Source organism: Schistocerca serialis, chromosome 2 (assembly GCF_023864345.2).
Source record: "Schistocerca serialis cubense isolate TAMUIC-IGC-003099 chromosome 2, iqSchSeri2.2, whole genome shotgun sequence".
NCBI classification, from domain to species: Eukaryota; Metazoa; Arthropoda; class Insecta; order Orthoptera; family Acrididae; genus Schistocerca; species Schistocerca serialis.
The window spans coordinates 444200720-444344898 of record NC_064639.1 but is presented as its reverse complement, the minus strand read 5'-3'; positions in this window follow the sequence as shown (position 1 = coordinate 444344898).

The window sequence follows — 144179 nt, the reverse complement described above, 5'->3', positions numbered from 1 at the left end:
CGGCCGATTTCCTTCCCCGTCCTTCACTAACCCGAGCTTGCGCTCCGTCTCTAATGACCTCGTTGTCGACGGGACGTTAAAACAACACTAACCTAACCTAACCTAATCTTTTAGTATCTCTGGGATTTTTCCATGTATACAACCTTCTTTTATGATTCTTGAACCAAGTATTATCTATGATTAAGTTGTGCTCTTTGCAAAATTCTACCAGGCGGCTTCCTCTTTCATTTCTTACCCCCAATCCATATTCACCTATTACGTTTCCTTCTCTCCCTTTACCTATTGCCGAATTCCTGTCACCCATGACTATTAAATTTTCGTCTCTCTTCACTACCTGAATAATTTCTTTTATCTCATCATACATTTCATCAAATTCTTCATCATCTGCAGAGCTAGTTGGCACATAAACTTGTACTACTGTAGTAGGCGTGGGCTTCGTGTCTATCTTGGCCACAATAATGCGTTCACTATGCTGCTTGTAGTAGCTTACCCGCACTCCTATTTTTTTAATTCATTATTAAACCTACTCCCGCATTACCCCTATTTGATTTTGTATTTATAACCCTGTATTCGCCTGACCAAAAGTCTTGTTCCTCCTGCCACCGAATTTCACTAATTCCCACTATATCTAACTTTAACCTATCCATTTCCCTTTTTAAATTTTCTAACCTACCTGCCCGATTAAGGGATCTGACATTCCACGCTCCGATCCGTAGAACGCCAGTTTTCTTTCTCCTGATAACAACGTCCTCTTGAGTAGTCCCCGCCCGGAGGTCCGAATAGGGGACTATTTTATCTCCGGAATATTTTACCCAAGAGGACGCCATCATCATTTATCCATACAGTAAAGCTGCATGCCCTCGGGAAAAATTACGGCTGTAGTTTCGCCTTGCTTTCAGCCGTTCGCAGAACCAGCACAGCGAGTCCATTTTTGTTAGTGTTACAAGGCCAGATCACTCAATCATCCAGACTGTTGCCCCTGCAACTACTGAAAAGGATGCTGCCCCTCTTCAGGAACCACACGTTTGCCTGGCCTCTCAACAGATACCCCTCCGTTGTGGTTGGACTTACGGCACGGCTATCTGTATCGCTGAGGCACGCAAACCTCCCCACCAACGGCAAGGTCCATGGTTAATGGGGGTGGGGGAGGTTAAAAAGTATAGTTACGTGGATAATTTAACATACTATATAAACTCCAGCTCCTATAGTAGACCTGGCAAAAACAGCGAGCAAAGTAAAGGGAGTTCAGTTTTTTTTCTAAAATTGGCTCAAATGATTGTGAAAATTTATCACTGAAACCTGTTGTTGTAATCAGGTTAATAATAATTTTACTTACAAAGCTATGAAACTATAAAAATTGTGAGATACAGCAAACTTACACAAATGTATGACAGTAGTAATATATTGCCTTTAACATTAACATTAATTTCAGGCGTATATTTTTTTTTAAATTACGCAACAAAAATAATCTTATAATTTTCTTGGCAATCCAAATGGAAGACTGGGACCAGTTACTTCTTGTTATCAATGATTCTCCAAAATTTCAAGGTAAAATTACTAATATTCTTCAGGAATATAAAGCAAGATCTTCTTCATGTTTAGCTTCATTGATTGACATCGGCAGGCTGCTGTGGCCGAGCGCTTCTAGGTGCTTCAGTCCGGAACCGCGCTGCTGCTACGGTCGCAGGTTCGAATCCTGCCTCGGTCATGAATGTGTGTGTTGTACTTAGGTTAGTTAGCTTTAAGTAGTTCTAAGTCTAGGGGACCGATGACCTCAGATGTTATTGTCGTGCAACCACTCCGCCACAGGCCGTGCATTATGAACAAGTGCTCGATCGTGTTGAAAAGTGCAGTCCCCATCCCCGAATTGCTCTTCAACAGTTGGAAGCAAGAAGGTGCTTAAAACATCGATGTAGGCCTGTGCTGTGATAGTGCCACACAAAATAACAAGGAGTGCAAGCACCCTCTATGAGAAACAAGACTACACCGTAACACCACCGCCTCCGAATTTGACTGTTGGAACTACACACGCTGGCAGATGACGTTCACCCAGAATTCGCCGTACTCACACCCTGCCTTCTGGTCGCCTCATTGTGTACCGTCATTCTTCACTCCACACAACGTTTTCCCACTGTTCAATTGTCCGATGTTTACGCTCCTTACACTAAGCTAGGCGTCGTTTGGCATCTACCGGCGTGACGTGTGGCTTATGAGCAGCCGCTCGACCATGAAATACAAGCTTTCTCACCTCCCGCCTAAGTGTCATAGATCCTGATGCAGATTGGAATTTCTGTGTGATGATCTGGATAGATGTCTGCCTATTACACACTACGACTCTCTTCAACTGTCGGCGGTCGCCGTCAGAAGAGGTCAGCCTGTAGGCTTTCGTGCTGTACGTGGCCCTTCACGTTTCCATTTCATAGTCGCATGGGAATCAGTGGACCTAGGGATTTTACTAGTGTGGAAATCTCGCGTACAGACATATGACACAAGTGACACCCAATCACCTGACCACGTTCGAGGTCCGTGACTTCCGCAGGGCGGCCCATTCCGCTCTCTCACGATGTCTAATGACTGCTGAGTTCGCTGATATGGGGTACCTGGCAGTAGGTGGCAGCACACTGCACCTTACATGAAAAACGGATGTTTTTTAGGATGTCTGGATACTTTTGATCACATAGTGTACGATGGAAGCTGAGGAACAAATTCTGGACCGCATCCACGAAGATCTTACTCAGAGTACTAGAAGCACCGACCACCAAGAGGATGTATCACACACTGTCGTTCATCGCACATCGCAAGAGGAGCGATTGCAGCCTTACCACATTCAACTCAAACAAGCGCTGTAAAAGCAAGATTTCCGTCCGCGACGGGAATTCTCAGAGTGGTTTTTATTACAAAGTGTGCAGCATGATTTTGTAAACAAAATGCTCGCCACAGATGAAGCGTGTGTCACTCGCGACGAAATTACCAATTTCCATAACATGCACACGTGGAATGTATACAATCCGCGAGAAGCAGTAGCAACACATTTTCAGCGCCGCTTTTTCGTAAATGTATGGGCGGGTATAATCGATGCTTACAGTATTAGGTCTTACGTTTTACCCGTACGATTTACTGGTAACCATTACCGAGCCTTCGTAGAGGAATCATTGCTATTAAGTTTATTAGAAAATATTCTGTTAGCCGTACGTCATAACATGTGGTTCCTCCATGATGGTACTGCACCCTACGTTTATCCCAGAGTACGAAGATTTTGAACAGGTGATTTCCAGGATGATGGATCGGACGTTTTCGTCCACGCCGATGGCCAGCACGCAGTCCTCATCTAAATCCACTGGATTGTGGGCACTTTGAACACTTATTGTAGTATTAGTGTCACAGGAAACAAAGCATTGTTGGTGTCATTTTCGTGACGCTACTGTTGTGGAAAACGAAAATAGTAGGAACTTAATTTTCGTACTGGCATTCTTGTAAAAAGAGGAAACAGTTGATTGTAATTAATGCACAACAAATTACGTGATAATTGGTTGGTTTTGTGCTAAGGGAAACATATTTTATTTGATGTTAGATTTTCTTTACTACTACAACCTTCGTTACGGTAATGTTGTAAAAGAGAAAACGTCTAGTTGTACTTAATTCATTGTTTACGTAAAACAAATTGCACGTTCTTGACATCGCAGCGACTGTTTACATTGCTTGTTTAGGTAGGACCTAGACGCCGCGCCGCGTCGTCGTGCCTTCCAATGTTTACATTGTTCTGATTGGTCTGTTACCTTTCTCTGATCGCTTCGACAATATCGGTGATACACAATCAAGGTAAAGTGCCGTGGAATCGTTCAAATGGCTCTAAGCATTATGGGACTTATCGTCTGAGGTCATCAGTCCCCTAGACTTAGAACTAGTAAAATCTAACTACTAAAATCTAACTACTAAAATCTAACCATGCCCGAGACAGAATTCGAACCTGCGACCGTAGCAGCTGTGCGGTTCCGGACTGAAGCGCCTAGAAACGCTCGACCACAGCGGCCGGCCTGATGTGCCGTCAGCTGACTAGGTAAACTGAAATGCTTCTATTATCAAACCTACAAATGTCTCTCTGTTCAGGTATACAAAAATAAAGACTGTGATACGACATTTGATTTGACTTTTTGGTGAAGAACAACGAGATATACCGACTGCATAATTTTGGCAGCTTGTACTGTTTTCTCTTGAAATTATTAAATCTAACAAAGATGTCTGGTGAAATATATCAACATTAGGAAAATATGCTTTCTGACAATTGCATTTCTCTTTTTTTTCTTTCCTGACTTGTTCTTCCTGCATAGTTTATGTACTCACTTCCTTGAACACATGTACTTTTAATTACCTCACTCTTGTAGTCAGCTTCGTTCCTCCCCTTTCGTTTGTGAAGTTTTCCATTATCACAGAACTTTAAAATAAAACTTCTATCAACTCTCACCTTGTAATCACGTAAGATGATCAAGACCAAGAATGTACTATTCTGTCTAAAAGACATTCAGTTCTTCAACGATGACCAATCTTATTACTGGAATAAAGAGATCACACAGCACTAACAACAAAATCAACAGTGATGCCACGTTAAGATTAGAAACACCACAACTCCAGAGTTCCGTTGTTTCTAAAACTAACACAAACTTAACAGACGCAAAAAACATACAGAGGCAGATGGAAATTACATCGTTTCTATGCCACCTTTAAAAAGGAGGCCCGGACATAAATAACTGATGTTGCATAAAATATGGAATTACGTTGTCTGTAAAATGACCGATTCAGATGTGTTTCGCCTGTGGGGCGTTATGGAAGGATGACTAGTGCCACGAAGCAGACCTCCCGCACACTGAGGCTGAACTGGTGCTGATGTGTCTCTGCCACAGGCGAATGTTGCGAAGGGCGAAAATGAGGTTACCGCCTCTTATTGAGGTAGCCTCGTCTGTGAATAGTACGCAGCTCGTGTCTAGTGGCTATCGTTGCTGTCTCTGGATCACGGGGTCCTGGATTTGATTCCCGGCAGGTTTTGGGATTTTCTCTGCCTGGGGACTAAGTGTTTGTGCTCACCCTCATCATTTCACTATGATCATTCGTGACAGTGGCTAGCTTGGATTGTGTGAAAATTGGACTGTGTAAAAATTGTGACTTTGTACGGGTGCTGATGACTGCGCAGTTGAGTGCCATACAAACCAATCATCACCGTCAGCGTCGTCTGGGAGTAGAATGGGTGACAGGAATCGAAGCACTGTAGTTTTGCAGTGGGACACGTGCCTGCTGCCGATGTTAGAGTCACTGTAAAACAAGGGCAGCCAAGAATCCGGCTCGCATGTCGTGCCCTGGTTGAGGTTCCTTAGTACTCAGATTGGATGCACTCTTCCCCCATAGCCACGCCACGCTGTGTGAGCGTGAGGAGGTGGAAGAGGGGGAGACTGCGAATCTGCCATAATTAGACGGCAATGCAGTCGCACCACGAACAACTTTGTTTCATATTCCTGAACAACATTGATCACAAACGTAACAAACTTTCAGTATTATTTATTTTTGGGTACACTGAAGACATACGACAAATTTTATCTGGTACATACTGTCGGCATACAGAGACAAACGATTTTACAAATTTTTGCATTCAAATTATCACGTAGTCATGACATATTTAGCTTCATAATCGAAATATTCATTAAGTTTGCAAAACCCGCTACGGAGAAGTGAAAACTCTGCTTGAGGAAAACAATGCAGATGTCCTGAACAGTTCCAACGTAAAAGAATTTTCTTTTGAGACGGGAATTACTCTGAAAATCGATCAGTTACATCTGCAATTGCACAGTGGCGCTTTCAACTGAAATGGTAAACGGTCTCAAAAACAGCTCGAAAACAGATGTAAGATTGTCAGTGTTTGTCAGAATTTGTTCCTTCTATAGTGCGATTTTCTCTTTAAATGCATCCATATGAGATCAGAAATAAGTTGCTTCTCACCTTGCAATGTCTTACTGCTGGCCGTGTGCACTGAATCCCACTTAAAATGAGAGGTATGTAGTCAATTCCAGATGTTCTAATTTTCGTTTCTTCCCTCCTTTCTCCTTCATAAATTCTATATTAGCGGGTTTTTAAATCGGAAGAAAGTTCCACACATGTCTCTTGACCGTGTTCTCAACTTCTTAGAAGAGCGTGAAACTTACAAAGGAATAAAAACAAGAGGCAGCAAAAGTGCTCAATGGACAGAACAATTTTATACCCTATGCCTACTTTGCTTTGTTTGGCAATATTCTACTTTCACCGCTGAACGCCTGTCTTACGTATGTCTTGGCTTCTAATAGACACAGAGTTCTCATTAGTGTCTTCTGTCGTTCCCGTTCATTTTTAAATATTTATGATGATTCATTGCTAGACTGTCTCGGCATGTACAAACGGCCACTGCACCTGGGAACGTCCTTGATACTGTGAATAAATAGTCAAGGGTAAACTGCGCTGATACCACCATTCAGCCGAATTGAAGAGAGTTTTGCCGGCCGAAAAATGCCATATCGAGACACTGAAAGATACGTCGCGCTGTAGCGGATATTTCCTAGAAGGACGAGCAAAGCCAAGCATAAGCCGGCACGTAGCTCGCGCATTTGGCACGTATGTGTCTTGGAACGCCGTGGCCGACCCTGCAGTAAAAGATCTCTTATTTCAACCTTCAAGTTGTTGTACCTTCATTGAAATGCGTTTTCGGCCATATGCCCGTGCGACCTGTTTGCTCCTTATCCTCTCCAGAAACATTTCCTCCCGTTTTTCCCCATTTAGCGAAGTCACCCTGCATTTTTCCTCAATTTAAATAAAGAAAATTGAAATTAGAAGAAAATGTCTGAGTTAAAAAGTTGGAAAACACGTTTACAGCGTATTTTTACTCTTACCAACCAAGTCGGCTGCTGAAGGACCAGTTAAGGAAATTAACATTGCTGAAGTTGAGGTGCTCTGACGGACATGAACTGAGCGAAAGCCACTGGCATCAGTGACTTCCCAGCATAGTATTGGTGTTCTCAGCAGTGCAACAGCGGCAGGTTGGCTAACGGATCTTTTCAACCGTTTCATAAAACAAAGTTAGAATACCAGCAGACTGGCAGCGGATCATCACTTTATCAATCTTCAAAAAGAAAGGAAGTTCTGCTGGGTGTTCTAATTACCGCCCGATCAGTAGGACTACTGAGCCACGCGATAAAGATCCTCGCGAGGATTCTCGATGAAAGAATACGCAAAATAGCTCACTAGGAACGAAGCCGGATTTGTAAAAAAATTGTGTCTCAACTGACGCAATCCATCAGGCGCAGCTGCTGGTTGAAAATAACTCGAAAAGAACAAGCCACTGCACCTTTCTTTTCTAGACCTCGGAAGGGCTTTCGATCTGTACCACATGATCTAAACTGATTAGCGCTTCGAGACCACGGGAAGCCGAAGCACCTTGCCAACTGGGTACGGCTTCTGTTTGTAAAACCGAGAAACTATGTCCAAGCGGCAGCAGGAGCGTAAAATGACTTTCAGAATAGGAGGCTCGGCCTTATCGCCACTGCTGTTTATTCCTCTGACGGACACCGTCACATCGGACCTGCACATGCCACAGTGATGGACACTTATCTACGCTGATGATGTCATGTTGGCTGCAGAGAACAATTTGATGTCCAGCACGAAACACAAGAGTGGAATGGCCGACTACCACGATGTGCCTCGACAGCCTCGGCTCAACGAAAAGAAAACTGAGAACATGACATCAGATTCGCGAGGAGTTGGAACCATGACTGTTGACGGAGAAGATCTACCAAGAGTAGAAATGTTTAAGAATTGAAACTTCTTTATTTAAATGAGTGTGTGTGTACTTAAATTGCTGAATGACTGAGAAGATGAAACTTCTACGTTATTTGATTCTGAAACAGCTGAGTAAAACTGAACGTAATGAGTCTACTTTCTCTTTACTTTTTCTTATCATGTCGATACAGACCCACAATATTCTAGCGCATCACAATCAGGCTGCTCAAAAAAAAAAAAAAAAAAAAAAAAATACAACCTGACTTCAAATAATTAATTCAAAAGAATGCCCTGACTAAACAGAAATTCTAACAGTAACTTATACATCTCTTTAAGCACTTACCTCACAAAAATCTTCATTACGCCAACTACTGCAATGCAGCGAGCGTCAATATTGTCAGCTATATAAAAGATTCTAGCTACTAAAGCCATTAACTACCAATACGCAAGTGGTTAGCAAAGCAAATATTATGTTGCAAACCAAATAATGTATTTTTTACCTTAATAATGTGATATCCAGTTCAAACACGAATATAAATCGCCATTGACATCTAGTACGAAGGTATATAATCATGAATAGTATTCAATCTCCAAGTCGAACCTGTACAGATCGTTAGCCTACGCTAACACTTCAGACTTCTACCCTCCATCAATGCTAACTTCTCTCATCTAACATTCATCACTGCTGGTTGTTCACCTCCAACTGCCCAACAGTACTTCCATCACTGCTGGCGACTAACTTCCAACTGCCCAACACTATTGGCGTTTAATTTCCAACAACGAGACCAACCAGCCACAGAGAATGCGCAGTCAGAGATCCAATGCAAAGCGTTACACAGCGCTGCCAACACAGAAGCAGCCCAATTACAGTACCTCGGTTCAACAGTCTCTAATTATGGCCATCTTACAGACGAGGTCAACGCAAGGACGCAGGCAGTCTGGATGAAGTGGCGAACGACAACAGGCGCCAACTGCGATCGCCGGATTAAGGGTCGCCTGAAGTCAAAGATCTACCGGACTGACAGCCTTCCTAGTGCTCTCTACGGCATCGAGTGTTGGCCGACTACAAAAGAGGCAGAACGACGGTTAGGAGTCATGGAAACTAAGATGCTTAGATGGACAGGTGGCATCACTCGATTGGATCACGTCTCGAGTTACACTATCAGGGAACGTTTCAGGGCTGCACCGATCTTGGAGAAAATGCCAGAAAGCCGTCTTCGATGGTCTGGACACGTGCCGCACGCAAAGGACGATACCACTGCAAAGGCAGCATACACAGTGGAAGTCATGGGAAAGAGATCTGAGGGACTAACTAGATAACGATGGACGACGCTCTGCACAACGACCTGAAGGCTACAAATCTTCATCCAGACATGGCACACGATCGAACGAAATAGACACAGCGAATCCACAAAGCGGGCCCTGCCGCCAGGAGGGACAAACTCTAAATGAAAAGAAGGTTATTTGCTTTTATAATTGATTGTTTTGTTTTATCCTCCAAAAACAGCCGAATATGAGACATGTTAGTAAGAGCTTAACGTTGATAATGGTTAGGGTGAATGGCTTTGACAGCAGCCCACTGCTCTCTTGATGGTTCTAAGTGTTTATCGGGAGTACAGGATTCCAAACACTAGCCAATTAAGATTATAAAATTTTACTTCACATTTTACTGTCGTTTTTTAATTTTGTGGTCGTCCAATAACCTCCTCAATTTTCATAACAGAATAAATTATTGTAACGATCAGTAATTTCAGAGGACGGACATACAGAATTAGATACTTGTGTACAAACTCATTCTACTATTTTCAAACCACAAATATGTACGTCAGAGTGTTTAGCTCGTCGCTTGATCCATCATTAAGTAAACTAAACATGCGTTGGCAAACAATTATAAGACCTACACTCCTGGAAATTGAAATAAGAACACCGTGAATTCATTGTCCCAGGAAGGGGAAACTTTATTGACACATTCCTGGGGTCAGATACATCACATGATCACACTGACTGAACCACAGGCACTTAGACACAGGCAACAGAGCATGCACAATGTCGGCACTAGTACAGTGTATATCCACCTTTCGCAGCAATGCAGGCTGCTATTCTCCCATGGAGACGATCGTAGAGATGCTGGATGTAGTCCTGTGGAACGGCTTGCCATGCCATTTCCACCTGGCGCCTCAGTTGGACCAGCGTTCGTGCTGGACGTGCCGAACGCGTGAGACGACGCTTCATCCAGTCCCAAACATGCTCAATGGGGGACAGATCCGGAGATCTTGCTGGCCAGGGTAGTTGACTTACACCTTCTAGAGCACGTTGGGTGGCACGGGATACATGCGGACGTGCATTGTCCTGTTGGAACAGCAAGTTCCCTTGCCGGTCTAGGAATGGTAGAACGATGGGTTCGATGACGGTTTGGATGTACCGTGCACTATTCAGTGTCCCCTCGACGATCACCAGTGGTGTACGGCCAGTGTAGGAGATCGCTCCCCACACCATGATGCCGGGTGTTGGCCCTGTGTGCCTCGGTCGTATGCAGTCCTGATTGTGGCGCTCACCTGCACGGCGCCAAACACGCATACGACTATCATTAGCACCAAAGCAGAAGCGACTCTCATCGCTGAAGACGACACGTCTCCATTCGTCCCTCCATTCACGCCTGTCGCGACACCACTGGAGGCAGGCTGCACGATGTTGGGGCGTGAGCGGAAGACGGCCTAACGGTGTGCGGGACCGTAGCCCAGCTTCATGGAGACGGTTGCGAATGGTCCTCGCCGATACCCCAGGAGCAACAGTGTCCCTAATTTGCTGGGAAGTGGCGGTGCGGTCCCCTACGGCACTGCGTAGGATCCTACGGTCTTGGCGTGCATCCGTGCGTCGCTGCGGTCCGGTCCCAGGACGACGGGCACGTGCACCTTCCGCCGACCACTGGCGACAACATCGATGTACTGTGGAGACCTCACGCCCCACGTGTTGAGTAATTCGGCGGTACGTCCACCCGGCCTCCCGCATGCCCACTATACGCCCTCGCTCAAAGTCCGTCAACTGCACATACGGTTCACGTCCACGCTGTCGCGGCATGCTACCAGTGTTAAAGACTGCGATAGAGCTCCGTATGCCACGGCAAACTGGCTGACACTGACGGCGGCGGTGCACAAATGCCGCGCAGCTAGCGCCATTCGACGGCCAACACCGCGGTTGCTGGTGTGTCCGCTGTGCCGTGCGTGTGATCATTGCTTGTACAGCCCTTGCGCAGTGTCCGGAGGAAGTATGGCGGGTCTGACACACCGGTGTCAATGTGTTCTTTTTTCCATTTCCAGGAGTGTATTAACAGCAGTTACTACTGTACTGTTCGATTTTGCTGGTACCGGCACATCCTGCAATTGATATTGGTATCTCCGTGACAATGAGTGGTTCTGTCCAAACATGGCATTGTCTGAACGAGATGTGAGACAAATGTAGTGTATCACTCGTTACTCTACAACCAAACAACTAAACAAACAATGAAAACCATTAGCTGTTAAGGAGGACGTTCAAGAAGAACACACACTATTTAAAACATGCGCCAAATCCACAATTTTGAAGATAGAATAATGAAATTTTGTGACATTAACACAGTTACTGTTCAGTTCATCAGATTATATATATTTAACTTTTCTATAGAATTTAAAAATTTTATTGAAAAAAAGTATGTATCTTTTCGTCGGTAACTATTGAAGAGATTTCGTCAACATTTTCCTAGTTTAATCTCTTTGCATATAGTAAGATTCTCTCGTAATGCACATAAGTATATCTAATAGGAGCATTTTAATCATTTTAATTACAATTATTTTAGTATAATATAAAATTCATGCAAATTTCGTAATTTCCTGTTGAGGCAATGTTTATTGGGTTAATAGAAATAAGTGTACAAAATTTCATAGATCTGGCCAGCATAGGTCCTGAAGAAAAATGGACATCCACTTTAAAAAACATAATTTTCAGGAAATGCTGTTTAGAGAGCAACCTAACGCGTTTACTTATGTCACCTCTTGAAAAGGCCCCAGATTTGTACTCAGGTTCCTCTTTCCCTCCAAGGATTCTGTTCTGATTTCTTGTTTTCTGCCTTCTTTCCTTTACCAGATTTTCAACTGAGTTTTCAGCTGCAGAGAGGCGCTGTAAATCTACTTTTCTCAAGACCTCTTGAGTGAAATTAAAATATGGTAAAACTGGAACTGCTTCTTCAAAAACAAAGCAGCTGGTTGTTATTGTTTCTGAGATACAGAACAGAGACACAGATGATTTTCAAAACCAAAGAGAATAAATCACAGCCTTCTAGATGTATCTGTACGAGTTTGCTTCAAAGTTACACACGGAACCATTGTTCACAGAAAGTTGCTTCAGAAAGTGAGCTTGGCAGGAATGTCACAAAACTCAATTATTTTTCTGGTATTTTGAATGAAACTCCGTTAACTTATTGTCCATGAATTCTACTGACACATAAAAACAACCGATGATTAATATTTTCCCTCAATTTCATGAACGTCCCCTCTCAAAGCATTTCAGTAACACCAACTAACAAGTAGCTTATCGGTCAACACTTAACATAAATGCGGCCGTTATGCTACCTTGTTATCATACAGGGCTCATTGACACATGTTGCTGTTACTACCTGGCGAGATGGTGCAGTGGTCACCCTAAACCGCTCCCTAGAAGTCCCATCGTAGTCGTCGAGATTTAAGTTCTCAGTGGCGTCCCTAAACATCGAGATGGTTTCTTTGAAAGCTCAATGTCGATTTCAGACCCACACTTCCACATTGTGCCTCTAATGCCCTCGTCGTCGGCTGGACGTTAATCGTTCACCTTCATTCCATTCTTGAGCCGCAGGATACTAAGAGAGGGAAAAGCAAAACAAAGCAGTAATCAACCATGCTTTCCGTAGTCACCCATACTGTATGAGGTGCATGAGAAAAGTAATGAGAGCGACAAAACTGTGAGCGATCTGGCAACGCTGTGTTGTTCTACATGTGTAGACCGGTGTGTTCATCCCTTACATAAGCTCAGTCTGAGTTTCAGCTCTGTGTAGTCATCAAATGATTTTTAAGAGCACCATCAGTGAAGTTGTGTTTCTGTTGCGTATTATGAAAATGGAGCAGCGCAATTTGGAGAAATTTTATGCCATCAAGTTTTTGTTAAACATGGGGAATCCGCAACTGTGGCCTCTTAAAAGCTGAAACAGGCCTACGGAGAACAATATGTATGAAGAGTGGCTGTTTTTTCGCTGGCACAATGCACTTTTGCAAGACCGAGAACACGTTGAAGATGATTCTCGCTCGGAGGGACCTTCATCTTCAAAAGCCGACGGAAAAATCGAAGGGCTTCGTTTAATAATAAGGATGACAGATGACTTGTTAAACTTAAAAACTTTCAGCGTACATCAATTTTTGACAGAAGTTTAGCACATGCGAAAGGTTTGTGCCAAATTGCTGCGAAAAACCACACTACTGAGCAGAAGGACAATTAAAGAAACCTGTGCGTTGATATCGCTGAGCGGGCTGCCAATGACCACGAATGGTTCAGTCGTGTTATCACAGGTGACGAATCCTTGATTTTTGAGCACGGAGCTGAGACAAAGCGGCAAAGTGAGGAGTGGTACGCTGAGACATCCTCTCGACCGAAAAAATCTCTAATGATCAAATCAAAGATCAAAACAACTCCGATTTGCTTTTTTGACGGTAGTAGTATTGTGCATAAGGAATTTGTTCCTCTAGGACAAACTGTCAACCAAGTGCTTTACAAACACGTCTCTCAAAGGCTCGAATCGAGTAATGAAGGATACTACAGACAAGTCATGTCACAGGGCCATTTCGTTCACCGAATGTTTTATGTCAAAAACCATTACTATTGTTCCACATTCCTCTCCCCCCCTAACCACCTGTTATGAGTCCTTGTGACTTTTTTTCCAGAAATTGAAAAATATTTTAAAAGGAATGTGACACACATGTTATAGGCCCTACCAGTTGAAGCCTTCCATTGCTCCTATCAACATTGGAAAAAACGACTCCGCCGGTATATATGTGCCGAAAGGAACGACTCTGAAGGGGACAATATTGTTGTTCGAAAAAAATGAAAGTTCTGGTAGATAAAAAACCAACACCGTTACTTTTCTCACGCACCACTTACTTCACATCAAAATTTTCTTGCAACACTGGTAAATGTTTCTTTTACTAGCTACACACTCCATTTTCAAGTGAATATAGAGTCGAAACAAAATTACTACACAGAATTACTGCAGTCAGTGCTTGGAGCTAACGACAATATTCTCTAACACCTCATCCCAAACAATATCTATATTAAAACTTCCTGGCTGATTAAAACTGTGTGCCGGACCGAGACTCGAACTCGCGACCTTGGCCTTTCGCGGGCAAAGGCAAAGTTCCCGAGTTCGAGTCTCGGTCCGGCACACAGCTTTAATCTGCCAGGAAGTTTCATATCAGCGCACACTCCGCTGCAGAGTGAAAATCTCATTCTGAAATATCTATATTATTGGTATTGTCTGCGCTCGAATCAGTTCCCATCACAATTGTAAATGTTAGGTTTTGAAATCTTAACTCGTTATCCACAATTACGTTAGACAATTTTGTCCATGAATATAATGCATCGTGCACTAATTATTGATACACGAGCTATCTATTACTTCTAAATAAATTCATTATCATGAAGCTTTCCAGAGACTTGCGTAATTAATTTCGAATGTTTTATTACATCTGTTAGAACATAACTACCTTTGTGTAGAATCTCTTATCTGAGGAATGCAGTTTACAGCAATCATCTGTAACGAAATTTCAAATGCGCGATAGATGTTGTTACGATGATATTATAGAAATATATAAATGTTACATTTGTGTTTTATGCTAATATCCCCCAGGTGCAGGCCACGCCGCCGACATAATAAACATGTTCTTTTCGACTTCACTTGATCCCACATCAGATGGTGCTATTCTCAGCGACCAGATGACTGCAATGTGGTCTAATTTTGCTAAGTATGAGTAAGTTCAATTTTCTTTGGTCTACTTTAGCCTGATGCAATACTATGAATATGATGTTAACAAATAAATACCAGTAGCATAAATAATCAACATGCTACCGGGGCATCTGCCACACTACACCCCAGCAAAGAGGCTCCAGAAAGGCACAGATACCGTATCCTATAATACTGACGCCAGTTTTGATCAGACTGCAAGTTTCAGGAACATATACCGCTAGTTTGCGTTCATCGCGGAACAACTACAGTGAGGTGACAAAAGTCATGAGATAACGATACGCACATATACAGACGGCGGTTGTTTCTCGCGCTGGCGGAGCTGCCATTTGAACTGAAGTGATTCACGCAAAAACGTTTCTGACGTAATGGCACGCACATAGGGCAAACAGGCCGAGCTATTTCGATAAGACTCAAGGAGTACCTTCTAGGGAAAAAAGGGACCAATGTTCATAGTTCATCTTTCGCCGATCATTTATTAATCACAGGGCATAATCCTGAAGATGTAAAAGACGTCAAGATCTTGCACTCAGAGAAAAAAAGAAAAGGCTTTAGGCTTAACATCTTAGAAGAGCTAGAAATTTTTAAACACATATCTCTGAAGGACAGTCTCATTCTTAACGCAACAAAAATTTTTTTCAAGGTATAGAGCCGCTAATTAAATTTGTCTTAATGGCGATACTGTTTTCAATGTAGTCTCCCAAACATCGTTTTCCCTTCCAATCTTATATTTTCTCTGTATATTACCTGAACTGTATTTTCTTTTGTAAAAAAGACTCTTACGTTTTATTGTAACTTCCATACAGTGGTTCCTGTTTGTTACCAGTAATATTTAAAATTGTCCTTGCAACGCATCATTTGCTCTTAAGTTGTCTGTATTTCGATTAATTCCTGTTAGATGGCGTGAATCTGTTTTCTTGTACACCTCATGGCTGCCTCGGTCTGTTTGCCATTTAGTCTGACGGTAGGGGCTGTGTTATGCCGCTCTTGGTCCTAAGCGACATTACAGTTGTCATTATATTTCATGGAATATTGTATCTGGTTGACAATCATGTTGTACTGTTACATTGTAGTTTTTATTCGTATGGAACTTCTGTTTGACGAGAGTATTTCACTGAGACGTTTTTAACCATGGTGTGATTACATGTAAATACATTCCGTTTGTACGTAATTTATGGAAGTAATCCTATTAAGTGTATTTCAGTCCATGTCATATTTTTAGGTATATCATGTAACTTTCTATTCTGATGAAGATTGCCCTAGTGCAATAGAAATCGTGGTCAATTGACAAAATTTTGTGCAGTCGAAGTGGCTGTGTATACGTCCTATACTTAAATAGCGTACGGATGCTGGATCACAGCGAATCAAATGTTTAAAATTTCAAGTAGCCGTTTGTGTTGTGGCTTTAACAGCTTCCTACACATGGGGGCAGCAATTCCGTAGTCCAACTGGTCTTAGGTTTTGAGGAATGTTACTGATTAACACAGAATGTTGCATGGAGTCCATTACTTGTTCTCAAATGGAAGAAGCAGATGTAGAGGAGTTACAATGTCCTTGGCGCCCAATCCCTTGTGGTGATCGACACGGTCGAATGGAACCCTGACGGCGAGTTTGCCTATCCCCACGCTCCTATGAAGTCGAACATCGAACAAATGTTGTATCTGCGTGCCCCTCTAATCTGGATGCGGGATGATTCGCCAAGCCGGTGACCCACAGTGAAGTCCCTTTCAGATTCTGTCAGCTGCTGATTATGCTGTTTCACTCGAGTACGCCGCGTCTCCGAGTCTTTCACAGTGATCACTCAAGATGTGACTTTTAATGTCCATCATACACTGAGGTGACAGAAGACATGTGATGCCTCCCTATATCGTATAGGATCTTTTTAATGGCGCTGTGTAGCAACTCGACGTGACATGGACTCGAAAAGTCGTTGGAAGTCCTCTATAGACATCCATGCCACACGGAGTGGCCGCGCGGGCCGAGGCGCCGTGTCACGGATGGCGCGGCCCGTCCCGCCGTAGCTTCCAGTCCTCCCTCCGGCATGGCTGTGCGTATTGTTCTTAGCATAAGTTAGTTTAAGCAGTGCGTAAGTCTCGGGACCGATGACTTACGCAGTTCGGTCCCTTAGGAATTCACACACATTTGAACATTTATAGACATCCATAATTGCGAAGGGGTTGCACACGCAGGATATTTTGCGTGAACTGACCTCCCGATTATGTTCCATAAATGTTCGATGGGATTCATGTCGGGCGATCTGGGTGGCCAAATCATTCACTCGACTCGTCCCGAATGTTCTTGAAACCAACAGCGAACAGTTGTGACCAGGATAAATCGTTGTTTGGCTAAATGAAGTCCATCAATGCAAATAGTCTCCAAGTAGACGACCATATGCCAATGATCGGTTCAGTTGCAGGACTCAGTCTGTTAACCATCTTGCACAGTGCCTTGTTGAAAACGTGGGTCCATGGCTTCGAGGGGTGGGGGCAACACTGGAACCCTAACATGAGCTGTAACCAACCGAAATCGGAACTCATCTGATCAGCCCACGGTCTTCCAGTCGTCTGGGATACAACCAATATGGTCACGAACACACGAGAGGCGTTGCAGGCTGTGTCGTGCTGTTAGCAAAGGCACTGGCGTCGATCACCTGCTTTCATAGCCCATTAACGCCAAATTTCGCCGTATTGTCGTAACAGATACGTTCATCGTACGTCCAACATTGATTTATGCGGTTGTTTCATGCAGTGTTCCTTGTCTGTTAGTACTAATAACTCTACGCAAACGTCGCTGCTCTCGATCGTCATTGTGTTGTCAGTGGCGAGAGGTAATGCCAGAAATATGGTATTCTGGGCTCATTCTTGACAATGAAAATCTCGGAATATTGAATTCCTCAATGATTTCCGAAATGGAATGTCCCAAGCATATAGCTCCAACTACCATTCCGCGCTCAAATTCTGTTAATTCCCGCTCCGCCATTGCACTGCCCTTTTATACCTTGTGTAATTACTGCCAACTGTATAAATGCGTATCGCTATTCCATGACATTTGTGACCTCGGAGTATCCCCGCCAGCCTTGGTAGCAACATTAAACACCATCAACGCTATTGCACACTATCGGCCGTTCTACTTGTGACAAAGAATTGCAAATTTAATCATTTAGATACCTAACGATGGTGTAATCGTGTGCTAAGTAACATTGAGGTCCATTATTTCTTGTATGTACTTCAATTTTTTGTCGGGCGGTTTGTATCGGATAGACCATGTACATCTGATAGAACACATTACTTCACGATTCGTTGATGATGTTGCTTTTTCTTTGCAGTAATCCCACTCCAGAACTGAACTCACTACTGACGGAAAAATGGGGAACCTACAACGAATCGTCACCCTTCTACTTGGAGCTAACAGCTCCTCTGAAGCCAAGAATGAGATTATTTGAGTCCTACATGAACTTCTGGCACAGTTTACTGCCATAGGAAGTGCAACAGCCAGAATATAAATTTTGTGGCATGTTACTGGGTCTGGTCCACTTTGGTAATTAACAAATGATATGCTGCATTTTATACGTTTGATTCGCCGTCACTTAGTGGAACGGTCCATTTTCTTAATATTAAATCATTTTAAACTATAGAGAATAATAGCTATAACATACACTTATTCTTCCACTGCATACATCTATGGCTGATGACAATATTCACAGTAAGACTTGCATGAAATGTACACAAAGAATTAATTCTTCAGATATTTTTGTGTATCATTCACATAAGCACCTAATGATTAATTCCTTGCGTTCAACTGAACGTGTTTGTAGAAAGGTAAGTGCGCACTTAAGTACATTCTCTCGAGGATCCTTAACACCACGATAGTTCATGGACTCATGTTTACATGGTCAGTATCAGACAGACACTTAACTGGTCGAATATTTAGATACCTAAAAACACTGAAGAAAATAAGGATCGTTTCCTATTTTTTAACGACTCTATTACATCTATCAACGGCTAATAATAAGTTGAATAAGGGTATTTTCACAGTTCTTTGAAGACAGTAACTTTCCAGGTAACAATTTCACTGCATATAGCAGCAGGTACAGTCCTCCAGGAGATAGCAGTCAGTATAATTTGTAACATAGAAGAAATGGTAGGAAATATTAAAAGGGACACTAGAAGACAAGAATGTCTAAAATGGAGACAAAGGAGCCCGATACGTTAACGTATGAGCAGTCTGAATTTTAATGAAATATTTTTTTTCTTTCTTTAAAAAGATTAATAAGCCAATATAATGGCCACATCTACATCTACATGGATACTCTGCAAAAAACACATAAGTGCCTGGCAGAGTGTTCATCGAACAACCTTCATAACAATCCTCTATTGCTCCATTCTTTCTCACGAAGAAACGAACACCTATACTTTTCCCTGCGAGTTCTGATTTCCACTATTTTATCATGATGTTCGTGTCTCCCTATGTAGATCGGCGTCAACAAAATATTTTTCGCATTCTGAAGAGGAAATTGGTGATTGAAATTTCGTGAGAAAATTCCGCCGCAACGAAAAACACCTTTGTTTTAATGGTGTCCGTCTGAAATATTGTATAGTTTCAGTGACACACACTCCTCTATTTCCTGATAATACAAAACGTGCTCCTCTTATTTGAACTTTCTCGATGTACTCCGTTAATTCTATCTGCTAAGGCTCCCAGATCACGCAGCAGTACTCCAAAAGAAGACGGACAACGCCAATAAAACGCTGTCTTTGGTTCGCCTTCCCCACAACATTTTGTGTGTTTTCTTTCCCGCTGAAGGCTGTTGCACGGCACAGTGCACCACAGTCTGTTAACATACACGACAGTGTCCAAGGCTGTATTCAGTACAAAGTAGTGATGATGAATGTAATTCTCAGTGTTCCAAACGAACTATATTGATAAAACAATTAATTTAGAAAGATTTCGAACCCATTGGTATTAATATTAGAAGGATTTTAAAACCAACTTTTATAACAGATTTTAAACCCACTTTTGTGAATTTCAGACTGATTTTAGTGGTTGTAAAAGGACTTAATGCATACTACGCAAAACAATTATGTCCAGTTTCATAGTACTTAAAGTTTTTGTGTAGGCTACATACAATATCTCAACAAAGGTTACTGTTAACCGCCGAATGTTACACTGAAGAAGGGCTCTGCTGAAAATTAATGGGAGCGCAATAATGCTGGCTAAGACGGCAGCGTGCAAGAATAATAAATGCAGGTGGTACCGGTCAAATGCTCCTATCACATTCGTGGTGACTCAGTGTGTAGTACACACATTAAACACACAGAAAGTCTTTAGTTAAAGAGCGTGTGAATAGCTGAGAATGTTTAAATGTTATTTTATTAATTATTTCAGAACCGCTTAGGTGCGAGTGATCTATTGTAATTTGAACACAGAGTGTGCTGGAAAATTCTTATCCAGCATAATAATATGTTTTAAGTTTCCACTAATGGTGTAATCTTAACCTGTGTAATGGTTCAGTAATGAACTGTCATGTTCGAAATTAGTCACCATCAACAACTCAAACTGTCAATACAACTATGTCAGAAAGATAAAGAAATAATAACAGGAATGTCCTATGTTATGAGGAAGGTATGTCATCTACATACACTCGTCAACCTGTTCTATTCACAAGACGACGAACTCCCATTGGGACACCAGTCAGTGAACTTGTAGCCAACATTTTTCTTAATCACTTTGCAAATAAAAATTTGAAACAATAGTAGGACCCAAAAAATACCGGATAGTATATTGGTATCATTATGTAGATCACATCAAATGCGTTGTAGATGAAATACCCAGTCGCATCCAATAACTCCATAGTGATATGAACAAAATCCACTCAAAAATAAAATTCGCCTTAGAAACAGAAAAACATCCTTAACACACACACACACACACACACACACACACACACACACACACCTCTGAGAAATTCAGAACAACTGCTGTGACATCTTCAATTGTTCCACTGTCCGCCATCTTGTTATTACAGCTGGTAAACAGTGACAGTGACAGCTCAATACCCATAACTTGACAATGAACAAGATGACGAAAAAAGAAAGCGTAAGTGAAACATAATTTAAATAGACACACACACACACACACACACACACACACATTCACATAAATTATTATTCTGATGCATAACCATAACAGTATTGAAATCGTAATTTTTGCGTAACTATTTTGCCTTCATTAAGTTGTATATAGTTGCTGGTGACATACTGTAAAGAAAAACAGACACTTTAAAACCGTAATACAGCAGGAAAACCACACCATGTGGTAAGAGGGTATGACTACACAATTGTATGTGCTCTTCAAAAATCTGTAATTAGGATTTAGAAACTAATATTTATATGTATTTAAACAGTAAAGAACATTCCTTATGTTTAACAGCCATAATAATAAAAAAACCACTGACGATTCTGCAACAGCAGTCAAACATATCCGGGACAAAAAACAAAATTGTGTTTTGCTAAAGGCGGATCCCACCAAAAAACCTATGTTAAATTTAGTCTGACTCTATTCCAATGAAATCTGGATGTGCATTCTGTACCAGTGAAATTAGAGTTTGTCCGAATTTTACTTACAGACAGACAACGTCGTTCCATGAGCTATTCTATATATATTTCTGTATTAGATACTCATTTTCCCGTCATTAACTACATAAACGCCAAATTATGGGAATTTAGGAACGAAAAGTAGGCATACAGGTAGAAGCGATGTACAATCTGAAATAACTGGTCCAGAGACTGTCACATCACTTGTGATTTACATACGTCTTCAGTTAGGACACGCATCCTTGCATACATATTTGTGTCACTGGAAACACTGACACTAAACAGAGGTGAGTAAAATAAAACTTGTTATGTTCGTGTTTTGAGTAAAGCAGCATTATTTATATTACCAACAGAGATACAGCTTCAAGACTTCTTTCTCTTGTTTAGTGAGCTAAAACTACGGTATTTCTATAGGAGCATTGTCGGACGCAAAATTATATTAACAATTTGTGAGCTACACATAACCTTACAATTTTCAGTAGCAACGTTGTTTATTTGGATGAATTTTATATCTGTGTTGTGAATACAATTCTAATTTAAAACAAAGATTAGCAGGGGGAAGACATTAGTAAGAAAGAAACCTGGTGTTGTTGTTGCAGCTGTGGTCTTCAGTTCGAAGACTACTCTAATGCCGCTCTCCATGCTAGTCCACCTATGCAAGACTCATCTCTGAATAAATACAGCAGCCTACAACCTTCTCACTCTGCTTCTGTATTAATCTCTTGGCCTCCCTCATAAACTGATGATGCCTTGATATCTCAGAACGTGTTCCAACAACAAATCACGTCTTTTGGTCAGGTAGTGCCACAAATTCCTTGTTTCCACAATTCTGTTCTGTACCACCTCATTAGGTACGTGATTTACCCCACCTAAGCTTCAGCATTCTTCTGTAGTACCACGTTTCAAAAGCTTGTATTCGCATTTAGTCTAAACTGTTTATCGTCCATGTTTCACTTCCATACGCAGTTACACTCCAGACAAATGCCTTCAGAAAAGACTTTCTAACACCTAAATGTATATAACAGATTTCTCTCCTTCAGAAATGATTTTCTTGCCATTGCCAATCTACATTTAGATCCTCCATACCGTGCCCATAATCAACTATTTTGCTGCCCAAGTAAAAAGCTCACCTACTGCTTTAAGTTCTTCGTCGTTTCCTAACCTAATTCCATCAGCATAACTCGATTTAATTTCACTACATTCTACACTCCTGGAAATAGAAAAAAGAACACATTGACACCGGTGTGTCAGACCCACCATACTTGCTCCGGACACTGCGAGAGGGCTGTACAAGCAATGATCACACACACGGCACAGCGGACACACCAGAAACCGCGGTGTTGGCCGTCGAATGGCGCTAGCTGCGCAGCATTTGTGCACCGCCGCCTTCAGTGTCAGCCAGTTTGCCGTGGCATACGGAGCTCCATCGCAGTCTTTAACACTGGTAGCATGCCGCGACAGTGTGGACGTGAACCGTATGTGCAGTTGACGGACTTTGAGCGAGAGCGTATAGTGGGCATGCGGGAGGCCGGGTGGACGTACCGCCGAATTGCTCAACACGTGGGGCGTGAGGTCTCCACAGTACATCGATGTTGTCGCCAGTGGTCGGCGGAAGGTGCACGTGCCCGTCGACCTGGGACCGGACCGCAGCGACGCACGGATGCACGCCAAGACCGTAGGATCCTACGCAGTGCCGTAGGGGACCGCACCTCCACTTCCCAGCAAATTAGGGACACTGTTGCTCCTGGGGTATCGGCGAGGACCATTCGCAACCGTCTCCATGAAGCTGGGCTACGGTCCCGCACACCGTTAGGCCGTCTTCCGCTCACGCCCCAACATCGTGCAGCCCGCCTCCAGTGGTGTCGCGACAGGCGTGAATGGAGGGACGAATGGAGACGTGTCGTCTTCAGCGATGAGAGTCGCTTCTGCCTTGGTGCCAATGATGGTCGTATGCTTGTTTGGCGACGTGCAGGTGAGCGCCACAATCAGGACTGCATACGACCGAGGCACACAGGGCCAACACCCGGCATCATGGTGTGGGGAGCGATCTCCTACACTGGCCGTACACCACTGGTGATCGTCGAGGGGACACTGAATAGTGCACGGTACATCCAAACCGTCATCGAACCCATCGTTCTACCATTCCTAGACCGGCAAGGGAACTTGCTGTTCCAACAGGACAATGCACGTCCGCATGTATCCCGTGCCACCCAACGTGCTCTAGAAGGTGTAAGTCAACTACCCTGGCCAGCAAGATCTCCGGATCTGTCCCCCATTGAGCATGTTTGGGACTGGATGAAGCGTCGTCTCACGCGGTCTGCACGTCCAGCACGAACGCTGGTCCAACTGAGGCGCCAGGTGGAAATGGCATGGCAAGCCGTTCCACAGGACTATATCCAGCATCTCTACGATCGTCTCCGTGGGAGAATAGCAGCCTGCATTGCTGCGAAAGGTGGATATACACTGTACTAGTGCCGACATTGTGCATGCTCTGTTGCCTGTGTCTATGTGCCTGTGGTTCTGTCAGTGTGATCATGTGATGTATCTGACCCCAGGAATGTGTCAATAAAGTTTCCCCTTCCTGGGACAATGAATTCACGGTGTTCTTATTTCAATTTCCAGGAGTGTATTATGCTTATTTTGCTTCTGTTGATGTTCATCTTATATCCGCTTTTCATGGCTCTGCATATTCCGTTCAAAACCTCTTCCAAGTCGTTAGTAAGGGGATACAGGGACTCCAATCCCAATTTTGATATCAGATTGATCAGCAAATTAATTAAATTGATTACTTTACCTAATTACCGCCCACCCCCCAGATGACGTCACGTGTTTTCCTCAGTCGGCATGGGGAACCCTACACCTCCTCCTCCCCACCACTTCCCATTCCCCACCCACCCTATTGGTGGGTATTTCGAATTTTGGTAGGAATTCCGAATTTTGTGGGCATTTAGCATTTTTCTTGCAATTTCTTTGGCCCAGAGCTGTGATGACGTCCCATCCTACCTACCACACGGGAATGGTGGGAAACTCACAATGGCTGTGCTCTTTCTGGGACTCAAACCCTGCTCATTCTGTATGGAAAGCCCAACTTCACCCCTCAACACATGGAAACTATCCAGATGCAGTAGAGGAAGGTTCGGTTAGTGTAGTTTATTTTAGTTGAGTAGCTGAAGAAAAGATCGCTCCAAATTACACAACTATATGCATAGCGCTACATAAGGAGCGCCTAAAATCGCAACACAGGTCAAAAATTGACGATACTATACAATGATGTCATCCTGTGTGTAATATCCTTTTATTTTTTCCTTGCTATATGTTTACATGAATGTTTTATTTTCCTCATTAGTAATACGAAGTTGGTATATCACCGCAAAAGAGGGCAAAGATAGTCTTTTAAATTATCTTTGTAACAAAAGAGAAATATCAGGAGAATATTCAGTTTCTGAACAAGTTTCGTTCCAATCTTGTTTGAGTGTACTTACGTTTTAGACCTCGAACAAAGAGGACGTTCAGTTATACTGGTGCATCAGCAATATGTATAGTAAGTGATATACGTAACATCACACGCATAGGGTGATCAAAAAGTCAGTATAAATTTGAAAACTGAATAAATCACGGAATAATGTAGATAGAGAGGTACAAATTGACATACATGCCTAGAATGACATGGGGTTTTATTAGAACCAAAAAAATACAAAAATTCAAAAAATGTCCGACAGATGGCGCTTCATATGATCAGAATAGCTATAATTACCATAATTTAAGTAAGACAAAGCAAAGATGATGTTCTTTACAGGAAACGCTCAATAGACCACCATCATTCCTCAACAATAGCTCTAGTCGAGGAATAATGTTGTGAACAACACTGTAAAGCATGTCCGGAGTTATGGTGAGGCATTGGCGTCGGATGTTGTCTTTCAGCATCCCTAGAGATGTCGGTCGATCACGATACACTTGCGACTTCAGGTAACCCCAAAGCCAATAATCGCAAGGGCTAAGGTCTGGGTACATGGGAGGCCAAGCATGACGAAAGCGGCCGCTGAGTACACGATCATCACCAAACGACTCGCGCAAGAGATCTTTCACGCGTCTAGCAATATGGGGTGGAGCGCCATCCTGCATAATCATCGTACGTTCCAGCAGGTGTTTATCAGCCAGGCTGGGGATGATGCAATTATGTAACATATCGGCGAACCTCTCACCCGTCACCGTAGCAGTTACCTGCTGGCCAGCGCCATCTGTCGGACATTTTGTGAACTTTGCTTTTTTTATTTTTGTAATAAAACCCCATGTCATTCCAAGCAAGAGTGTCAGTTTTTACTTCTCTATCTACATTATTCCGTGGTTTATTAAGTTTTCAAATTTATACTGTTATTTTGATCATCCGGTATATATATGCGTCAATCATAAAGATTTAATGGATGGATTGTATGGTCGGCAACCACAGAAAAATCAGAGGTAAAACAATATGTATAACAGTCGAACAATTGACGTTTCGTTAAGCACGAAATTTGCAGCAAAATAACGATTTATCGATTTATGTGAATTCAGTATTGGTACATTGTGTAACGTTCTCTGGCAGCACGCATCCAAAGTGAATGTTAAAGAACATTTCGATGTATAATGCTCACTATAACAAATAATTTATATGTATTTCTGTTAACTGAATTTCAAAAGGAAACTTAATTTTGTGAGGAAAAAGATAATTATGAATTTTGCTATTGTTGTTGTTGTTGTTGTTGTTGTTGTGGTCTTCAGTCCAGAGACAGGTTTGATGCAGCTCTCCATGCTACTCTATCCTGTGCAAGCTTCTTCATCTCCCAGTACCTACTGCAGCCTCCATCCTTCTGAATCTGCTTAGTGTATTCTTCTCTTGGTCTCTCTCCACGATTTTTATCCCCACGCTGCACTTCAATACCAAATTGGAGATCCCTCGATGTCTCAGAATATGTCCTACCAAGTGATCCCTTCTTCTAGTAAAGTTGTGCCACAAATTTCTCTTCTCCCCAATTTCACTCCACACCTCCTCATTATTTATGTGATCTACCCATTTAATCTTCAGCATTCTTCTGTAGCACCGCATTTCGCAAGCCTCTATTCTCTTTTTGTGTAAACTATTTATCGTCCAAGTTTCACTTCCATACATGGCTACACTCCATACAAATACTTTCAGAAACGACTTCCTCACACTTAAATCCATACTCGATGTTAACAAATTTTTCTTCTTCAGAAACGCTTTCCTTGCCATTGCCAGTCTCATTTTATATCCTCTCTACTTCGACCATCATCAGTTATTTTGCTCCCCAAATAGCAAAACTCCTTTCCTACTTTAAGTGTCTCATTTCCTAATCTAATTCCCTCAGCATCACCCGACTTAATTCGACTATGTTCCATTATCCTCGTTTTGCTTTTGTTGATGTTTATCTTATATCCTCATTTCAAGACAATGTCCAGTCCGTTCAACTGCTCTTCCAAGTCCTTTGCTCTCTCTGACAGAATTACAATGACATCGGCGAACCTCAAAGTTTTTATTTCTTCTCCATGGGTTTTAATACCTACTCCGAACTTTTCTTTTGTTTCCTTTGTTGCTTGCTCAATATACAGATTGAATAACATCAGAGATAGGCTACAACCCTGTCTCACTCCCTTCCCAACCACTGCTTCCCTTTCATACACCTCGACTCCTATAACTGCCATCTGCTTTCAGTACAAATTGTAAATAGCCTTTCGCTCCCTGTATTTTACCCCTGCCACCTTCAGAATTTGAAAGAGAGTATTCCAATCAACATTGTCAAAAGCTTTCTCTAAGTCTACAAATGCTAGAAACGTAGTTTTGCCTTTCCTTAATCTTTCTTCTAAGATAAGTCGTAGGATCAGTATTGCCACACGTGTTCCAACATTTCTGCGGAATCCAAAGTGATCTCCCCCGAGGTCGGCTTCTATCAGTTTTTCCATTCGTCTGTAAAGAATTCGCGTTAGTATTTTGCAGCTGTGACTTATTAAACTGATAGTTCGGTAATTTTCACATCTGTCAACACCTGCTTTCTTTGGGATTGGAATTATTATATTCTTCTTGAAGCCTGAGGGCATTTCGCTTGTCTCATACAACTTGATCACCAGATGGTGAGAATGTTGTCTACTCCAGGGGCCTTGTTTCGACTCAGGTCTTTAGTGCTCTGTCAAACTCTTCACTCAGTATCAAATCTCCCATTTCATCTTCATCTACATCCTCTTCCATTTCCATAATATTGCCCTCAAGTACATCGCCCTTGTATAGACCCTCTATATACTCCTTCCACCTTTCTGCTTTCCCTTCTTTGCAAAGAACTGGGTTTCCATCAAAGCTCTTGATATTCATGCAAGTGGTTCTCCTTTCTCCGAAGGTCTCTATAATTTTCCTGTAGGCAGTATCTATCTTACCCCTCGTGGGATAAGCCTCTACATCCTTACATTTGTCCTCTAGCCATCCCTGCTTAGCCATTTTGCACTTCCTGCCGATCTCAGTTTTGAGACGTTTGTATTCCTTTTTGCCTGCTTCATTTACTGCATTTTCATATTTTCTCCTTTCATCAATTAAATTCAATATTTCTTCTCTTACCCAAGGGTTTCTACTAGCCATCGTCTTTTTACCTATTTGATCCTTTGCTGCCTTCACTATTTCATCACTCAAAGCTACCGATTCTTCTTCTACTGTATTTCTTTCCCCCATCCCTGTCAATTGTTACCTTATGCTCTCCATGAAACTCTGCACAACCTTTGGTTCTTTCAGTTTATCCTGGTCTCATCTCCTTAAATTCTCACCTTTTTGCTGTTTCTTCAATTTTAATCTACAGTTCATAACCAATAGATTGTGGTCTGAGTCCACATCTGCCCTGGAAATGTCTTACAATTTAAAACCTGGTTCCTAAATCTCTGTCTTACCATTATATAGTCTCTCTGATACCTTCTAGTATCTCCAGGATTCTTCCATGTATACAACCTTCCTTTATGATTCTTGAACCAAGTGTAAGCTATGATTAAGTTATGCTCTGTGCAGAATTCTACAACACGGCTTCCTCTTTCATCCATATTCACCTACTATGTTTCCTTCTCTCCCTTTTCCTACTTTCGAATTCCAGTCACCCATGACTATTAAATTTTCTTCTCCCTTCACTACCTGAATAATTTCTTTTATCTCATCATACATTTCATTAATTTCTTCGTCATCTGCAGAGCTAGTTGGCATATAAACTTGTACTACTGTAGTGGCGTGGGCTTCGTGTCGATCTTGGCCACTATAATGCGTTCACGATGTTGTTTGTAGTATCTTACCTGTACCCCTATTTTTTTATTCATCACTAAACCTACTCCAGCATTACCCCTATTCGATTTTGTATTTATAGCCCTGTATTCACCTGACCAAAAGTCTTGTTCCTCCTGCCACCGAACTTCACCAATTCCAACTATATCTAACTTTAACCTATCCATTTCCCTTTTTAAATTTTCTAACCTACCTGCCCGATTAAGGGATCTGACATTCCACGCCCCATCCGTAGAACGCCAGTTTTCTTTCTCCTGATAAGGACGTCCTCTTGAGTAGTCCCCGCCCGGAGATCTGAATGGGGGACTATTTTACCTCCCGAATATTTTACCCAAGAGGACGCCATCATCATTTAATCATACAGCAAAGCTGCATGCCCTCGGGAAAAATTACGGCTGTAGTTTCCCCTTGCTTTCAGCCGTTCACAGTACCAGAACAGCAAGTCCATTTTTGTTAGTGTTACAAGGCCACATCAGTCAATCATCCAGACTGTTGCCCCTGCAACTGCTGAAAAGGCTGCTGCCCCTCTTCAGGAACCACACGTTTGTCTGGCCTCTCAACAGAGACCCCTCCGTTGTGGTTGCACCTACTGTACGGCTATCTGTATCGTTGAGGGACGCAAGACTCCCCACCAACGGCAAGGTCCATGGTTCATGGGGGGATTTTGCTATTATAAATAATATTATATATAAATGTAAATATAAATATTATATATAAATAATATTATATACATTATAAGTAATATAATTGTTTATAGTATTTTGCTATTATAAATGGTTATTCAAAGAGTGTGAAATACTATCTGTGGAGGAGGATATGTAATTAAAAATGACAAAGACTGTACAAGAATTAGTTAAGATATAAATAGGCAATATATTGTAATAGAATCGCTTGTCTTTTGCACCGACTGAATGGGAGAAGAACCCGTGACGTTGCATTAGGCTCCTACGTAATCTTCATTTCTCATAAGTCGATGATCGACGCCATTTGTAGCAGGGATTTATAAAATAAATAAATGAATAAATGAAATAAAATATTAATTATTAATTATGTATGATAGTGATTGGTTGTAATTAATATTTGCTTACCTGGAACGTGGACGTTTAATTATTTGGTATCAGATGCTTGACACGGCTTTTTCGTAAGTGCAATGTTATTCGTAGTTGACCGTGAAATAAGACTCAAATAATCGGACTTCGTATTTAAATTGTTTCCAAAGATTGCTGCGGTAGGTGCGGACTCAAAATCTAACTCTCAATATTAGAATAATTTACCAGCCATGTCAATACGTCGTACAGAGGTGACTGTCTACTAAACATAAAAAAAGTTTACACAGTTAGTTAAATCAGATATATTCAACGAATAATCCTACAGTTAAATAATTCTACATACTTCCATAAATATAAATTCTTTACAGAATCGAGTGCCTAGTAAGATTGCAACTCGCAGTGTTCTTATATAACATCAAATATGGCAGTGTACCAGTTAATAAAATATACGTGCTTCCCGCACCAGCTATTCTACACGACCTACTTCTTCTTAATGAAACATAAGAGTGTCATTTTTGTATTTTGTTTTATCAGCGGCATAGTGCTGCAGATCTGTGCCAGAGGCTTTATTTATTTGTCAGAGATTAATTATTCAATTAAGATTTCGCGTTTCCGAGGAAAAAGGTTTGTAAAGATTTTAATTGCTTCTGTTAAAATATATGTATGTAGTAAAATCTGTTTGTCACAATTACTGCAAAGTTCGCACTGGACATTACCCATTTTATTTATGAAATTTCAGCATTTTATTGGATATCGCAGACGGAGCGGAGAGTGGGCTGCGAGCGCGCAGTCTGCAGCAGCGACAGATTTAAATATACCATCGCAATAACGACCACATCCTAAAAAGGGTACAGGTAGAGGTGAAGGAAAATAATAAAGTCTTTCTTTTCACAGCATTCCAGACGCAGAATAAAAAGAGATAGTAGATTTTATCTTGTGCATTCACAGGTGGATACAAGCTGCAACTTTTGCATATTTTCATTCAAAAAAGTGAAAAATTCTGAACCTATGGTAAAGTGTATTTAAAAGTGGATAATTTTCATAAGAGCTTAGCAATATAAAAAAAGAAAACATTTTCATATAGTAAAAATAGTTTTATGCTTCAAAACTAGTCGGGGTATATCCAGTTAAACAAAAATCCACTGCAACGTTAAAATGTTTGCTGAGTTCGATGGACAATAATATTTTCATTCTTGCACAAACAGCTCTAGTACTTGAATAAAAGTAAAACATGAATCATTATTTTGGAATATTCAAAGAAATTCATTTTGATTAATCTGCAACAGAATATTTCATACGTAAAGTAATAATCACAGATGAAAAATTTATTGCAACCTTTCATTTCTTATGTCCGTCCATGTCTATGTTAAGTTCAATCTCAACGGTTTCCCAATCAAATTAAACGCAAAAAGCAAAGAAAGTTTAAAACCAGACGGTCAAATGGCTTTGTGCACTATGGGACTTAACATCTGAGGTCATCAGTCCCCTAGAACTCAGAACTACTTAAACCTAACTAACCTAAGGACATTACACACATCCATGCCCGAGGCAGGATTCGAACGTGCGACCGTAGCGGTCACGTGGTTCCAGACTCAAGCGCCTAGAACCGCACGGCCACAACGGCTGGCCAGACGGTCAACTCCCGAATAATTAAAACAGACAGAATCGCGTTAAAGTTGCGTTATATTTTTTCTTATCTTGCTAGGAAGACTGTTCATGTCACCAAATCTAGTTTGAACAAGGATTCATGCTTTAATTCCAGTACTGCAAGTAGTAATTATGTCTCGTTACGTAAATTACATGGCGATTCGTACTCCTTACGTTAGGTGTTGGGCTGCCTGCCAGCACGGTTATTCCAAAACTGACCAACAGAACTAACACACCTGCTGGGAAAAAATGTAACAATACCACTCGAAAATGTACTCAATATGAACCCTTCACCAGTGGCTAGCACACTGGACTCGGATTCGGGAGGACGACGGTTCAATCCCGCGTCCGGCCATCCCGATTTAGGTTTTCCGTGATTTTCCTAAATCGCTCCGGGCAAATGCCGGGATGGTTCCTTTGAAAGGGCACGGCCGACTTCCTTCCCCGTCCTTCCCTAATCCGATGAGACCGATGACCTCGCTGTCTGGTCTCCTCCCCCAAACAAACCAACCAACCAACCGTTCACCTGCGAGCCCGCGGTAAAAAGTCCGGAGTGGAATGTACTATCTTTATTTTTTTTTTAGCAGGAATTGTGTTGAATTGTCGAGACGCTGGTGTTGGACAGAGGAGTTTAATAAGTGTGTTACCTGTAAGCGTACAGCTGAGGACTGTGTATATCGCTGTTTGACGTCAATGTTCGCTACAGACGCCTCACTCTGCAATGCTCGACAGTCACCCTGCAGCCTAGGTAATCGGATCCAGTACACACTACCACAAGTGATGGAGAATGCCTCAATTTTCGAATTACACATCGAAATTGTCGTGCAAAAAAGCACTAGTAATCATAATATAACAGATGTTTTGGGGACTAGCGAAAATGGTCATCCCAAAAGATTGCAACAAGGCTGCAGTTAAATGTGTGTTCTCCTCCACGCGCGGTCAGGTACTAGCGAAATTAGAGGCACTCTCACCTCCGCTTATCTCTCCCTCTCCCTTCCTCGCCGGTCGAAGTGGCCGTGCGGTTAAAGGTGCTGCAGTCTGGAACCGCAAGACCGCTACGGTCGCAGGTTCGAATCCTGCCTCGGGCTTGGATGTTTGTGATGTCCTTAGGTTAGTTAGGTTTAACTAGTTCTAAGTTCTAGGGGACTAATGACCTCAGCTGTTGAGTCCCATAGTGCTCAGAGCCATTTTGAATCTCCCTTTCTCTCTTCATCTATGGTGGGGATACAGGAGTTTTCAAATGGACAGCTGCCACCCCTCTGCCAGCTACGGAAGCTACCGTATCTGGGAGCAGAGTCTTAGGACAGCTATGGTCGGAGAAGCCTTCTGCCGATCTGGTGGCAAAGTCATCAGTACAGTGCATCCCCAGCAGGGCATGTGGTCCTGAGGTTGAGGTGGTGACTCTTCACTAACACAAAAGGCTGTAACGCCCACTAAAAATAAGATAAATGATGAGGACAGCTTGCTTGTTCATATAAAACGTAACTGCCACCTAGTCGGAGCACAGCTGCGTCGGGCAACGCCACACACACACACACACACACACACACACACACACACACACACACACACACTCTTGACCATCCCCCACAACTCCCCCGCAACTGCTCGTCGTTCTGAGTGTGAAACATTTCACTGTAACAATTGTATTTATCATCAACGCAACTCCTATAAGGGAGCATCTATTTAAAAATATGAAAACACAACAGGAACGAAAATACGCGCAGTTCACTTTTTTTAGTTTTATGAGCAAAATCAGTGTAGTTTTTACGATCGACTGCATGATATTGTTCACATCTCTCTTTCCCCCATCCCCGGCCCCCGCACCCCTTCCCCGTCCCGCACCCATTGCTTTGCAACATCTGACATTTGCTTTTGCCCCATAACTGGCCTTTAACGACCTGTATGTAAAGTTTCTGCCATCCACAAGATAACCATTCGCAATAGTAGCAGATCCTTGCGTTCCAGATTCATAAGCGGTTTGAAGATCATAGAACAGCAAGTTTCAAAAAATGGTTCAAATGGCTCTGAGCACTATGGGAGTTAACATCTGAGGTCATCAGTCCCCTAGAACTTAGAACTACTTAAACCTAACTAACCTAAGGACATCACAGACATCCACGCCCTAGGCAGGATTCGAACCTGCGGCCGTAGCGGTCGCGCGGTTCTAGCAAGTTTCATGCAATCTACTCACATGTCGGGAGAAACACTATCATTTCTGTATTTCACAATGAGCTATAATTCAAATGGTATCTACTTCATAATTAGAGGTTATGAAGTATGAAATAACACAGGACTTGCAGTAACTCCAGTATTATTTCGAGAGCACTCCTGATTGTTATTTTGTAACATCCAGAGTAGGTAAAAAACTACGAACTGTCTGCATCCAAACTTTAACTCATTGTACCATTCCTTGTGATAGAACCTCCTAGAAGATTTTACTGCATGACTCTCTTCTGATATATCGAAAAACAAATACCGTCTTTAGGTCGACATCGAGCATATTACATTTACAAGTATAGCTCTATTGCAGCAGGTTGGCAGTGGTCAAAGTCACTTGCACAGATCATTATTAAGTTTTGTCTCCTGTACTGGAGGAAGAACATATCCAACAGACTATCAACCACAAAAGAGAGTTTCTGTGTTGTTCTTTCATAAACAGTTTTATTCATTGCTTTTTCAGCTTTAACGCATTCAAGCAAAACATGACTACAGCACTGGACATCGTTTTTATATCACGACTTCGATGTCTGTGCAGGTGCGAAATTGTAATTAACACGTTTCGATCCATTGACCCTCGGGGAACATTGGACATTACGTGGTGTAACCTATGCTGCTCCCACAACACACAGGGTGGTAGAAATAAAACACAGAGGCAATGTTTCTCATTGACAAATATGCGGAAGACATCGCAGCGTATGGAAACTGGGAGAGTTTGCGGCACTGTAGAATGTTTCCAGACAGCTATCCGAAGGAGGTAACCTATACAGTTAATCTCTTCTTGCAAAGAGACGGGGTAGCAGATGCGTCAGTTTTCCGGTTCGGAGAGCATTGTTTCCTCATTTTGTAGTCGTGTAAATGATTATTTTTCTGGTGTTGACCATCGGCAGAACGTATTGTTCGCAACACACGCGAGGTAGTAGAAATAAAAAGAGGTGCTGTTATCTTATTGATGAGGCAAAAACATGTGTAGGGCATCGCAGCATATGGAAATAAGAGTTTGCAGCATTGAGGAACACTTCCAAACAACTGTCTGAAGCTGATGACCTCTACATTTAATCCAATGTTCCACAGTGACCGGTAGTAGATATCCAGTGTTCCACCTAGATTCTCTTCATATCAACCAAGTGGTGTCAGTCAATCATTATGTGGTAATCAACAGCATACCAGTGGACTGATGGGATAGCAAAGACACCATTGATATGGGACGATGTGCTGTAATACGCACTGCAGTTGATAGCGTGATCAATTTTAGCAATGTTACCAGATGTTCCGTAATTCCGACGCCACCCAATGACACAGCAGCATGTTTCCCAGTTTTTCTATAACCGCTAAATCACCCCTCCACTACTTTGCAAATATCATATACTAGATTTCAAATGCAAATAGATGACTGTGCAGTATGTCCATTCGGTCATATACACCAACGTGTACTAGACAGCGTCTTATACCAATGCAGTTGGATTATCTACATATTTCAACGACACAGATCGTAGTGCAGAATTTACGATTACGACTGACCATATTTCCCTGTGTGGATAGGCGTCACAGAGTATTCTCGCATTTGTAGGATAAAGTTGGAGATTTACAAATCCTCCCACATTGTCCTTGAGCAGTCCTCCATGCAACACGGGTGCCAATTTAATCTTCATCTGACCAGGAGTATGAGGGTCCTATACCAACTGCATTTAACGTCTTGTGAAGAAACAGAGCGAGATGTGCCTGTAACTGCCGTTAGTCGAAGACTGCTCCGCGCTAGCCTTACCCACGGCACCCACCCAAGTGTACAAGATCTCTCCAGATGCATGCATGTCGAGGAGGATAGCGGAGTTTTAAACACTTCACCAAGATCAACTGTGCTAAAACTTCCTGACAGAATAAAACTGTGTGCCAGATCGAGACTCGAACTCGGGACCTTTGCCCTTCGCGGGCAAGTGCTCTACCAACGGAGTTACCCAAGCACGACTCACGCAGCGTCCTGACAGCTTTACTTCCGGAAGTACCTCGTCTCCTACTTTCCAAACTTTACAGAAGCTCTCCTGCGAACCTTGCAGAACTAGCACTTCTGAAAGAAAGGATATTGGGGAGACATTGCTTAGCCACTCCGCAATATCGTTTCTTTCAGGAGTGTTAGTTCTGCAAGGTTCGCAGGAGAGCTTCTGTAAAGTTTGGAAAGTAGGAGACGAGGTACTGGCTGAAGTAAAGCTGTGAGGACGGGGCCCGAGTCGTGCTTGGGTAGCGCAGGTGGTACAGCATTTGCCCGCATAAGGCAAAGGTCCCTAGTTCGAGTCTCGGTCCGGCACACAATTTTAATCTGTCGTGAAGTTTCATATGAGCGCACACTCCGCTGCAGAGTGAAAATCTCATTCTGGATCAAGTGTGCTGTCAGTTTTGAAGTATGATTTGAGTGTCTGGAGTCAATACCAGGAAGGTACCGGCATGAGAGAAATGATTACAAAGGATAAAAACAAACTCCTATGGCTACGCAGTTCTGTACGTAAATATGCTATATTGTTAAAGGCATATGGTTTCTGAAGTCTTAGCTGTCGGAATACAACTCTCTTAATACTGTAATGCGAGATATATTTGTCCAACATCAGACATACAACCATCCTGCAAATTTCCTACCGTAATTATTATGGTGACGAACTTTAAAATGGTAAAACTACTTCCTTCTTCACTATTCTGGTGTCCTAGGAAAGCATAGTTGATGTATATCCGCCGCTCAAGCTGCTTATAAACCAACTAGAACGAAGTCAGGAGACTGCTGTTCTGTCTCTTAGGGAATTAATGGATTTTATACGTCTTTTAAGTAGGAAACACACGTACCCTCGATCAAAATTCCCGCGTCAGTTGTGCTTATTATTACTAGTAGTAGCAGTTTTCACAGATGCTGCTACGCCGCAGCAGGATATAGAGCGGAGGGAAAAAACAAACGATATGAATATTTTCGATAGATGACACATTGAAATACCATCCACGCCCGACTGCAAGAAAATACACACGAAGAAGCAGCTACATCTAACGAGGGAGTAAGCACCAAGATCAATAGGCAATGGAGATGTAGCGGTCTTATTGCTGTCTACAATAGCATCACCATGGCTCTGGTAGTATTCCTCTCTCACGCAGGAGTCCTGGTCTCATGTTTGGTGGTTTTTGCTCATGTGTAGGATAATGTAGCCATTTCGTCCTAACACCACATGTCTAGAGTACACCCTCCTCAGATTATTAAAGCGGATATATGTGGCATCAGTCCGCTCTTCTGCAGAACACTCAAGAAGATGGCTTTAGTCTCACAAAAGCATTGATGCTTCTCCTTAATACTTGAGGATTAACATTGGTTGTTAAAACCTGTCGTGATTCGGTAATAATTATGTTCGACTGCATGTGTGAGAACACAGTTCTGGATTGGGTTAAATATGTTTCGTCTGCTTTGATATAGCGCTGCTGTGTAATAGTTATATCACCTTTGTTTAAGTATTTGCTACAAAAACGTTTGTAGTTTACATGGAGAGGGAGGTGCTTAAATCTGAATGTAGACAAAGCATAACTTTTAAGTATTTCTCGGTCTTGAGTGTCTCGGTACACTGAGCTACCTCAATTTCCTGCCTTTCATGGTACTTTTTCTCTGATTTTATGTATTCTCAGTCACTTAACATAATTCTGCAAGATATTCGCGAACGGTCGCAGGTTCGAATCCTGCCTCTGGCATGGATGTGTGTGATGTCCTTAGGTTCGTTATGTTTAAGTATTTCTAAGTTCTAGGGGACTGATGACCTCAGATTTTAGGTCCCATAGTGCTCAGAGCCATTTCAACCACTCTACGTGTGAACAGTGCACTCCCAGATCACAGCTGACATGTGTCTACGATGCCTCTGATAGAGCGTATTGCGATTGATATTCGCGATTTTACATGTTTAGTCTGTTTGTGGGGCGGCTGGTGGAAATTAATTGTTATACACTCCTGGAAATTGAAATAAGAACACTGTGAATTCATTGTCCCAGGAAGGGGAAACTTTATTGACACATTCCTGGGGTCAGATACATCACATGATCACACTGACAGAACCACAGGCACATAGACACAGGCAACAGAGCATACACAATGTCAGCACTAGTACAGTGTATATCCACCTTTCGCAGCAATGCAGGCTGCTATTCTCCCATGGAGACGATCGTAGAGATGCTGGATGTAGTCCTGTGGAATGGCTTGCCATGCCATTTCCACCTGGCGCCTCAGTTGGACCAGCGTTCGTGCTGGACGTGCAGACCGCGTGAGACGACGCTTCATCCAGTCCCAAACATGCTCAATGGGGGACAGATCCGGAGATCTTGCTGGCCAGGGTAGTTGACTTACACCTTCTAGAGCACGTTGGGTGGCACGGGATACATGCGGACGTGCATTGTCCTGTTGGAACAGCAAGTTCCCTTGCCGGTCTAGGAATGGTAGAACGATGGGTTCGATGACGGTTTGGATGTACCGTGCACTATTCAGTGTCCCTTCGACGATCACCAGTGGTGTACGGCCAGTGTAGGAGATCGCTCCCCACACCATGATGCCGGGTGTTGGCCCTGTGTGCCTCGGTCGTATGCAGTCCTGATTGTGGCGCTCACCTGCACGGCGCCAAACACGCATACGACCATCATTGGCACCAAGGCAGAAGCGACTCTCATCGCTGAAGACGACACGTCTCCATTCGTCCCTCCATTCACGCCTATCGCGACACCACTGGAGGCGGGCTGCACGATGTTGGGGCGTGAGCGGAAGACGGCCTAACGGTGTGTGGGACCGTAGCCCAGCTTCATGGAGACGGTTGCGAATGGTCCTCGCCGATACCCCAGGAGCAACAGTGTCCCTAATTTGCTGGGAAGTGGCGGTGCGGTCCCCTACGGCACTACATAGGATCCTACGGTCTTGGCGTGCATCCGTGCGTCGCTGCGGTCCGGTCCCAGGTCGACGGGCACGTGCACCTTCCGCCGACCACTGGCGACAACATCGATGTACTGTGGAGACCTCACGCCCCACGTGTTGAGCAATTCGGCGGTACGTCCACCCGGCCTCCCGCATGCCCACTATACGCCCTCGCTCAAATTCCGTCAACTGCACATACGGTTCACGTCCACGCTGTCGCGGCATGCTACCAGTGTTACAGACTGCGATGGAGCTCCGTATGCCACGGCAAACTGGCTGACACTGACGGCGGCGGTGCACAAATGCTGCGCAGCTAGCGCCATTCGACGGCCAACACCGCGGTTCCTGGTGTGTCCGCTGTGCCGTGCGTGTGATCATTGCTTGTACAGCCCTCTCGCAGTGTCCGGAGCAAGTATGGTGGGTCTGACACACCGGTGTCAATGTGTTCTTTTTTCCATTTCCAGGAGTGTATAATAGTGTTTTGTAAAATGTAGAAATTATGCATTTCCCGGATGATGCACCATATGTGGGGCGGCTGGTGGATTTTAATGTTATATAATTGTTCCTATTATTTATGCTGTTGTTTTGCCGTTCTCAACACTGGCTCTCTAACTACAATTTTGGCAACCAGAAAGTGATTAGCAAAACGTGAAGCCTGTAATTAGAATTCGTAGTGCCCACTTCATCTGAGAAATACACTTATAGCGACAGCTTAAAGCTCTGAGGAATTAGGAAATTGTCTGGGATTCATAATCAAAAACGATAGTGTAAAAACGTTCTCTGTATTCTGAAAGTCACAGATAAAAGAAAAAAAAGAATCCACACAATCTGACTAAAAGAGCAGTTCAGAGTCTAATGCGCTGATGCAACTATAACTGTCCAAATTAAATGTTTAAATGAATGCTCGCCATAATTTGATGATTAGGTTCATCAAACGCCATGCTAAATAATGGTAGAATGTCTGTCCCGCGACGGCACGTGAAAATACTACATACGCAAACTGAAGATAGATAATTAAAGTCATCCCAGAATTAACACTTCTCTCGAACATGATTTCATGGTTACGCGTATCCCGAATAACTTAATACGGCATTCGAGGCTGTTTATAGCAATGATACCGACGCGACGCCATTCCCGACACAGATGGTGTGCTATTCAGTGTCTGGAGAGAACTGGGACCTTACTCTCTCGCGCAGCGTTCTTATATATAAAGCCGCGGTGCGGACGGCTAAGGGAACGCCTGATCAAATCGGCTCTCCCGACTAGCTGCTGGGCTAGTAACGCACCACTTTAAGTTATTAAATACATCATCGCTTCCTTTGCTGATGGCCGATGAAGCTCTAAATTTAAATGTGCATTCAGCACACAGGTAAGTAATCATAATAAAAGTCTGACATGGCTAAGTCAATTATTTTGGGCGAGAGAATTAATTTAATTACACCACACGCAGTAGACGAGCTCTGAACATGCCCTTTGGAGATCCGCTATCGCTATAGTTTTATAGTCATTCAGTTGAAACTTCTCACATCTTTATGATTATAGCGGATCTCCATTCTACTTAAATTTAAACATCCTAGCCTTATTTATTAGCCTACTTAATCTATCTTGCTTCCTTAATTTTTAAGACAAAAACCAGAGAATCATGAATTTCCACTAAAATTTTAATTTGTGAAATCCAAACTACCGTTTCTATTAAATTATTATGAAAAAGGAATATAAATATAAATTTTTAAGACTCTAGCTCTTTTCTGTTGCGCGAATGATTTTTACAGAAAAAGTCCAAATTTCGAAAATGGTTAAAGTTATAGAACTGATATTAATTTAGTATTACTCCTGACATGCTAGAACCGTTTCAAGTTATGTGCTTGATTTTAAAAGTATTGCGCAACATTTATGACGTCAGAGCTAGTTACAGTGGACTAGGCCAGCACACGATGGAAAGACTGATGTGAATTTACTGCGGCGTGAGTAGGCTGTTTCCCTACAGTATTTCCATCAATTTTATTTACTTTACATCAATTTATCATGATTATACCAGGGTTTCCTCGATTTTTACCGATTTTATGTAATTTTTTCACATTTTTCCGATAGTTTTCGGTACGTGTTTGGTCATACAGCTGGCATACCCACGCGTTGTTCGATTTTATGCCATGATATTGGAATTTCCTATACACTAGCCTACTAATAATTGCTAAGAATTCCGCTCTTCCCGATGATATACATGCATGCATTTTGGATGCACTTGCCTCGTACCTAGGTGAGGAGCAACGAGTGGTGCAGACTGGAAACTCCAAGTCTGGCGACCAATCCGTGTGCTGCTACGTCACATCAGCGAGCTTGTCGGCAGACTCATGTTGCGATGCACTTGATGGGAGCTCGCAGTCTGGTACAGTTCTACATGTTCATTTGACTTCTAATGTACCGTGCAGGATTCTGCAACAGGGAGTTGATATCTGTACAGAGTTGATTTCTGTTGCTCCTCTGATAGTTTTACCATAAGTGTATGCTCTTATTGCTTACCAGATTATCTCAGCTACTTTCGTTTATACCTTCCAACTCTGATACGTTCCCGCAACCCTGTCAAGACATTTACAAACTGTAGATTTCGGGTATTTTTTTATCCTAGCAATAAGTTATTCGTTAGTTGATAGTATGTCGACTGCACTTAGCATCCTGGAACGTGACAGTTTCCCTTCTTCGCACCTACAGAGTGCACGTCCCCGGCATCGTAATTTATGGATGACCAGTTAGCAAGTTATGCATTCGAACCGCAACCGTCCGCCGCTGACAGCTCTACACACAAACATATAGAGACTAGTAATGCGTAATACCAATCGCAAATTCTCGATTTCAACCACCTGTACGTTAGTTTCAACAGTGCTACAGCCCCGCAAATAGCGAAAAACTCTTCGCAAAACAATTCTGAAGCAGATGTAAGCACATTTAAATTGATCCTACGAAAGAGCACACCATCTTGAACGCAAGTTATATTACCGATATTTCGTGACAATATTGTCTATTTCTCCACTGATAACAACAAACCAACGCCTTCGGCTGCGTCTATCACACCACATTTTATACACTTAAAGACCCACGATGACGGCTCATGATCATTTCGTTTCCGCTATTTTGTGTGTTAGAATCGATTGGAGGTGGGTGAGAATGGAGTGGGTGTGATTACCTCATCAATTTAATTGATTTACCTATCAATTTGATATTAAAATTGCACTCAGAGCCCATTACCGTACTACTGTCCTTGTCAGAATTACAATTTCATTGGTAAACCTCAGAGTTTGCATTTCTTGTCCCTGAACTTTAATTCATGCCCTAAATTCTTCTTTGGTGTTTTTTACTCCTTGTTCAATGTGCAGATTGAATAACATCGGCGGGTAGGCTAAAATGCGTCTCACTCCCTTCTCAACCACTGCTTCCCTTTCATACCCCTCGACTTTTCTAACTGCCGTCTGGTTTCTGTACAAGTTGTAAATAGACTTTCGGTCCCTGTATTTCACCCCTCCCAATTTCAAAATCTCAAAGAGAGTATTCCAGCCAACATTCTCAAAAGCGTTCTCGACGCCTAATGCTAAAAGTTAGGTTTGCCTTTGCTTAACATATCTTCTAAGTTAATTAATAGGGTCGGTATCTTCCCTGAGGCCGAATTCTATCAGTACCTCCTTTCTTCTGTAAAGAATTCGTGTTAATATTTTGCAACCATAACTTACTAAACTGGTAGTTCGGCAATATTCACACCTCTCAGCAACTGCTTTCTTTGGAAATAGAAGTACTAACATTCCTCTTGAAGGATGTGGGTATTTCGCCTGTCTCATACACCTTGCACACCACATGGAAGAGTTCTCTTAAGGGTGGCTCTCCCAAGACTATCAGTAGCTCTGACACAATGACGTCTAGTCCCAGGACCTTGTACCGAGGCCGTCCGCGGTGGCCGAGCAGTTTTAGGCACTTCAGACGGGAACCGCGCTGCTTCTACGGTCACAAGTTCGAATCCTGCCTCGGGCATGGATGTGTGTGATGCCCTTAGGTTAGTTAGGTTTAAGTAGTTCTACGTTCTAGCGGACTGATGACCTCAGATGTTAAGTCCCATAGTGCTCAGAGCAATTTGGACCATTTTGAACCTTGTATCAACTTAGATATAAAGGTGCTCTGTCAAGTCCTTCTCGCAGTACCATATCTCCCATCTCATCTTCATCTACTTCCACTTCCCTTTCTATAATGCCGGCCGCTGTGGATGAGCGGCTCTAGGCGGAACCGTGCGACTGCTACGGTCGCAGGTTAAATCCTGCCTCGGGCATGGATGTGTGTGATGTCCTTAGGTTAGTTAGGTTTACGTAGTTCTAAGTCTAGGGGACTGATGACGTCAGATGTTAAGTCCAATAGTGCTTAGAACAATTTGAACCCTTTCTGTAATACTGCCTTCAAGTTCAGCTCCCTTGTACAGACTCTCTGGATACTCCTAACACCCTTCACCTTTCCCTTCTTTACTTAGGATTTGTTTTCCATCTGGTATCTTGATATTCATACAACCGCTGTGGATGAGCGGCTCTAGGTGGAACCGTGCGACTGCTACGGTCGCAGGTTAAATCCTGCCTCGGGCATGGATGTGTGTGATGTCCTTAGGTTAGTTAGGTTTACGTAGTTCTAAGTCTAGGGGACTGATGAAGTCAGATGTTAAGTCCAATAGTGCTTAGAGCAATTTGAACCCTTTCTGTATTACTGCCTTCAAGTTTAGCTCCCTTGTACAGACTTCTGGATACTCCTAACACGTTTCACCTTTCCCTTCTTTACTTAGGATTTGTTTTCCATCTGGTATCTTGATATTCATACAACTGCTTCTCTTTTTTTCCAAAGACCTCTTTAACTCCTTTATAGGCGCTATCTATATTTCCCCTAGTGAATAATGATTTTATATTCCTACATTTGTCCTCTAGACATTCCTGCTTAGCCATTTTGTACTTTCTGTCAATCTCATTTTTTTAACGTTTGTATTCCCTTTCGCTTGCTTCATTTGCTGCATTTTGAAATTTTACCCTTGTTATGAATTAAAATAAATATCTCATGCATTGTTCAAGAATTTCTAATAGGCCTTGACGTTTTAGCTATTTTATCCTCTTCTGCTCTTCTGTACTTCATATCTCAAAGCTACTCACTCGTCTTCTGCTGCATTCCTTTCCCCTGTTCTAGCCAACCGTTCCCTAATGCTCCCTTCAAAACTCTCAACAACGCCTCATTCTTTTAATTATAAAGGTCCCACCTCCTTAATTTAATACCCTTTTCCAATTTCTTCAGTTTTAATCTACAGTTTATAATCAATAAATTGTGGTTAGAGCCCACATCTGCTTCTAGGAATGTCACACAATTTAAAATCCGGTTCCTAAATCTCTGTCAAGTCATTATATAATCAATATGAAACCTTCGGGTGTCCATAGGTCTCTTCCATGTATAAAACCATCTTTTATGACTCTTAAAGCAACGCCTAGCGTTGATTAAATTATGCCTTGTGCAAAACATATACCTAGCGGATTCCTTTTTAATTCCTTTCCTCCAGTCCATATTCACCTACTTTTTTGTCCTCTTCCATTTCCTATATCGAATTCCAGTCTCCCATCACAATTAAATTTTCGTCTTCTTTAACTATCATAATAATTTCTTTTATCTCATCATACATTTATTCAATTTCTTCTTAGTCTGCGGAACTATTTGGAATATAAACTTGTACTACTCTAGTAGGCCTGGGCTTTGTGTCTATCTTAGCTACGATAGCACGTTCACTATGCAGTTCATAGCAGCCTACGCGAATTCCTATTTTCTTATTCATTTTAAATCCACTCCTGCATTACCCCTAGTTGACTTTGTACTTATAGCCCTGTATTCGCCTGACCAGAAGTCCTGTTCTTCCTGCCACGGAGCTTCACGGAATTTCCCAGAAGTCCTGTTCTTCCTGCCACGGAACTTCACGGAATTTCCCATTATATCTAACTTCAACATGTCCATTTCCATTTTTCATTTTCTAACCTACCTACCCGATTAAGGGATAAAAAATTCCACGCTCCATTCACAACGCCAGTTTTGTTTCTCCTTATGAAGACATCCTCCTACCAGATCTCGCTCGGAGATCGGAATGGGGGACTATTTTGCCTGTGGGATATTTTATGCAAGAGGACGCCATCATCATTTGACTATACACTAGAGGTGCATGCCCTCGGGAGAAATTACGGCTTTAGTTTCCCCTTGATTCCCGCTATTTGCAGTACCAGCACAGCGATGCCGCTTTGGTTAGTGTTACAATGGCAGATCAGCCGATCATCCAGACTGTTGCCCCTGCAACCACTGAAACGGCTGCTGCTCCTCTTCAGGAACGATACGTTTGTCTGGCCTCTCAACATATACCTCTCCGTTGAGGTTGCTCCTATGGTACGGCCATTTCTATCGCTGAGCAGGCAAGCCAACCCATCGACGGCAAGATTTGTGGTTCATGGGGGGTTCGGTTATAAGTAGTAAGTCCACACTGAGATTTAACATTGCAAGAATTTATCTTTTTCATCGATAGAGCGTATAATATGTTGGCAAAAAGCGAAACTATGTAATTACTTGCTTTTGGTTCTATATTTAGTATCTATATTAGAGAATAAACATGATGTTTTTGTGTCCTTCAATCAACAGAATGGTTTGATGAAGCACTATCCAGCAGATGTCTCTTCAACTCTGCATAATTATTGTATCCAATTTATGTATTCAGTAGACTAGATAAAGAAACAGTAGTGCGAGATGAGACGTTGCTCCACATCTTCTGATGAGAGCCAGTTGAGGCGTTCCTAAAAGATGCGGCAAGAAGTTAACTCTTTACAAACGGGGAAATTTAAAACAATAGAACAGCCGCGACGTGGAGGCAACCCTCATTGAGGCTGGATAATTTTGCTAAGAAGTGCACAATGTCACATGAAAGTCCACTGCTTTTATAGCACTATTAACCTTATTAAAATCCTTCGTCTTGCAGTTAATTTACCCATCTGCTTTGTACCAGACCACTAATAAGGCTGTCAGACGTCATCGATCAGAGACAGGAATCGATCACACCCGCACTGTTTTAATTTATAATTTCGCGTATTGATGAGAAATGATCGAAATACTTGTCTCAGGGGGGTTCGGGCACTTAATTGAAAAGTAATTAACGACAGGGCTTTATTTATGCCCGATCGCTCTTGTCCGAACAATCCGGCGCCAACCTCGCATATTTCTCTTGCTGTAACGTTCAGAAATCGTAACATAAATGATAAAGAGGGAAGCTGTGGCTTGAATAAAGAAAGGAGCCGACAGACCACATAGATTTCAATAACTTTTGTCGAACAAATATAATTACAAATTCGACACTTACATCTGCTCTGCTCGAGTTTCCGACGACAAAAAGGTTATAATACAAGAAGAAGATAAAAGAACAGCGCTCTTTAATTTTTTTCTGTGGCTTTGCATTCACCGCTTTTAAAACTTCTGGATGTTTCGTCATGTTAAACGCAATATTGAACGTAAATCAAAATCGTGTTCTTCTTTACAAATGATAAAGGGTTATCTAATAAGACATCGCTACATTACCAATGATGGGAATAAAAATTAGGACAAAAATATAATGAAACGTTTTAGCGCCCCCTCGAATGCTTGTAGTTATCGTGTCAACAGTACACGCTAGAAATATTCCACAACGGTAGGGGTGGAAGTTATTTTTCAGCATCTTATTTTCATGTTACCTTTAGTAAAGAAACGTAGAGCGTAAGATAGGAAATAAAATACTGCACTTGTGAATGTAGGGTTTCCCGGTGTGTACTGTTGATCCAGTCTTCTCGGGCTTCCATACGGGTAGCTGCGTCGAAAATCCGCTGAAAATCCGCTTCTGGTGATAGTCGTCAGCAGACAATAGAACTGTAGCATTTCCTTCATCAGCAGAGAGGACTATGGTGTTTTCATCATCTATTAGTGCTCTTAGTGCTTTCCGTTCTGCTAACGTCATATTCGGGTTCGGAAGCCGGGATTTGTCAATTATTCTGCATGTTTCACGCCTGATTTCTTTCGCTTTTTCTGCAGGCGGGCCACGGATGGCTTCTTCCACGCCGACGATAATGTCCTGTTTTGGTATTGTCTTCGGAACAGGAGCAAAATTCATCCCTTTGGACAGGGCGGAGGTTGTAGCGGCGTCAAGTTCTTTCTGCGTCAGGTTGATAACTGTTCTGCATTCATTGACATCCTGTTTCCTGCTCAGAGCTCCCGACAGTCTCTCGAATTTTCCGTGTTGTCTTGCATTAGCTTGTCGGCTTTTTATCTCGCAGTCGGCAAATGAGCTGCAATCTGCCCATTCCCAGGCATATTTTGATAGAGTACCATCGAGAAATAAGTAGTACATGAGTAGGGTCCGTGTATTTTTGTCCAATTCTCTTCGCGTGCATGCCGCAATTCCGCAAAACGTGGTACTACGCCCTTGTCTCGACACCGTTGGAGAAAGGCCAGTGTGTTGAGAAGCTTATCCTTCCTGATACGTTCTTCCTGCAGCTGTTTGAATCTGCAGAGCTCTTTCTCCCGTAGAGGTGCTTCGTGTGTGAATGTAAGCTTTCCCGGTGTATACTGCTGATGAAATCTTATCGGGCTACCATCCGGGTAGCTGCGTCGAAATTCCACAGCTACGCGGATGGAAGCCCGAGAAGATTTCATCAGCAAATACTGCGCTGTCTACAGTGACTGTACACTGCTTATTAACCTCTTTACTGCCTCCTCTGTGCCTTCGTAAGTTGTTTTTAAGTTCCGAAATATCGGTATAAAAGATTGATAAACCGGCGTCAGTGCGAGCCGATAACTCCTTATCTCGCTCATCAAGAACAATATTAATTTGAACGGAAATTCGCGTGGTCATCTTATCGTCTCGTTCGGCAAGAGTGCTGTTAATCTGCGAGGAGACTGTTTGCCACGCTCGTCCATTCGCATTAATAGTTCCCCGTTGCGTTATGCAAGAGTGCTATTAATTCACATGGAAAACTGTTTGTTCCGTCTTGTCTATTTGCGCGGAAATTCGCGTAGTCATATTTTTGTTACGTTCGTTAGTTCGTTCGTGTGGCCACTTCTAGGATCTGCTTTTCCAATTGTTTCATGAATTTCCTCACTAGATACTGCTTGTGGGTTTGATGCCATTTTTCTGTTGCCGGATGGCTAATGTTGCCGGCATCGGCATTAGATTCAATATTCATTTGGTTTTCAGGATCCACTGGTACGTCTTCTCCTATATTGGCCATTCTACGGAAATATTGCGGGCTGACTTATGTTATAATACAAATTACAAATATTAAGATTACGTGCACCAAAAATTATTTCTAATTGCCGTCGAACAAGGTGGACCCCTTTTTCTAGACAGCACAAAGTCATCTACTATTCATCTTAACCGTTCACTGCCGAAATGCTGCCCTATTGATCATGACGTTTTACAGCAACACAACTGACAGAATTGAGTGTCTCTCAACATAGGAGTTAAGTTATGAATTGATAATGAGGTATTTTTAGAAAGGAAAAGATTGCGAAGCGCTAAATTCAAGCAATAGACAAGGGTATTCCTTACCGTTAATTTTTCCCCTTTCTTCCGCGGTGTATTCCCGCTTCCTAAAACCATAAAATAATTTTTTTTCTCTATATATTTTACTTAATACATATTTCATTACTTGGGTCTTCCTTCAGATATTGTAATACATCGCTCCAGGACATTTTTTCAAACACGAAACAGAAAAGACGCAAGATGTAATGGCATCAGTAACAGAAATTTTTAGACAATTTTTCGCACCCCACGTCTTGTGAGCCAGATGAGGCGTTACGCCGCGCCTTGTACTAAGAGCCAGTGAAGCCTTTCTCAAAGGTGCGGCAAGAATTTAACAGTTTACAAACGGGTGATTTAGAAATTTAGAACAATAGAACATGTGCGACAGGGAGGCAACTCTCAATCAAAACCGGTAACTTCACTAGGAAGGGCACAATGTGGTGCGCCATACGAAAGTTCCCTGCTTTTGTACGACAATCTAGAGTATAAAAATCCACACTCTTGCAGCTTATTTGCAGATCTGAGTTGTTTTAGGCATTGAGTAGGCTAGCAGGCTTCGTTGTTCGGTGACAGGAACCGAAGAGACCCGTGCAGCTTTAATTCCAAAATATTGCATACCGACGAAAAATACTACAGTAGATGTCTCAGGAGGGTCGGAGAACCGAAAAGTAACTAGCGAAAGGACAGTGATTATGTCCGATCGTTCGTGTGTCAACAATACGCCGGCAACCTCGCCAGTTTTTCATGATGTAACATCCAGAAAATGCTTAAAAGACAAGTTGATGGCTTGAGTCAATAACGAAGCCGACGCTACAGATGGATTTAAATACCCTTTATCGAAAAATATAAGTAAAACTTCGATACTTACATCTGCTCAGCTGGAGCTCCAAACGACAAAAGTTGATAACAGAAGAAGAAGACAATGGAACAACCGTCTTCATTTGTTCTCAATGGCCTTACATTCATCACTTTTACGACTTTTGAAAGTTAAATATACATATGTAACCCAAAGAACTTAACAGTGACTGTGTTAATTTTGTGTCAACCATACTACAAAATTTCGTTGCTGTATCTTAGAAATTGGGGATTTGGTGCATCTTTCAAAAGAGTGCGTTTTTTTCATGTTCTTCCCGCCTTAAGTCAAGAGCGATCTGCTGATCCAACAAATACTGCCTTTATGGCGTCGGGGCAATTATCAGATAACGCAGCACTGCAGGGGACCAAAGTCATAATATAGTTTGTGCACTAGGAAGGCAGAGCATTATGGCTCCGTTGTGGCTTACGTGATGGGAATCAATGCCATGGCAAAACAGGAATGAGACAAGCGTTTAAAAATAACACTCATTTGTAGACATTTTATGCTGTCTAGTGGCCTCCAGCTTCGAGCAGAGGTCTACGTCGGACTTTCAGATGACGTGAGTCAACAATCTGCCACTCCCGGAGTTTTCCTTTACTAGTCACGGGCCCTCCGTTCACGCTCTGCTGCTGCTGACTCGGTGCCCTCCCAAGGGTCTGCCTCCAGATACGGCCAGCCCCCTGCCGTGTGGTCTACGTGTGGAGGGCAGGGCCACGCAGTTGCTCAGCAGCCTTCACCTGTGTGGGCAAACGTTGTTGCTGTCTGTCTCCACTTGTGTAGGCAGCCACTGCTGCTGTAAACGGCCCCCATCAAAGCTCGGTCCATGGCGTTGTTCCGTGTTCTTCGGCGCGCCCCGCCCTGAGCTGTGTGGATACGTCTATTCTGTGTGGACGCAGGCATCGGCTGCCATATGCTCGTTCCGTCGGCATCCTTACTGACTCACTGATCCCGTCCCATCTCTGACTGTGGGATGCTGCACGCTGTCAGTGACTACTCCACGCCGGAAGAATACAGCCTATGCTTCCGAGTACTGTCGTGGGTGTTGTAGTTCGCTGAGCAATAAAAGGAATGTTTGATAACGCTGTGGCCATTAAGATAAATCGGACGACAACCAGGCATCTACCCGATATTCCACTGCAACCCCTCCCAGACTACTGAACTACAGCACCACTGACACCCCAGTTCCTCCACCCGTCATAGGAGACATCCATTTCTGGCCTCTGTCTAAGTTAGAACAGTGAATGCATGATGTGGCCACGATATTGACGAAGCTAGCACACACCACAGTACTATAAGTTTATTTGCCAAGTAGCTTCACAGATGAAGAAGAAATTTTAGACTGTATTAAATCACTGCCTTTTTCTTTATTTAAAGCATCATAAAAATATGTAGAGAACTCATCCTGTACTACTCAGTTACGTTACGTCGAGAAATTGTGATGTGGAGATTAGTTTTTGCATTCTAAGATGCTGCTTGAATATCTTTTTACTTTAAACAGGGGCAGATAACCTTTTTTACCTACTGCCCACTTCTACCTCCACCACCCCGTTCCACAGTAATAGTCATTTATGAAGTTGGGATGTATCTTCACTTCATACAATTTATAAAGCACAGATACAGCAAGTAAAGCATAAAATAATAATTTCTTACCAAATACTTTATGTCAAAATATTATAGAAACCTAATGTAATTTTTTTTAAATCCCTACTGCCTGCTAACAACAGTGAAAGCGGGTACGCCCGCTAGTGAGCAGTATGGACCATGTTGTGTACTACTATTTTAAAACAACAGACGACTACTGTTCTTCTGTCACGACTAGGTTTGTGTCATCTGATTCTCGGGCTTCATCTTGATTGGTAATATACTGTAAATGTCGCTAATGTAAAGGAATTTTTTGAATAATTACTTAATTAGTAGACATATTGGAAGCACATATTTTTATACACCTTCAACTAATAGATATTGTAAGTTATTAATTAACAAGTGGCCGATTTAAGGATGACTGTTATCGTCATTGTTCAATGACGAAACGTATTGAGCTTAATATTGGCTCTTTCGTTGAACATTTTGCATTAAAGATAGAAACTATATTTGTAGAGAAACAGTCAATTAATTTCCTTCACTGACAAAAGGAGAAAGTATAAAAATGTAGCAAACGAAACAGGCGAAAGAGAATACAGAGATCTAAAAAACGAGATTGGCAGAAAATGAGAAATGGCTAAGCAGGGATGGCTAGAGTAGAAATACAAGGCTGTAAAGGCATGTATAATTAGTGGAATGAAAGATACTTCCTATAGGAAGAATAAAGAGACATTTCGGGAAAACAGAAAGAACTCTATGAATATTAATGACTCATATGTTAAAGCCAGTACTAAGCAGAAAAAACTCAAAGAGGGGATGAATGTATAGAGGGGCTCCTCAAGGGAAATTAATTTGAATACAATATTACAGAAAAGGAAAACGAAATCGATGAAGATGAGTGGGAACCATGGTACTACGAGAAGAATTTGACAAAGCACTGAAAGATCTAATGAAGCGAGGCCCCTGTAGCTGACGATTTTTCCTCAGAATTATTGAGACCTGTGCAAAGCCAGCCAAGACTAAATGTTCCACTTGATGTTCAAGATATATGAGATGAGGAAAATAACGTCAGATTTAAGGAAGAACGTAAAAATTCCAGTTCCAAAGAAAGTATGTGTTTACAAGTGCGAATTTTGTTGAACTGTCAGTTGAATAAGTCGTGGTTGGAAAATACTGACGCGAATTGCTTGCAGAAGAGGAGAAAAATCGATAGAAGCCGGCCGAAGACCAGTTTGGGTTCCAGAGAAGTATAGGAACAATCTTTACTGGAATACGTTCATTGAAATTTTGTAGACAGCGGGACAAAACAAAAGGGAGTGGAAGGTTATGTACAGCTTACACAGAAACCAGGCCTTAATTATGAATCGAACGACATGAAATGGAAACGCTAATTGAGAAGGGAGTGAAGCAGAATTGTAGTTTTTCACTTGTTCTTGATGCTGTACATTGAGCAGGCTTTGAAGGAAACGAAGGACAAAATTTGGAAAAATAATTTAAGTCCAGGGAGAAGCAATACAAACTTTAAGATATGTCGATGACATCTCAATTCTGCCAGAGACAGCAAATGACTTGTAAGAACAGCGAAACAGAATGCATAGTGTTTTGAAAATAGATTATGAGTATCAACAAAAGTAAAACAAGGGTAGTGAAGTGTAGTCGAATGAAATTATGTGACGAGAAGGTAGTTAGACTGAGAAATGAGACACTAAAAGTAGTAGATGCGTTTTGTTGTTCTGGCATCAAAATAAGTGAGGATGGTCGAGATACAGAGGATACAAACAGTAAACTGACTACAGCAAGGAAAGCTTATATGGAAGAGACGAGTTTTTTCTGAAGTTATTCGGGTGGAATACAGCTTTATACAGAAGGATACATGGATGATAAGCAGTTCAGATAATAGAATATAAGCTTCCGAAGTGTGGTGCTGTGGAAGAATGATGATAATTAGATTAATAGATCTCGTAACTAATGAGGAGGTACTAAATAGAATTTGGGAGAAAATAAACTTGCAGCAGAACATGACTAACAAAGCGGGGGGGGGGGGGGGGGAGGGGTTATAGGGTGGAAGGGGTGAAAATTCTAGAGTGAGACGAACGCTGGACTACAGCAAGCAAATTTAAGTGGGCATAGGTTGCTGCTATAAAACGGAGATGAAAAGACTTGCGCAGTATAGACTAGCGGGAACAGTTGTAAATTTCTCATCGGACTGACCACCAGAACAACAAGTTAGTCAGCTAAACTAGCTTTTTAGACATGTTTTCAGGGCATATGTGTCTTATACTAAATAAGTTTCAATAACATTGCGGAACTGTGTCATTAAATTCATTCCACAGCACACGTGTGAAGATGAGTGTGGGAACTTATTGATCACATAAGGCATAAGTAACTGTCGTGATTAGGCATCGATAAGAGCCTATGACGATAAAAAGGTCGAAAAAGACGATGTCATGGAGCCATAAACTGTGTTTTGTTATTTGAAAGACGTATCAATACGACACATTCACATTTGAAAGCTGCTGTGCTGTGCTGTCTGCAACTGATAACACAGAGTGACTCACTACTGACAAGTATCCACATTGACTGACGTGATGTTTTCTTATATTTTTTGTTTCTGAGTAAAATGCCACAAGAACAAAATTCGCAACGAGTAGGAAAAAAATTCATAACGCGTAGGAAACTGCTAACACTAACAAGGTGACCGACAGACCTTTTAATAGTGGTGTTTGATTAGTCTTAGGCATGCTTAGAGAGGAACCTGTCCTGAGTAGCTGTCTTGTGGTTTTCCTTGCGACAGCCCCTTGTTTCCGAGATAATCGATTTTGAAGTATTATGCGGTCTCTTCTATACCTGCAACGTTAGCAACGTTTCGACCAGCGGAGCAGAGCGCAGTGGTTGAGGTTCACCGCTACCTCTCTGACGGTATGCATTAAATCTTGCATGTGTAACTTTTTTCAGTTTCATCGTACAGAATATCGTTAAATATTACACGTTACTCCGAAATTATTCAAAAATAGTAATCTTCGATGTATCAATTTCCATAATAATTCAATCAATACGGTAAACTAGGATGAAATGGTTCAAATGGTTCTAAGCACCATGGGACTTAACATCGGAGGTCATCAGTCCCCTAGATTTAGAACAACTTAAACCTAACTAACCTAAGGACATCACACACATCCAGGCCCGAGGCAGGATTCGAACATCTGACCGTAGCAGCAGAGCGGTTCCAAACTGAAGCGCTTAGAACCGCCCGGCCACGGCGGCCGGCAGCAAGGATAGGTAGCCATGAAGCAATGCATCACTTCCGGTGCGTCATGTCGCCTCTGCTGAGCACCGTTTCCAAAACACATTGATAGACATTTAGAGTAGATGCAAGATCTCGGTAGCCTGCAGCTGTATTATCAATATGGGGTTGTGATATGACACAGATGATAAGCAGTAGAATAGCTGGGCAGTTTCCAGTTACCACATCCTGTGTCAGATCACCCACTTGGCAGACATACATTCAAGGCCATTCCCCAGTCCCCTCCCACCCTCCCGCCTGGGAACCACCGCGAATTAATCAAGGTCACGCCCATAAGCCTTAAGCAATTGTGAGAGTTAAATTCAAGGTCATCAAGGGGAACCCTGCTCTACCCACTCACATAAGGCAAGTGTACTAGGGATAGTGGTATTGGGATAAAAAGGACCAATGGGAGTTCAATAAAACTTCATGGACTAATGAGTATGAAGTTCTTTCTCCTCCTCCGTATAATCGGCATTTATAATTAGCACAACTGCGTGAAGGCCTCTTCATTCGAGCTCTGAGCGTCGTAGGGAGTTCTTCAGGTTTGTTACATAAGAAATAATTTTCTAGTGAATGGATTCGGAAATAATAATGATATAACAAACTAATTTTACACTCTATTTGTACTTAACTGTATCTTTTTTGCTATACAATTTTGATAATATTTTTTTAGGTCTAAAGCTATTTTTTTCTGATGACGTATCACACAGTTGTTTTTTACAATGCCACTATTTCTTATATACCATAATTTTCATAGGTAATTTTTTACAACTTTTTTGTGGATGTATTTATACAGCCCATTTGCTTTCGTGTTTATATATACTCGTACATTGGTCTTAATTGCAGTACTATTTTATCTGATGATCGATGAGAATCAGATGCGTTTGTTTACTCTAAAGGTAGTATACGGAAGAAGAACTAAAATACTGTTTCCCATTTTGGTTCTATATACATTACTATCATTTTCATTCTGTATACAGTATTTATATTTCATACATTTCTTTACACACACACACACACACACACACACACACACACACACATATATATATATATATATATATATATATATATATATATATATATATATATATATATATATGCTCTCAACAATACCAGTAACCATGGAGTAGTCTTGTGCAGCTGTGGATCTTAATTGGTGATTCTTAACATGGCAGGCAGGTGTAGTGCTGCTGCTAGGTCCAAACTGATGTCGAAGCAATGTCCGATGTCACAGAGAGACAGTCCAGGGCATGGCTGTGTCAGCAAAAGGAGATGATGTCAACAGCCCATACCACATTGATGACGATGATTGATCCGACGGTGGTGGTGTCTACGAGAACAACGAATTCATCATCGACCAACTGGGCTGAGGCCACAAACGCATCATAGTCGTGTCAGTTTCTGCAGGTACAAACCGTCGTCCACATATGATCTCTATCTCATCCACATATGATCTCTATCTCATCCACATATGATCTCCATCTCTTACATATCGCTTTTACAGATAGAAGAAGGAAAAATATTGAGTATGACGAATAATTAAAAAAATTAAGTATATGCAGCTGTCTATGGTAGTTTACTCACCTTCTAAATTACGAATAGACACTCGAGTCCCTCATCGCATCCTTATTTGCAGTGATGTAATGTCATATCCTGCGATCCATCCCAATATTAGCTTTGAGTGCATTTAAAAACGAAAGTCCACGATGATTGCGAGATGGTCCTGGGCACTGCTATACTGGAAAACGAGCATCGATCGTCAGACCATACCACGGTGGTTTTTGTTGGTGCAGTGAATGCATCGTAGACGAACCGAGCTGGGGAGAGGGACACATCATCAACCCGTCACGTCGTGAAGCAGTTTCAGGTGCATCTTTAAGTCCGCTGCGTCCGACCACGTCCATCACATCTGCAACAGGAAAGAAGAAAGAAATGGTTCAAATGGCCCCGAGCAGTATGGGACTTAACTGCTGAGGTCATCAGTCCCCTATAACTTAGAACTATTTAAACCTAACTAACCTAAGGACATCACACACATCCATGCCCGAGGCAGGATTCGAACATGCTCGGTCACTCCGGCAGGCAGAAGAGAAGAAATTAAACATGAGAACGTAGCTATAAACAGTACACACAAATAAGCTAAAAACAAAAAACGATCGTCACATCTGTAGTATTACTGGAGTCAAGTTAGGGACACTAATTAGCCTCCAACGAGCCATAATTTTCGTTATAGCATTTCATATCTAGTGATTTTACCGGCGCTGTTATTGTTGCTGCTAGCAAGTCTCAGACTGGAAAGACGTCTCACACTGAAATGACTCGTATTTATAGTTGAAAAACACATTATTTTGTTTATTTCAACCAGTGAGATCGAGTACTCGTTTCTCTACTCACGTGATTCTAGGCACGATAGAGCTCGCTTTCAGCTATGCATAGGCGCTAATATCACACAGCACACTGACTGGTGCTTTTAGTATAGGATAATATATCGGTGTAGGTGCGCGCAGTGGTGCATCGTATGGCATGCGCATCCGCTGTCCAAAGAATATGAAGAATTTATCGACTTTGAGGCCTCAGTGCAGCACTAGCTGCATCTGCAGCACACTAGCCCAACACCTCAGACGCCAGTGCCAAAGCACGTGATACACAGTTTTTAGTAACGTACCTTTTGCAGGCGTGTTGTAAGCAACAAACGTCACTCGGGGTCTTCTACACACCCCTTCCGCAGTAATAATAATAATAATAGTAATAATGGAAAGTAACGAGAATCATTTTAATCCGCCAGCGAGGGCCTAGCACTACATCCATTACTATCTGGCAGTCGCTACCGTCTACGACCCTGTTGCTCTTATCGGGAGATAAAGGGGCGATGTTGCATCGAAACGCTTCCAGCTTCTTACGCGTGTAGCACTCTGCAAGGAGGAATTATAAATTGTTCTGTGGCATCTCATACAGTCACGAGTTTGTACACACAAAAGTGACTACGAGTGCCACTTGATCACAGGTCAACACGTGTGCGACTGTTGATAGTCAATGAACTCCAGAGTCAACTGAAACGAAATGTCCTCGGAACAAACTCTAAATTCCCTACTGGTGACCCTACATTTGATGCAAGTATCGTATTTGTAAAGCGTCACTTCATACGACAGAGGAAGAGGGAGTGATAATTCAGAAGAATGTCGGAAGTTTAATTAAAAAGCAATTATTAATAACTTTCGTCGATAAAAGATTAAACTAAACTCTGAATGAATCCAGAAAGAACGACTGGAAACATGTTATAAAACTCAACTTGAGACATAAACAGGAAAACAAGAAAAAAGATGTATAATATCCATTTGACCCATCTTGGGGTGATTTTAAAAGAAACCAGATACTGTCCAGAGTTACAGTGTAATTAAATAAGTGGAGAGATGTCTCTGCTTATACTCATGACAAATGGAAACTACTCTGACGGAAAAAAAATCCACCAAGAAGGTGTTGTGCGACATAAACCAAAGTTGGTGGGCGTGATTCTACGTTTGAAAGATGACGTCTACTCAAATTTCACGTCAGTCCCACAAGAGTGGCGCTAGCAACGCCAATATGAGGGTGCTAATCAGGTTTCTTTTAAATTCTATCTGTAACGGTCGAGGGCGTTAGTTACCTATGAGATTGGACGTGGTGAGCTGATGTTAGTCAAGAATGCCTTTAAGGCGACAAAGACACTTTTTCAACACCTCATTAAGTTTGAACGAGGTCGTGTAATAGGGCGATATTGCAGAAAAGCTTGCAGGAATATAGCCACTGTACATGACTACTTGCAGCGGTACGAGAATGAACATCGGTTTCCGGACGGCCTCGTAGCACTGCTGAAGGGGAAGTCCATTGTGTTCGGCGCAGGGCGAATAGCTTTACCTCATCGTACTGCATCTGCAGCGACAATATGAGCAGAAGTTGGCACCACAGTGACACAACGAACCGTTAGCAATCGGTTACTTCAAGGACAGCTCAGAACCATATGCTCTGTAACTTTCATTCCGGTGACAACAAACCACCGCCATTTGCGACCTCAGTGGTGTCAAACGAGAGTTCACTGGCGGAGTGGCGGACTGTTCCGTTTTCTGATCTAAGGTGGGTCTGTCTTGGTGCCAACGACGGCCGTGTGTTGGGTAGGAGGACACCTGGAAGCTACCTATCTACCTGCTATACAGACTGGACTTGTAGCTGGAGTTACGGGCTCTGATCGATTTTGTACGGCAGCAGAAGCACCCTTGTGGTTATCCCACGCACCCTGACCGTAAATCTGTACGTCAATCTGATGACTCGAGCTATTGTGCTGCCATTCATGAACAGTATTCAGGGAGTGTTTGCCAAAATCATAACGCTCGCCCATATACCGCTGTTGTAATCCAACATGTTCTACAGAGCGTCGACATGTTGTCTTGGCTATGCTCAATCACCTGACCTGTCTCCAATCATCACATATAGTACATTATCGGATGACAAGTGCTGCGTCATATGTAAACAGCATTAGCTGTTCCTGTATTGACGGACAAAGTACAACAGGCTTGTTACTCCATCCCACAAACTAACATCCGCCACCTGTAGAACAGAAAGCACGTACGGTTTGCATGCTTGCATTCCACTTTCTGGCTATTACACCGGTTATTTATGTAGCCGCATTTCACGTTTGCAATGACTAATCTCGCGATTACATTAACCTGTCATCTTGCAATGCTAATCACTTAAATATATTACCTAGAAAACGTATTCCCAAAATTTCACTGCTCTACATTAATTAGTTTTTGGAGTTGCTATTTCTTTCCGTCAGTGTATTTGTGTGACGTCAGATATGAACGCAACATATTCGTTGAGTGTGGGTGCCCTTTTCTCCAGTCAGACTAATTTATGGTGCTCCGGAGTCGTAAGCACCGCGGCACTCTCTTTTGTAGGCTGTGTCCCGTATCTCCTGGCCGACACGGTACATATCGAAACTGGTCTTATGCATTTGGCACCTGTTTGGCTGTGGCTGTGAAGGAACACGATGTGGACGTATGTAGCGAACAGCCGCTGTTTTCATAAGGTGTGATATAGTGGAATGCCAAGTGGACATTAAATGCCTGTGCAAGAGCAGCAACAAAACTAGTGAACCGCCGAGGTCCGCCAGCGATGATGTCCTTGCGCTGCACACACCTGGAGTTTAAAAACTTTGTTGTGCGTGAGGATTAGCTTACATGGACGGACCACAAAGATCACATACTACTCTTATAACGTGATAAGCCTGTTCTAGCAGATCAAAAAGCATGCGGCAAACGCATGGTTCAAAGTGAGTGGCCTGCTCTCTAGACAGTCATCTTCAGAAGATAGATATGAGAGACCATCGAGGTGAGAAAACAGCCCACCAACATGAACCACGGTGATGGGACAACCTTCGGTCGTCTTGCCTGCCAGCAGTAGCTAGCATACGGACGGACGATACTCGCGCAGTTGCACCACGCTTGGCTTACCCAGCCTAACCGCGGCAACAACACAACGTCACAAAAGCAGCTCCCTGCTGTGACGCCAATGTCAGCAAAAAACAATCCTAAATCACTGCCAATCTACAACGTAGGCTCTTTTCTTCCCCACCTCAGACATACTGTCATATAAGCAAATTCATTTACGTTCCTTTACAGGAGAAACGAGAGCAGGCGTGAAGACAGAACATCAGATATAATTTGCGTTGTTCCAGCTGTATTCCTCATACTGATGAAGGCCTCCTGTAATAGTGGCCAGAACGTTTTGACTCAACATTTTACATTATGGAGTGATCGACAATCTAGACTAACTTTACAGAATACCTCATCCTTTTCAAAAGCCTACGAGTATACACACGTTTACTGTTTCCCACAGTTCGTGTGCTTCCATGACAGCTGGAAGTTGAAAACTGGAGAGCGAACAAAATTACGCCACCCATGCCAAATAACGAGTCAGTCACAGAAAGGTCAGAGTAATGGACAGCTTATCTACTCATCATCTTTACTCTTAATCTTTGGATCTAGCAGAACTTTAGACGTTGACCTGGTAACTGAACGACGATGAGTCATCACGGGAAGGTCGGTGTAGTAGCGTACACTAGCCGTTTCGTATGAGTCACACAGGAGATACTACATTAAGTGACATTCGCCGTAATCAAGAGTTTCCCGATAAGGTTGAGTATCCTTTGTAGATAAGTGGTATGTAAACACAGACACCTATTACTAGACTGAAACGCGACCATCTCAGAAGCAACATGAACTGCGTCACATTGGTATTTGTGAGAATAATACTGCTTTCTTGCCTTTCACCATGCTTTATAAACGTAAGTTTCCCAGAGTACTGCCATTTTTGTAATTCTAGTTTTGTGGAGAACTTGAACTGTAGTACAAACTAAGTGGAAACACATCTTTTACCGGTTCTGCTGTTTCACTGGGCAATTTTATTTTTAGAAAGTGGTTAACATTAGAATGTAACAGTTTTGGAAGAGGAAAGTTGGAATAACAGAGTTTTCAAAACAATGTACGATATTCAAAGAGGCAAATGTTACATTAAGCTGAATGAAGAAACTGACGCAAATTAACAGGTTCTATACATCTCTGCCGTATCTCTTGTTGACGGTACAGTGTGACAATCAAAAAGTCTTCCACCACGAAAATTCGCACCAGCTACTTTGCAGGTGAAAGATACAGCTACACATACTAAAACAATGTAAGAAACATGCGGAGTAGCTGATGAGCATTAAAGGACAACGTGACATCTCAATATTTGTTAGAAACGGGGCTACTACTGAAGTCCTTTTAAGTGCAAATAATGCAGATCAGTAGATGTCGTATCTCTATTATCCTTTAGCACCAGGGGTCGTGTTGCATTGGTTCCTGACAAATGGTGTTCGGATGCTAGTAATCCCACGCCCGTTGGTGTTTTTCATTGTTTCTCTAAAGCTTTTCAAGTGATTTCTAGCACACGTTCTTAATATAAAATCACATCCGTAGCCAATTTTCCACATTACCCATTAATGATATTTACTCACGATATTTATGAGCCCAAAGAAGTAAGTGTTATAGTTACCACGCTAGTCACTGCAAAATATGTGAAATGACGATTTCCTGACAATAGACGAAGAACGCAAACAATGTCAGTCGTCTGTAAAAGATTCGATACCTCCGGATTACGAATGCTACTGCATTTCATGAGTGAGGCAGTGTGAGTTCATTAACCTGTTGCAAAGAGAGGTATTCATTCGAAGAAAATCCTTATCAGCAGAGAGAGAATGTGACCACTAATTGTCTCTCGCTCTAGATTTTGTGTGAGTATATTTTGAAGATTTCTGAATAAGCGGATACATCTGTATGATTTATTTAAGGTTATTACATTTTTTGTAGACTTCACACTCTGCGAGAGAAAATGTAATTTACAAACAATTGACTTTAAGTGTTTGACGAGAGTTATCTCTTGGTGAATTCTAGGGGGTTTTACGTCCCGTCGGTGACGAAGTCGTTAGAGCAGGACGACGTTCTAGGCGTGGGGAAGGATGAGTTCGGAATTCTGCTGTGTCCTTATCAACGAAGCCTTCCTGACATTTACCTAAAGCGAATTAGGGACCAACGAAAACGACAAATCTGGATTGCCTCGACAGGGATATGATCCGTCATTATCCTGAAGGTGATTCCCGTCCTTACCACTGCCATACCCCGTTCGGTGAAAATTGTCGAATTCGTTGCTCTATAAGGCATATTTAATATCATCTTGAAAGAATGCCAGACAAAGTACTGGTGAGCAAGTCTCTAACACGCACATCTCAACAGTGACGGTGCAAGTGAATTAAAACTTTAGATACATACCGACTATTTTAGTTGTGGTGGAGTGTGACTTCACTCACCTTGACCTGCATATCTCCAAATCTCTTTCTGGTCATCCAGATAAAACCTCCGTAAGTTCCAGCGAATGCACTTTCAGTTGAAAAATTCAGGACGAGCTAAACTGTCAGAACATATGTTGCACGTTTGTGTGTACGCGAATTGAACTTCTCTACTGGGTGATACAAATCATCACATTCGTGAAGAAAAGAAGACATTTAGCACAATTTGCATATTCCGTAGTCAATACCCGAGTACAGAAATGCATAGTGGCCAAAGATAGCCATATTCTGTGTTTTCTCTCAGAAAGAACGAACGTTTGAAAGTTACTAACAATTATTAGCTATGATATATGCATTTTGCAGCATTATAACGAATCTTCATGAAATAAACCACACAAATGGTAAATTATGCTTAATTTGTATGCATAATTTATCTAGCTATCTCCGTAGACATCATATACACTAAATCATGGAACAAAGTTTCTGTCACAAAAAATATTTAGTTGATCAAGCTGATCAAGTTGAATTTACGTATTTCTTCGATATATTGCATTTAGTGTGCTAGATATAATTTCCCTTTGGTAAATTTTAAACTCTAATGAATGAAATGTGTAACACTTTTTTGCAGGCACAGGAATATGTGACAGTCAGCATACAAAAAGGAGATTTGAGAGGTCAGATCAAAAGGACCTACACCAATATGACGATGTACAGTTTCAAAGGCATCCCCTATGCAGAATCCCCAGTTGGCGACCTCAATTTCCAGGCAAGTCACTCATCTAAACGCGTATTATGCTCTCTTTCAGTTTCATATAGGGCTGCATAGTGATAATACTTGTTTGCTGATAAATAAAAGAAAAAAAAAAACATGAATGTCACTGTGGTTTTCTTAGATATTTATTCTGATGGGAAATTGTAGACTGTGCTTACTTCTAACACATTAATTTTTTGATGAGAATTAGGTAGAGGGCGTGAACCAGTAGATGAGGAAACAATGAATCTCGTAGCGGTGTTGAACAGATAATCATAAGCTGGATATGAGGGTGTATGGGCATCGAGCTGGCGATTGTTAAACATCCCTGCCTGCATGTGAACCAGAGTATACATGAGTGTTCGTGTATCTTGTGTAAACACAGAATAATCACGGAATTACAGCAAATGTACGGAGTGGTTGCAACTAACTTTCACTACCTGAGATAACCTCCACGAAAAACAAATGATTTTAGGACAATGAAACTTCGTGGAAACGTTTGTGAGGACATACGGAAGAGAGATAACAAATAAACCATTTCAATTCCCGCGTAAGAGAGTAACATTTGTTCATTCTGTACTATATTTACGTCCAAGACGCAAACTTTGCTCATTGTGAAAACAATCTGCGTCCACGAAACGTGGAACCGCACTAGAGATATCATTTCAGAACTGCTTGCAGTACTTTTCGAACGGTGGACGGTGGAACATTCAGCTGTCGTGACACAGCCCGTGGACTGCTTGACGAGTAACGCCCTCGCACCTTGTCCTGACCCATGTCGACTGTCTGCAACTGTAAATGAAATGTCGTGTGGTGTAGTGCTCACTGATGCTTGTGTTTCAACTCTACGTCGCAATATCAGTACCGCCACCTAATGGCAGCTCAAGACGCTAAGACTATTAACAACGCAAGGTGAATGTGCATACACTGTGAAAAAACCATTCAGATTACGCCAGTGATAGCAGCATAATTGCTATTTCAGTTAAAATACTATCCAGGGTTACATGTACAATAGTGGGATGAATCCTGGATTGATGCCATGATTTTTTTTTTCAAATGCCCATTTCACAACCTCATACACAAGAACAGCCTGAAACTTTCAACAAATTGACTTTTAAATCAATAAAAACAGAAGTGGAATTCATTTACGAAGATATATTAAATTTAATATTAGCTAAAAATTCTTAAATATATGTGAAGTACTTGACCATATTACCTCAGTATCAGGGATCGATTGCCAGACGTGTAAGAAATAGATGGCCATTGGACGAAACACTTTAAAATCAAAGGGAAAATAATAGAAAGCTTGTAACACTTTAAACATGTTTTATTGAATCTCCCGATGTTAAAATTATTTTTATAAAGATATCAATTGTGCGTAAATTCTAACTTAAAGTGAAACCTCATTTGCAAAAAGCATTTAACAATTCTTGAATTTTTTAACGTTTTTATTAACTCGTTGGAGCATGATAGCTTTTTATATAAAATAACGAGAAATCGTCTCAATTATGCAGTCAGTTGAATTTAGAACTAAGCCAGATTTATTAAAAGGAATGTTTACATTGTTGGTACAGATTTATTTAGTTTTAAACTGCATTAATACATCGAAAGCACACATCAACATATGATGTGCAGGATTCATGTAACCAACTCTTACACCTGACACAATGTATCCAACAACAGTTTTTGCTGCTCTAGAACACTGTTCTGCGCATCCAACGTACTCGTCCCCTTCCTCAAGAATTTCGTCACTTGACTCTTCCTCGTAGTGAACGTCATCTGACAAGTCTGAATTGTCTGAAGTACCATTAACCTTCCTGATCTGAGACTTTCTCACTAGATTTTTTTGCAGCAAGTCTTTTCTTTCGACGTCAAGTTTTTTCTAGCCCCATGCGTGTTTTTTTGAGGTTCGGGTCTAGCTGACAAAGGTGAAATATTGTTCAGAATTTCTGTAGGGGTGACTTGCTTCGTTTCCTTTCAAATCACAGGCTTGGAGTCTGGTCTTGTAGAAGGTCCTGGCAGAGCTGACGTTGCTCTTCTTTCAGTGAGTTTTGGTGACATCAGGCTGCTGAAGCAGAGTTGGTGGCTCTAGTAGTAGACTGCGGCATGGGTAACAGAGCCCTTTCAGTGAATTTCTGGCTAGATGACACGATGATATCTGCTCTAGCAGGGGAACATGGCACGGGTGGCGAAGATCTTTCGTGGAGTGTTTGCCCAGGTACATTGATGTTTTGATTTCCTGTAAGTCTATTTCAATCACTTCAAAAACCGTAATCTGGAACTGCATCGGAATTAAACTGACGGATTCCCGTTGCTTTGAATCCAGAGATGGAGTTCCGTGGTGTTGCAGCATTTCCCCAACAATCTTGTAGTATCTCGCCAAATTGCAGTCTTCCTAGTTGCCATTTTTCAAGGGCACTGCAAAAATGAAGCTTTAAAGATTTGAAGAATTATCGGTCCAGCGGCTGCAGATAATGGGTCGTATGGCTGGAGTGGCTTATTACAGCGACACCATTCGTTTCGGCAAGCTCCAACATCTGTACGAGCTAGAGTGTGACGTATGGCCAGCCACAATCAGCATAACTGTTCCAAGTGGTTTGCGGCGCACAAAACGACGCCTTAGCCATTGAAGCATTAACGTAGGCAGACTTCTTTGACATGATAACTTTACTTCTCGGTGGCATGTTATCCTCCCACTCAATTTTTTTTTTTTTTGTTAACTCCCTTCATGTCAACGTAAGGAGGAAGAAACATTCCTTCAGTACTGCAGCATGCAGGTACTGTAATAGTGTCTCCTTTCTCTGAAGAAGTAATCACAGGAACTATTTCTGACCCCTTTTCATGCAGCAACAGCACCTGGTCGGATATTTAACTAAAGGCTTGTCTCATCCACGTTAAAAATACTTCCCAGTTTAATCAGCAAAAGATTTTCTTCCTTTAGGATTGAAAGCAAGTTGAAATATTCCTTGACTTCATCACGGCTCCAGATTTTGCACACTTAGATCTAAACACAAGGGGATAACGGCTGTAACCATTCGTAACCTGCTTTTCCTTTTTAATTTTAATTACTGAATTTATCTTTTAGACCAAGCTGCACAGCAAAATCATAAGCAAGATTCCATACACAGGCCTTCGTTAAAGGAAAACCATGTATCCGCATTTTTTCTTTATGTGATGGACATTATTAGCTAAACCAAAAAAAGAACTAGGACTCATTGGAATTTTGGAATCACAGCCGATGTTTAACTTCTTTGAAAGAATATTATACTCCATTGAGGCTTTCCTCACAGAACAACCATCGTCGTTTACTTTATCAATAGCATTTTAAGGTCTTCTTGCCTTCCGTGACACCATAGAAGAGCCAGTCTTTGGAAATAACTATTTGGCATCTGTAAAAAAAGCGATGCCATCATAATTTAATATAATATGTTTATGGGATGGTCATCTTTCCTGATGATGGTATGGCCATCTCTCCTGGTCACATATGTACGGGTACGCAGTTAGGTCTGAGCAACTCTAAAACTAAATTTTCCGTCGCTACTCACAGCCTAAGGTGAGACCTGATTTCAACAGGTAAGAGCTGACAGTAGGTTTCGAGTGTGGCGCAGATCCCGCGGAGCCATGGAGCCTAGTTGTCAACAAGGCACTATGCAATCTGGTGTTGGCTCCATAATAGTGTGTTTGCGTAGCCCTGGGCCCTCTGGTCCTTCTGTATAGGTGATTGACTGCAAATGGTTGGATACAATTTGCAGCTATTCCCAAACAACCATGGAATTTTTATGGATGACATTGCAACGATCTGAAGAACATTCTGCACAGTTCGAGCCAATGATTTGGCCACACAGATCACCTGACGTGTATCCCGTCGAACACTTTTTGGGACATAATCGAGGTCAGTACGTGCACAAAATCCTTCACCGGCAACACTTTCGCAATAACAGACGGCTATAGAGGCAGCATGGCTCAATAATTCTGCAGAGGACTTCCAATGACTTGTTGAGCCCATGCCACGTCAAGCTACTGCACTATTTCAGGCAAATGGGGGTCCGACACAATATTAGGAGATGTCCGATGACTTCTTGTCACATCAGTGTATGTACACAGATAAATTTATGCGGAACCCTCAGTGCGCGATTGCTTCTCGCATTTGGCCCATTTATTTATGGTTAATGTCCCTACGGGATACATCTGAAATATGTCCAAAACTTTTGGCTTGGAAATGTGTTCTTGTTACTTTATAAGTTGGATTTCATGAGATGTACTATGTCTTTCTTCGACTGCTACTAACTAAAATATTAGCAGCATTTTCGTTACACCACTTCGCGAGGCAAGAAAACCCTTTTTTTCGGTTGAAATTTCCAGGCTGAGAGGACGTGATCGTTCATCGAATGACTACGGCCTCTCAGCCCGGAAGTTTTAATTGAAGAAGACGTCGACCGTGAAAGCCTACATTGTACGAATCGATCCTTTGTATAGACTGGATGTCCTCTGTTAGTCTGTCTTGATACGAATCTCACACGTTACAAATGTGCTCAACTGTGTGTTTTTCAAGCAGTTACTTTATCAGACAACCACACGTTCCTTAGCACTCTACCGACAAATCAAAGCCTGTCGTTTAGCTTAATTTTTTAATGTTATGTGAAGTACATTATTAGTGTGATTTGGTTTTCGTGCGGATTGCATAACGCAGACACAATTACTGAGAGATAGAAAGGCAATATTATGTCGTCAGAAGATGAATAGTCACACTTTGCGCACGTGTATCTGAACTGTTATTAGTGCCTCGTGATGACTGGGTGTTGTATGCTGTCCTTAGGTTAGTTAGGTTTAAGTAGTTCTAAGTTCTAGGGGACTGATGACCATAGATGTTAAGTCCCATAGTGCTCAGAGCCATTTGAACCATTTTTGTTATTAGTGAACGTTAATAAGGGACTTGTCCCCCTTGGCAGTTATGATGGCCTGAACTATGCTGCGGAAACTTTCAGTGCGGTGTCTGTGTGTCTGTGGAGAAATGGCAGATCATTATTCCCAAAGAGTCGAAACCGGAAGAAGTAGTGATGTTGGTCGCTGAAGGTCTGGAGCAAAGCCGAAGATCTTACTCATCCAAAAGTTTTTGAATTGGACTCATCTCGACACTTTGAGCAGGTCAATAAATTTCAGGAATGGCACTATACACAAACAGCTGCCTGACGGATGTTACTTTATGGCACGTTGCGCTATCAAACTGATACAATCATGGCCTCTGAAGAGCTCTTCTGCTGTACACAGTACGCAGTGCCATAAAAAGTGTTCATATCCTTCCACAGTTAGCGTTCTCTTAAGCCCAATAAGTGGACCACACCGTAACCACGGAAACACCGCCATGTCGTAACACCACCTCTTCGTGCTTCCCTGTCGGCACCGCACAGGAAGGCAGGTTTCGTTATTCAGGTATTCGCCAAATTCAAACCTTACCATCGGACTGCCGCGGGGTATACCATTATTCTTCACTCCAAATCACTCGCTTGCAGTCAACTCCACCTCAAGTGTCGCATGGCATTGGCTACAGATAAAGGAGCTGTTCGACCATTGTACTCTACTTTTTTAAACTCACTACGCACAGCCACTGTGCTAGCACTTTGGAATTCAGGGGTGATTCCTTCCGCTGACTGCTTGCGATTTTTTGGCAACAGCACTCCACATTGCATGACGGCACCTGCCCATCAGCACATGAGGTCTGTCTCGTCTTGCTTAGCTATGCTTGTTCCTTCACGTTTCCACAACACTGCCATATCACCAATAGTGGACGTGGGCAGCTCTAGTAGGGTTGAAATATTACTGCTGCATCTGCTACTCTTATGGAACCCAAAAATAGTAGTCGAAGCCACTGAGCTCTCGTGACCGACCCATTCTGCTCTTACTGTTTCCCTATTGGCAACGCGGTATTCGTGGTATTATGTTGTACTGGCCGGTCTGCCTCTCGGGACAGCATACCGCAAATCTCTCGAACAATAGATATTGAAAAACGACTCTCAGAAGTATCAGTGTAAGACAGGGGCTCATGAAAGCAAGTACTATGCGACATTCTAAAACGTAAGCGAATATTATTTTCAGTTCAGACATATGTTTTTTTTTTTTTCATTCGGACAAGCCCGTATTATTCTTACACAGTCAATAACAGGAAAAAACACAAAAGAAATGGCGATGGCTGCATTACAATACGACAGCTACATCCCGAGAAATTGGAAAGTGAAGTTTACATTTGAGCTAAACGAAACACGCCGATTTGTACATCCGGAGATGCAAGTGCGAATCCCATATTGCTCGTAATGGAGATGTGATTGACATACTATGATCCAAAACTCGCTGTACTTATTGCTATTTACACAGTTATTAAATGGTCTGGAAACACTGCACCGAGCGAGGTGGCGCAGTGGTTAGCACACTGGACTCGCATTCGGGAGGACGACGGTTCAATCCCGTCTCCGGCCATCCTGATTTAGATTTTCCGTGATTTCCCTAAATCGCTTCAGGCAAATGCCGGGATGGTTCCTTTGAAAGGGCACGGCCGATTTCCTTCCCCATCCTTCCCTCATCCGAGCTTGCGCTCCGTCTCTAATGACCTCGTTGTCGACGGGACGTTAAACACTAATATCCTCCTCCCTCCTCCTGGAAACACTGCAGATACCCAGTCCTTGTGCAAGACAACTACGCACAACTACCATTTACCCCTCTGTTAGATCCTTGATCAGCCATTAATTATGCTTACCCTGGAAGATGAAATTCCATTTTTCGTTACTATTATGTCCATTCTAATACCGTAGTAAAGATCAATAAAGCACGAACAAGTAATCCATTTACTTATTTTTCAAGTTATGTGTCTGAACATCTGTATTGTTTCCAGTCCACTCAATAGTACAGTCAATAGCAATAAACACAGCGCCTGTCTCGTCGTAGTAAGTGAATAACATAACATCGAATTACGAGCAACCAGAGGTTCACGCTTGCATCTTAGGATGTGCAATAGCGTCGAGTTTCGTTTATTTCAAGTGACAATTTCACTTTGCGATTTTTCGGAGTGTAACCAACGCCATTATTTTTGTATTTTTCTTGTTATTCATTGAGTAAGAAATAATAGTGGGCGTCCATTAAAAAATAAGTTCATGTAGAAAATAATAATTACTTCGAGGGAGAGGGAGAGGGAGAGGGAGAGAGAGTGAGAGAGAGGGAGACAGAGGTAGTTCATGATAACATCGTAAATCTGTCATCTTTTGTATGATATCGTCTGGACTGCTGTCTGAAGTGAAATGTTTACTTTCCGCAGCCGCCCGTGAGGAAAGCAGCTTGGACAGGAGTTCGAGATGCTCTCCAGTTTGGATCTGCCTGCACTCAGTCTCTGTTTGGCGAAGAGGACAGCTTGTATCTTAACGTGTATTCCCCGATAGTATGTCTATACCAGGAATAAGGCTTTACCTTTTAAGTAATTAATAGTATTAAATATTTCCTTATTCTAGGATCCACATCCATAAAACATGGACTAAAAATTCAGGGGGCCATCGAAACTGTTCATTATTTAAATAAGATGCTTTATCCACAACTATTAGTCACTGTTAATGGTCATTTTCAACTGCATGTCCAAAAATGACCATACATAGATTGTTAACAGATTGTCATAAAGTTAAAAGCAGTGAGAAAATGTCGAGACATTGTCTAAATACACCGACGATCCTGTTCAATACAAATATAAAAACCGCTAACTGTGTTCGTAGCATAATGATTAGATCATAACTGTCTATGCTCACACACGTATAGGATAACACATTTTTCGGTACAAATCACTTAGCAATAAATACGAGTACAGTTAGTCAGTATTGTATTCTGTAATATGATGTACGATAACATTAAGTTGCATCGACTGTTCATTTAGAACAAGCTTTGTCATTTTCTGTTTCTTATGTACAATCGGCTAGTAACACATTCATGAGCATATGGACATGTGATCGATAAACTGACATTGCCCAGCATTCGTGAATAAAACATTTTATTCAACATCGCACAGCCCCAGTGGAACCTTATCATCTATTAGTTAATACATTACAGTACTACTTTCCTGGCAGTTTCATGCTGAAGAACACCAGGATCTTGAAATAATTACAATTAGATATATGTATTGTTATTATTATTACCATTACTATCGTTTTTGAGATTTTTGCATTCACTACAGCATTATTCTCAATTTCTATACAGCTCCCATCGCAGAGCGAAACACTGAAAGCCGTCGTGGTGTACATTCACGGAGGATGTTTCACTGGAGGAAGCGGTGCTACAGGTGAGCCTCGCTACTTCGTGGACAACGACGTTGTATTTGTCAGTATAAATTATCGCCTAGGACTGCTAGGTAATATGCATGAGTCTTTACATCTTTCTTGTTTGTTACTGACGAAGATTAAATTTTCCATGCTCTGCATTTTGTTGAAGTTCTCTTTATCACTTGGTGAGTGTGCCTCTTTATCCTAAGACGATTTCAGTGGCCGTACGACACGTGTTGATGCTGGTATTTCAGTATTTATCTTGATGGCGATTGCTGAATATTTATTAAGGTGCGTTTCTTTGTGTTTCCAATGAAATTTCTCCGAGAGAAATGGACCCACAGAAGTTCCGCAGGATTTTAATGGAAGTTTTGAGAAAGCTTACATCGAGAGCAGGGTATTATTTTCCTGTAAGTAAGACAGGCTAGTTTTCTGTACCATATAATAAGGATAAATCTCAAACAGAATCCTCTAGAGGTAATCCATGATGGGGAAAACTCTAAACATTTCCAATTATTATTATTTGTTACTGACGAAGACAATTTATTTTACGGTTTTAAAAAGTAGGTGTAACAGTTTCATAATTAAAGTAGTCAAAAGTAATCATTTTTGTACTTTCTTGTTTTGCAGCGATAGATTGAAGAAGTTGATATGTGTTCATCTCTGCTTATGTGCCATGTTTAGTGCCCGCGTGTACTGGAAAATGAATTTAAACCAGAAAACTAGGTCGTACGAAGATGAAAGTTTGTGAGACAAGAGAAAGTAGTGTTTCGTTTTGCTTATATAATTCGCGGTATCACGCAAAGATATAAAATATAGGCTAGAGTTTCAATCTGACTATCGAAGATAAATTTTGACGCTACAAGGTATTAGTGGAAATGTCTGGGGCAGAAACAAGACTGTAATGATGGAAGGAAAGAAAAAAGCATCTTGCGCAAGTCAGAAGTCTCCTACATTCGAAATAATTTAAGCTAATGTCAGATCTCAATGACTTCAATTTACAGCTAATTTTAAACATCTTGCTTTACATACTATTTTACGTGGACGGCCAACGGATTACTTATTTATTGTCTGGCTAGTTTTCCTCAGCACGGGAGACGACGTCGTCCCTGGAAACATGGGCCTCAAGGATCAAGTGGAGGCCCTCAGGTGGATCCACAGAAACATAGCGATCCAGAGAGAGAGTGACTCTCTTCGGCCAAAGCGCAGGAGGAGCTTCCATTCATTATCACGGCCTATCTTCACTTAGCAAAGGTAACTTAGTGTTAATTTTTAAGATGCATTACTAATCTTCACAGAGTTTACACTCGAAGTTCTCCACTCATACTTTTTGCGCTGTGTAACTTTGTTGCCAGCAGTAGCCTCCCTGGTGCAGTTAGCTCGCTTGTTTATTACCCCATGTGTTCCGAATCGAGATTTCGATATCAAAGCAAGAAAGTGCGTTTTACGTTGTTCGCTTTTACAGGTGCAACTGTGAGGTGTGATTTTCGTCGATAGTACAGCATTGTACCTCCTGGAGCGTTACGGGTCACACGGGTTGCACAGTTGACCTTCAAGGAATGTTCGTTAACGCAGCAACTCTCATTCGATCGATTATTTAATACTGATCGATAGTTTAAAACCTTTATAAAGAACTATTGGTAATGGAGATCTACTGCGTTTAGTTCGGATTCCATTCAGCAATCGTGGAAAGTGGTGGATGCGCTAAACAACTTCAACGACAGATGCAAGAGAGGTTTTGCGGAATGCTCTTATAATTTCGAGAGAAAAGTTCCAAAACGCTGAGCTACACACTAATTCATCTATATGTGTACAATGCTGTGTCCTGACTGACGCAGTCATCATCCCTCTGCCCAAACCGCTACGGACAGAAACCCGAAATTTGGATAGGGAGTTAATCGTATACTGTAAGCATCGTTTAACAGGGGAATTTTCGAAGTTTAGCCCCTAAGGGAGTGGAAAAGTGGATGGAAGTTTTTTTTAAAAAAATGCTTTTAAGCCAATTCTGAAGCTAGAACTACCAAAACTGGTATCTAATTTTTCTGTCAGACCTCTATGGGGGTGAAATAGTGGGTTAAATGTTTTCTTGAAAATAAATCATTATTAAGTAACTATCAAAAAATTTTTAAAGCTACATCTAAGAAAATTAGGATTTGACGCCTTTGTTGCAAGTAAAAAAATACGTATTTCAGCGTATTTGGAAATTCAAACCGTAAGGGGGTGAACGAGGAGATGAATTGTGTTATGAAAAATTTCATTAGGCTAACTATTTTAAAGCTAAATCAATGAAAAATTTGAATTTGGCTTCTCACTTAAAAATTGAAAATTAGGTGTTCCTGCGGTGTTGGTAATGCAACCTCTAAGAAGATGAAATATGAGATGAAATTTTTTAATAAAAATATTTCGTTATATATACAGGGTGACCCATTTATCTTGACCACCCTAAACAACTGCTTGTCCAGATGCAAAATACAAAATGTTTGGCAAAATGGCTCTGAGCAGTATGAGACTTAACATCTGAGGTCATCAGTCCCCTAGAACTTAGAACTACATTAACCTCACTAACCTACGGAGTTCACACACATCCATGCCAGAGGCAGGATTCGAACCTGCGACCGTAGCGGTCGCGCGGTTCCGGACTGAAGCGCCTAGAACCGCTCGGCCACACCGGCCGGTACAAAATGTTTCAATTCAAATGTTCTTTAGCCATCCGCGGGACATCAATCAACATGATTGCCTCCGTTGTAGCTTTGTTTTTTACAAAGATATGAACAGAGGTATGACTTTTTAAAATTCGATTATTCGATAATTCGTTTCCTCTCGTAAAGACCTATTCAAAAATATATCACAGTGTACCATTCACTGAAACACAACGTTATTAATTACATAACACAACATTGACGCTGACGTTCCCAGCGCTTAGCACAGGCACTCGGGTTAATGGAACACATCCAAGTGCTGATGTTGACAGGGGACAATTGTAAACATAAGTAGAATGCACACCCGTCATTTCGTCAATCATCGTCAGTTGAAAAGTTATGTGAGAAGAATGTACACCAAGGAGGAGGAGGTAGAAAAAAATCGTTCAAATGGCTCTGAGCACTATGGGACTTAACATCTAAGGTCATTAGTCCCCTAGAACTTAGAACTACTTAAACCTAACTAACCTAAGAACATCACACAACACCCAGTCATCACGAGGCAGACGATTCCCTGACCCCGCCGGGAATCGAACCCGGGAAACCGGGCGCGGGAAGCGAGAACGCTACCGCACGACCACGGGCTCCGGATGAAGAGGAGGTAGAAATGCTACTCATCTATAGGGAATGTAAGTTAGCAGAACAGTAATTGCAATACTGTTTTATTATGTAAGGGTACATTTAGTACACAAGTTTAGTCCTTCTAAATAATGATGCGTAGAGTAGCCATACAGTAAAGGCTGTTCGTCCTACAAACTGCATCGACATAACGTTTCTTTTATTGTTGTTGTTGAAGGTAGGCGAAATGCTACGCAAGCACCGGAACTGTCCACAGAGCGATATCCTGACAAGAACCCACCTTCCCTACGGATGTTTTCTCGTCTTATTGCGACGCTTCAGGAAACGGGAAGTTTCAACCCATGACAACGCAATCGTCGTAACACTCGCACAGACGAAACTGCCGAAGTTACTGTTCTCCCTTCCGTTGCTATGGATCCACATGTTAGCACACGACAGCTTCAACACGAGATTTGCATTCCTAAAACCAGACACCCAGAGCGAGAGCACCAGCAGCAGCGAGTACTGTTTGTATAAAGCGTTTATTTTGCATTTTGTTTACGACCTTCCACTAAGGAAGGGATTCCATTTGTGTTTATCTGCTCTACATAGTAACTAACAGTTCTTGATAAAACTTTACGTAGTTTTCGTGTTAGATTTCTTAGTGTTTTCTTGATCGTTTAGAACAGAAAGCGCCCTAAAACCGCCTTTTGTTTGTTTCGCGGCCGTTAGCCACTAGTCACTTGAATCAGCAGTTGTCTTGTGACAGCCAGAGCGAGAGCACCAGCAGCAGCGAGTACTGTTTGTATAAAGCGTTTATTTTGCATTTTGTTTACGACCTTCCACTAAGGAAGGGATTCTATTTGTGTTTATCTGCTCTGCATAGTAACTAACAGTTCTTGATAAAACTTTACGTAGTTTTCGTGTTAGATTTCTTAGTGTTTTCTTGATCGTTTAGAACAGAAAGCGCCCTAAAACCGCCTTTTGTTTGTTTCGCGGCCGTTAGCCACTAGTCACTTGAATCAGCAGTTGTCTTGTGACAGCCAGAGCGAGAGCACCAGCAGCAGCGAGTACTGTTTGTATAAAGCGTTTATTTTGAATTTTCTTTACGACCTTCCACTAAGGAAGGGATTCTATTTGTGTTTATCTGCTCTGCATAGTAACTAACAGTTCTTGATAAAACTTTACGTAGTTTTCGTGTTAGATTTCTTAGTGTTTTCTTGATCGTTTAGAACAGAAAGCGCCCTAAAACCGTCTTTTGTTTGTTTCGCGGCCGTTAGCCACAAGGTCACTTGAATCAGCAGTTGTCTTGTGACAGCCAGAGCGAGAGCACCAGCAGCAGCGAGTACTGTTTGTATAAAGCGTTTTTGTACTTATTTGCTGCGCTTAGCTTTTAAATAGTTTTTCTGGGAAAACCTAGCGTAGTTTTCGCGTCTCGTATTTCAGTGAGTGTTTCTTGATTATCAGAGTAGCTCATCAGAAGATTATCTTGGGAATTTGTCACCGTATAGAGTAGGGTAAACATAGTCATGTGTAGGGACTGTGGTTGTTGTGAGCGGACGCAAGGAGAATTGGCCACTCTTCGGGGGCAGGTGGAGGCTTTGTCTGTTAGGCTCATCGAGCTCGAGGCGCAGGCGTCGGCTCGTAGTGGCGTTGGGGCAACTGTGGTGAGACCTATGCCTACTTCGGTGGCCTTGGAATCACATGGAACCCCTGATGTCGCTGCGTCTTCCGGCAGTGAGCATCTTACCGGTCAGCCATCACTCCAGGGTGAATGGCGGACAGTGGTGGGCTCGCGCGTGCCTGGCCGAAAGGCGAAGGTGGGATCTGGCCGCGTGGCAGCTGCCTTACCTCTTTCCAACAGGTACGGGGTGCTTCCTAGTGGTGATGACATCGTTTCCGAGCCACCACAGGATGCCTCGCCTGTTGGGCCAGTGGCCGATTCTCCGGCAAGGTCCCGACAGTCACAGAGGGCGGGCCTATTAGTTATAGGGAGCTCCAACGTTAGGCGGGTTATGGAGCCCCTCAGGAAAATAGCGGGTAGGTCGGGGAAGAATGCCAGTGTGCACTCGGTGTGCTTGCCGGGGGGTCTCATCCGTAATGTGGAGGAGGCCCTTCCGGCAGCTATTGAACGCACTGGGTGTGACCGGCTGCAGATAGTAGCACATGTCGGAACGAATGACGCCTGCCGCTTGGGTTCTGAGGCCATCCTTGGTTCCTTCCGGCGGCTGGCTGATTTGGTGAAGACAACCAGCATCGCACGCGGAGTGCAAGCTGAGCTTAATATCTGCAGCATAGTGCCCAGAGTCGATCGCGGTCCTCTGGTTTGGAGCCGTGTGGAGGGTCTAAACCAGAGGCTCAGACGACTCTGCGACTATAATGGTTGCAAATTCATCGACCTCCGTTATTGGGTGGAGAACTGTAGGGCCCCCCTAGACAGGTCAGGCGTGCACTACACACCGGAAGCAGCTACTAGGGTAGCAGAGTACGTGTGGCGTGCACACGGGGGTTTTTTAGGTTAGAGGGATCCCCCCTTGGGCGAAACGATAAAATACCTGACGGCTTACCAGAGAGGACATTATCATCGTTGATAAAGAACGTCCGTTCTCAGAGACCAAAAACAGGAAAAGTTAACGTAATATTGGTAAACTGCAGGAGTATCCAGGGCAAGGATCCTGAATTAGTATCTCTTATTGAAGGAAATAGTGCGCATATAGTATTAGGAACGGAAAGTTGGTTAAAACCGGAAGTGAACAGTAACGAAATCCTAGACACAGAATGGAATATATACCGCAAGGATAGGATAAACGCCAATGGTGGAGGAGTATTTATAGCAGTAAAGAATTCAATAATATCCAGTGAAGTTATTAGCGAATGCGAATGTGAAATAATCTGGGTTAAGTTAAGTATCAAAGGTGGGTCAGATATGATAGTCGGATGCTTCTATAGACCACCTGCATCAGCAACCGTAGTAGTTGAGCGCCTCAGAGAGAACCTGCAGAACGTCGTGAAGAAGTTTCGTGATCATACTATTGTAATAGGGGGAGACTTCAATCTACCAGGTATAGAATGGGATAGTCACACAATCAGAACTGGAGCCAGGGACAGAGACTCTTGTGACATTATCCTGACTGCCTTGTCCGAGAATTACTTCGAGCAGATAGTTAGAGAACCAACTCGTGAAGCTAACGTTTTAGACCTCATAGCAACAAATAGACCGGAACTTTTCGACTCCGTGAATGTAGAAGAGGGTATCAGTGATCATAAGTCAGTGGTTGCATCAATGACTACAAGTGTAATAAGAAATGCCAAGAAAGGAAGGAAAATATATTTGCTTAACAAGAGTGATAGGGCACAAATCGCAGAATATCTGAGTGACCACCATCAAACGTTCATTTCTGAGGAAGAGGATGTGGAACAAAAATGGAAAAAATTCAGAAACATCGTCCAGTACGCCTTAGATAAGTTCGTACCGACTAAGGTCCAAAGCGAGGGGAAAGATCCACCGTGGTATAACAATCATGTACGAAAGGTACTACGGAAACAAAGAAAGCTTCATCATAGGTTTAAGAGTAGTCGAATCATAGCTGATAAGGAAAAGCTGAACGAAGCGAAAAAGAGCGTAAAGAGAGCAATGAGAGAAGCATTCAACGAATTCGAACATAAAACATTGGCAAACAATCTAAACAAGAACCCTAAAAAGTTTTGGTCATATGTAAAATCGGTAAGCGGATCTAAATCCCCTATTCAGTCACTCGTTGACCACGATGGCACCGAAACAGAGGACGACCGAAGAAAGGCAGAAATACTGAATTCAGTGTTCCGAAACTGTTTCACTGCGGAAAATCGTAACACGGTCCCTGACTTCAGCCGTCGCACGGACGCCAAAATGGAAAATATTGAAATAAACGATATCGGAATTGAAAAACAACTGCTATCACTTAGTAGCGGAAAAGCATCCGGACCAGACGAGATACCCTTAAGATTCTACAGTTATTATGCTAAAGAACTTGCCCCCTTTCTATCAGCAATTTATCGTAGATCGCTGGAAGAACGTAAAGTACCTAGCGACTGGAAGAAAGCGCAGGTCGTTCCCATTTTCAAGAAGGGTCATAAATCAGATGCGAATAATTATAGGCCTATTTCGCTTACGTCAATCTGTTGTAGAATAATGGAACATGTTTTGTGTTCTCGTATTATGACGTTCTTAGATAATACAAATCTCCTTCATCATAACCAACATGGATTCCGCAAACAGAGATCATGTGAAACTCAGCTCGCCCTATTTGCCCAAGAAATTCACAGTGCCGTAGACACTGGCGAGCAGATTGATGCCGTATTCCTGGACTTCAGGAAGGCATTTGATACGGTTCCGCACTTACGTTTAGTGAAAAAAATACGAGCTTACGGAATATCGGACCAGGTTTGTGATTGGATTCAGGATTTCCTAGAAGAAAGAACACAACATGTCATTCTTAACGGTTCAAAATCTGCAGATGTAGAGGTAATTTCGGGAGTACCGCAGGGAAGCGTGATAGGACCTTTATTGTTTACAATATACATAAATGACTTAGTTGACAACATCGGTAGCTCCGTGAGGCTATTTGCAGATGACACGGTTGTCTACAAGAAAGTAGCAACATCAGAAGACTCGTACATACTCCAGGAGGACCTGCAGAGGATTAATGCATGGTGCGACAGCTGGCAGCTTTCCCTAAACGTAGATAAATGTAATATAATGCGCATACATAGGGGCAGAAATCCATTCCAGTACGATTATGCCATAGGTGGTAAATCATTGGAAGCGGTAACGACCGTAAAATACTTAGGAGTTACTATCCGGAGCGATCTGAAGTGGAATGATCACATAAAACAAATAGTGGGAAAAGCAGGCGCCAGGTTGAGATTCATAGGAAGAATTCTAAGAAAATGTGACTCATCGACGAAAGAAGTAGCTTACAAAACTCTTGTTCGTCCGATTCTTGAGTATTGCTCATCAGTATGGGACCCTTACCAGGTTGGATTAATAGAAGAGATAGATATGATCCAGCGAAAAGCAGCGCGATTCGTCATGGGGACATTTAGTCAGCGCGAGAGCGTTACGGAGATGCTGAACAAGCTCCAGTGGCGGACACTTCAAGAAAGGCGTTACGCAATACGGAGAGGTTTATTATCGAAATTACGAGAGAGCACATTCCGGGAAGAGATGGGCAACATATTACTACCGCCCACATATATCTCGCGTAATGATCACAACGAAAAGATCCGAGAAATTAGAGCAAATACGGAGACTTACAAGCAGTCGTTCTTCCCACGCACAATTCGTGAATGGAACAGGGAAGGGGGGATAAGATAGTGGTACAATAAGTACCCTCCGCCACACACCGTAAGGTGGCTCGAGGAGTATAGATGTAGATGTATCGTGTTCTTACACGTCATCGGTTCAATCCTTACCTCCATCTTCTGATTGACTGCCCCCTTTTAGCCCCCTTGCGGCAGTTCTTTAATTTACCAGCTGCACTTCCTTTAATTCTAGGTGACGGTGCCTCTATAGCTGACTCAGTTTTACGTTTTATCCGTGCACCTGGGTTTTATCAGTCACTCTAGTGTGGGCTCTCCCGCATGCTTTCTAGTAGTCTATTTTACTCTAGTCGACTGTTTGCTCTGCTCATTTTAAGTGTCCTCTATTTTATGTTATTGCGGTGTTCATTTTAGCTATGTACCCCTTGGTGTTCCCTCCCTCTGAGTGCAGAGGTTACGCTTTTACTGTATAGGCCTTTTACAAGTATGTCTGTTTGGAACAGGGGACTGATGACTCGATGTTTAGCCCCCATCAAACCCCAAAACCAACCAACCAATCCTTACCATGTACACCTACATCAAGAATTGCAAGGGAATGATTGCCAGAATCTTGTACAGTTCTGTCAGTGGGCACAGCAGCAAATTCTCGCCAACCCGAGCTTCTTCGCCAATGTTCTATTTACCCATGAACAGGTAAATACAAGGAACATGCATTATTGGTCTAACGACAACCCACGATGGCTTAGACAGGTTGAAAATCAGCGTCAATGGAGAGTTAACGTCTGGTGTGGGATGCTTGGTACTACAATTATTGGCCCTTATTTCATCAATGGTAGTCCAAACGCCACAGCGTATGCCAATTTCCATGAAAGATGACCCTATAAAAATTGACACTGTAGTGCACACGGTGGGCGAGAAGTACCCGAATGCTAATTGATATGATTTGCTTTAACGCAAGTACTTACCTATTAAGTGTCCATACCGGTATGTTTCCTATCACGCTGTAAACACGTTTCCATATGCATTACACACAGACAAGTTTCCATTGATCGACGGTCGAATCCCAATCTTCGCTTGCCCACTGCAATCGTAATTGACGATGTCGTTGGGTCAACATGTGAACATGTAGGGGTGGTCTGCTGCAGAGCTTTACATATTTCTAGGCATGTCATGTGTTACAGTGCGAAATACATCCTCAACAACCACGCATAGTTCTTCGTTTGTAGCGTAACCACGTGCAGATACATGCGCCTTAATAACTCCCCGTAATAAGTAGCCAGTCGTGGTGAGGTCGGGACTTTTTGTTGGCCATTTTAAAGGAGCTACCGTTGCTGATGAATCACAGCCTCTCCACCGTCCTCGAAAGTATTCCTTTAGGAACTGGTACGCTGCTAAGGTGAAGTGAGGAGGCGCTCCGTCTTGCTGCAACCATATGAGTTCTGTGAGGCCACTTTCCTCAAGCTGAGGTAAAAACCATGTGTGTAAAATGTGTAAATAATTTGCGCCGTTCACAATCCCTTTAAAAAAGTACGGTTCAGGCAGATGTTGTGAGGCCATCGCTGCCCATACCATTACGTGAGGCGTATTTCTTTTTAACCTGACTGTGTGATGGGGTTTGTTTTTAGCCCAAACGGGAAGGGCTCTCATACCCAAGAACAGAGGGGGGGGGGGGGGGGGGGGGGGTCGCCCCTCGCCTACCAGTCACCGAAACGAAAAAAATAGTATATTCAGATGTTTTTCTTTCTAGAAAATGATTTAACAGTCGGTATTGTGCAGGTTACTAACATGATAGTAACTGCAACTGTTTATGGCCAATTACAAGTCGCCATTCGTTTTCCAGAACATTGAATATACTCCATAAACCCAGGTTTACGGATCCCCACCCACAAACGATCGTAAGGGCGCCCTTGTCCAACGACAATATCTCTAGCACTTGAACTGGGATAAAGCTGTGATAAATGCCACATTCGTCTGAAATCATATCCTTGGCAGCCGGCCGAAGTGGCCGTGCGGTTAAAGGCACTGCAGTCTGGAACCGTAAGACCGCTACGGTCGCAGGTTCGAATCCTGCCTCGGGCATGGATGTTTGTGAAGTCCTTAGGTTAGTTACGTTTAACTAGTTCTAAGTTCTAGGGGACTAATGACCTCAGCAGTTGAGTCCCATAGTGCTCAGAGCCATATCCTTGGCAAGGTACACTGCATTTGTAAATTGCTAGAACGCGCTCATTCCCGTATGTATCTCATAATTCGTTTACGAACGTCGGTCTAAAAGGTCTGAACTTAAATTACGATATTTTGCATGTTACGTATTTTTTGCATGTGATCTCACTTTATTGCCCTCGGTATACCAAGTTTCGAAGCATGCTTACGTGCCGACTTCGTAGGAGATGGTTCAATCGAAGCAGAGACTCCAGCACAAGCCTCTTCTAATATCTTCTTTCTTCTGCTCCGCGGTCTGCCTTTATCACACCCTAAAACAAAAGCACGTCTTTCTCATTTCAGAAGTATTTCTTTTCGTGGTGGAGCTTTATTAAATCTTTCTGGAATTCTCCCGTATTGTGTCTCATTGTCTACCCTGTGTTTTGTTCTTCGAGCACCCAAATACTTGTCACTAAGAGCTCCTCAACAGTGTAACTATGACAGCTCACATCTACCATGGCTACAAATTAAAACTCTTCAGCGACTGCATTGTGATAACATGTAAACCGAATGTCAACGTTTCATTCCAACAGCTGATAAGAAGTAACATAGCTACTATTAACCTGCATAGTAACATTTTATACTAAACAGGCGTTACGGCGGTGCGGGGAATTCTCGCCCACCGTGCACAGTAAAGGATTTGGTTCAGAAACTGCTATGAACAGAAATGCAAGCTCTAGCATGTGACATGACAGTAAAAAACTGCAAAGCAAAGTATATGAAAGAATTTCTGGCTTCCACTGATCTATACCTACTGAACGAGGAGAATCACAGACCGACGTTTGAAAGTAGTAAAGGAAACAGGGCTATTGATTGACCACTTCTCATCTGCTGCCGTGGTAAGCCTATAGAAGAGTGGTGAAGAAGAGAGTTGTTCTTACCAAAAGATAATTGTCGTGCGCAGAAAGCATATTTCAAACTAAAAAAAAAATATTGTTAGAGACGAAAAACTGAGAAAGTTCGGAGGCTGTTATTGGAAGACATTACGCATAAATATTTACAAACTTTGAACTTCCACAACTTAAAAGAAGACGAGAATCTGGCAGAGAAAGTTCAAGTGGGAACAAACACTGAAGCGCTGAGCAAAAGATGTAGACACGTAATGCGTTAAAGCGTTAAAGACCGAAATCACCTGAAGCACAGAACTGGGAAAAAAACTGTCGCCTGGTGGACAGCTGGATTAACAGCAATGAGAAAAACAGCCAATACACTAAGACAAATTTAGCAAAGGACAAAGCGAACAGCTGAGAGAGCTACAAAGGCAATAGTATTGTTAAGAGAAGAAGGAATAAAGCACAGCTATTGTAACACGTAGTCCTGGAAGCAGTGCTGCGTCCTGACACCAACAAATAACCCTTGGAACGCAATCGATCGAATCGCATCACGGAAAATCAGAAATAATACAACTCTAACGAAGAGTAATAGTACAACATCAACAGATTTAACCGAAATTGCCACCTATATGCTCGAATATTTTGTACCTGAGGTCTATCGTACACAAGGCACAGAGTACAATGCACTAATAAGGTCTAAAACGCGGCGGCGCAAAGGTGTGGCCGGAGTGGCCGAGCGGTTCTAGGCGCTTCAGTCCGGAACCGGGCATGGCTGTGTGTGATGTCCTTAGGTTAGTTAGGTTTAAGTAGTTCTAACTTCTAGGGGACTGATGACCTCAGAAGTTAAGTCCCATAGTGCTCAGAGCTATTTGAACCTTTTTGAGCAACGGAGTGGTACATGGTGTGGCGGGCAGAAATAGAGGAAATAGTAATGAACTTGCCTGTAGACAAGACTCCTCGTGAAAATCATGTTTCCATTAATCTATTTCGACGAGTGTACAGCGTTTTCTCAGCTGAATCACCGCTTTATAACAGTTGTCTTGCTTTCCGATGTTGCGTAAAACAGGCATTCTCGAACCTCGTACAGTAAACAACATGGAAGTGCCAAATTTCGTCCCATCAGCCTGCTGTACGCTTAAGAAAAAGTATTGGAAGTTATTAATTGCCATCTCTAACGATCTCGTAAGCATTAATCAGTACGGATTTACTCCAAAAAAATGGACAATTAATGTGCTTTTGGCTGTTCAGAACGTCACAGAGGGAAGTTTATCACAAGGTCGGTATGTAATAATGGTGAGCCTTGACGTTCAGGGAGCTTTTGACAAAGCCTGGTGGCCCAGGATCCTAAATCTACTACAAGAATTTCAGCGTCCGGGGAACTTACGCAATGTAACTAAAACCATTTTAGTGACAGAACAGCAATATTGGCGTTTAACAACATCAGACTAGAAAAGAAGGTGACGAAAGAGTGCCCGCAGGGTCCTGTTGTAGTCTTGGCTTTTGGAATGTCCAACGTAATTATCTGCTTCTGGCTCACACAGCTAACAAAAACGGTAGCGCTTTCAAATAACGTAATCACTTTGACCAGAGAAAATACTGTCATTGTTTCTGAAGAGCTCAGCAACAGAAAAATGAAAAAAAAATCACCGTTTGTGCACAAACCGATTCCATAACCAGAAGTCGAAAATAATGCTAACAACGAGAGGAAGGCGTAAAGACTAAGCAACAATTAGAACAGTTTAAAAAACAATGTTTTGCGACAAGCTGTTAAGTCTTACTGAACGACGTGTACTGAAGAGTTGTGCGTTGTAACGGGCCTCACACTAGTAATTATCGGACTCCAGGCAATACATGGTGAATATACACTCCTGGAAATGGAAAAAAGAACACATTGACACCGGTGTGTCAGACCCACCATACTTGCTCCGGACACTGCGAGAGGGCTGTACAAGCAATGATCACACGCACGGCACAGCGGACACACCAGGAACCGCGGTGTTGGCCGTCGAATGGCGCTAGCTGCGCAGCATTTGTGCACCGCCGCCGTCAGTGTCAGCCAGTTTGCCGTGGCATACAGAGCTCCATCGCAGTCTTTAACACTGGTAGCATGCCGCGACAGCGTGGACGTGAACCGTATGTGCAGTTGACGGACTTTGAGCGAGGCCGTATAGTGGGCATGCTGGAGGCCGGGTGGACGTACCGCCGAATTGCTCAACACGTGGGGCGTGAGGTCTCCACAGTACATCGATGTTGTCGCCAGTGGTCGGCGGAAGGTGCACGTGCCCGTCGACCTGGGACCGGACCGCAGCGACGCACGGATGCACGCCAAGACCGTAGGATCCTACGCAGTGCCGTAGGGGACCGCACCGCCACTTCCCAGCAAATTAGGGACACTGTTGCTCCTGGGGTATCGGCGAGGACCATTCGCAACCGTCTCCATGAAGCTGGGCTATGGTCCCGCACACCGTTAGGCCGTCTTCCGCTCACGCCCCAACATCGTGCAGCCCGCCTCCAGTGGTGTCGCGACAGGCGTGAATGGAGGGACGAATGGAGACGTGTCGTCTTCAGCGATGAGAGTCGCTTCTGCCTTGGTGCCAATGATGGTCGCATGCGTGTTTGGCGCCGTGCAGGTGAGCGCCACAATCAGGACGGCATACGACCGAGGCACACAGGGCCAACACCCGGCATCATGGTGTGGGGAGCGATCTCCTACACTGGCCGTACACCACTGGTGATCGTCGAGGGGACACTGAATAGTGCACGGAACATCCAAACCGTCATCGAACCCATCGTTCTACCATTCCTAGACCGGCAAGGGAACTTGCTGTTCCAACAGGACAATGCACGTCCGCATGTATCCCGTGCCACCCAACGTGCTCTAGAAGGTGTAAGTCAACTACCCTGGCCAGCAAGATCTCCGGATCTGTCCCCCATTGAGCATGTTTGGGACTGGATGAAGCGTCGTCTCACGCGGTCTGCACGTCCAGCACGAACGCTGGTCCAACTGAGGCGCCAGGTGGAAATAGCATGGCAAGCCGTTCCACAGGACTACATGCAGCATCTCTACGATCGTCTCCATGGGAGAATAGCAGCCTGCATTGCTGCGAAAGGTGGATATACACTGTACTAGTGTCGACATTGTGCATGCTCTGTTGCCTGTGTCTATGTGCCTGTGGTTCTCTCAGTGTGATCATGTGATGTATCTGACCCCAGGAATGTGTCAATAAAGTTTCCCCTTCCTGGCACAATGAATTCACGGTGTTCTTATTTCAATTTCCAGGAGTGTATATATATACACTTTTTTAGATTTCAAACAGTGGACCTATCCGATAAGTGCAGTAACTCTAGAATGAATTACAAAGTCAAGGAATATTCGACAGAGGTTTATACCGACGGGAGTTATTTGGAGAACCGAACGAGTTCAGGAGTGGCAATAGTCATTAATGGCACACCTGCCTATAAAAGAAGGTAAGCATTGTAGAATGGGTGGGTTAAACAAGAAGAAGAATTAACAGCCTTGCGACCTTTAGAAAAACTAGATTAGTTAGGAGAAATAAATGTTAAAATCCCAGTGATCCGACCGATAGAGTCCAGAGGAACACTTTGGAACTCATCAGGAAGAGCTCGATTCCTGAGGAACCCCCCCCATGGGTTTGCGTCAACAGACAGCAGTTCCTCCTAGACTCTACGCCTACCACGGATCCATAAGAATGGGGTGCCTCTCCGTCCCATTGTAAGTAACACAGAAGCACCTATTTATTTTGTTGCCAAATATCTGACATCACTACTGGGACCTCTCGTAGGCAAGTCTGCGAAACTCTGAAGATTTCATAGGTCGCCTAAAAACTCTTAGATTGCAATCGTTGGATCTCTTAGTAAGTTTCGATGTTGTGCCTTTATTTACATAGGTGCCCTTGTAGTACTCTTTAGAGTTCATTAGCAACAAGTCTGGGGAGAACATAGTATCATTATTTAAACACGTGCTTACTTCAACACACCTTTTATTTCATGACCATTATTTTGGACAAGTGGACAGTGTCGACATTGGAAGTCATCTGTTTCCTGTGGTGGCCAATTATTTTATGGAGGACTCTGAAGGAAAAGCACTACAGTCAGCCACTCTCAAACCCCTTATTTTCTGCGGTATGTGGATGATACATTTGTGGTGCGGCCACATGGACTTGATACTCTACCTTCTTTTCTCAGCATCTGAATTCGCTCCATCCGAATATAAACTTCACAACTGAAGTGGAAAAAATGGTACTTTACCTTTTCTTCATGTTTTGGTACGAAGGAAAGCAGATGGAACCTAGGGACAGCGACTACCACAAGCCAATGCGTACAGATCTACGAGGCCTGTTCAGAAAGTAAGCTCCGATTGATTGCCAAATTGAAACCACAGTGAACATCAGAAATGTTTTACTTGTAACAATTAGCTACACCTTTCAGCTACTTCTCTACGTAGTCGCCGTTCTGACTTAGACTTTTGTCATAGCGTTGTACCAACTTTTCAATAGCCTCATCATAGAAGGCAGCCGCCAGTGCTTTCCGCCAATTCTCCACGCTGGCCTACATCTCGTTGTCTGTGTCAAAATGTTGTCTTCAAAGACAGCGGTTCATGTGACTAGAGATGAACCTCAGGGGGAGACAATTGCGGACTGTATTGTGGGTAATCTAACATTTCCATTTGAAAACGATGCAGGAGCATCTTCATTGCCCCTGCAGAATGCGGCTGAGAATTGTCGTGAAGACGAAACAGCACGAAAGTTATGTAATGTTAGCTGCATAGCTTCAGGCGAAATTTCTCACCAGGCCCTCGTACTTGGCGGCAGACACTACTTTCTAAACATTTGAACGCACTCACTGCGAGCTCAGAAATGAGAAGAACGACGTGATGCTAACTGGGGCTATACTAGAGACACTACCCAACACATCTGTGCAAAGCTTTATCGGATTTTCATAGTCGTTTCCATTTCGCGACCGATCGGAGCTTACTTTCTGAACGCCCCTCGTATATCTGCAGACCCCAAAGCTGCCATTATCCTGCAGAATGCGGCAGTGCATTACATGTTAGTTCATAGAGCATATGTGATACCTGATCCTGAAAGCCTGTCGAGTGAAAAAAAATATTGTTAGAGACGAAAAACTGAGAAAATTCGGAGGCTGTTATTGGAAGACATTACGCATAAATATTTACAAACTTTGAACTTCCACAACTTAAAAGAAGACGAGAATCTGGCAGAGAAAGTTCAAGTGGGAACAAACACTGAAGCGCTGAGCAAAAGATGTAGACACGTAATGCGTTAAAGCGTTAAAGACCGAAATCACCTGAAGCACAGAACTGGGAAAAAAGTTTCGCAGACTTGCCTACGAGAGGTCCCAGTAGTGATGTCAGATATTTGGCAACAAAATAAATAGGTGCTTCTGTGTTACTTACAATGGGATGGAGAGGCACCCCATTCTTATGGATCTGTGGTAGGCGTAGAGTCTAGGAGGAACTGCAGTCTGTTGACGCAAACCCATGGGGGGGTTCCTCAGGAATCGAGCTCTTCCTGATGAGTTCCAAAGTGTTCCTCTGGACTCTATTGGTCGGATCACTGGGATTTTAACATTTATTTCTCCTAACTAATCTAGTTTTTCTAAAGGTCGCAAGGCTGTTAATTCTTCTTCTTGTTTAACCCACCCATTCTACAATGCTTACCTTCTTTTATAGGCAGGTGTGCCATTAATGACTATTGCCACTCCTGAACTCGTTCGGTTCTCCAAATAACTCCCGTCGGTATAAACCTCTGTCGAATATTCCTTGACTTTGTAATTCATTCTAGAGTTACTGCACTTATCGGATAGGTCCACTGTTTGAAATCTAAAAAAGTGTATATATATACACTCCTGGAAATTGAAATAAGAACACCGTGAATTCATTGTGCCAGGAAGGGGAAACTTTATTGACACATTCCTGGGGTCAGATACATCACATGATCACACTAACAGACCCACAGGCACATAGACACAGGCAACAGAGCATGCACAATGTCGGCACTAGTACAGTGTATATCCACCTTTCGCAGCAATGCAGGCTGCTATTCTCCCATGGAGACGATCGTAGAGATGCTGGATGTAGTCCTGTGGAACGGCTTGCCATGCCATTTCCACCTGGCGCCTCAGTTGGACCAGCGTTCGTTCTGGACGTGCAGACCGCGTGAGACGACGCTTCATCCAGTCCCAAACATGCTCAATGGGGGACAGATCCGGAGATCTTGCTGGCCAGGGTAGTTGACTTACACCTTCTAGAGCACGTTGGGTGGCACGGGATACATGCGGACGTGCATTATCCTGTTGGAACAGCAAGTTCCCTTGCCGGTCTAGGAATGGTAGAACGATGGGTTCGATGACGGTTTGGATGTTCCGTGCACTATTCAGTGTCGCCTCGACGATCACCAGTGGTGTACGGCCAGTGTAGGAGATCGCTCCCCACACCATGATGCCGGGTGTTGACCCTGTGTGCCTCGGTCGTATGCAGTCCTGATTGTGGCGCTCACCTGCACGGCGCCAAACACGCATACGACCATCATTGGCACCAAGGCAGAAGCGACTCTCATCGCTGAAGACGACACGTCTCCATTCGTCCCTCCATTCACGCCTGTCGCGACACCACTGGAGGCGGGCTGCACGATGTTGGGGCGTGAGCGGAAGACGGCCTAACGGTGTGCGGGACCGTAGCCCAGCTTCATGGAGACGGTTGCGAATGGTCCTCGCCGATACGCCAGGAGCAACAGTGTCCCTAATTTGCTGGGAAGTGGCGGTGCGGTCCCCTACGGCACTGCGTAGGATCCTACGGTCTTGGTGTGCATCCGTGCGTCGCTGCGGTCTGGTCCCAGGTCGACGGGCACGTGCACCTTCCGCCGACCACTGGCGACAACATCGATGTACTGTGGAGACCTCACGCCCCACGTGTTGAGCAATTCGGCGGTACGTCCACCCGGCCTCCCGCATGCCCACTATACGCCCTCGCTCAAAGTCCGTCAACTGCACATACGGTTCACGTCCACGCTGTCGCGGCATGCTACCAGTGTTAAAGACTGCGATGGAGCTCCGTATGCCACGGCAAACTGGCTGACACTGACGGCGGCGGTGCACAAATGCTGCGCCGCCAGCGCCATTCGACGGCCAACACCGCGGTTTCTGGTGTGTCCGCTGTGCCGTGCGTGTGATCATTGCTTGTACAGCCCTCTCGCAGTGTCCGGAGCAAGTATGGTGGGTCTGACACACCGGTGTCAATGTGTTCTTTTTTCCATTTCCAGGAGTGTATTACATACTTTTATATATTACATAAATATATGTTTAAAGTCATTTCGAAAGTTATTTGCTCTGACTCGATCGTTCGTTCATTCATGAGCATTAAAATGTTTTTTTTTTTTTATCAAAATTGAATGTAGTATCCTCTGTTATAAAGAGGTTGTACTGAAATTACTATTGCACACAGCGGTCTCAGTGCACACATTTACATAAAGACAAAACTAACTGGTGTTGACTGTGCAAGAACTTAAAACTGTTACTCAAAAACCACTAACAAAATAAAACAGTACACTGCACAAAAAATTGAAAAACTGCAATTATTTACAACACTATCAAACACACACTGCTCATTGGCCCATTAAAAATCTGGATACCAAAGAAAATGCTTTAATTTGCGCAGTGGAAATGTGAGATGAGAAACGAAGGAACCAATAAAATATGAAAACAATCTCACCTGAAAAATTACAGCACAGCATGGAGAAGTCGTGGCAGCTAAAATATGCTACAGTAGAACTAAACTAATGGGAGAAAGACTGGGATGATTTTCTCATACTAAAAAAAAAAGCCCTTACTTGAAATGAAAGTACTAATCCGTTCACTGTAACGACAATGTCTTACTTCACAAGAACATAACACGCACAGAAAACCAAAAACTTTTCTTTTTTCACAAAGGTCTTACAAGTCAATGCTTTTACGATTATGCAAATTGAAATGAATTAAATTGGAATGACCTAAACTGTTGTGGGGAGGTGAACTGTTCTGTTGCAAAAAAAGCCTAACATTATCAGTACGTACCAGCAAAAATTATTACCTTAAAAACATATCCACAATGTAAATCCATTCTCTGTGTTTCATAAATGAAGCGTCTGTAAGTCCTTCCATCGGATTAATAATTCCTAGCAATTTTCTTCAGCAAAATCCTCCTCCAAATACACTACGCTAAAAGTTCTGCTACCTTACTCCATGTTCAACACTCGCCTTCTCTCCGCTCTACAACTGAGCCAAAGATATACAAGTTCATAGATACTAGTGTCAATGCCGTAAGTCAACGATTCTACAGGTGTCACACGCGGCTGCTTCGCTCTCGTAGTATGAAATTTCCAGTCATTCTGAAACTATCCGCAAGTAAAAGTCCAGTCCATCTATATATGTCCGACTTCCAATATTACGAAACTTATGTAGACGGTGATCTTCCCTTGTTTTGAATGTAAAGTGTGCAAAATCAGAATAAAAATGTTGTTCTACCTGAAAACCTTATACCTACAGAAATTTAGTATTGTGAATATTATTAACCGTATACTTTTCATTCATTCCAATGTAATTCGTTATAATTAGAATCGTTTCATATGTATATTGAATTAAAATTAAACCCAATCATGCAGTATAAAAATATTGCAATGAGCAGTAAAAATATATAAGCACAAAATGTAGATGACGTTCCTGATAACTATTTCATGAAAATGCGCTGAAGAACTAATCATTTGAACATTCAATTTCACTTTTGTTGCACTCCATCTTCATGATGTTTGAATTTAATGGACAGCAGAAAAAACAGCTTCTGTAACTTTATGGTTTCCTAACTGGTATTAAATGCCTTGAAACACGTCCTACACTTACTGCATTGCATTATACACACTTCTTGCCACATAGTCATATTTAATATGATGCCAGTTTAATCCACTGAAAGAAGTTAAGGTTGTTCGGGTTCTCGATACATACAGTATATTGATACATACGCGTAGCAGATAATTTGGTTAACTCTATAAGGCATTTTAAACGAAAAGCGACGTTGTGAAACTTGACAATGTATCAGAGCACAGAGGTTATTCGCTGACTTAAGCTAAAAAAAATTAAATTAAATTAAATTAAAATAAGCAATTCTACTACATATGAAGTACGGAATTCCTAGATAATGCATATAATATCATTCCTTCAGAACCGTAATAACATAAATTCATTTATATTAGACTAATGTTATCTATGCTTTAACGTTAAGTTTTCACTATGACCAATACACTCTTATTTCCTTACCAGGTCTCTATAATAATGGCATAGCAATGAGCGGATCAGCTCTGAACCCCTGGGCATTCTCCAAAAACGCAACAGACAGAGCAATACGCTTCGCTAACTACCTGGGATATACGGGGCAGAACTCCACAGATGTAGTAGACTTTTTCAAAACCGTGGATGCACGCACCTTAGCCAAAGACAGTGACAAAGCACTGTCAGAGGAGGTATGTACTAATAGTCAGTTACATGAACTTACGCCAGAAACGAACATATCTATTTAGCGCCGTAGTGTAATCGCAATGAGAAAGTACTCCTGCTATTAGCATTAGGTTGAACACTTTTTATTAACAGTTAATACACTATCGAGCACCTAGGTTAGCCCTTAGCCGTGATACCCACAGCGCTAAGCTCAAGGCGTGTATCACGTGATGTGTCCAGGCGGAATAATTGTGTTAGAAAACCTGCTAGCTTTCTATGCACATGGCACTCACTGTTGTTATTACTGATAAGAATGACAAGCCTTCGATATAGGGCCGGGGAGGCATGAGATATATTCATTAAACAGCGAAGACTGTGTTCTTTCTGTATGTTTGTGATGAAAGCGTTAACAGGACTGGGTTAATGACAGCACTTTGAGTGACCGTTGTTGATACTGGAAATGAGCCTCAACTGGAATGGTCCGCCAACGGCAGGAGATTCGAGTGAGTCTGCTACACTCCTACATCTACATCTACATCTACATCTACATTTATACTCCGCAAGCCACCCAATGGTGTGTGACGGAGGGCACTTTACGTGCCACTGTCATTACCTCCCTTTCCTGTTCCAGTCGCGTATGGTTCGCGGGAAGAACGACTGCCGGAAAGACTCCGTGTGCGCTCGAATCTCTCTAATTTTACATTCGTGATCTCCTCTGGAGGTATAAGTAGGGTGAAGCAATATATTCGATACCCCATCCAGAAACGCACCCTCTCAAAACCTGGCCAGCAAGCTATACCGCGATGCAGAGCGCCTCTCCTGAAGAGTCTGCCACTTGAGTTTGCTAAACATCTCCGTAACGCTATCACGCTTACCAAATAACCCTGTGACGAAACGCGCCGCTCTTCTTTGCATCTTCTTTACCTCCTCCGTCAACCCGACCTGGTACAGTTCCCACACTGATGAGCAATACTCAAGTATAGGTCGAACGAGTGTTTTGTAAGCCACCTCCTTTGTTGATGGACTACATTTTCTAAGGACTCTCCCAATGAATCTCAACCTGGCACCCGCCTTACCAACAATTAATTTTATATGATCATTCCACTTCAAATAGTTCCGTACGCAAACTCCCAGATATTATACAGAAGTAACTGCTACCAGTGTTCGTTCCGCTATCATATAATCATACAATAAAGGATCTTTCTTTCTATGTATTCGCAATACCTTAGATTTGTCTATATTAAGTGTCAGTCGCCAATCCCTGCATCAAGTGCCTATCCGCTGCAGATCTTCCTGCATTTCGCTGCAATTTTCTAACGCTGCAACTTCTCTGTATACTACAGCATCATCCGCGAAAAGCCGCATGGAACTTCCGACAATATCTACTAGGTCATTTATATATATATTGTGAAAGGCAATGGTCCCATAACACTCCCCTGTTGCTCGCCAGAGGTTAACGATGTGCGCCCTATATTCTGATCATTTTTTAAATAGGAACCCCTATTTTTATTACATATTCGTGTAGTACGTAAAGATATATGAATGTTTTGGTTGGACCACTTTTTTCGCTTTCTGATAGATGGCGTTGTAATAGTCACAAACGTATAAGTACGTGGCATCATGTAACATTCCGCCAGTGCTGACGGTATTTGCTTCGTGATACACTACCCGTGTTAACATTGACCGTTTACCAATTGCGGAGAAGGTAGATATCGTGTTAATGTATGGCTATTGTGATCAAAATGCCCAACGGGCGTGTGCTATGTATGCTGCTCGGTATCCTGGACAACATCATCCAAGTGTCCGGACCGTTCACCGGATAGTTACGCTATTTAAGGAAACAGGAAGTGTTCAGCCACATGTGAAACGTCAACCTCGACAAGCAACAAATGATGATGCCCAAGCAGGTGTTTTAGCTGCTGTCGCGGCTAATCCGCACATCAGTAGCAGACAAATTGCGCGAGAAACGGGAATCTCAAAAACACAGGTGTTCAGAATGCTACATCAACATCGATTGCACCCGTACCATATTTCTATGCACCAGGATTTCCATGGCGACGACTTTGAACGCCGTGTACAGCTCTGCCACTGGGCACAAGAGAAATTACGGGACGATGACAGATTTTTTGCACGCGTTGTATTTAGCGACGAAGCGTCATTCACCAGCAGCGGTAACATCCACCGGCATAATATGCACTATTGGGTAACGGAAAATCCACGTTGGCTGCGACAAGTGGAACATCAGCCACCTTGGCGGATGTATGGTGCGGCATTATGGGAAGAAGGATAATTGACCCCCATTTTATCGATGGCAGTCTAAAAGGTGCAATTTATGCTGATTTCCTACGGAAAGTTCAACCGATGTTACTACAAGAGTTTCACTGCATGACTGAATGTCGATGTACTTCCAACATGATGGGTGTCCGGCACATAACTCGTGTGCGGTTGAAGCGGTATTGAATAGCATATTGCATGACAGGTGGATTGGTCGTCGAAGCATCATACCACAGCCCGCACGTTCACCGGATCTGACGTCTCCGGATTTCTTTCTGTGGGGAAAGTTGAAGGATATTTGCTATCGTGATCCACCGACAACGCCTGACAACATGCGTCAGCTCACTGTCAATGCATGTGCGAACATTACGGAAGGCGAACGACTCGCTGTTGAGAGGAATCTCGTTACACGTATTGCCACATGCATTGAGGTAGACGGACATCATTTTGAGCATTTAGAGCATTAATGTGGTATTTACAGGTAATCACGCTGTAACAGCATGTGTTCTCAGAAATGATAAGTTCACAAAGGTACAATATCACATTCGAACAACCGAAGTAAATTATTCAAACGTACCTACGTTCTGTATTTTAATTTAAAAAACCTACTTGTTACCAAATGTTCGTCTAAAATTGTGAGCCATATGTTTGTGACTATTACAGCGCCATCTATCACAAAGCGGAAAAAAGTGGTCCAACTAAAACATTCATATTTCGTTACGTACTACACGAATATGTAATAAAAAATGGGGGTTCCTGTTTAAAAAAAAACGCAGTTGAAATTCTTTTGAGCTATGGCAGCGCCATCTAGCGGACCAACCATAGCGCCGTCTGCTTTGCCCCTTCAAGCTAGACAAGTTCCGTTCTTTGTAGTTTTTATGTCAAACGTAAAAACTACAAAGAACGGAACTATAAACATATATATATATATATATATATATATATATATATATATATATATATATATATTGTGTGTGAGGAATATAGTGTGATGAAACATTCGCGCAACGCGATTCCTCACATACTACGAATAAAATATGTCTGTCACAAAATTTCGTCCTGTGCATATTTCCGGCAGTAAATGGACGTTAAAGACGATCAGTCTGGCAACACTGTAATCACATGTACTATAACTACCGCTATCAGCAGTTAGAAATACTGCTGTGCAGTTGGTGAAGGGGACAGTATTCCCTTCGAATTTTCGCGCGGCTCCCCGCGTCGGAGGTTCGAGTCCTTCCTCCGGCATGGGTGTGTGTGTTGTCCTTAGCGTAAGTTAGTTTAAGTTAGATTAAGTAGTGTGTAAGCTTAGGGACCGATAACCTCAGCAGTTTGGTCCCATAAGACCTTATCACAAATTTCCAATTTTAAAACATTTTTCGCTTCCATTTTTATAAAACCTTCTGGTCAGTTATTAAGAAAGAATTCATGAAAGTAGTAACAGAGAAAAAGGAATGCAGACGCATATACTCCAGAAAAGAACCCGGAATTATCGTACTCGTCCCTAAGAAACGGATTCCTCGAAGAATAACGGGTTTCAAGCCTATAACATCGTTGTACGAAGACTAGAAAATAATTTCTTGTGCCATAGCGGCAATATTAAAGCAAACGCTTCCAGGTATCATTGGACTGGAACAGATATGTAGCATAAATAACTAAAGTATTAGAGATTGAGTCTGTTCCGTTAGAGATACGACCTTCTACTCATGGAAGCATCAGGAAGAAACACGAGGGCTACTAAACAACGATGTAGAGAAAGCCTTCGATAAAGTCAGTCATCAATACTTAAGGGATGTGTTAGAACCTTCAGATTTCCACAAGCAACAATAGATTTACTGATACCAAACAAGTACCAAATGTTTTCCAAGGTGCAAATCAACGGATATTTCACGGAGGCATTCCCAGTCCAACGTTCTGTGTGACAGGGTTGTCCCTTATCAATAAAACTATTTTTCATTTCTTTAGAACCAGTCAGCTACGCAGTACAAGGATTAAGTGCTGGTGCCATCGGCGGTGTCCGAGCGGTTTTAGGCGCTTCAGTCCGGAACCACGCGACTGCTACGGTCTCAAGTTCGAATCCTGTCTCGGGCATGAATGTGTGTGATGTCCTTAGGTTAGTTACGTTGAAGTAGTTCTAAGTTCTATTGGACTGCTGACCTCCAATGTTAAGTCCCATAGCGCTCAGAGTCATTTGAACCATTTTAAATGCTGGTGCTCAACGATTCCCTGTAAACGCCTACGCTGATGATGTTACCATTATAATTACAGAAACCTAAGACACCGAAAAAGTGTCGGAAATAATGGATGATTATTGATAAGCAGCAGAGGAAACGATAAACAATGAAAAACACAGCTAATGTGGCTAAATGAAAGTGTTCACGCCATGCAACATCCCTTCTCTGTATGTGTTGATATGGAAGCGCTGGGACTGAAATTAAGGAAAAACCTAATCGACTTAATTGACGCCAATTCCAAAGGAGTGGTAGAGAAAGAAAGAGGTGCCCTGATACGGAACAGTACAAGGGAATGAAACATTATTCAAAGGATCGAATGTGTAAACATACTGGCCCTATCAGAATGTGGTATGTTGCACAACTCACACCCATCGACAGAAAATGTATCGCACAAATTAAAAAGTACCTTGGCTGGTTTAATTGGAAACGTATGTTGTTCGAGTAGTCAGGGATCAACTGACGATACCATTTAACGAAGAAGGCCTAGCTTTAACCGATTGGGAGGCAAAATGTTCAGATCTTATAGTGAAAAATCTCATATGTACCCTCAGATTATCAGTTAGTCAGTCGGACTTACTAAAGCTGGGGCATCGTGACAGAAAATAGAAATTACAGAAGAATGCCAGCAATTTAATTTGTGCCTTGCAAACTGCAGCATATGTTTTACAGAAGACTAAAAATGTAAGGTTCTATAAGACTAAGAAATTAATCGAAACTATTGCGAAAAAAACTCCACGTCCCCCAGCAAATCTGATGAAACACCAAGACTTCAACTGGAAGACGGTCTCGTCAAATTTTGCAGACAAATCCTTAAGTTGAAGGTTGCGTTTGTTCTCGACGGCTGCACGAAGCCACAGAATAAAATTAACTATTCATCCGTACTGCCAGTACTGTGGAATTGTTGACACTTCCATGCACCGAACAATAGGTTGTTCTAGAACGGCAGGTTACGGAAAAGGATAAAGTTTAAATCAGAAAGTTTTCTGTCAACCACTGTTAACGAAATAAACGCCAATAAAATAATGTATATGGACGTAAAAGCGTTTACAGTATCCAAGACAAGAACACAAACATGGTTCACACATTTATTTATACACTATATCTCCAACGAGGGAGGAGACTCTGTATATGACCTGAAACAACACTTCATGAACGAAAAACAACAAATCCTGAACAATAAATTGAAAAGAAAGAATTTCTTACCATTTATACATCTAATTTAATGTCGATGTAAAAGTTTTGCGATACCCGTTGATGAATAAAAAGAAAAGTGGATAGCGTTTTGGGTTAGCACGCAGGAGGTCGAGGGTTCGATTCTGTGTCGAGGCGTATTTGTTTTTACTTGCTAAATGTTGTCTGTGTGGTGCTGTATCTGGTTTCTTAAGCGTAATACAGCCGTTACAGTAGGTCTTCTACAAAACATTTGCACTTACATACGATGGACACAGAAGTGGAACTCAATCGTTACCATAGGTCAGCTTTTAAAGAAGCATTTTTCTCGTAGTGAATGCAAATTGTTTCACACCACTGCGCCTACCGGATTACAAACTTGTTTTCTGTGCACCCTCCGTCAATGGTCCCATCGGATAGTACCAACTATTATTTTTGCCAGGGTCAGGTACATCACATTCTTTGTGGCCTTACGTCACCAGTAGGGCTAACAATATGCTTTTCAAATAATTTCCAAACATGTACTATGTAAATGCAGGACGCATGTGGCTTAAGAAATGGTGTATACTACTAAGGTATTAAACGGCAGGATGAGTCTGGCAGATAAACACAAATATGCCTAGACTGAGAATCGAACTATTGGCCTCTTGCATGCTAAACCATAAACGCTAGCCGTTGCACCAACTGCACAGCAGTATTGTTGTATGGAATAACATTGTTAGTAGGCCCTAATCCTAGTTTGATAATATCTCTATATTTGATGCTGATATGTCAACAACGTTCCATCTCCTTTAATTAGCCCTTCTGTTTTGCTAGAGTGTAATACAGTTAGGCAGTCCTCCACAAACACATGCAGTCGATTGCATAGTTATAACTTACAGTTTATAACTATATTCTTTAGTTTCAGTTGATGTAAAAGTTTCTGCAACACTTATGTTAGGGCACATTATAAAGTCGAAAAGGTTTCTACTGTTAACTTCGTTTACTCCCAGCCTTACGATATAACTTATACATCTGTTATATATCTTTATCCTATATTTGAGCTCGTCTACTTGCTTAGAATAATATTACCATTTCCTCTTCCCCTCGCACACAGAAGTTGTGGACTGATGTTAGGCAGCAGCACACGCCCAGTTTGTTGAAATATTTCAGCAAATTTCGCGTCATATAGGCGTCCATAATAGTCATCTACCTCGAAGCTGTTGTAATAGTGCAGCAGCCGATCCCTTTTAATGTAGGCCAAGTCCACTTTATTATGGTATAGCCACATGATTTTCTTTTATATTTCCTAGAAATGGTTTGCAATGCAACCTTTCTTATACATTCTTGCTCCCACAGAATTGCTATCCTGCAGGAGAAATTATAGCTCTGTTATTACACCATGTCGCTAGAATGTTTCCCCTATTAAAGCAGCGGTATTTGGTACCACCTCTCTCATATATCTAATGCCTACATAAAGTGATACCATGTCTCGAGGAGGTTTCCTCCAATAAAGTACACCTATGGGTTGTCATATGTCATTCTGCCTTTCTCTCTCTCTCCCTCGTTTATTTAGTGTAGTGCTTACAGCTTCTGTCGCAAATCGCCATTGCTTCCAGGGCGTAATATGTTTTTTAAAGTGTGTCAAATTAGTGTAGGCAACTAATTATAAACGGCAGGTGTGGTAAAGGAATGCTACTTATTTTTCTTCCCACCAATACACACACATATACAGCTTAACGGAGTGTCCAGTTGGCCTCTGGTGAGCCATTATCATTTCACAAAGGACCTGTAAACAGATGATACAGCTGGTCTTAATAGTACTCTACAGAGACTAAGATGTTGTTTTGAAACTACAGGACGACTGCCTACAACGACAGTCGGTGGTATTTTTTACCATTTCTACATTCTGTCACTAAAACCACGATTCCTTAACGGTGGCCAGTGTGCGGAAGGAATTCTAATTTATATGTTACAGATGATTTGTGTGGTAGCAGACTCAAATTCCTACTAGCATAGTGGAGTGTGCACTACGAGATACCTCTGACATGCTATTCTCACACTGTGAAGCACTTGTTGACAGATGATTTTCTGTAAATATCTCAGCATATGAGCACTCTCCTTTAGTATGTACAATAAATATGGATACCCTGTATTCCCATTTCGTACCCGGATTTTTTCCATATTTTTCCCATATTTTGCACATTTCCCCCATATTGTGCAATTTTTTCGTATTCTGTGTGTAAATGTACAAGAACATTTGTGCTCTTATTGCTTATCCTACCATATTTCTTTAGCATCCAACAGTGACTGGGATTCCCCCAGCAAGCCAGAGACAACCTACAAAATGTCTGCAAGATCACTTGTTCCTCTTCTTTCAAATGCCAATCAAGGAACTACTTCTGCCAACACCCAATGATAACTGCCAAATTCAATCTGCATATATATATATATATATATATATATATATATATATATATATATATATATATATATGTAAAAAAAACACACATGGATTGCGGAGGAGGTGGCACGCTGACTATTCATATCTTAAATACAGCTTTATGCCCATTCATTCTTACTGTATCTCGCTCCCAGACCACATAACAATGATGACATGAATTTGTAGTTACTCGTAGTTAATAACACAGAATACAGTGCAATTACAGCTATTAAAGCATCATATATACCCTAAAGAGGCCAGGTGTCTGTAATAGGCGGAAATAATGTTCGTTGGAAACAAGACTTCATTCTTTACATGTAGCACAATTGTGCTATTTTGTGTGTGTTTGTATGTGTGTTTGTGTATGTATGTATGTGTGTGTGTGTGTGTGTGTGTGTGTGTGTGTGTGTGTGTGTGTGTGTGTTTGTGTGTGTGTGTGCATACGCGCGCGTGTGTGTGGATGTGTATCTTACTCGTGGGGATCGCCAGTCCCCACTCTGGAACTAATGCTGGGTGATCCACCTCCAAACACTATTCTTGATGTATCTTGCAGAAATGTCATTCGGCACTATACTCTGGTGTTGACTGCAGAAAAACTAAATTGCATAAATGGTTGGAGCACATGACAAAAGGCAATTGAGGGTACTATCTGATGGTTAATCGTAAACCTACCACTATGGTGAACAGAACACGAGTGATGATGGTTAGTAAAACCAGAGGAGTGAGGGGGTTATTTGGGTGGGTCGGGAAAATTATTTTTGGGTGATAAATTATTATAAATGAGTTATCAATAATGGTAATAAAAGTGACAGATCATTAATAATCGTGATAAAAGTGATATGCCATTAATAATGGTGATAAAAGTGATATATTATTAACTACACAGATTAGAAAATAAATTATGACAGCTCATTAATTAAAGCAATAAGGGCAACTGGCTGACTTGTTGAGGACAATGGACCATTTGTCTCAAAGAGGTCATTAACCCTTGACCTTTAATTTAAGGAGGACATTGACTCCGGTGGATATCGACCATAGAGATAAGGAGGTAACCTTTACCTAAGACGATCTTGATTGTTCCTGGAGGAATGTCGGTCCCGTACTTTCGGGGAGTGCTACATCGAAACTGGTAGCTTGGACCCAATATACGAAGAGCTGATTTAGTGTGACACATGATTTCACAGAAGGTGGCAATAGAGCCGAACCATTAACCCAAGACACCTTAGTGGGACGTCTAGATGGGACCAGGAAAAAATCTTGAAGTATGGGATCAAACAAGCAGTACAGCATGCGATATGAAACTAAGAGAAATGAACATCTATATTATTTTTTTCATTTGTTTATGCATTTATTTCCGTTGGGAGAACCGAAAGTTACAGGGCCTGTCTTACATGTACGACGAATCTTTCTGCAGGACTCAGTACAATGAACATTTCACGTACTATACAAGCACATTTATTATTAAACTTTGCAGTACAGATTATAAAATTATGGTCCTACCAATATTAAAAGGCTTATAAAAATATTAATAGAAAGCAGTGAGTAACCATATAGCAGTAGAAATTTGCTTAGAAACTGTACTGACGTGAAAATAATTTATCTTTCTTCAATGACAGGACAGCCTGAGTTTACTCTCATGCGTCTGGGTACCAAGTGTCGAACTGGATCACGAATCAGCCTTTCTCACAGAGGAACCATGGCGGCTGATGGCTGAAGGTCGCTTCAATCACGTCCCGTACATGTCGGGAGTTACGGACCTCGAAAGAGTTGCCCAAATTCACGGTTTGTATGATAAGGATTCACATACTTCTTTTAGATGGCAACACCCGATACTTATAATTGGAAGCATTGTTGTTATTGTGCCTTCAGTCGGAAGACTGGTCGGATGCAGCTCTTCACACTGCTCTATCCTGGGCAAGCTTCTTCGTCTCCACATAGCTATTGCAACCTACACCCATTTGAATCAACATCCTGTATTCATCCCTTTATTCCCTCTACAATTTTCACCTCCCACACTTTCTTCAATTACCAAATCGACGACTCTTTCATGCATCAGGATGTGTCCATCCAGCCGTATCCTTCTTTTATTCAGTCTGTGCCATAAATCGCTTTTTCCATTTTTAGCTCATTAGTCACTCGTTCCGCCATTTTATTTTGCATTCTTTTACAGCACCACGTTTCAAAACCATCTATTCTCTTCTTGTCGGAAGAGTTTATCATCAACTTTTCACTTCCATATGAGGCTACACTCGTGGCAAATACACTGACAAAGAAAAATTCGCAACACCAAAAAAGTAACTAATATAGAGTAATGAAATTTCGGGAATACATATGTCTAGGTGTCATTATTAAGTGATTAACATTGCAAGATCACCGACTGATGTAATCGTGAGATAAGCCATTGCAAATGTGAAATGCTGATATATCAATAATGGGCGTAATCGCCAATATGTTGCATCCAAGCATGCAAACGTGCATGCATTGTGTTCTACAGGTGCCAGAAGTCAGTTTGTGAGATGGTGTTCCGTGCATGTTGCACTTGGTCGGTCAATACAGGAGCAACTAATGCTGTTTGCGGATGGCGCTGGAGTGAAGGATGACATCATATATGTGGTCGATTGGAGACAGATCTGCTGATCGAGCAGCAGGCCAAGGCAACATGTGTACACTCCGCAGAGCATGTTGAGTTGCAACAGCGTTATGTGGGAAAGCGTTATCCTATTTGAAAACATCCCATGGCATGCTGTTCATAAAATACAGCACAACATGCCGGTCACCAGATTGTCGTACAATTTGCTGTGAAAATAACTGCGAGAGTGCTCCTGCTGTCGTTTGAAATCGTACCTGAGACAGTAACTCCAGTTATAGGTCCAAGTGTGTCTAGGGCGCAGACAGGTTGGTTGAAGGCCCTCACCTTGCCTTCATCTGACCAGTACATGGCCATCACTGGCATCGAGGCAGAACCAGCTTTCATCAGAAAACACAACAGACCTCCACCCTGCCGTCCAATGACCTCTCCTTGACACCACTGAATTCGATGGTTTGGTTTCAGCTGAATGCACGTTACAAGGCGACTAGCCCGGAGCTGCCCTAGAAGTGACCGACTTGTAACGCTTCCTTGTGTTTGTGTGACGCCAACTGCTGCTCGGATTGTAGCTGCACTTGCAGTACGATGCGCTGGACCCATACGCCGAACACGATGATTTTTCCTTTCCGTAGTACCACATGACCGTCTGGAGCCCAGCCTTCTTGCGAGCCTACTTTCTCGTGACCACCGCTGCCAGCAATCATGTACAGCTGCTTCATTCCTGCCAATTCTTTCTGGAGTACCGCAGAAGCACGACCTTGTTCAAACTCAGTGAGGTACTGATATTGGAGTTTTTGTCGCCTTGAAGGCATTCTCGACTAACATCAACTCCCCACATCCAATTTCAAAGGTAACTAGCGCTTACGACCGCTAAAGAATGTATATAAATCAAATGTGATCTGCATCCTCATAGCGGTGCTACTAGCGACAGTCTTATGCGACAGGCTCGAAATATAAATCTATATCATTTTACAGATGCAGTACACGCCTATCAACTTTCGTTTATGTCACATAACTCCTACTTGGTAATGCCATTATTTTCCGCCAGTGAACATTCAGAAAAGACTTCCTAACATTTAAATTTAAATTAGATATAAATAAACTTCTCTTTCACAGAAATCCCTTTCTCACTATAGCAAGTCGCTGTAGCAAGTCGACAAGATCAGAATTATAAGTACTACTTATACAAAATATTCTGTGTATCATTTTAACCCTTCATCCGTGAAGATTGTCCATGACCGAGACTGGTAAATGATTGGTTGTAAAATAAAAACAGTTGATGGTTCAAATATGCGCTTTATGGAGCTTATCAAAACACTACCCAATTTATTCAACTGTTCTTCAACTCCTTTGTTGTCTGACAAAACACGATGTCATCGGTAATCTTTTTCTAATTTTATTTCTTGTCTCTGAACTTTAATTCTGCTTCCAAATTTCGTCATGATTTCCTTTACAGCTTAGTGTACAGATCAAATAACAATGGGATTAGGTTACAATCTTCTCTCTATCCCTTCTCGATCCCTTCAACTCTCTCATCCCCAACAATTCATATCTGCAGTCTGGTTTCTGTACAGGTTATAGACAACCTTTCACTCCCTGTATTTTATTCCTGCTACCTTTAGAATTATATGGAAGGAATTCCAGTTAACATTGTCAAATGCCTTCTCTAAATTTGCAAATGATCTAACCGTAGATTTACCTTTCTTTAACCTACATTCCAGCATAATTCGTAGGGTCAGTGTTGCCTAGTGTGTTTCAATATTTCTTTGGAACCTGAACTGATCTTCCTTGTTTTCAGCTTCTACCAGTTTTTCAATCTTCTGTAAATAATTCTTGTTAGTATTTTGCAGGCATGACTTACAGAACTGATACCTGCGAAATATTCACCCTTCTAGAGATTGGAATTATTACATTATTCTTGATGTCTGAGGGTATTTCCCCCGTTCTATGTATCTTGCCCACTAGGTGGAACAGTTTTGTCATGATTAGATCAATAATTCTGAGAAAATGTCGTCTACTCCAGGGGCCGAGTTTCCACTCAAGTCTCTTAGTACTCTGCCAAATTCTTCTCGCAATATCGTACCTCCCAATTCATCTTCAATAATTTGCTCTTCGCTTTCATAACGTTGCCTTCAAGTTCTTTTCCCTTGTACAATACGTCTATACATTGCTTTCACCTTTCATTTTTTCCCCTTTTGGTTACAAGGAACAACTTAAGTAAGAGCTCGCAAGTTCAGTCTTTAGTAAGGCTCAATTGATAATGTTGTGTTAACAATTATGACAAGAAAAATATTAGCCGCTAATGACTAACCATGTGCATCAGAAGGGTGACAGAAAATGAGTGTCCGGGAGGCGCAGAGATCAATCTTCTATGCGATGTGTGTATTACACTTCACATAATGTCCAAAACAAACCATTATCTTGCACAATTAACACAGAATGAAAAATGTCGCACCACAGTGAACACAAACGTTCGCACCATCAACATCGAAGGGGAGCCTTGGGAGTCACAATGCCTGCAGAATCTTCAGCTAGGTATCCACTCAAAAACAATGCACATAGAAGTGATGGAAATGATAGCATGCAATGGAATGCGGAACAGTCTTTCATGGAGCTTATCTTGAAACTGGCTATCCTTTAGGGCTTAGTTGTAGATAGTGCGATAGTATGTTTTATAGACACAGAAAAACGAACATCCAGAGGATGAATTTGTCCGGTGGTTCCAGGTAGAATGAACTGCAATAACACTCACTTTTCAGGAGTGATAGTTTACTCTAAAGGAGTATGATTTTTTATACGCAGACTATGAATCGAGCAAAAGCAAGTTATTTTGAATAGCTATTGGCTAAAAGCTGTGCTCATACTATAGTTCTCATACGACCATGTTAGCACGCATGTTTATTGTGAGGTAAATGTACCCTAATGTCTTTGCAAGGTCACGCACGCGAGAAAAATCGTAGGGGACAGAGCACCTCCAACTTTTCGCACAATAAATAACATTCCAGCCAATTTACCATCCAGCTTAACAATCACCATAACTGTATACAAAGGCGTTAGGCATCGATGTTAATTGATCTTGATGCAACTGTTGGTACCTCTAATTTTCAGGATTCCTTTCATATATATTTCCTCTTCAAATTCCGATGGGTCGGAGTTGAAAACAAATTCCTTACTGAACGATGGGATAAGTTTGTTTATCTCATCAACAAATTTTCGAGCCGATTTCGCAGTTCGCCGTGCATCGTCAAGTTGACACTTTTTTTGAAATTTCGTTATTTTACGTCTTCCAATTCTGTAGCAGTTTGAAGTTATGCAATCATCTACTGCTTTCCTTGAAATTATTGTAATTTATGTCACTCGCAGTTTCATGTGCGTAACGTAGTAGGTTACTATTATGTGCATCCTATAAATTGTATCGAGCATCAAAAAAATGGTTCAAATGGCTCCGAGCACTATGGGACTTAACTTCTGAGGTCATTAATCCCCTAGAACTTAGAACTACTTAAACCTAACTAACCTAAGGAAATCACACACATCCATGCCCGAGGAAGGATTCGAACCTGCGACCGTAGAGGTCGTGCGGTTCCAGACTGTAGCGCCTAGAACCGCTCGGCCACTCTGGCCGGCGTATCGAGCATCCTTGAAACGTGCAGACACCAGATTTTTTAACAAGTTCGCCATGTGCTCCCTTGAATATTCGTAATTTTTCTTAATGACTACACAACTATATTGCTGCGGATTTATTCGAAGTCTGTTGATAGTCGTTTTTGTACTATGCTGCGGATGGTCTTGCATCATAAACGTGATTATGTTCAGTACCCGCTCCTTGGACAACGATTGTCCTTTACTACGTTTCACTAGAGTCGGATTTGTGGCTCCCTGTCCTTCAAGGATGATGAACTACACGGTTCTGCACCCATTTCAGTACCACTTTTATTTGTTGAGCACGTATCGTCATCATTTCACTACTCATGTACGTTGCCTGCACAATAGAGTGTGTACGACACCACACATTCCACTGACTCATCTTGCAGAAACGCTAAGATTTCATCTGCCACTTCCTTCTCATTGTGCGGAATTTCTTCAGTTCCTTTCTGACGAAATTTCAACTTCGGAAACTTGTTGCAGATATATTACAATGTTTGCTTTGTTTATAGTTGTCATTATTCTGCTTTCTATCAACATCACCAGCACTGTAGCACTATTGTGAGTTACTCGCCGACTAAGCAGTTCAACTACGCTCCATAGCCTCATGTTGTGCTCACCATTGGTTACCTCCAGTCGCGCCCGATGTTACCATTAGCAGCCAATATTGTGGTTGAATGGTAGACAATATGTGTGGCGTCGAGTGCCGTAAATATAATTTTCCTTTTCCAACCTCGCACGCAAAGGGTTCCTCGTCAGCGTTCTGTCAAATTCTTCTCGCAATATGACATATCCCCAATCACTTTTATCTACTTCCTCTTTCCTTTCTATAACATTGCCTTCAAGTTATTTTCACTCCTGTGGCACTTCATATATTCCTTTTTCCTCTCATTTTTCCCTTTTTGCTTAGTATCTGCGGGTTACAATAGTGAGAAACAACTACCAACTCGATGCCTTTCGTTATTATACATGAGCATGTCTCATAACACTAAACTTGGATTTCTTCTGGTGGTAAAACTACCATGAACCAGTATAATATTAAAGAGAAATTTTGTGATTTGTATGAAGAGATGTAATTCTGTAGTGCATGAATCCAGATAATTTGAATGTTAATGGCTTGCAGAACACTGTAGTGTGAATGAAATTTCTAGAAGAGTTACTGACTTCTGTTAAATGCATGGCTACGCACTTTTGAGTTGTGTAAGGTAACTCATATTTGATTTAAGACTACTAATTTGCGGAAGATTTTGAAAGACACTTTAGCATCTCGGTCACACGTAATTGTCACAGGACCACATGTACCAGTTCGTATTTTGCTCAAAACTGGTTAACATAAGATCTGCTACTGCTGATGTATATTTCATTTTCGTAACAAAAATAATTTCTGAATTTTGTACTTGTTTTTTTTTTCTTATTAACTGTGAATGTTACTATATGAAAGAAAGCCCGTTTGATTGTCATTGCAGCTATCGGATCACTGGCTACAGAAGAAGATATTAGTAATCTGAACGCAAACTTCGATGAAATTGTTGCTTGTGATTTGAGACTTCCAACCAGAGAGGAACAGCTGAGTGGCGCTCATTCACTGAGACTGTTTTACTACAACGACAGCGAGATCACGGTGCAGGACTACTACACCACAGCTCTGGTAAGTAGCAGGCGTACTCGGGTCAGCTACTGATCTATGGAACATCTATATGAAGAAATCAGCTCTAACAATGGCTTAATGCATAAATGTAATTGAAAAAAACACTAATATGGCCTCTTTAAATTACGTGAAGTTTAACTTCCAGTAGCGACATAGGTATTAAAAGCAGTTTATATGAATGATATACTGATTATTTCAGTACGATTACACAAAATCAACAATAAATTAGTAACATTTCTGTCTCTGGTATATTCATTTACTCAAGATATCCTTCTGCTGCATAGTGGGAAAGTGTGTGCGTACGATTACTCTAGAGGTCGATTAACAAGTAGTGAATGGTATTGATTAGGCTCGTACGTTTCTCCAAACTCTCATGATGTTTTCACCAGTACCGTTGGGGGTGTAGTCCTTGCCAAAAATGGAGTTGTTGGGTTCATCTGTCTACTGAAGTAAAAGATATCTCTGCTTTGACCATAGTTTATTGTTGTAAAAATGCAAAATAGAAACAAAACAGAAGTGCCTTACAAGTGAAACTTCCCCGAGTATCCGTGGAGAAGCTGACAAAGAAATACCGGCTGGCAAAACAGGGAGTGCTGCCCATGAGATGCTACGTGACAAACCTTGCCCTCTACCCTCCGAACAGATTTTTCCAAGTTAAAAAATTACCAACAATTTGCTAGCGGACTCTCACTTTCGAAAAAAGATATGGCCTAGACTGATGCGACAAAACCGACTCTTCTTTTTCTTGGTAAACTGCGCCTGATCTCTCACTCAGTTTACATTTTTAAGTACCATTCAATCATTATATGTGATAATCTCTCCATCAGTATTCGGATTAACAATCTCCGTGTCCTGGTGACAGCAAGTCACTGTGCATTTTTTCATAACCGGGATGAACATCTCACAAGTTTTTGTTCTCTCGCAGCCTGGCAAGATGTTATCTGCTGATCCAGACCTCCCGCACTCTTTTCATTTATCACCAGCATCCGGCCTTTGGTCACCAGACACTACAGGGGGTAATTTTGTTGAATAGGACACAGAGTACAGAAGTATGAATGTCTCCTGCACTTCCAGAAATTTCCTTATTCCACAATGCTGCAAGCTATTTTGTGTAAACTGAGTGTCAGATACCTGTGCATCGCCAGCCTTAGAGTCACCCGGCTTTCCCAAAGTGGCGTCCAGTACACAATGATCAGTGGAGTGGCGACCGACAGATGTAGGAGGGGCTTCCTTGTGGCTCCGACATAGCTCTTATTAACAAGAGAAATTCTGTCGCTAGGGCTCCAGCTAACAGATACCCTTTGCTGCAATGGCTACCTTGACATTGATATTTTACCAGCTTAATATAACACACAGACACAATACAAAGTTAATCGGAGTTACATTATTAGACGGATGTTGTGTCCTCTAGAATCATCTGTATCCCAATTGCACGTAAATTTTTGCATCACTTGAAGAAGGAAAAGAAAAACAAATCCAATGGTCGATGAGAAATTAATAGTAACAAAAATGAAACAACGGACTGGCTCGAGCCTGACATGGTATTGATTTGGCTCGTACGTTTCTCCAAACTCTCATTATCTTCTCACCGTACCGTCGGGGGTGTAGTCCTTGGTCAATTTTTAAGATGGCACAACCAGTTCTGAATCAGTTTTCTCACCTCGCCCCGCCGGGAGACTGAATGTATCTGCAAGGGCTGCAGGCCACCTATTGCCAACTTACAGCGACAATGACAACTGCCAGAACGGACATTTGATGTAAAAATTGTGGAATTGCTGATAAGTAATCGTTAAACTTCGTATTAACTGGAACATCAGACACGTGTAGGTTTTCTCTGTTATCTCTCGATATATTAGAAACTGCCTGAAATTAATAAAAATGGTGATGAAACGAATGCTGAGGTATTTCACAAGTTTTCACATTTTTTCTGACGTCCAGCTTATAGGATAGCAAAATGTAATGGTCAACGTTTTTGCTACACTCTGAACAGTTACTTTTTGGTGAATAGCAGATAATTTTGGTATCAGTACCATTAAAATGTTCTGTATATTGACGGCACCAAGCATTCCAGGGATTTTCCTCATCGTGCATGCAAATGTTGTTCACGACCACGCACGAAGAGAAATGAATTCTTCAGTCTGGTTGAAAACGATATGATTTGTTTGTCATACATCTACACACAATATGTAACAGAGCTGAACATAGTCGAAAATGACTATTAAAACAAATCTGCTGGCTACACCTACTCAAATCAGAGGGTTCCCATTACAATAAATGTTTTAAATATATTTCAAATGTGAAGTGGAACTTGTTGTGCACTAAATATTATCAAACGAGAACTGCGCTCAACACCTAGTTATTCACACCATTATGTTCTGTGTAAATGTATACTAACACAAAAACATGTACCTTACACATATTATACAGTTAAAGAAGAACTTTAGACGTATTTTGCATTATTGCGTAGTTTAAATATTCGATTCATTGTGTACATATATTGTTCCAAATTACCATGCAAAATTTTCCATTCACAGATAAGTGTCTTAGTAGCACTTGTTCTCTTTCATTATTATCAAACGTAATATAATTATGGATAAAGCGTTTACTCTTTTATTTAATTCTCATAGTAAGGAACTCGCATTTGGACTGGAACCAGGTTCAGCATCTTTTTTTTTTAATTATAATTTTCAGTTTGCTTCTCATCTGTCTTTCGTCGAAGGAGTTGACGCTGTCGTAAGAAGTATGGGCAGATATTCTTCAGAGCCCGTATACTACTATGAATATAATTACAACGACGGACCTCTCAGCCTATTTCCTGAAGGTATGAGAAATACTGCTTGCACTAAATAAACAACTTGATTGTCTGCATAGGATGCAGGTCTGTTTAAAAGACGAAACAAACAATCTCGAAATTTGTCCCAAAAACAATTTAGAACATCAAATGTACTAAAGTAAAGAACACGATCAAATGTGAAGAAAGTGACATTTTCCGTAACATAAGTCACTTACAGCCTAATTCAGTTTAATGTTACACCTTCAAAGTAAGAAGATTTGTGCAATGGCAAGAAAAGGTGTAAAGGGAGAATACTACATAAAATATTAACTTTGAAGATACTTTTAACAGCCAAGGTTGCATTCAGTGCTATTTATTTTTAATGGCCGGTTTTAACTCTGAAGACTGTCATATTCTGAACTTCAAAAATCTTGTTGTTATCTATTTGGACATACCTAGTTACATAAAGCGCTTTTTAACTGTGCTGATTTATTTTTGACAGACCTGTTTTTATTTTTAACAAACTTTTGTGTAATGTTCTACATACCATTCACTATGACATCAACATGGCACGTATTGTAAGGTCATAATGGAACAGGACGCATAACACCAACTTTGTTGAAGATCAGAAAATGTTGCAACCGGTCATCATGAACAATTAGTATTGAATAAAATCATATCTCTTAACACTGTCTTCAAAGCAAATACAGGTCACCCCTTTTGATCTCTGCTCACAACAAATTTCAAGAAAACGTTAAAATAAGAAAATATTTTCTCAGTAAGGTGGCGTTTGAAACGAAGAAGTAACTCGTGTGATTCAACTGAAAGACGCAAAGTAGAGAGAATGAGCGAAAGTGTCATATGAGCTGATTAAGACGTTTGGTATGAACTCAATAAGAGTACAGGGATGGGATTGAATACTTCTAGACATTAAAAAGCACGTGATTTTTTAACTTGTTTTCAGACACTAATTTTCTTGATAAGCGCAGCCACTTCGATGAAAAGTTTCAGTGAAACGTGTGAATCACCTCTTTTCGCTCCAAATTTTAACAGGATTACAGACTTGCAGCACATATTTTTAAAAAAATGTTGGGTGATTTTGCTAAATGGAGACAAACTACAGGAAACGGTCCCTGAGACGATAAGGAGAGAAATGGTCTTATGGACATGTGGCCAGAAACGCGCTCCGAGGGAACTACAACCATTTGAAGGTGGATATAAAAGAATGTTGAAATTGTAGGTTTCAGCAACTGAAAGCAAAGTCCCAAGCGACTGGTGAAAACTGCAAATGACTCCTGTAGATAAGAAGGTTGTAAGAACTGACCCGTAGAATTACAGATCAATATCCTTAGCATTGATCTGCTGCAGAATTCTTGAACATATTGTCAGTTCGATTGCAAGAAATTTTCTAGAGACGGAAAGCGTCTATCTACAAGTCAGCACGTTTTTGGAAAGCATCTCTCGTGCGAAACTCAGCTTGCTCTTTCCTTGCACCATTCCCTCGAACCATGGACGAAGTGCAAGAGGCAGATTCCATATCCCTAGATTTCCCGAAAGCGTTTGACGCGGTGTGCCACTGCAGACTGTTAAGGAATAGGTTCCCAGATATGTGTGTGGCTAGACGACTTTATCAGTAATAAAACCCAGAACTTTGTCAGCGACTGCAAATGTTCATCAGAGACAAGCGTCTCGTCAGAAGTGTCCCAATGAAATGTGATGGGACCGCTCTTATTCTGTATATACACAAATGATGTGACGGAGAGGGTGAGCAGCAATCTGCGGCTATCGGCTGACGGCATTTTGGTGTATGGGAAGATGCCATCCAATGACTGCAAGAGAATACAAGATAACTTAGACAAAATTTATAGTTGCTATGGTGAATGACAGCTTGTTATAAATGTAAAAAAATGTATGCTGATGCAGATGAGTAGGAAAAACAATCCCGTGTGTGCTGCTTGACAAAGTCACATCGATTAAATACGAGTACCTAAGCGTAACGTTGCAAAGCGATATGAAGTAGAACGGGCACGCAAGAATAGTAGTAGGGAAGGTTAATGGTTGACTTCGGTTTATTGGGAGAATTTTCGGAAAGTGTGGTTCAGCTCTAAAGGAAACCGCGTATAGAACATTACTGCGATCCAGTATTGATTATTGCACAAGTGTTTGGTATTCCTACCAGGTCGGATTAAAGGGAGACATTGAAAAATTCAGAGATGGGCTCCCATACTTGTTACTGGTAAGCTTGGTCAGCAACCGAGTATTACAGGTGTGATTCGTGGACTAAAATGGGAATCCCGAGGAGAAAGGCGACGTTCTTTATGCTCAATACAAGGGTTGGAACTTTAATAGTGGCAACTATTTGTTTACAGCTCGTACAAAAAATAGTCAAATGGCTCTAAGCACTATGGGACTTAACATCTGAGGCCATCAGTCCTCTAGACGTAAAACTACTTAAACCTAACTAACCCAAGGACATCATACACATCCAGGCCCGAGGCAGGATTCGAACCTGCGACCGTAGCAGCAGCATGGTTCCAGAATGAAGCGCCTAGAATCGCTCGGCCACAGCGGCCGGCCAGCTCGTACAAAATAGATACGTGTTTCAAACTTTTACTGACCATCAGAGAAGTCACCAGCTTTGTGTATAACCCGTTGCCGTTTATTGCTCGACGAATTTGTAGCAGTTCTGAAGCGAATGCCGTGAAGTGTTTCCTTCACTTTAGAAATCGAGTAGAACTCACGAGTGCTTAAGTCAAGGGAGTGCAGTAGGTGGTATAGCACTTAGCAGTCCTATCAGTCAAACAAATCAGTAACAGTTTGCACTGTACGTGCTTGAGCATTGTCCTGCAAAATAATGGTCAGGTCCTGCAGAAAGTGTCATCACTTATGTCTCTATGTTGTTCATTTTTGGAACACAACCTACGACCAGCTTAGAGTTCAACTCGATTTCCAAACTGAAGGAAACACTTCACGGTATTCGCTTCAGAACTGCTAAAAATTCGTCTGGCAATAGACCACGCCGTTCGAACTGTCAACACAACTGGCACCGCTAAGAGTATCCTACGACTTCCACATCGCGGACAACGGATTATACACAATGCTGGTTACTACTTTGAAGGCCAGTAAAATTTTGAAACACGCATCTATTTTGTACGAGCTGTAAATAAATAGTTGCCGTTATTAAAGTTCCAATCCTCGTACTATTGAGAAAATTAGAGAATCGGGATTTGATGTTGACTGCACAACGATTCTACTGCCACCAACGTACATTTCGCCTAAGGACCACAAAGATAAGGTAACAGAAATTAGTGCTCATGCCGAGGCTCATAAACAGTCGTTTTTCCCTTTCTCTGCTTGCTAGTGGAACAGGAAGGAAAATGGTAAGTGGTGGTATAAGATACCTTCCGCCATGCACCGTACGCTGGTATGCGAAATATGCATGGTGATGTAGATACAGATGCTGAGCAACGCGACACGCAAATGGGAATGTGCTATCTGTACTAGCTTCTCACCTCCAAGCTTAAGCTGGTAGTGATTTGGAGCACCATCACGTAAGAGCAATATTGCCCTCTCTACCATCAAAGGCGCGTCTTCCGACAGTCGGTGCAGGGTGGCCTGATGGAAGTGTCTGTGAGGCGTTGTGGGAGGATGACCAGTCCCACATGGTCATCGGTAATATTCCGTGCCCACACATTGAGGCTGAACCATTGCTGACGGTCGCCGCCACCATTGCATGAGGATTCTCCGTAGAGCACTGGTGAATGTTGAGAATACTACGCCTCATAAAGATAACCTCATCTGTGAACAGGATGCGAGACAGCAATTCCAGCACTGTGATCACCTGTGCGACGAGTGACAGTCAGTGACAAAACCATCGCCACAAGGGAAGTCCGTAGGTGGTAAGAACAGCATACATTGTAAGTGATCTGGGTTGTGGTAGTTGTCACTGATAATGTTCCATATGGTTATCTAGCCTAACCCTTTGCTGTGGGCCGCCTCTCTGCTGTTGATATTGGAGTCACTGTAAAACAAGGGCAGCCGAGAATTCGGTTCGCGAACCATGCCCAGGCTCGTGTGCCTTAGTGCTCAGCCCGGCTGCACAGTTCCTCCACTACCATGCCACACTGTGTGAGCTTGAGGAGGGGGAAGCTGTGAATGTGCCATATTTAGATGGCAATGCAATCGCACTGCATACAACTTGGTTTCATATTTCTCAACATAGATCACAATCAAAACAAAATTTTAATATTACTTAACTATTTTTGGCACGCTGAAGACATATAACAATTTTTATGTGGTACAAAGGGACGGCATACAAACAGTTACAGACGATTTCACAGAGTTTCGCGCTCAGTTTGCCACATAATCCTTATTTATTTAGTTTCATAATCGGAAAAGGTCATTCGTACCCATGTTGTTGTTGTGGTCTTCAGTCCTGAGACTGGTTTGATGCAGCTCTCCATGCTACTCTATCCTGTGCAAGCTTCTTCATCTCCCAGTACCTACTGCAGCCTACATCCTTCTGAATCTGCTTAGTGTATTCATCTCTTGGTCTCCCTCTACGATTTTTACCCTCCACGCTGTCCTCCAATGCTAAATTTGTGATCCCTTGATGCCTCAGAACATGTCCTACCAACCGATCGCTTCTTCTAGTCAAGTTGTGTCACAAACTCCTCTTCTCCCCAATTCTTTTCAATACCTCCTCATTAGTTATGTCATCTACCCATCTAATCTTCAGCATTCTTCTGTAGCACCACATTTCGAAAGCTTCTATTCTCTTCTTGTCCAAACTATTTATCGTCCACGTTTCACTTCCATACATGGCTACACTCCATACAAATACTTTCAGAAACGACTTCCTGACACTTAAATCTATACTCGAGGTTAACAAATTTCTCTTCTTCAGAAACGCCTTCCTTGCCATTGTCAGTATACATTTTATATCCTCTCTACTTCGACTATCATAAGTTATTTTGCTCCCCAAATAGCAAAACTCCTTTACTACTTTAAGTGTCTCATTTCCTAATCTAATTCCCTCACATCATCCGACTTAATTCGACTACATTCCATTATCCTCGTTTTGCTTTTGTTGATGTTCATCTTATACCCTCCTTTCAAGACACTGTCCATTCCGTTCAACTGCTCTTCCAAGTCCTTTGCTGTCTCTGACAGAATTACAATGTCATCGGCGAACCTCAAAGTTTTTATTTCTTCTCCATGGATTTTGATACCTACTCCGAATTTTTCTTTCGTTTCCTTTTCTGCTTGCTCTATATACAGATTGAATAACGTCGGGGAGAGGCTACAACCCTGTCTCACTCCCTTCCCAATCACTGCTTTCCTTTCATGTCCCTCGACTCTTATAACTGCCATCTGCTTCCTGTACAAATTGTAAATAGCACATATGCTGATTGAAATATTTCATCACATTTGCAAACTCGTTATGGAAATGCCTTAACTCTACCAGAGGAAAGCAATGTAGAGGTACCAGATAGTTTTAGCGTACAAAGATTTGTCTTTAAGACAGGTATCAAATTGCAGATCAGTCAGTTACATCTGCAGGTGCACTTGCACAGTGGCCTTTCAACTGAACGCCAGGCAGTCTGAACAACAGTTCGAAAAAGATGGAAGATTGGCGGTATTTGTCTGATTTTGATCCTTCTATAACGCGATTTTCTTTTGAAACGCATCCGCGTCAGATCACAAATAAGTTACTTGTTACCTTGGAATGTCTTACGGTGGGCAGTGTGCCATAAAGTCCACTTAAAATGCCGGGAAGGCAATCCATTCTGGATGTTCTAATTTTTGTTCCTGGTTTCTTGTCACATTCATAAATTCTACAATTTCGGTTTTTTAAACTGGAAAAATGTTCCAAGCATGCCTCTTGATTTAACCAAAGTACTTTGGAGTAATGTATAAAGTCTTCACACTCCTCGCTCATTTCCATCGGAAACTGTTGCAGCTGACAGAGGAATAATGCGTGTCACTTCGTAAATTTTTCTCTTCGCACCATCAATTTCTTCACGTGCTACATGCCTTCAAATTTAGTACAAAGTGCTTTGTGATGTACCGAACAATAAATCCTGTCTGTCGGTCTTTGTAATTTTTTGCTCTTTCACTGTGAACTAAAACCGCAAATTCTTTTGGCACAGTATTGTGTTTTTTATCATAGTAAATTAGCAGTATCCGTCGATTATGCAACTGAGTAACAGATACTGAGAGTTCTCGTCCGTCCTCCTGTCATTTCCATTCATTTTTAAAGGATCGTGGTGATAGATCGCTGGACTGCCTCCTTATGTGTAAATAGCCACTCGACCTTTGATCGTCCTTCATACCGTGAACAAATAGCGATGGGTAAACAGTGCTGACACCATGATTCAGCCAAACTAAAGAGAGTTGCACCAAGTGAAATGTACCTTACAGCAATACTCAATAATATATCACACTGTAGCGGGTATTTCCTAGAAGGTATGAGCAAAGCCGAGCCGAGGCGTGCATGTCGTTCGCGCATCCGGCGCGTCTGCGATTTGGATCACCGTGGCCGGCACTGCTGTAAAAGATCTCTTATCTCAACTTCAAATGGTGAACCTCCATTGGAACGTATTTTCGGTCACATGGCCGTATGACCTTTTTTTTAAAACCTGATCTTCTCCGCAATCGTTTCCTACTTTCTTCCCCATTTAGCAAAATCACCCTACGTTTTTTTCTCAATTTAAATAAAAGAAAATTGAAAACATAAGAAAATTTTTGAGTTAAAAAGGTGAAAGCCACATTTATAGCATATTAATTTACTTTTATAATGTTCATGTGCCCTTTTATACTCCAGACATGCCACAATATCATCGATTTTAGTAAGAGTTTAATAATGGCAATGGCTAGGTTCAATGAAGCTGACAGCAACCTGTTACTCTCTTCATGAGCGTAAGTGTTTATCAGAAGTACAATAACGCAAGAACAGGAATAAATTATTACAGCAGTAAGCAAGCAATTTCAGAGGACGTATATTTAGAATCACATATGTGCGTATTGAAATTCATTGTACAGTATTCTATGCATCTCAAAATATGCATCTCAAAATATTTATTCGTCGCTTGATTCATCATTGAGTAATATAAAAAGGCATTGCCAGATCAACATTTGAGCGATTTACTGCAGTTACCGCCGGCCGGAGTGGCATTCCCAGTCCAACGTTCTGTGTTACAGGGTTGTCCCTTATCAATAAAACTATTTTTCATTTCTTTAGAACCAGTCAGCTACGCAGTACAAGGATTAAGTGCTGGTGCCGTCCGCGGTGTCCGAGCGGTTCTAGGCGCTACAGTCTGGAGCCGAGCGACCGCTACGGTCGCAGGTTCGAATCCTGCCTCGGGCATGGATGTGTGTGATGTCCTTAGGTTAGTTAGGTTTAAGTAGTTCTCAGTTCTAGGCGACTGATGACCTCAGAAGTTAAGTCGCATAGTGCTCGGAGCCATTTGAACTGCAGTTACCGCCGTACTGTTCAATTACACTGTTATGCGCGCTTCCTTCAGATGATTTTCGTAGCTCTGTGATTATGGGTGATTCTGTGCAAACAAGACCTTTGCCGTGTGAGATAAGATACAAATAAAGTTTATCAATTGTTATTCTACAACCGAATAATTAAATAAACAACTAAAACAGTTAGCTGTTACAGAGGAATGTTCCTGAAAAGCACACGCAACTTAAAAAAGATATTTAACTGTTTATAAGATATTTAACTTTCTTATGAAATTTAAAAATTTTATTTAAAAAATAATATATTTAGCTTTTTATCGATAACTATTCAAGAGATTTCGTCAGAATTTTCTCTGTTTAGTTTGTATTCTTATCGCAATAATCTCTCATCATGTTTTTTGAGTATATCGAATAGGAGAATTTTAACAATTTTTTTAATTAAAATTCCTTAAGTCTAATACAAAATTCATGCAAAATTCTGAACACTTTGCCCCATATCTCATCGTACACTCATATTGGCTTTATAGAAATGCTGCATAAAACTTCATAATTCTAGCCTTCATAGAATCTGAGATAAAGGTACACAAATTTAAAAAAAAACACAATTTTCAGGGAATGCAGTTTAAAGCCAATCTAATGTTTTTTCTTCTGTCACTTCTTCAGAAGGCCCAAGATTTGTGCTCATGGTCCTCTTTCCCTTCAAGGCTTCTGTTCTGGTTTCTTGTTTACAACCTTCTTTCCTTTATCGGATCTTCAACTGACTTTTCAGCTGTAGAGAGGCGCTGTAAATCAATTTTTCTCAAGATTCTTGAGTGAAATTTCATATCTCAAAGCCCATTGTCTCTAATGCCTTGATCCTTCTTACGTTTTCATCATTAAATACAAGAACTGAATCATACGTCGCGACCCTGACAGCTTTGGCAGATAAAAAAATTGCAAAAGAAGGACTGCTTATTCATAAACAAAGCAAGTGGTTTGTTATCCTTTCTAAGATACGGAACAGAGTAACACATGATCTTTGAAACCAAAGTGTGCAAATCATAACCTTCTAGGTATCAAGGACATAGCCAGGAATTTACGAAAGTGGGAGGGGGCGGGGGTCCGACTTGTTAAAAAGGACCTTAAAAAGACTCATGTTTTTCATTTATTCTGAAAATTTCCGTAAGGAATGATAAATCATTTTATTCGACAATGATCTTAGAGTTTTCACCAAGCGAATATATAATCCCGTTACTTAGGAGTGCCATATTTTGGAAACCCACTAAGAAGCAGTCAAGTTCTGATCTACCTTCACATTCCAATGTCATTTTAAACTTTTCTTCTTTCAGTCTCAGTCTGATATGAAATGATCAGGAATGAAAGAGCGCTAATTTTTGGAACACCTTGGTTATTACCGAAGGGACTTTTTGAATAAAGATATCTCTGTTCGACAGACGACCTAGAACAATTTTTGGAGGCGAAAATGCAGAGGATCTGTAATTATTTAACCTTACACTTTCCCAAATTTCCTCATTTGAGTGTGCATCTGTTAATTCTTGTAATGTAACAAATATCATTTTCTGCAGTAAAGAATGTCACGACAGACTAATGCTTGATCCTAAATGAGAACAATTCGGACTATTCATTATTTATCACGTGGCTTTTAGTGGCGGCAGTCTATGAAGTGATGCTCGGCTCCCCTTCGATACAGCTTTCTTTGCATTTAAGCAGAGAAGCTGCATCTTTAAATGAACTGGAATCTGTCAGGAAAGAAAGGTACTCGGAAGGAAATGGTTGTGGCGTACAGTAAGGCACCCGCCATGGAATTTGCCTAAACTGAGCACTTGCATAAACTGAAAATGAGAAACAACAGAAAACCATTTTCAAGGTTGTCAGCCAACGGATTCAAACCATGTCGCCTTCCCCATCAAGGGATTGCTAGGTCAGTGCCTCGGCATGCAGACTACACCAACTCGGTGGAGAATTTGAAAAAAACTGGTTGTTGTACATTGTCTTAAAATAAAATAAAATGTATTACAACGAAAGATTGGATTCTGACACTGCACGTTTTTCCTGTGATTGTGCATGTTTCATCATTATTTGACAGTGCATCAATGTATGCATATTATAATATTTAATTGTGCTTGGGATTGATTTGTTCAGTTATTACAGCATCACAAGAGCGTAAATAGATTTTGGGTGGAAGGTCGAGGGAGGGATGGAGAGTGCAGTCGTAGGGTCGGACGAATTCAAGCTGCCCGCTGAAAAAAATCTTTTAGAATCGAACGAACTATACAATATGCAGTCGTGACATACTGTTTCCGCTCTCCACAGATACCTCTCTACTGTTCCGCATGGCAACTAGTTTTCACAACTGAACATGTCCTTCACTATGGACCAGGTTACGTGATATTTTGGCATGTGAGCTACTAATGACAAAATTTTAGAACAATTTCCTTAAAGAAATTCAAACATTGCTGTATGGGCAATATTTTCCCTGATCAACGCGATTTTTGGACGACGCAGCCAAATATAAGCGTTTTTTTTATGCAGTGGTTTTAATTTAATACTTTTCGTATGATGTTTACCGCTACGCTGTCTTGTGAAACACTGAAATACTGCAATCCTAAGATTCTACCAGTTCCCACATAACAACTTCAGTGTTAACATTTAACTCCTAGAGACAGATAATTAGGCAGTTATAGTAGTGCATACATAGTTTTAACATACCATAACGCAAGCAGACGAATCAAAACCGGTTTCTTTTCGTTCTTGTTACAAACTTATTCAAGATTAGAAACTATCACAACAGCACACAGCACAAAAACAGTAAACGGTAGCACTTACATAAAAATACAGCTACAAGTAAGAATTGAACTAATTTAAAAAACAACTGAGCTCAAGCAAGGCCAACAAGTGATCTTGGCTGATATAGGGTTGGCGATAGCCGATAGTGCTAAGGATGTATAGGCAGTTTAAATCTGTTATTGACCATGCTGACTATGGATTTTGAGTATCCCTTTTCGTAGTATTATTAAAAATCAAAATATCTTCCAGTTTCAGTACATGGAAAGTAGGCCGTGTGCAATTTCATTTAGATGATACGGAAGGGGGGGGGGGGGGGGGGGGAGGATTTCCAGAGACCTGGAACCCCGTTTGGCCACCTACTCATAGAAGTACCTGTCCTAGTTTCCTTCAAAGTAATCCACGGAATCGTTGTTCACCAAGCTAGTATTGAATTGTTGCTTCAAAAAGTGGGCGTGGCAGGAAGGTCGCGTCACTCAACTGTTTTTCATTCACTTCGGATGTGATTTCATTCTTGATACTTTGGGAAATTACTGTCCACGAATTCTATTAACATATAAAAAATAAATTGAAAATTGACATTTTCGGTCAATTTCATGAACGTGCCTCCTTACTTCAGTAACAGCAAGTAACAAATAGATTGTCTGTCAACACTTAACATAAATACGACTGTTATGATTGTTACGATGCTGTCCTGTCATAGAGACCTCTTTCACACTTACTATTGTTAGTATCTGGCGAAATGGTGCAGTCTTAGAAGTCCCACAACAGTCATCTAGATTTAAGTTCTCAGTGATGGTTTCTTTGGGAGTGCAATGTCGATTTCAAACCCACACTTCCACGTTTTGCCTCTGATGGCCTCGTCGTTGACTGGATGTTAAACGCTCGTCTTTTTTTCATCCTTCAATCGCAGGGCATTACGAGAGGGAAAAGCAAAATAAGTCAGTAATAAGCATGCTGTCCGTAGTCTCCCTTATTACACGAAGTGTATAAGAAAAGTAATGATACTGACAACATTGCTACCGATCTGGCAACGCTGTGCTGTTCTACCTATGTAGAACGGTGTGTTCATCCTTTCCAGATGCTCTGTCCGAGTTTCAAAGCCGTACAGCCATCGCGTGATATTTCATAGCCCCATCAGTAAAGTTGTGTTTTTGGTGTCTGGAGAACATTCCTTATGAAGAATGCAAGTTTTTCACTTGCACAACTCATTTTAGGAAGTCCGAGAACTCGTTGAAGATAGACCTCGCCCAGAGAAACCTTGCGGTTTCTAAGAGGACGGAAACGTCGGACGTGTATATGCTCTTGTGAGCTCAGACATACATTTAATAAGAAGGATGACAAGTGACCTATTAAACTTAAACACTTCCGCCGTATACATCAACTCCCGACAGAAGTTTTGTACATGCGAAACGTTTGAGCATAAATGCTGCCGAAAAAACTCACAATTGTACAGAAGGACAATCGAAGAAACCTGTGCGTTGATCTTGAGAGGATTGCTAATGACCCTAAAATGGTTCAGTCGTGTGATGACATTTGATGAATCCTGAATTTTTGTCTACGATCCTGAGACAAAGCAACAAAATGAGGAGTGGCATTCTGAGACATCCTCTCGAACGGAAAAATCTCGAATGAGCAAATCAAAGAACAAAACAATCCTGATTTGCTTTTTTGACTGTAGGGGTATCGTGCAAAAAGAATTCGTTTCTCCTGGACAAACTATAATCCCAGTATTATACAAAGTCATCCTTGAAAGTTTTAGGAATAGGGTGAATCGAGTGAGATTGGATATTGCTGCATTACGACAACACCTCATGTCACACAGCTACTTCAGTGACGGAATTTTTGGCGTTCAAAGGGGTTCATGTTGTTGCATAGCCCCCCCCCCCCCCCCCCCCCCCCACACCTGATCTGTGATCTTTTGACTCTTTTCTTCTCCCGAAATGGGAAAATGTCTTAGAAGAACGTCGTTCTTGGCCTCTGGAGGGTATTCAAAAAAATGTGACCGACATGTTAAAGGCCCTAAAAGTTGATGCCTTCCAGTGTTGCTACCAAGACTGGGAGCAACAACTCCGCCGGTATGTATGTGCCGAAGGGAACGACTTTGAAGGTGACAACACAGTTGTTCGAAAGAAATGGAAACTTCGATAGATAAAGAAATAAGTCTTGTTACTATCATCACACACCTCTTAAATCACATCAAAATTTTATATAACACCTGTAAAAGTTCCTTCTACTAGCTACACACTCCATTTCCAAGTAAGTATATAGTCGAACCACAATTACTATATGTTGCAATGGCAGTCAGTGCATCGAGCCAATGACCATATTCTCGAACACCTCATCGCAAACAATAACTGTATTATTGGTATTTCCTGTCCTCCCATCATTTCTACCTCACAACTGTATATGTTGCGGTTTTCAGTCTTAACTCGTTATCCACAGTTACATTAGATAACTATGCCCATGAGTGTAATGCATCACACACTAATTTTTCATACACCAGCTATATAGCACTTCTAAATAAATTCATTACCAAGCGGCTTTCCAAAGACCTACGTATTTAATTGTATATGGCGCCTGTCTGTTTTATTACATCTGTTAAAATATACGCATTTGTGTGTGGAAACTCTTATCTGAGGGTGCGATTTATTACAATTAACCGAAACGAAATTTCAAATGCACGGTACACTTTGTTCCGAAGAGATTATAAAAAGATATTTAACTTTTATGTTTTATGTTAATATCCTCCAGGTGCAGGCCATCTTGCCGACTTAGTGACCATGTTCTTTACGACTATACTTGATCCTACATCGGATGCGGCTGTTCTCAGAGACCAGATGACTGCAATGTGGTCTAATTTTGCTAAGTACGAGTAAGTACAATTTTCTTTGGTCTATTTTAGCCTCTTCCGATACTATGAATATGACATTAACAAATAAATTTCTGTACCATAGCCGGCCGCTGTGGTCGAGCGGTTCCAGGCGCTTCAGTCGGGAAAACCGCAGCTGCTACGGTCGCAGGTTCGAATCCTGCCTCGGGCATGGATGTGTGTGATGTCCTTAGGTTAGTTAGGTTTAAGTGGTTCTAAGTTTAGGAGACTGATAACCTCAGATGTTGAGTCCCATAGTGCTTAGAGCCATTTGAACGATTTCTGTACCATAAATATCAGCATGCTATAGTTGCGTTCTTCGGCAACTATGAATCCTAGGAAAGAGGCTCCAGAAGGTCACAAATACCGTATTCTATAGTACTAATGTCAGTTTAGATCAGAATGCCTAAAAATCTGCAGGAATATATATCAATGATTCAAGTTCATTGCATAACAGCTACACTGAGGTGACAAAAGTCATAGGACAACGATGTGCATAAATATAAATGGCGGCAGTTTCGCGTACACGATGTACAAAAGGGCAGCGCATTGACGGAGCTGTAATTTGTAGTCAATTGGTTCATGAAAAAGCTTCCTACTTGATTATGGCCGCACGATGGGAATTTTAACAGAGTTTGAACGGCAGAATGGTAGTTGGAGCTAAATGCATGGAACATTCTGCTTCGAAAATCGTTAGGGAATCCAATATTTCGAGATCCATAGTGTCAAGAATATCATGGGACTACCATATTTCAGGCATTACCTCAAGGCACGGATAACGCAGTGGCCGATGACCTTCAATTAATGACCGAGAGCAGCGGCGTTTGCTTAGAGTTGTCAGTGGTAACAGTCATGTGTGAAATAATCGCAGAAATGAATGTGAAACGTGCGAGTAACATATCCGTTAGGACAGTGCGGCGAAATTAGGGGTTAATGGGCGATGGCAGAGGACGACTAACACGGTGTCCTTGCTAGCAGCACGGCATCTCATTCAAAGCCGCTCCTGGGCTGATGAACATATCGAATGAACTGGAAATGGCTACGTTCGGCTACTTCGAGAGCATTAGCTGTACTCATGGACTTCATGTTCCTAAACAACGATGTAATTTTGATGGATGACAATGCGCCATTTCACCGTCCCACAACTGTTCGCAGTTTTTTCGAAGAGCATTCTGGAGACTTTGAGTGAATGATTTGACCATCCAGATCTCCCGGCATGAATCCCGACGAAAATTTATGTGACACTATCGGGAGGTCATTTCATGCACAAATTCTTATACCAGCAACACTTCGACGATTACGAAAGGTTGTAGAGGCAGCATGGACCATTATTTATGAAGGGCCGTCGATCGTCTTATTGAGACCATGCCGTGTCGAGATGCTGCACTACGCTTGGCAGAAGGAGGCCCGGCACGATACTGGGAGGCATCCCATGACTTTGATCACCTCAAAGGACTCTGTGCAAGAAAGCACCTGATAAATACACGTCTCCCCTACCATCAGGGGCAGCAGGACACGTACGACAAAAGAAGGTACGATTGCCTTCCGTAGTCTCTCAGTTTCCTTTTTTTATCAGATCACTCTTCCAGATGTACTGCAAAATGTGCCCCTCCCAAAAAAAATAAAAATAAAAATAAAGATAAGAGCATGGCGTACGCATTATGGACCACAGCAGATTTCAGCCACACTGTTCGAAACACACTGGGTCCATGTGCCGTGACTAACGGATACGTATGAGAGAACCAGTCCCATTGGCTGCACTAAACCTGAAATCAGCCGTTTGGATTGTTATCTGTGAAGTTACGTTAAAAATAAACTTTCCGTCCAAAATCTTTTGAGAATGACTCCATTCCTGGAGTATGAACGGCGTCAGCCCAGTAACTGCATCGGCAGCTTGAACTAACAAGTATGAACAGTCGCTTATGACGAGGGAAAGTTAAGTAGCGGACGTGTGACCATAGTTTGTGAACATTGTTGTGTCATTATTCAAAATGGAGCAACATCTGCAAATCACTACTTCAAGACATTCTCCAGAATGTTTTCAAGACAAGAAAAGTGTGTGCAAAGTTGACTCCCGAACAAAAACAACGACGTGTAGATGCGTGCTGAGACCTGAATGAAATTCAAAACGCAGACAATTCTTTTCTGTAAAATTACCATCACGGGCGGCTAGACTTTTAGCGGTCAATACAAACCTACCACAAAACGACGTTATGCAGAAATTCACATGAAGGATCAATAATTTGGCGACGTAAGCGACATTCTAGCCAGTTGTGATACGTGAGTTGAACAGCATCTCGCGGGTGGACTTTTCTGAGAGCTTCACATGGTTGTGCGAACGTTTTGTGCGTTGTACTCAAGAAGGGGAGACTATGTAGGACGTCTGAAGTGTTAAAGTCGCTACTTACTTATTCTGTATTTTTCATTAATCCAGTCTTGAAAATTTTATCCTGCCGGGTTGGCCGAGCGGTTCTAGACGCTACAGTCTGGAACCTCGCTGCTGCTACGGTCCCAGGTTTGAATCCAGCCTCGGGCATGGACGTGTGTGATGTCCTTAGGTTCGTTAGGTTTAAGTAGTTCTAAGTTCTAGGGGACTGATGACCTCAGAAGTTAAGTCCCATAGCGCTCAGAGCCGTTTGAACCATTTTTTAAAAACTTTTTGGACTAACGGTGTACACTTCTAATTAAGAGACACTTCATCAACTTGCGAAGGAAGCCCTCGAAACCATTCGACACCGTTTGCGCGTCATTCAAAGAGTCCATCAGAGCATGGTCTGTAAGGGTATATGTGTGTAAACGGGAGCAAAGTATATTTTCAACATTTGTTATTGATATCTGTCTACACAACTTTGTAACATTTTCTTCCTTAAATAACTCAAAAAAGAGAATAATTTGCCATATGCTTATATTGAAGACTTTTTCCATTTTTACATGAGGAATTTGGCTGCAAAGTAAGAAACCATACACTGCCTGACAATAGAAGGTGAGGAGGAAATGAAATGCAACTTCACGGGTTCAGAGGGTGATAATGATTCGCTGATTTGAACATCGATTCAAATTTAGAAGATATGCAATATGAGCCCACTTGTCAGTATGACGACGTACCCCATCTAACCTGGAAGCATACACTGATTCTGCTGGGAAGAGAGTCACGAAGCCGTTGAACCCCCTCCTGTGGCAGAGGTTGCCCATAACTGTTGTATATGGTCGTAGACATCCTGGATACTAGCGTTGAGACGGAGTTGACGTCCGATATTATCCCACGCATGCTCCGTCGGAATTAGATGTGGAGATCTCGCTGGTCACAGCAACAGGTCAGCACCACGCATACAGTTCTTAGAGAAACGTGCCATGTATAGGTGCGTAACGTCCTGTTGCAAACTGGCATCATGATTTGTCGCATGAGACGTAAAGCAGACTTCTGTCGTCCGAATTCCCTCAATCGTTACCGTCATACCGGATGGCTTCTCAAGCCATGAAGTCAGGAACAACATAAAACATTGGAAGATTGGGACCTCCCCGCAGTTCACCGCCTTACTCGCCGATGATGCTCATCCGCTGTTCGTTGTAGTACATAAGGCGACGCGATTAATCGGCAGTGAACGCTTCGCAGTCACGTCACACTGCAAACGCAGCCGTTTGGCTTGTGGCGTTAGCAGTAGCCTACACATTGGGCAGTGATTCATTGGGCCGACTGCTATTATCTTCTGACCAATGGTACGGATTGACACAGAGTGCTATCGGATGGAATACGCAGACGTGAAGGAGTTACGATGTCTTCGGCACACAATACACCTATGCACCCTTGTGGTGATGAGGTATGGGCGACCGGAACTTTGACTACCAGTTTGCCTATCCCCACGTTCCTAAGCGCTCCAATATCTGCCAATTGTTACATCCGAATGCCCCACATATTTTGGTATTGGATGATTCGACCAGCTGTCCAAATGGAGACCCACAGTGAAGCCCCTTTCAAGCTCTCACTGCTGTTAAAGCTGTCTTAGTCGAGTGCACCACATCTCCGAGTCTTTTACAGTGATCACTCAACATGTGCACTGAAGAGACAAAAGAGACGTGATACCTCCTAATATAGCGTAGTGCCTTCATTTTCCCTGTATAATGCCGCAGCTCGACGTTGCATGGACTCAAACAGTCGTTGGAAATCCCGTGCAGAAATATTGAGTTACAGTGGCTCTATAGTCATCCATAATTGCGAAGGTGTTGCCAGTGCAGGATTTTGTGCAAAAACTGACCTCTCGATTATGCCTCTTAAAAGTTCGCTGAGATTCATGTCGGAAGATCAAGGTGGTCAAATCATTCACTCGATGTGTCCGGAATGTCCTTCAAATCAATGGCGAATTGTCGCCCAGTTAAATCGTTGTTTGGGAATATGAAGTGAGTGAATAAAAATGGTCTCCAGGTAGCCGAACATAACCATTTCCAGTCAATGATCGGTTCAGTTGCACTATGTTAACACAATCCACACCATTATGGAGCCACTATCATCTTCTACAGTGCCTTGTTGACAACTTATTCCATGGCTTCGTGGAGGCTGCCTGACATTCGATATCTACCATCAGCTCTTACCAACTGAGATCGAGACTCATCTATCCAGGCCATGGTCTTCCAGTCGTTTGTGGTCCAAACAACACGTGAGAGGTGCTGCAAGAGATGTCATGCGGTTAGCAGAGGCATTAGGGGCGATAGCCCGGTACCTCAGCCCGTTAAAGCCAAATTTTGCCGCATTGTCCTAACGGATACGTTCGTCGTACGTCCCACACTATTTTCTGCGGTTATTTCGTAGAATGTTTCTTGTCTGTTAGCACTGACAACTTTACGCAACAGCTATTGCTCTCGATCGTTAAGTGAAGGCCATCGGTCACGGTGTTATCCATGGTGTGAGGTAATGCCTGAAATTTGGTATTCTCGGCACATTCTTCTCGCTGTAGATCTCGGAATATTGAATTCCCAAACGATTTTCGAAATGGAATGTCCCTAGCGTAAAGATTCAACTGCCACTCCGTGCTCAAGATACACTCCTGGAAATGGAAAAAAGAACACATTGACACCGGTGTGTCAGACCCACCGTACTTGCTCCGGACACTGCGAGAGGGCTGTACAAGCAATGATCACACGCACGGCACAGCGGACACACCAGGAACCGCGGTGTTGGCCGTCGAATGGCGCTAGCTGCGCAGCATTTGTGCACCGCCGCCGTCAGTGTCAGCCAGTTTGCCGTGGCATACGGAGCTCCATCGCAGTCTTTAACACTGGTAGCATGCCGCGACAGCGTGGACGTGAACCGTATGTGCAGTTGACGGACTTTGAGCGAGGGCGTATAGTGGGCATGCGGGAGGCCGGGTGGACGTACCGCCGAATTGCTCAACACGTGGGGCGTGAGGTCTCCACAGTACATCGATGTTGTCGCCAGTGATCGGCGGAAGGTGCACGTGCCCGTCGACCTGGGACCGGACCGCAGCGACGCACGGATGCACGCCAAGACCGTAGGATCCTACGCAGTGCTGTAGGGGACCGCACCGCCACTTCCCAGCAAATTAGGGACACTGTTGCTCCTGGGGTATCGGCGAGGACCACTCGCAACCGTCTCCATGAAGCTGGGCTACGGTCCCGCACACCGTTAGGCCGTCTTCCGCTCACGCCGCAACATCGTGCAGCCCGCCTCCAGTGATGTCGCGACAGGCGTGAATGGAGGGACGAATGGAGACGTGTCGTCTTCAGCGATGAGAGTCGCTTCTGCCTTGGTGCCAATGATGGTCGTATGCGTGTTTGGCGCCGTGCAGGTGAGCGCCACAATCAGGACTGCATACGACCGAGGCACACAGGGCCAACACCCGGCATCATGGTGTGGGGAGCGATCTCCTACACTGGCCGTACACCACTGGTGATCGTCGAGGGGACACTGAATAGTGCACGGTACATCCAAACCGTCATCGAACCCATCGTTCTACCATTCCTACACCGGCAAGGGAACTTGCTGTTCCAACAGGACAATGCACGTCCGCATGTATCCCGTGCCACCCAACGTGCTCTAGAAGGTGTAAGTCAACTACCCTGGCCAGCAAGATCTCCGGATCTGTCCCCCATTGAGCATGTTTGGGACTGGATGAAGCGTCGTCTCACGCGGTCTGCACGTCCAGCACGAACGCTGGTCCAACTGAGGCGCCAGGTGGAAATGGCATGGCAAGCCGTTCCACAGGACTACATCCAGCATCTCTACGATCGTCTCCATGGGAGAATAGCAGCCTGCATTGCTGGGAAAGGTGGATATACACTGTACTAGTGCCGACATTGTGCATGCTCTGTTGCCTGTGTCTATGTGCCTGTGGTTCTGTCAGTGTGATCATGTGATGTATCTGACCCCAGGAATGTGTCAATAAAGTTTCCCCTTCCTGGGACAATGAATTCACGGTGTTCTTATTTCAATTTCCAGGAGTGTATGTTAATTCCCGCTCCGCCAATGCACTCCCCTTTTATACCTTCTATTCGCGATACTACTGCCATTTGTATTAGTACTTATCGATTATGACCTCTGCCATCTGAGTGTATACCCTGTCAGACTTGGTGACAACACTCAATACGATCAACACTAATCCACCCTGGTGGCCATTCTACCTGTGACGGAGAACTTCAAATTCAATCATTTACATAATCGCCTGTGGTATAAATGGGTTTGAAGTTACTTTGAGATCCATTGATTTCTTTTCAATACTTAGCTGTTTTGTCGGGTGGTGTATTTCAGATACACCGCGTACGTCTGATGCGGAACATAACTTCATGATTCGTTAATGTTATTGCTTTTGTTCCAGTGATCCGACTCCAGAGCCGAACTCACTTCTGACAGAAAAATGGGAGACTTACAACGAATCGTCGCCTTTCTACTTGGAGCTAGCAGCTCCTCTGAAGCCACGAATGAGATTATTTGAGTCCTATATGAACTTCTGGCACAGTCTATTGCCACAATAGGTGCAACAACTGGAATAAAAATTTTGTGGTACATTACTCATTCTGAATTGGTCATCGCTGATAACCACCAAACACTGTGCAATAGTGTACACGTTTGGTTCACCATCGCGCAGTGTAACACTCCATTTTCTTACTATTAAAGCATTATAGAAGACACACTTATTCTTCCACTGCTTATTTGAACTAAAACCCTGTGATGCAACAATTGCAGTAAGATAAACATGAAATGAGCACAACAGATTAATTCCTCAAATATTTTAGTCTCTGATCCACAGAATAATATAACGATTAATTCCTTGCGTTCACATAAACATATTTCTAGAAATTTAAGTGCTCAAATAAGTACCTTTTCAGGCTAAAATTTTTCCTTCCGTTCAGCTGCATATGTTTGTAGAAGTATATAAGCGCTTAAGTAAGTATCTTTTCACGAGGATCGTTAACATAACAAGAATTCAGGCACTCATACACCGACGGAAATAAATCTCAACACCAAGAAGGAATTGTGAAACATGAACGAATGTTGCTGGGATAGTTTCTACATTTGAAAGACGATGTATAGTCAGATTATATGCTAATAGTGTCACTATGAATACGCAAATGAGATTTTCTTCAGTTACATGCTGTAGCGGTTGTGAGCGTTAGTCACCTATGAGATTGAACGTGGTGACTCGATCTCGTCAAGAATGCCTTTAATGCGACAAAAACGTCAGTATCAGCGCCTCACTGAGTTGGAACGAGATCGTGTAATAGGGCTATAAGAATTTGAATGTTCCTTCTACGATATTGCAGAAAGACTTGGCTGGAATGTAGCCACTGTACATGACTGCTGGCAGCGGTGGTCACTAAAATGTACGGCTGTAAGAAGACCGGGCTCCGAACGGCCACGTGGCACTACCGATAGGGAAGAGCATCGTGTTCGAGTATGGCTCTGGCGCATTGTACTGCATCTGCAGCAGCAATTTGAGCAGCACTTGGCAGCACAGTGACACAACGAACTGTTGCAAATCTCTTACTTCAAGGACAGCCCGACCAGACGCCCTGTAGCGTACATCCCACTGACCCCAAACCACCGCTATTTGTCGCTTCAGTGGTGTCAAACGAAAGCTCACTGGAGGGAAAGGTGGCGGTCTGTTGTGTTTCCTGATGAAAGCTGATTCTACATTGATGACAATGATGGTCGTGTGTTGGCCAGGAGGAGGCCAGTTGATGACCTGCAAACAACCTGTCTGCGTGCTAGACACACTGGACCTACAGTTGGGGTTAAAGTATGAGGTCCGACTTTGAACGACAGCAGAAGCACTCTGGTGGTTATCCCACTCACTCTGATTGAAAATCAGTATGTCTAACTGGTGATTCAATCTGTTGTGCTGCTGTTCATGAATAGCTTTCCAGAGGGTTTTTTCCAATAGGATAATGCTTGGCCACATACCACAGTTGGAGCCCCACATGTTACCTCGGAATGCTCGATCACCTCCCTGTCTCGAATAGAACACATATGGGACACCATCGGATGACATTCCTGCGCCATCCAGAAACAGAATTAACCATCCCTTTATTGACCGACCAAATGCAAACGTCATGGAACTCCATCCCACAAACTGACATCCGGCACTTGTACAACACAATGAATGCATCTTTGCATGCTTGCTTTCAACAGTCTGGTGGTTATGGCACATGGGATATTAATGTACCAGCATTTCACATTTGCAGTGGCTTATCTCACGACTACATTAAGATGTGACCTTGCAATGTTAATTTCTTAAATATGTTACCTAGACAAATGTATTCCTGAAATGTCATTACTCTACGTTAATTATCTATTGGTGTTTTGATTTTTTATCTCATTGTATTTACTTGCACAATACCAATCTCTAATTACTCAAAGACTTAGATTGTCGTCGTGATTGTACATGTCCAAGTACTTCTGAAGAGGACAATTTTATAATTGTTGAAACCAACCTCGAGGGTTGTTAATATTATAACTGCAAATAGTTGGCTGATTTTCTCAAATTATTCATAGATTTATATACAGAGTGTTTCACAAATCATGTTACACACTTCAAGAGGTTGGAGAGGGAACTTAGTAAATAGAGCTTTACATAGGAAGCCATGTCCAGAAAGGTTCCACTTTACAAGGAAAACAAGATGTACAGATTTCACTCCTATTTTCTGTAATATTGCAACAGCAGTTCGATATGACAACCACAATGTTTGGTGCACACAGTGCTCCTGCGCAGTAAGTTGGCATAAACTCTGTACAATATGCGTGATGTATATTTAATCACTGCTGCAGGAGCCATGATACTTGCAATTAGATCTTCCTCCGACTGGACAGGAGTCACGTAAACAAAACTCTTCAGGTGATCCTACAAGACAAAGTCCAAAGGAATTAAATTTGGGGATATTGGTGGCCAAGCATGTGGTCCACCTCAGTCGATCCAATTGTCCCTGCAGACTGCATACGTGTGGTTTCGGACGCGACCTGCAAAATGTACTGCCACGCCATCATAATGGAACCACATTTCGTGCCGAATGTCCAACGGCACATCTTCCAAATTCTCCATCAGCACTTGATGTAGGAAAATCAAGTAGCTGGCACGCGTTAGGTGGGGAGGAAGGACATACGGCCCAGTCACACGATCATCACAGATACCTACCCAGAATTGATGTCGTAGGTGTGATGAAATTTGTACACGTGGATTTAGGGTTTTCTTGATACCGAATGTGGCTATTTAGAGCGTTCAGAACATCTTCCCTATTGAAATGCGCTTGGTCGGTGAACAAAATACGAATTGGCAACAGGAAAACCTACACAAAGGTGTAAAAACCAAGTACTGAATTTGAGATGGGGCACAAAATCCTCCAGGAGCATGGCGTGTAGCTTCGGAGGGTGGTATGGGTGATGTTGGTGTTCATGCAGAACACGCCAGACGGCGAGTGAGATACATGTAAGTCACTTGCAATGGCTCGAGTACTCGTCGATGGGTTGTCTTCAACTTGAAGAAGTACTTCCTCTTCCGATACGACAGGGCACCGCCTTCTTGGAGGACCAGAAAGCAAAAAGCTGTGCTGAATAGCACAAATAATGATGGAAGGGTGATAAATTCTAGTTAATGGGGAGTTATCACAAAGGGAGTCCCACAGGGTTCCTCTGCTGTTCCTTATTCATGTGAACGATCTCTCACTTAAAGTTCAGCAAGCGGAACTAGTACTTTTTGCAGATGACACGAGCGTTATAATAAATCCCATTACAGAAAGAGCAGCTGAAGATGTTGTTAAGGATGTCTTTCAAAGAAATATTATGTGGTTTTCAGAAAATGGATTCTCCCTTAATCTTGAAAAAACTCGCTATATCCAGTTCTGTACACCGAATAGACTCATACCGACAATTGATGTAGCATATAAACAAGGCTCAGTTAACAGGCTATATTTCTCCAAATTTTTGGGTGTTCACATTGATGACAACTTCAACTGGAAGAAGCATATTACTGAGCTTCTCAAACAATTAAGTTCAGCTTGTTTCGCTCTTCGTATAATCGCTAGTCTTGGTAATAAACAGATCAGCCTCCTAACGTACTTTGCACATCTTCCCTCAATAAAGTCTTATGGAATAGTCTTCTGGGGTAACTCACCACTTAGACAAAAAGTATTGATTGCACAAAAGAGAGCAGTGAGAATAATTTGTCGTGTTCACCCAAGGACGCCATGTAGGCACCTTTTCTAAGAGTTAGGTATTTTAACTGCACCATCAGAGTACATATATTCGCTAATGAAATTCGTTACAAATAATCCATCTCTATTTGCGAAGAACAGTGATGTTCATACGTGCAACACTAGAGGGAAAAATGACCTTTCCTATCCGTTATTGAAGCTGTCAGTTGCTCAAAAAGGAGTACATTATTCAGCAACAAAAATCTTTGATCATTTGCCCAACAACATAAAGTGTCCGGCAGGTAGCAGATCAATTTTTAAATCTAGCTTAAAATCATTTCTTTTGGACCACTCCTTCTGTCCATGGACGAGTTTCTGTTTCAGAACTGGAAAAAAAAAACAAAGAAAGTGTTCCTCTAAATGTAGTTGCATGTGTAGAAGTAAAACTTTCAGTAATATTAATATTAGTACTATTCATGTGTGTATATATATCTTGTAATCTGACTTGTTCCACATAATATCGATAAAATAATCGGGAAAATGGTCTACGGAACATAACATAACTAAAACTAAAAACCAAAGTTTGTTCTAGCGCTTGTGGCTTTCCCACTTTACCCGCAGCTGTTACTCTACTTTGCAAACATGGGATGAGATGGCGTCATACGATTTGGAAAGTACTCGCGGTACAGACGTCGAGCTTCTCTTCGACTGCGGCGAGCTGCACCGTATCTGTGTACGCTGCGAGCGTGTGCTCCAGCACTAGTCAACGTAATGTCAGCTGAAAGATATGAAAGCAAATAAATCGCCAGGTCGGCATGGAACACCAATTCGGTTTTGCAAAGAGTGCTCTAGGACACTGGCCCCTTGCCTGATTTGCAATTTTCGTTAATACCTCGCGGTTGGAAAAAAGCGCAGATGACTCCAGTATATAAGAAGTGTAAAAGAACGGACCCGTAAAAATACAGACATATATCCCCAACTTCAGTTTCCTGCAGACTCTTTGAACATATTCTCAGTTCCAATATAACAAACTTTCTTGAGACTGAGAAGTTTATGTCGACGTTTCAGAAAGCGTTGCTCGAGCGAAACTCAGCTTGCCTTTTTTTCACGTGATTCACTGCAATCTATGGATAAGGTCAGCAGGCAGATTCCATATTTCAAGATTTAAAGAAAGCTATTGGCACGTGCCCTATTCCAGACTGTTAATGAAGTTACGAGTATGTGGAATAGGTTCAGAGATATGCGAGTGGCTCGAAGATTTCTAAAGTAATATAACCCAGTACGTTGTCCTCGACGGTGAATGTTCATCAGAGACAAGGGTATCGTCAGAATTGTCGCAGATAAGAGTTATAGACCCACTGTTGTTCTCTATATACATAAATGATTTGGCGGACAGGATGGGAAGCAATCTGCTGTTGTTTGCTAATGATACTGTGGTGTACGTCAAGGTGCCGAAGTTGGCATCCCTGGAGGCAAAGAGACTTAATTTTGGAGTAACACTATTGAGAAAGTTTAGAGAACTAGCATCTGAAGCTGACTGGCGAACGGTTCTACTGCTGCCACCATACATTGTGCGTAAGGACCACGAAGATAAAGTACGAGAAGTTATGCATTATGAGGAGGCATATAGATAGTCGTTTTCCCTTGTTCGATTTGCGAGTGGAACAGGAATGGAAATGACTAGTAGTGATACAGGGTACCCTCCGCCATGCACCGTACAATGGTTTGGGAAGTATTATGTAGATGTAGATGTCGAAGTAGAATTGACGCATCACGAGGAGGCATTAACACAAGGCACATGGAAACAGAGGACATCACGTGCCATCACGTCATCGTACCATTAATGAATGTGGGTAGCCTAATATAGCAGGTTAACTGTGTAAGAAACTTATAGCGCGATTGAGTAGCAATTGTTTTCCTCGTAACATGGAAACGAACCGTTTCGTGACATGGTTTCATATGTGCACTGATCATCTTGAACATTATGACCTCCTAGCTCATAGCCAGTATGCCCACCTTTAGGACGGATAACAAGAACGTCACGTTGTGGCATGGAAGCAATGCAGCTTTGGTAGACCGCTGGAGGGATTTGGTACCACTTCTGCACACACAGTTCACCTAATGCTCGTAAATTCCGTGAAGCGGGGTGATGAGTACTGTCGCCACGTTCATCACATCCCATATGTGTGCGATCGGGTTCAGATCTGGAAAGTTGGGGGGGCCGGCATATCAATTGGAACTCGCCACGTTGTTCCTCAGACTACTCGATCACACTCATGGTCTTGTCATATGGCGCACTATCTTGCTGAAAAATGCCATTGCCGTCGGAAAAAATGATTGTCAAGAAGGGGTAGTCTGGAACCATTATACGATACACCTTGGCCGTCATGCTCCCTTGCACGAGCTCCACTGGACCCAAGACTTCCCACGTGAATGTTCCACAGAGCATAATGGAGCCGCCGCCAGCTTGTCTCCGTCCCGCAGTACAGGTGTCAAGGAGTTGTTCCCCTGGAAGACGACGGATTCGCGCCCTCCCAAAGGCATGAAGAAGAAGGTATCGGGATTTATCATACCATGCAACGCTCTAACAGTACAGCTACGTCCAGTGTCGATGGTCACATGCCCATTTGAGTCACAGTTACCGATGTGACGTTAACATTTGCACGTGTGTGAGTCGTCGACTCCGAGGTCCATCGTTAGGAGTGTTCGGTGCACTGTGTCTTCAGATAGACTACTCTGCCCATCATTAAAGTCTGACGTTAGTTCCGCCACAACTCGCTGCGTGTCCTGCTTTACCAGTCTGCCCAGCCTACGACGTCTCTAAGGAGCAGCCGTTCAACGCCATGACGTCTGGACATGGTTTCACATTGGTGTCGCCCCATGTTGAAGACACTCACCCCAGCACTCCTCGAACAGCCGACAAACCGTGCAGTTTCCGAAACTATTACGCCGAGCCGGTAACAAGGATTAGTGACGAAGGTCTAGGATAGCACTGAAAAAATTTACAGTATCTGACATTTACACTCACTTTCTAGGTAATTACGTATCATTAACACAAAATCTGCCCCTTAGAACAGAGAGAGCAGAGTTACAGGATAGCCCCCCCCCCCAAAAAAAAAGGAACGCAGAAGAAAGGAAGTACAGTACTGACATAACCATAGCACAGGTTGAAAGCAGTCATTGAATCATTTACTTTCTCGTACATGCATATCATAAATTTATCATGATGGGAAAATTAGATAAAAAATGTTTTTTGGCTACCAGTGGCAAAGAAAGGGAGAGAATGAGAGTGGTGGTACGCGAAATACCCTTCAACCAAATAGTCAGGCGGCATGCGAAGCTTAGATATGGAGGCAGATGTTCAATATTTAAGTTCTTTTAAATTTGTTGCCCAGATCTAGGAATTTCTGAAATTGCTTTAAATTTGTCAAATGGAATAAATAGTTCTGGTTCAATTTTTCTCCGTGTTCAGATAATGCAGTAATTGTATGAATTATGTGTTTTACATTAAGCTTTTTTGACAGTGGTGTAACATGCAAACATTATAAATTCATATTTTCATTATTTTAGTCAGTTTAATGTCAAAAGGAGAAGAGTGTACCTTTGTGACAAATTACATGCACCCTCAACACTACCAATGAAGAACAAATCTTATGTGAATGTCTCTTCATCATCACAGCGTGAAGATTTACATTCCTTTAATTTGTTGCCCAGATCTATGGATTTCTGAAATAGTTTTTAATTTGTCGAATGGAATAAATAGTTCTACTTTAATTTTTCTGTATGTTCAGATAATGCACTAATTGTATGAATTTTGTGTTTTACGTTAAGTTTTTTTGAAACTGGTGTAACCAAAAACACAGTAAAAATTCATATTTTAATTATGTTACTTTAATGTAAAAAAAAGAAGATTATAGTTTTGTGACAAGTTACATGCACTCTCAACACTAACAATGAAGAACAAGTCTTATATGGATGTCTCTTCGTCAATACAGTGGAACGAAAATCCTACAACGGTCTTACAAAAGAAAAAAAGAAAAGGAAGTAAGTAGGCTCGCTATTAAATATGACGACATAGCAACAACAGGAAAAAAATCGTTTCTGCATTTGTAACACACAGTGCTAGACTCACACTGTAAGAAGTAGATAATGTAACTAAAGTATGAAAAGGTTAAAAGAGCTTTTCTCATGCCACTTCAAACTGTTTTTCTGATTCTAGATAATTTCGTGAATTGACACTTGTGGCACCTAAAAACAGTTGTGTTTTTCAGAAACAACTTATCCACAGCTGATAAGATGAAGTTGACGGTTGCTGACAAATGTTTTCTCAGAATATCGGTATTATATGTATTTGGTGAAAAGGCATCGCTATAGAAAGGAGAGTTTCCAGATCGACAAACGCGCGTCGAACTGAGTGCAGACTGGTTGTCGTTTAAAACGTTCCTGCTTTCTAAACAGGGATGCAAGAGTTTATGGATGACAGCGAACAGGTTTGCGCCTTCTATCACGCCGCTTACCTGTCGCTGTGGGACATTTAAAATATTCTGGGCAGAAAGTGTAAAACCAGTTATTAACGTTCAAAATGGAGATTTGCCTCTGTTGTATCAAAGAAAATTACGTTAGTCGTTGTGAAGGAATAGCTTGTTTTTACGCAAATGTCGCTGCTGATTTTGCAGTACCTGCATTATCTTTGCCCGTTCCATGGTTCATCGTGCACTTTGTATCAAAGTCCATTGAATAAAAAGCAAATCCTAGTTGTTAAGCAGTTGCTGATTTCTTGATTCTGGAAATTATGCCGTGATATAAGACATGTTTGACTGCCTAACGTTTGGTCTCATAATGATGGAGACATATGCAGAACCTCAGGACATGTCTCGTACGTCATTAGGACACGACCACGGTCTGAATAAAGCCCATGAAACAGAAATCACCAAAGAGCGTAAATAACTGCCATGAAAGCCAGAGTTATACGTTAAACAGTCAGTCCACTCTTATTACGATGCCGTATCTCTACAACAACCACCTCCACAAAGTCCAGTCAGTAGAGTCTGGGATTGAACTATGTGGACCTCTACACCAACCACCTCCAAAAAGTCTGGTCAGTAAAGTTAGAGCTCTAATTATGTGGACTAGTACGTGCAATAAAGTTACATTCGTCCGTGTACTTTGATGAAAATTGAGGAAATGCACCACAGCTTTATAAGCAGGAAATGATACATCTGTTCGCGGCGTATTCCTTGCAGTGTATTACCAAGCATTCCAGATTTGTGATTTTTACATGAAATTATGATTACAGCAAATTACTCTATAATTAACAGTAGTTCACTGTCATTTATTATTGCGCACTGTCGTATTACAATCTGTCTGGTAAAGCATTAGTCAACGTTAGTTCACTCTTGTGACTTTCTTTTTCTCGGAATAATTAGGTGGAAGTTTTAGTTCTTCTGTGAGACTGTCGAAATGAACGTTATTATTATGTGACTGCTCTGTAGCATCCAGAAGCGTTACTAATTTAATCGAATTGTAATTAATTACTCTAGTGACTTTAGCTCTTTATCAGTTCATTGCACAACGTATCTCTTTTAATCAAATTTAGTTCCTTTCTGAGACCTTGAAAATGGTGAATCCGCTGCCTTTTGACATGCGTAGATGACGACTTAATTTTGTTATTTCGGTTTCCAGAGACCCAAATTTCTTTCTAAACTACCACGGTCCTGTAATTGCTAAATGGCAGTGTTAGTTGCTCACTGAAATCCTCTCGCCACCTGTCGTCACAAACTGATCTGACTATTAGTTTGGGAACGGCTTCCTTTTACACGGCCGACTGTATAGTATTAGGTTTTTTTAATCCGAAACGCAGATTTATACTTCTAATTCCCAAAGTATATTAAATTATTTCAGTAGGTAAAATTTTCCTTTGCATATTGTGAAGCTATAGAAGTAATTAATTAAGCAAAGTTTTTCTTTGTATATTGTAAATCAGCCTATGCGATCTTTCAGTTATTTGTAAATTGTCACTTCAAGTTTAATTCACTCTCCTGTTCGATCCCGAACTATGAGGAAGCATGATGTGAGTTGTGTTATGTACCCTGCTTATCGATCAATGACCAAAAGTAATTTAAGTAACGATGTTACATTCAGCTGAAGTATTTAAAACTACCTTGCTTCATGTGATTAATTGATCAGAAGTGAATGTTACTGTTATACAGGTGGCCGTCTTCAATAGGATCGCAACTGTAATTGTTCAATGCCCGACCGATTTGACGCTTATGTTGGTTTGTGCTTAACCTTTCCGGTATTAGAGAATGAACCTACCATCATCAGAACCGAAGTCCAAATACATTAATCTCACGTTTTTTGGGGTGTAAGAATTTTACTGAAGTTACACGCCAAAAAGTCACTAAAATGGCTTAAACTTCCCACAACACAATACTCTGACCTGCACATGGATGAAATGTAGATAAAGGGCGATAGGGATATGCTGATTTTTTTTTTTTTAAATTTCAAATAATTCAATATTTCTTGTAGAATGCACTTAGAACTGCTGGAATGTGTTTTCATAAAGTGGCTAATAACACGCGCGAATGTTTTTTATTATTCGAATTTTTGAATGTCGCTTAACTGGAGGATATTTCCTTTTGGTAATTTTCTCTAACGAGAGCCATCTTTCAACTCCTAAGTAAACTGCTCTTCGCGCAGGCACCGTTTCCTAGTCAAACGTCAGATGCTAGGTGCTCAAGAGTCACGATAGGTTTCAAATATTCTTACGCAAAACACATAGCAAACAAAGCACACACTTCGTAAGGATACTTTTGTTTTAACTGGTGACACTTTCTTGTTTGAAATGTTCCTTCACTACTGAGTAAGATTTTAATAATCTTTTCCATTCTATAGTCATTGACTGGGTAAACTCTGAATTTATTTCTCAGTATATCTGACGTTTCTACGCCCATTATACAACTGAGGGGTATTCGTAAGTGCTCCCGGCGTTCCACAAGATGAGTGTGTGAAAACTATAAAATGTACAGAAAATTACACTTATCAGTGGATAGAGCATCTCTGCAAGTTTAGAATCGTAATACGTGCCGTGGTGTAGCTGCACTAGGACACAGCCGGATCAGAACATATACACAAATTATCTGCTGCGTATTGCCGAATCGAATTAGTCTGCGCCTTGTTCATAGGCATCCCAATAAACATATTACCGAAACGGGCTGCTGTCCGGCGTCAGGTTAATTCGCATCACTGATTTCGATGAACTCCATGCAAATATTAGACTTTGACGCGTCACAAACGGTGCCCGTATTGAGCACCTGTTGTGTAAATTAAAATGCTGGATATCTACTCTGTCCACTGATGTTTGCCTGCTTCCTTTATGTCTTTTAGTTTTCACATAGCCATCTTCTAGAAACCCAATGGTACTTGTTGACAAACCTGTACAGCTATTGTAAAATTTAAATGATCTGTAATTTATGGAAGTTTGTATCTCCGTCCCAGTTACCATTATTTCACATCGTGAAACCATGCATGTATCTCTTTACCAGTTCAATATTTCACATTTGTAATATAACTTATCCAGTTGCTGTACTAACATCCTTAACTGGTGCCCTTATATGATATGTGAGATTCAGAGTTAACAAAAAAATTATGAAGTAGTAAGTTATTGGCATCAAGATTACCGGCCAGGCTATAGGTTAAAAACAAACGCCTCTGAATTATCGTATAACACTTGATGTTTCCAGGTAATTCATGTACAATATCTTTATACGTGCCCCCCCCCCCCCCCAAATAAACCATGGAACTTGCCGTTTGTGGGGAGGCTTGCGTACCTTAGCGATACAGATAGCCGCACCGTAGGTGCGACCACATCGGAGGGGTATCTGTTGAGAGGCAAGACAAACGTGTGGTTCCTGAAGAGGGGCAGCAGCCTTTTTAGTAGTTGCAGAGGCAACAGTCTGGATGAGTTACTGATCTGGCCTTGCAACACTAACCAAAACGACCTTGCTGTGCCGGCACTGCGAACGGCTGAAAGCAAGGGGAAACTACAGCCGTCATTTTTCCCGAGGGCATGCAGCTTTACTGTATGGTTAAATGATGATGGCGTCCATTTGGGTAAAATATTCCGGGGGTAAAATAGTCCCCCATTCGGATCTCCGGGGGGGGGGGGGGGGGACTACTCAAGAGGACGTCGTTATCAGGAGAAAGAAGACTGGCGTTCTACGGATCGAAGCGTGGAATGTAAGATCCCTTAATCGGGCAGGTAGGTTAGATAATTCAAAAAGGGAAGTGGATAGGTTAAAGTTAGATATAGTGGGAATTAGTGAAGTTCGGTGGCAGGAGGAACAAGACTTTTGGTCAGGTGAATACAGGGTTATAAATACAAAACGAAATGGGGGTAATGCAGGAGTAGATTTAATATTAAATAACAAAATAGGACTGCGGATAAGCTACTACAAACTGCATAGTGAACGCATTATTGTGGCCAAGACACGAAGCCTAGGCCTACTACAGTAGTACAAGTTTATATGCCAGTTAGCTCTGCAGATGACGAAGAAATGGATGAAATGTTTGATGAGATGAAAGAAATTACTGAGATAGTGAAGGCAGACGAAAATTTAATAGTCATGGGTGACCGGAATTCGATAGTAGGAAAAGGAGGAGAAGGAAACGTAGTAGGTGAATATGGATTGGGGGTAAGAAAGAGGAACCCGCCTGGTAGAACTTTGCACAGAGCATAACTTAATCATAGATAACACTTAATTCAAGAAACATGAAAGAAGGTTGTATACATGGAAGAACCCTGGAGATACTATAAGGTTTCAGATAGATTATATAGTGGTAAGACAGAGATTTAGGAACCAGGTTTTAAATTGTAAGACATTTCCAGAGGCAGACGTGGACTCTGACCACAATCTATTGGTTATGAAATGTAGATTAAAACTGAAGAAACTGCAAAAAGGTGGGAATTTAAGGAGATGGGACCTGGATAAACTGGCTAAACCAGAGGTTGTACAGAGTTTCAGGGAGAGCATAAGGGAACAATTGAGAGGAATGGGGGAAATAAATACAGTAGAAGAAGAATGGATAGCTCTGAGGCATGATATAGTGAAGGCAGCAGAGGATCAAGTAGGTAAAAAGACGGGGGCTAGTAGAAATCCTTGGGTAACAGAAGAAATATTGAATTTAATTGATGGAAGGAGAAAATATAAAAACGCAGTAAATGAAGCAGGCAAAAGGGAATGCAAACGTCTCAAAAATGAGATCGACAGGAAGTGCAAAATGGCTAAGCAGGGATGGCTAGAGGACAAATGTAATGATGTAAAGGCTTATCTCACTAGGGGTAAGATAGATACTGCCTACAGGAAAATTAAAGAGACCTTTGGAGAAAAGAGAGCCTCTTGTATGAATATCAAGAGCTCAGATGGAAACCCAGTTCTAAGCAAAGAAAGGAAAGCAGAAAGGTGGAAGGAGTATATAGAGGGTCTAAACAAGGGCGATGTACTTCAGGACAATATTATGGAAATGGAAGAGGATGTATATGAAGTTGAAATAGGAGATACGATACTGCGTGAAGAGTTTGACAGAGCATTGAAAGACCTGAGTCGAAACAAGGCTCCGGGAGTAGACAACATTCCATTGGAACTACTGATGGCCTTGGGAGAGCCAGTCCTGACAAAGCTCTACCATCTGGTAAGCAAGATGTATGAGACAGGCGAAATACCCTCAGACTTCAAGAAGAATATAATAATTCCAATCCCAAATAAAGGAGGTGTTGACAGATGTGAAAATTACCGAACCATCAGTTTAATAAGTCACGGCTGCAAAATACTGACGTGAATTCTTT